Source organism: Xenopus laevis, chromosome 2L (assembly GCF_017654675.1).
Source record: "Xenopus laevis strain J_2021 chromosome 2L, Xenopus_laevis_v10.1, whole genome shotgun sequence".
In the NCBI taxonomy this organism is placed as follows: Eukaryota; Metazoa; Chordata; class Amphibia; order Anura; family Pipidae; genus Xenopus; species Xenopus laevis.
In genome coordinates, this window is record NC_054373.1 from 92862104 (window position 1) to 92988394 (window position 126291).

The 126291-nt window shown below is 38.1% G+C and overlaps 2 protein-coding genes across 7 annotated transcripts in view; both read right to left on the bottom strand.

The window, feature by feature from the left end:
- Positions 1-32944: 32944 nt before the first annotated feature.
- luzp1.L (leucine zipper protein 1 L homeolog) lies at positions 32945-93244 on the bottom strand. 6 transcript variants are annotated; one of them, XM_041582176.1, is made up of 7 exons: positions 92617-93244; positions 67217-67269; positions 54349-54435; positions 53494-53532; positions 41461-44614; positions 37422-37589; positions 32945-34051 (listed from the first exon to the last, which is right to left on the bottom strand). In XM_041582176.1, exons 5-6 carry the CDS (start codon positions 44476-44478, stop codon positions 37449-37451), a joined length of 3159 nt encoding a protein of 1052 aa, XP_041438110.1. In that variant the 5' UTR covers positions 44479-44614; positions 53494-53532; positions 54349-54435; positions 67217-67269; positions 92617-93244; the 3' UTR covers positions 32945-34051; positions 37422-37448. The 6 variants fall into 6 exon arrangements, with proteins under 6 accessions (XP_041438110.1, XP_018102260.1, XP_018102259.1 ...); XM_018246771.2 differs by lacking the exon at positions 67217-67269; XM_018246770.2 differs by lacking the exon at positions 53494-53532.
- A 24870-nt stretch (positions 93245-118114) lies between these two features.
- mtfr1l.L (mitochondrial fission regulator 1-like L homeolog) overlaps positions 118115-126291 on the bottom strand; it is a 13096-nt gene continuing 4919 nt past the window's right edge. The window contains exons 2-6 of the mRNA NM_001092285.1: positions 124792-124896; positions 124303-124412; positions 122346-122554; positions 118679-118988; positions 118115-118313 (exon numbers count right to left, since the gene is read on the bottom strand). Coding sequence (NP_001085754.1) covers positions 118202-118313; positions 118679-118988; positions 122346-122554; positions 124303-124412; positions 124792-124896 — 846 coding nt within the window. The 3' untranslated portion in view covers positions 118115-118201. The remainder of the gene's footprint in view (positions 118314-118678; positions 118989-122345; positions 122555-124302; positions 124413-124791; positions 124897-126291) is intronic.

Sequence of the window (126291 nt, forward strand, 5' to 3'; positions counted from 1 at the left end):
CTGGGCATGCTCTGTCCAGGCAGCAGGGGGCGGTGCCAGACATCAATAAAGCGCTGCTATCACTACATCAGTCTTGCTGTTGTCCAGTGACATTACCGTGAATTTTTTGCTATTTAATAATATCCTGTAATATTAAAACTTCAGAAGGCCAGGTTTAGGCGTCCAGAGCTAGAAAATAATTGTTTGTTGCTAATAATATAAAACCAAGAAGAGAGTCAAGTGTAAACACAGTGGGGCTCATTTATAAACTTGACAAAGTGAATATATTTGCCCTGCACATAATTATATTTATAAAGCTGAATAAGTGTGGTGCAAACAAAACTGCAAATTTTTTTTCACACAGCTTTTTAAATATGTCAGAAATCGCAAATTGCAAATATTTATGCGCGCACTCTGCGACTGAATTATGCCACAAATTTGGTGGCCGAGAAGATACATGCAAAACACTTCTGCAAATCGCAAATTTAAGTTACTGTCAAAGCTATTTTCGCGCACAACAACCTCGCACAGTGGGCGCACTCACGCAAACACCCTTCTCATTTGTGAGTCATTTGCGAAAACTTATTCTCAATACGAATTCACAAAAAAAGGAAAGAAGGTAGGAGTGATAGATGAGCCATACTGAGCAGTGCAATTGTTTAGCATCTGTTTCTCTTCATTCTCTCTCAGGCAGGAGTTGGGTGTCAGATATTCGTTGACAGATATATATATAGGGGGCTCCTTTTGTCTAGCCCTAGAAGATGCATTAGAGCTCACTCTATTAAAATCACCAGAAAGCCTGTCTCTCTACATGCTGAATTTGTGCAAAAGGCAGTTATTTTGTTGAATCAGTTGTGATTGAGTGAGCTCTAATACATCTGCTAGGAAAGGAAGCCCCCTATAAGATTTTTTGGATCTAACTGTCGATGAAAATCTGACACCCAACTGCTGCATGGAGACAGAATGAAGAGAAACAGATGCTGAGAAACGGATAGTGAACATAAACTTGATCATGTCAGAAATGATGCAGAATATTTCATTGATTGTATTTACAAACTTTCTTATTTCAATATGATGAATTTTATATTAAATTTTCATTTTCACAATAGTTCCCCTTTAAAGACAACTGAGTTGTCATCAGAATCAAACAAGACCAGGGTGCAAAAGCTTAGAACACAGAGGTATGTGAAAAATGTCCCTAAAGGCAATATTGACCTGCATTGTAAAAAAAAAAAAAAAATCCCCAATGTTTTCTTGTTTTACTTGTAACAAAAGTGCGTATGTATATGTGTTGTTGTCTAGCAAGAAGTGTAGGGAAAAATGTACTTTGATAAAGTTATAGGACCAGTTTATATCTGTGAGTGTTCAGTATGGCTCATCTATCACTCCTACCTTCTGATTCCAGCTCTTGTTCTTTTAACAAATGACCAGTCAGGTAAAACTTGTAGCTAAAGTAAACGATAAATCCCTAGTATTATACTAATTCAGTCAATTATTTTATTATTATTCATTGCCTATATTATTTTGCTTTTGTCATCATTATTAGCATTATACAATATTTGGGCATATACATATACCTATTTTCCAAATTACGGAAAGGCCGTCTCCCATAGACTCAATTTTATCCAAATAATCCAATTATTTAAAAATTATTTCTTTTTTCTCTGTAATAATAAAACAGTACCTTGTACGTAATCCAAACTAAGATGTAATTAATCCTTATTGGAAGCAAAACCAGCCTATTGGGTTTGTTTAATGTTTACATGATTTTCTAGTAGACTTAAGGTATAAAGATCCAAATTACGGAAAGATCAGTTATCCGGAAAACCCCAGGTCCTGAGCATTTTAGATAAGGTCCCATACCTGTACTAATAAGAGAGGGAGATATTATCATTTAACTCATTTAGAGAGGATAAATTATTAATGTGTAAAGTTTCTCTTCCAGTAGGTTCCATGACAATCACCAAGGGACTGTCCTGTATGTTAGGTTCCTGTAACTTAGGTTCTAATCAGACACAGGAAAGAACTATTGTCACTTGTCGCACTCCTTCTTTTACTGAAGGAGTACAACTGGACACTTGACACCACAATTGAGTAGAGGTGGCCATCGTTTTTTAAAATGAAATGATATTTAGCACAAATGTATATATATTCTAAATATATATATAGCCATAACTAATTAAACAGCACTGAAGCTTGGATCCTGCCCCCTATCCATGCCCCATCTGATGTACTCCACCTCCTCCCAGAACCCCAGACCTACCCAATTACCCCCTCACCTTACCGACTGCCCTTTTTAATTTACCCTGAGAGTCAAGCCACCCCCCACCAACTGTCATGCAGTACATCTCCACAACTTGAAAGGAGGGATACTGATGCGCTCCTGGTCATGTTGACCACTGGAAAGAACTGGCAAGGCTAACTTCCGGGCCCACCTTTAAGTACCTTAGATTGTAAGCTCATTTGGGAAGGGCCCTCATTACCTTTTCTATCATTTATTGGTTGTTTTTATAGGTAAATCTATATGTTCAATCTATACACACATTTATTGTAATGTTGTACAGTGGTACATGATATTTGTTGGCCCTTGATAAATACATGTTCAGAAAAATAATAATAATAAGATGGGGAACCTCTAGTCAATCAAATCCAGAAGGAAGGTAGGTGATGGGGCCTGTTCTTCTAGCACTGTCATGCCCTACTACCCTTAATTGTTCTCTAGATCATTGGGTCCTATGTTCATAAATCTGGGTAAAAGCAATGGTATTCTTTATTTTCAATAAGTGGATAGTGATGTGCAGGTTTGAAAAACAAATTTCAGTTTGTTTAGCTGAAATATACAATTTGGGAATCCAAATATTTAGATTTCACAGTGAGAGAACATTTTACACATTAGATGCAGTGTGCAAAGTGCAATATTTGGATGCACATGGTTGTTTTTTCCCATCACAATGCAGTGTTTTTTCCCAGAATTTCAGTGTCATTGTGACTTGCAGCCCCTCCAATTGCAAGTGATGCAGCAAAACACACAATATTATGTGTGCAGTACCTGTGAATCAGGCACAATTGGACCCAAGCACCCAATTGCACCCACATATCTATAGCACCAATTGGCTCAAATCTGTGGGACCCCTAGAACTACCACCTCATCTATTATGAAGGAAGGTACAGGGTTTCTCAGAGAGATATACTTATTATATATACATGATATTTTAAATGAGGTAGGGCAGACTTAATTGTCCTTGGCACAGCTATTCAGAGGTGCAAAACATGTTTTCCAGAAAAATTTGAGTTTTAGAGATGATTATTTTGGTCTAAATTGAAATTTTTGGGTTAAAGAAAAACTGATTTTTTTTGAGATTTATTATACCCCAACCCTGGAATTAGCTTGAATCCGAAAATACACCATCTCATGCAGGAGTCAACGTCAGAGGTCCCTTGAACCATTTGAAGATACCCTGTATGATGTTCAAGGGTTTTGCCTGAAAACTGGATTAATTCCAGTTTTTTTGGTTGTTAATCCTGAACTCCATTTTTCCATTAAATAAATTTGAGTTGTGAGTTCATTTGAGGTATGAAAAAACTCTAAAATTCGATCTTTGACGACCCCCTAAATAATAGCCCTAATACACTAACAGCTTTGCATCCATGTTGGTACACTCCCACTTACAGTCAAGGTTGGAGATCTTTGGTAGATATAGAGCAGGTAATTTAGTTTTTAATCTCCTACCGGAATCATTTAATAGTGTCATGCACAGATAGAAGAACCAGTTATTTAGTGAAAAGAATATGAAAGACAGAGGGTACTTGTAGCAGGGGGAAATCACATTCAACCCAAGCTGCCCTGGCCGTATTTGTATTTACTTAAAGGTACATTTAGATTATGGAGGACAAAGACATTCAAATCAGAAAGGAGGGTGGAAGAAAATAGAGATTACATATGCAGGTGAAGGTGAGAATAAAGGAAAAGGTAAGACAAGCATAAGGGAAACACTGAAGGGATTCTGTTTAGAGATTCTGTCTAGCTGGGTTTGGTGTACTGATCTGATTAGGTACAATACGCAAGCAGCAAATACACTTCAACTAAAATAAAGTGCACTGTAGGGGGCACATTCACTAAGCTCGGGTGAATGAATAGAGGGAAAAAAACTCGAATTTCGAGTAGTTTTTTGTGCTCCTCGACTATCGAATTGGCGTAAATTCACCTGAGTAGAATGATTCGAATAGATCGAACGCAAAAACGCGGCAAATATTTGCCCATTCGATAGTCGAAGTACTGTCTCTTTTAAAAATCATTCGACTGCCTACTTCGCCAGATTAAACCTACCGAATTGCTTTAAAAGCCAATGGGAAAGTCCCATAGGCTTGTTTTCTAAGTTTTTGATCGAATAAAAAGGCATTCGCTCAATCATTAGATCGAATGAAAATCCTTCGATCGAATATTCGATCGTGCGAATATTCGCCCATTCGACTATTCGCCAGCGTGTAAATTCGCCCGAATTCCCTATTCGATTCCATTCCCCAGTCGAATTTTGAGGGATTTAACCCCTCGAAATTCGACCCTTGATACATCTGCCCCTAGGAGTTACAGATTTATACAAAGTTTCGTAAAAGTTCCCTATTGAATAGTCTTGTATAGTAAAGTGTATACATTGAGGGGTACATTCACCAAGATCAGGCGAATGAATAGAGGGAAAAAAACTCGAATTTCGAGTAGTTTTTTGTGCTCCTCGACTATCGAATTGGCGTAAATTCGCCTGAGTAGAATGATTCGAATAGATCGAGTGCAAAAACGCTGCGAATATTTGCCCATTCGATAGTCGAAGTACTGTCTCTTTTAAAAATCATTCGACTGCCTACTTCGCCAGATTAAACCTACCGAATTGCTTTAAAAGCCTATGGGAAAGTCCCATAGGCTCGTTTTCTAAGTTTTTGATTGAATAAAAAGGCATTCGATCGATCATTCGATCGAATGAAAATCCTTCGATCGAATATTCGATCGTGCGACTATTCGCCGGACGAATATTTGCCCATTCGACTATTCGCCAGCGCGTAAATTTGCCCGAATTCCCTATTCGATTCTATTCCCCAGTCGAATTTCGAGGGATTTAACGCCTCGAAATTCGACCCTTGATACATCTGCCTCTGAATGTAATCAATCATTTGACTTGGAACTGTCCCATTTACTAATCCTTTGCATATGAATATAAATCCTTGGTGTGCTTACATAATCCCTCTCTTTCTGTGTACTTGGTGGGGTTACTCTGTTGAAATTGGTGGATTGATGCTATATCCTGTGTTAATGTTGTATGACAGCAAATACTGACCTGCAGGGTAATAGTCTGTTCATTATCAATGCATCATAAGAAGATAGAGGCAATCTATTATGTACTTAACCGTTATAAGAAACTTCACTGAGCTTTTCTTTAATCTAGATTCAGTTCTCAAACTGTCAGCCTACATTGCAAATGTTCCTTTCTCAGTGATGGAATTCAGGGTAAGGTGTATCTAGCACCCAGAATAAAACAACTTTATTTGAATAAACTGATTTTCCACCCTTGCCTGTTGCACATTCATGTTTGGTGTTAACATCGTTTTTCAGCCACTTTTCTGTGAATGGGGCAACAGAACAATTAATGACATTATGCTTCAAACCCTTTTATGTATTCACATTTAGAAAGCCTTCTAGATTTTTAAAAAGGACAAGTAACACTAAAAAAAGGTAGGGGTTTTATATTTATTAAATATAGGTATCGGATTTGTTATCTGGAAGCCTGTTATCCAGAAGCTCCGAATTGCAGGATAGCTGTCTCCCATAAAAGACCTGTTATCTGGAAAACCTGGGTCGAAGCTTTCTGGATTACAGGTCCCATAGCTGTATATGGTTACACTGCACTGGTAAAAATGACATGTTTGCTTTAAAAACACTGCTACAGTTTATATCAGTAAGCTGCTGTGTGATTGGTCAGCCATTCAAGCTGAATAGGGCAAAAGGGCCCTGGTTAAATCAATACATTTGACATTTTCCAATTTTTTCTGTAGTTCTGGCAAATAAAATGAGGCAGTTTCACTCATCACTAGTGGAAAACACATGACACAACACACTGTTGGTTGTATACTGTGGCTGTTAATGTACAGTTTTGTAGCAAGGGCTGATGTAAAAAAACATACTCTACGTCAACATACTGGCATAAATATGTTAAAGCCCACACTTTAGAAACACATTACTTATCAAGTCCCAGCATGATGCTAAATTCAAAATAAAACCCAGATCACAACATGTCCAAACATTCATAAAAGTTACACACCCAGCTTTGCAAATGCATGGAATCCTTCCCATACTAACAGAGAGATTATTGAACTACTGTTAATTGAATATAAAGGCATAAAAGAAAAACACACAAAGAAAAAATAGCACAGAGACTGTGGATAAAGAGTCATAATCCTACCCAACGGGCAACAACATGTATTTTTGAAGAACAGGTTTAAAGGAGAACTAAACCCTAAAAATGAATATTGTTAAAAATGCCCTATTTTAGATACTGAGCTTATTATACTGGTCTAAAGTTTCTGCTTCTCAATAGTAGCAATGATCCAGTACTTCAAACTTGTCACAGGGGGTCACCATCTTGGAAAGTGTCTGCGACACTCACCTGCTCAGTGGGCTCTGAGCAGCTGTTGAGAAGCTAAGCTTAGGGGTCGTCACAAATTATAATTATCAAGCAGAAAATTAGGTTGGCCTGTAATATAAGCTGATGCTACAGGGCTGATTATTAAATTCTGATGCTAGTTGTACTGGTGTCTGTGCTGCCATGTACCAATAATCGGTATTAGGTACTAAGCAGCCTTATATTGTGACATTTCTATTCTATGTGTACTGTATATTGTGAGTGAGTCCCTAAGCTCAGTAAGTGACAGCAGCACAGAGCATGTGCAGTGAATCAGCAGAAAGACATTGGGGAGCTACTGGGGCATCTTTGGTGCAGTTCAGTTCTCCTTTAACTGAGCATGAAATACAGGGAAGATAAGAAGTTAATTTGCAAATATATATGTAAAGGAAAAGGGAAACTCCAAATGTACAAGAACTCAAATCACCTGCCCCAAGGGTAACTGATCATTATTTTGTACTTGATGCTATCTTACTCACACGTGGGTTTTTACCCCATGGCTATTACAAACATGAACAATGACTACACCAATCCTGAAATATTTTAGCATCTTAATCAGGAAAACATTTTTTTAAAGGATAAATTTACCAAACATATGAAGATGTACATGTTTATTTAATGGGAGCAAAAAAAAAAACCACTTGAGTAGTTTTAAAATATGCCATATTTATTTTTTCAATCAGTATTTCCCACAAAAAAGCTATAATACAGACTTGGCAACATGGGCAGATATTTGTTAATATTGCATTATTGTCAATAAATAACTAGAAAAAAAACAAGACAAAGAACGAGTAAACTTTGGCCTGTTCGACTTGTTCATGTTTATGCAAGTAATATGCCCTAGTCGCAGTGTCCCCATATGTGCAATAATGTAGGCCAGATGCACACTTTCCTCTCTTTAGAGCACTTGTGTATGGGTTAGACCAGGGTTGTCCAAACTTTTGGCTCGCAGGGCCACATTGGAAAAAGAAAAATTGTCTGGGGCCACACATGAAATAAACAAACACGTTTGATTTGTAAAAGTAAAGGAAATACACAGAAAAGAACTACAATGCCAGTTGTTTTACCAGATGGAGCTATTCACTGGAATATGGGACACCTGGATATTAAATAGACTTATTATTATATTATTATTACTAACTAGGCATTACTAACTAGGCAATGGGAAGAGTCCCCCCTCCTCCTATATCCTTTGTGACATGACGTTTCATCGGGAACCAAGCTGGGCCGCATTCATATGCATCCAGGGCCGCATGTGGCCCTCGGGCCGCAGTTTGGACACCCCTGGGTTAGACACATATGAAACAATTGGTACATGACTTCTAATATTCTGTTGTTATAGTCACTGCATGCAATGGGTTCCAGCACTGGTATCACTTTTCCTCAGCCATAAAATTATCTGCAGTGAGAGACCATTCTAGTGGTACAGTTAATGTATGGAGGCAGTGTATGGCATATTACCCTCCCATAACTATCTATAATTGTGCTTGGGGCATGTTATACAAAATTGTGAAAATTGTGTACATTATTTCACTGTTGAAGTTGACACACACAGACTTTGTGACATTCATATAACTGGTTGCTCTGGTCTGGCTGCATTTATTTTCTCTTGCAAACATTCTCCAGCCTAACTTACTGTTTGAGAAAAATACTGTAGAAAAAAACCTTATAGCACCTTAAAGGGATACTGTCATGGGAAATTTTTTTTATATCAAAATGAATCAGTTAGTAGTGCTGCTCCAGCAGAATTCTGCACTGAAATCCATTTCTCAAAAGAGCAAACAGATTTTTCTATATTCAATTTTGAAATCTGACATGGGGCTAGACATTTTGTCAATTTCCCAGCTGCCCCTGGTCATGTGACTTGTGCCTGCACTTTAGGAGAGAAATGCTTTCTGGCAGGCTGCTGTTTTTTCTTCTCAACGTAACTGAATGTGTCTCAGTGGGACATGGGCTTTTACTATTGAGTGTTGTTCTCAGATCTACCAGACAGCTGTTATCTTGTGTTAGGGAGCTGTTATCTGGTTACCTTCCCATTGTTCTTTTGTTTGGCTGCTGGGGGGGGGGAAGGGAGGGGGATGATATCACTCCAACTTGCAGTACAGCAGTAAAAAGTGATTGAAGTTTATCAGAGGATCAGTCACATGACTTGGGGCAGCTGGGAAATTGACAAAATGTCTAGCCCCATGTCAGATTTCAAAATTGAATATAAAAATAAATCTGTTTGCTCTTTTGAGAAATGGATTTCAGTGCAGAATTCTGCTGGAGCAGCACTATAAACTGATTCATTTTGAAAAAAAAATTTTCCCATGACAGTATCCCTTTAATGAATTAAAACAACTTTATCCCAAATACATGGCACAGACCTTGGAGACTAGTGATGAGTGAATTTACCCCATTTCGCCCCAAAAATTCACAAAATGGCGTCTTTTTTGTCACGGAAACATTTTTGTAGCAAATTATATTAAAGTCTATGGCCAACTTTTTTTCTCACTCTAATTGCATTAAATCAATGGGGTTTTTTCCCCAATTTTTTCCCACACCAAAAGTATGGTCAATAGGGGTTTCTTCTCACTCCAATGCATTTAAGTGAATGTTTTTTCCTGAGCTAATTTTTGTCGCAGTTTCACAAACAAATCTGCGATGACGAAATGAGGAATTTCGCCACTAGTCTATGCATGGAGAAAAAATTTGCTCATCACGGCTAGTGATGTTCAGGCAAACCCTTAAATTATTTTTCCAGTATACTGACATCTATAGACAGTACATTTTCACCATCTACTGGCGCAAAACAAAAACTACATCTCAATCAAAACAATTGTTACATGTTATCCAATCAACGTCTTTTTTTTACAAAATTTGGATTGTCCATAGTACCAATGTATCTGAAAAACATTTTAGAACCGAGATTAAAAACATCACACTTGAAAGATAGCGTGCAAATTATACTCTCTATTTAGTTCCTGTGGAGTAAAGTCTCCAACATTAGGTGCCCTTGTTTTTGTTACTCTACGATGTATATTATACATTTTGTGCAAATCTATTCTTGTCCTTGCTTGGGTTATATTTGTCTTTTGATGTGAATATTGCAAAGTCATTTTCTGACATTCTTCCCTATAATAAAATACAATAAAATCCTTGCCTTGTGTTGTTCATTTCTATCATTTGCTGATACATTACCTCCTCTCACCTTACTGGCAGATTAAAGGGGTTGTTCTCCTTTAAATTAACTTTTAGTATAATGTAGAGAGTGATATTCTGAGACAATTTGCAATTGGTTTTCATGTTTCATTATTTGTGGTTTTTTGTGTAATATATTAGCTTTAATTCAGCAGCTCTCCAGTTTGCAAGTTTGCAATTTCAGCAATCTGGTTGGTAGGGTCCAAATTACCATTCACTGATTTACATAAGCGGCTGGAATATGATTAGGAGAGGGCATGCATAGAAAGTAATCAAAAGTAACAGTTACAACACATTTATAACTTTAAAGAGCATATGTTTTTTTAGATAGGGTCATTGACCCAATTTGAAAGCTGGAAAGAGTCAGAAGAAGAAGAAGGCAAATAATTAAAACAACTATTAAAAAATAATAAAGACCAGTTGAAAAGCTGCTCAGAATTGGCCATCCAATAGCATACTAAAAGTCAACTAAAAGTGAACCAACCCTTTAATAATTGGGCTACCTCCCTTAGCTTTCCCCTAGCTGTCTCTTGCTCTTGCCTCTTGTGAGTGTTGGAGGTACACTGGCAAACCTGTTTTTTTATAGAAGGTGACAGGCTACTCAAGTGGATAGAAGGTTGCAGTTTGTAGCCGGTTTGTCAGTTCCATACCCCTATATCATGGGCTGAATCTACTCTATTAAAATGATTATACTAGCTAAGGTCTATTATCTTTCTGTCCTACCTCTGACCCCCAAGCCAGACTTTTTTTCAGAATTTACATAGGATTTATCATAAACACATTTGGAGTAGAATCAAACCCCCAATTCCTAGGAAATAAATATCCTGTCACAAATACAACTGATGGTTTAGGACTGCCAGATTTTAACAAATATTTTATAGCTTCTCAATTAAACCAAATGGCCAAGTGGTATATAACCTTATAAAAAAGAGAGTGGCTTGATCGATGCACATTCCCTGGTCCCCTGTCTCATAAGTAATGCAGGGAGTTATGCAGTAAAATGCACTAAGTTTGCCCAGGAGCAGTAACCCATTGCAAGCCTGCAGCATTACTGATAGTATATAACCAGGGCCACCATCAGATATCACGGGGCCTCGTATGACAACATTTTCTGGCCCAAGGCCTTGCCCACCACACCACAGTCCCACCCCAAGCCCTGCCCACCCCAAGACCACAGTAAAAAGGCCACACAGACATGAGTGCTAAAACAGTAAAAACACTTTTGGACAAAGGATTTTTAAGCCTGCCACCACACTTAAGGTAGGTTCTTTAAGCAGGTACCTACTGTAAGCTAAATTTCATATAGCTTTAAAATTTGCATTTCTAATGTACAAATAAGAGCTATTTGTTTTAATCCCTTGGTCAAAAAATAACAATTGGTGGCCAGTGTCCCCTACACAAGTAAAAAGAAATTACAGACCAAGGCCCCTTAAACAAGTAAGAAAAAAACCTTGGTGACTAGGGCCCCCACAAGTAAAAATAAAAATATTGGTGGCCAGGGCCACCCACATGTTTACAAAATGGTGGCCACCCCCCCAGTTAAAAAAAACCCATTGGTAGCCAGGGCTCCCCCCACAAGTTAAAAAAACACTGGTAGTCTGGGATACCACCACCATGTGCCTCGTAACCAATCAGAGAAAGCTGCAAAGCAGGAAGTGGTATTCTGGCTATTATATTAGACATCCAGTCACTCCAGCCTTTATACATTACATATTTGGCTAACTAACTATATTAGAATTTTTTTTTATTTTGCACAGTCTATCTATTTACCCAGTTTTTATTTTTACACTGTACAATTCCTTTAATATGACAACTTTTTTCACATATTAGTGATAAGTGATATCCCTGCAGTGAGCACCACCGCAATATAACTTTGTATGTGGCTTTTTTTTAATGCTAACACATGGGGACGTAGCCCAAGCTGCTAGCCATATTTTTCCCATTTATTAGGTGGTATCAAAATAGATAAATAATTTTCCCATGCCTGTGTATAAGTAGGAGTACTGGCTTGTGTAAACTCTATTAGTTGGGAATATAGCTGAGAAATTAACCTAATGTTGGGTGTTTCCAATGTGATTCAAAAGTGGATCCTTCAAGAATTGGGCCAAGCGATCCTTGTGATGCATAAAAATATGATACTTGACAATAGTGCAATAAATTCGGAGGGTGGAATATGATAATTTTCTTGCAGGTGTGCATATGAAATATCCATCTGGGGGGGTCAATAAATCTCTTATTATATGAAAGTTATGTTTTGACCACCAAGTAAAGGCCTGGGGTAATAATTTGGGGTCTGTAGCATTTTCAAAATCAACCCAAGGTATTTTTCCATTTAACATAATGCTTGACTCTCTATATATTTGAATGTAACTTCCACGTATCACACATACATAACAATGTGTTCTGCTTAACCTGATATTATTTTTTTTTGTGTTTATTGCTTTTCAAAAGGAAGGGGAGGGAAGGGGTTGGGGATAAGAGGTGATAATACAAAAGGAAAAATACATAAAGTAAAGTTTATGTGTATTAATGTCTGCTGTACAAATTCAGTGATATATATCATATTTAGTTGTTACATACTAGATAATTGGTGGGCTTAACCTGATATTTTGACTCATTTAATAGATACAGTATATTTAAACTTAATTCTGATTTTGGTTAGATTTTTATTTACTTTGTAAAAGTGCTGGTACCATTAATGACTTACAATCTATCACAGAAAGCAAATTATCTGCCTGTACTAGAATGCCAAATACTTTTGTTGCAGTTTATTAGGTATTTGATGTTTTTTTAGGAACAACTTTTGTTTCATTGTTGATTGGATTGTGTATAATGTTGGTTTCCCGATTATTAAGGTTTAACACAACAATGTAGTTAGCTACACAATCATCCCCACTAGAAACTCAGAAGACTGGAGATCATGAGGAGAAGATGGATTCAAATTCTGAATCTGCAATAGGAAATAGGAACTTTATAATCAATCAAAATCATCAGATCTGATAATATCCTGACAGGGCTGGGTGATATTTAAGTCTGTGCTACACATGGCATTGTAAATGTCAGTAGGCATCACCTCATCAGAACACCCCAACATCATGCCACACAGCCTGTCATACACATCCAAGAAGAGATAAAGGACCTCAAATGTACTCTACTCATGGCTTAGTCTTTAGACACAAGTTAAAAATTATGAAAGCAGAAGAAGACTGTGTATTTAGGCACACAGCACAGTACACACACTAGAATTAAACAAGCAATATGATCAGGAGAAGATGGATTCAAATACCAGATCTGCAGTAGGAAATAGTACCTTTGAATACAGCATTAAGCTACACAGCCTGACACACACATCAAAAAAAAAAAGAAGCCATAATTTACCCCAAGTGTACTGGCTTTTTTATGACATACAGTAAATTAGAAAATTGGCAGAAACAATAGGAAGAACGGCAATGGCAACCTTCGGCAGATTTTATAGCTGTAATAGATTGTACCTTGGTGGAAGAGGGTCTACTATGCCAGGGGAAAAAATAGCAAAGAGGCTGGAGAAGTGTTTTTACTAAGCGTGGGGGGGTGAAATAGAGCATTATGGGAAAGCCAGTGCAAACAGGAAATTGGTATTAGAAAGGGGTCATGGGAGAGAAGTGAACAACTATAGATCTAACTCTACACTGAATAATGTAACTTCTGCTGTTTGCATAAAAATGCACAGAACTTGTCAGGTAATACAGTATAGGAGAGCTGGAGTTGATTGCAAATGCAGAAAATTATTATATAATTGGTATTGCAGAGACCTGGTGGGATAAAACATGTGACTGGGCAGTGAATTTAGATAGGTACACCCTTTTTAGGAAGGCCAAAGTGATTAAAAAATGCTGGGGTGTTTGTCTTTGTTATTGTGATTTAAATCCATGCAATGATGAAATTGCCAGGAATAGCATTGTAAAGGAGAGCGGGAGGTTTGGAAGTATAGCAGCATCTCTGCAACATATTAATCGGGAAAGACTTTTCACAGGGTTAAATAAAGAAGAAAATTTGAATGTGTTTAAAATGCTGCTTGACAAATATACATATATAATACACAAAAGCCATGAATATCTTGTAAATTATATCCTTATAAACGGTGAGTTCTGATGTCATCAGTTATAAACGGTGAGTTCTGATGTCATTTCTGTCACATGACTCACTGAAACGTGTGTATTATAATAAATAAAGTACCCCCAGTTGCAAAATATGAGGATATTAGAAGTTACCTCAGAGTTCCATGACCTGTATAAAAACACTCGGCCTTCGGCCTCGTGTTTTTATATGGTCATGAAACTCCTCTGTAACTTATAATATCCTTATATTTTACAAGAGGGGGAACTTTATTCACTATATATATTTCACGTGTAAGCAAAATGTTAGAAGCATTAAGTGTTGAAGTTGGTAGGAAAAAAGTGTATAGCTGGGAAAGTTGAAACTTTTATTAGGAACAAAGAGGTAAATAAAGCAAATATTGCTCCTGGATAAAATTTACACTGCAACAAGGAATAGATAGTAAATAATAAAACACATCATAAATGAATGGGGCCCATTGGTTGGTTAGAACAGGAAAAAAGTGGAGATTCTGAACTGTTATTTTTTTGTCTGTCTATACAACTGCAGAACCAGTTAATTTAGGTTTCAATTATGAGGGTAGACTGTCAAGGTTGGGGTTGTTTTCTCTGGAAAAAAGGCGCTTGTGAGGGGACATGATTACACTTTACAAGTACACTTGACAAAGGGCTTTGCCCGAAACATGTTGTGTAACTCTGCTTCCCAATAAAGATTACTGCAGTCAATTTGCTGCCTTGGGTTTGTTCCACAACTAACTGCATTATTGACACATTGATTTGGGATTTCAAACACAGGATAACCCGTGGAACTAAACCAACAAAGACATCTGGTGAGCCGCACTTATTCCTTTATTTACACTTTACAAGTACATTAGAGGACATTATAGACAAATAGCAGGGGGCCTTTTTACCCATAAAGTGGATCACCGTACCAGAGGCCACCCCTTTAGACTAGAAGAAAAGAACTTTCATTTGAAGCAATGTAGGGGGTTCTTCACAGTCAGGACAGTGAGGTTGTGGAATGCACTGCCGGGTGATGTTGAGATGGCTGATTCAGTTAATGCCTTTAAGAGTGGCTTGGATGATTTCTTGGACAGACATAATATCCAAGGCTATTGTGATGGTAAAATCTACAATTAGTATAAATTTGGTATATATAATTTATGTGAGGGTATGAAGGGAATAAAATATTGTATTACCGCACACCTCCTTCCACTTTTCTGCGTGGTGGTGCTGGTCCTCCGTTGACCAAGCCCGGTCTCCTTACTGCTGTGCAATTTCAAAAAACGGTCCGCACACACCAATGTTGCAGTCGGGGATTGTACCCCTTTTATTAATGCCACCAACAATCAACGTTTCGGGGGGAACACAGCCTCCCTTCTTCAGGATAAATTCACAAAGTGCACAGTGCCATATTTTTATACCCTTAACTCCTCCCATCCCACCTGTGTGACATCTCATTAGTGCCGATTATACAATTAACTCTTTAAGTTCATTCAAGTCCAATGCAAATGAGTATACATCATGTTTTAAATGTGTTACAAATAACCATACATCTCTTCATTTAATAAAAAAACATTTTTTACTCACTGCCCCTGGTTGCGTTTACTTTAGTTCAACTATTTGGAATATACCACCTCCCATGTGTAATAGGGCTATCATGATACTTCATCTGTGAAGGAAAAAGGGTGATTATATAAATTATTAAATAGTGTATAAATATCTAAAACCTACAAAACCACATATATTACAAAAAGCATGTCAAATTAAAATCTTCATTGAGGCCTTTAGGCGAAAGTGTTTTCAAACGCCAGATCCAGTATGCTTCTCTCCTCAATAACGATTTTTTAAAATCAACACCTGCATTTTTATACATAACTTCTAAAATCTGCCATCTTATTTGGGAGACATTATGTTTCGCATTATAGAAATGTCTGGCCAGTAGAGTTTCTCGTTTGTATTTCTCTTTACTTTTTTTATCTTTAGTGTCAGTTCCCTCATCCGGTTTATAATTTCTAATCACGCTTTTGTGTTCGTTCAAACGTATTTTAACCGCTCTAGAGGTTTGGCCCACGTAACCTAGGCCGCATGGGCATTTTAACAAATAGACTACCCCTTCCGTATTGCATGTTGCCATATGTTTTAATCGGATTCCATATCCTTGGCTTGGATGGGTACATTTGTCACCTTTAATGATGCCACTACAGTGGCCACAATCATGACACGGAAGGGTACCCCTTTTGTTAAACATCACCCCTTTTGTTTTCTTTGGATTGAAGTCTGATCTTACTATTCCATCCGCCACACTTCTGCCCCTTTTGAAACTGAAAAGTGTTTTTTTAATGAATAATTTGCCATATATTTGATCCTTTTGTAGTATATGCCAATGTTGCAATATACTTTTTTTTATCAAATTGGAATGTGGACCAAACGTAGTGACACATACACACTCCTGTTCCTTCTTTTTCGAGTCTTTCTTTATTAACAAGTTTTCTCTTTCTATCACCATTACCTCATTTTTAACCTGATTAAGTTCACCTCTATTATAACCTCTTTCACAAAATTGTTTTACAATCACTTGTGCCTGTTTTTCGTATAACTCATCTGTTGAGGTAATTCTTTTAGCCCTGATAAATTGGCTTTTTGGTAATCCTTTGCTGACCCCTGCTTGATGAAAGCTGTCTTTCCTTAATAGATTGTTCCTATCTGTTGGCTTTCTATATACGTCTGTGACAAATTCACCATCCTTTAATGTTACTTGTACATCCAAAAAATTGACGGTTTGTGGACCTTTACTCATTGTGAATTTTATTATGTCATGTACACTGTTGATATATATAAAAAAGTTTTCTAACTGGTCTTCAGTGCCAGTTCAAACTATAAACATGTCGTCCACAAACCGTCGCCACATCCCTATAAATTTCCCATACTCAGGATGTTCCAGGATGTATTTGTGCTCAAACCAATGCATATATATGTTTGCATATGCAGGGGCCATGTAGGCATATGCAGGGTATGAAGGGATCCTTGTCAGTGTGTGTATGTATGGATGCTGGGTTTTCATTTGGGGGGTTGAGAAGATTAGAACATGTGATGGTAAACAGAGGTCCAGGACTGGATGGTAATTATCCAAAGGGACTAATGGAGGTTAGTTCTTTCATTGTTAAACTTCTTTACTTATTATTTTAGAATTCTTTGTGGTCTGGTGCCGAGAGATTAGCAAATTGCTAGTGTGGTGTCAGTCTGAAAATGATAGGCCTGCATGATTTTATATGTAATAGATCTTGCCAGACTAAACACCTTCTACAAGGAGGTGAGCAGAAACCTAGACTTTGGGTTAGCAGTTGATGTGATCAACTTGAACAGAGGATTGGCTAAAGGATGGATTACAGAGTGGTGGTAAATAGAACATTTTCATATTGGATCAGTGTTTTTAGTGAAGCTCCACAGTTGTCTGTCCTTGGCTCTTTGCTGTTTTTTATTAGTTTATTAATGACCTTGTGGTGGGCAATGTCGGTGCAGTCTCTATTTTTTTCTGATGATACTAAATTGTGCAAAACTATAAGTTGCATGCAGGATACTGCCACTTTGCAATGTGATTTGACTAAACTGGGGAACTAAATAGCAAATTGGCAAATGTTCAAGGTTCAATGTGGATAATTGCAATGCTATGCAATAAATGACAGTTTGTTGCAGGGATCCAGGACCGCCATCAGAAATCGCAGGGCCCCATACGACAAAATTTCCTGGGCCCCCTGGGCCGCGCCAACCGCAAGCCCCACCTACAAGTCCGCCCTCCCACACAGTAAAAAAACAAAAAAAATATTGGTGGCTAGTGTTCCCACATGTTAATAAAAAATAAAAAGATATTGGTGGTCAGGGCCCCCCATAAAAAAACATTTGTGCCCCCCCCCCATTAAAAAATATTGGTGGACCCCACATGAGAAAAAGAAATTGGTGGCCAAAATTGGTGACCAGGGCCCCTTAAACGTCCATGCCTTCCCGAAGTCAGCAGCTCTCAGAAAGATGGGGGGATACAGATGAGCAATATAACATTTTTAACAACATGTCCTAAACATTTCAGCTTGATCAAATGGAAAAAAATACCTCTTCACTATCAGTACGTTTCTAAAGTACAAATTGTTACCTTTATTTTAAAAGATATCTGTCTACAAAACATATGTGTGTGAAGAGTTAAACTGATGCATGTTTTTGAGAGGAATTTCTGTAAGCTCACATTTAAATTCTTCTTTTACCGGTAATGGAAACATTTCTACAGCAATGTCTTTCTAAAACCTGGAAAATGTGTTTCTGATTAGGAGCAGATTAACATTTGTGGGCAACATCCTGTCTTCATTCCCAAATTCGGCAGCGCATCATAGCATAGAAAACACTAAGGGCTGTTCTTACTCAGTGGAACTATTTCATAATGCACCTTCTAATGCCAGACAAAATCAAGTACCAAATCAAGAATATGGGAATGAATCTTATTGAGATTATAGAGTTAAACGGTTGGACTTGTGTCTTTTTTCAACCTAACTTACTATGTAAGTTTGGTTCATAGAACAGTGTGGAGAAGCACCATTTACCATAGATGATGGATGTACGATTGGCTATTCAATTTGGTGCCTTTAATTTTTGGGGCGTTGCTGAAAGTTATTTTTAAAACCATTCAGAAGTTTCTACGCATTAACACAGAATTCAATTTTCCTGCCTTTTCCACCATAGTGTCCATATTAGGGTGCCCATAACTGCTAATAAATTAAGTGCCCCATCTTTCATTTGTCACCAGATATTCAGCTGTGGTCCAATAACTTCCATAATTTTGTGTCATCATCAAATAATATAGACACCTCATGTTCTTCACAACAATAACATTAATAAAAAAAAGTCTGAGACCCAATACAGATATTGCTCTTACAACTTTTCACTCATTTGGAATAGTTTGTTTTTATAGTAATAATAATCTTGCTGTATAGCAGAGTGGAAATATCATTTGCTTGCCTTATACTGTATGTCATATGCTGTTCAACAATTTAAATCCCATGGGCATTGCTGGGGCTTCCAATGTTGTGCTCTTAATAAACTATTAACGTGGCTTGCAATTTAATAAGTGGCTTGCCATTTAATGAGTGCCGGGCCAAGGCGACAAAGTACCCTAGGCGACCGGCCAGCCACCATGCCCCCCCCTTGCGTGCTCACGCCCCCAACTGAGACCGTGCGCTCGTGCCCCCAAACGCAGTGTGCAAACGCATGCACAGAGCACCGGAGGGGAGGGAGGTAGGAGAGAGCGCCGGAGGGGAGGGAGGCTGGAGAGAGCACCAGAGGGGAGGGAGGCAGGGATGAGCGCCGGAGGGGGCTGGAGAGAGAGCCAGAGGGGAGGGAGGCAGGGGAGAGCGTCAGAGGGGAGGGAGGCAGGGGAGAGCAGCAAACTAAGGGTAGACAGAAGACAAGTACCTGCCCAGTGCCCCCCCCCTTTCGTTGCACCCTAGGCAGGTGCCTCTTCTGCCTACCCCTAGTTCCGGCCCTGCATTTAATACCAATTTTATAAGACCAGGAAGAATGAAGGTTGGCATTAGTTTAAAAGTTAATCATTTTGGGGTAGAGAGGAGAGAGAGAGAGGCTGAAGAGAGCACCAGAGGAGTGGGAGGCAGGGGAGAGCGCCAGAGGGGGGATGGAGAAAGCGGGGAGGGAGGCAGGAGAGAGTGCCGGAGGGCAGGGAGGCTGGAGAGAGCACCAGAGGGGAGAGCAGCCCCCCCCCCTTTTTGTTGCACCCTAGGCGGGTGCCTCTTCTGCCTACCCCTAGTTCCAGCCCTGCATTTAATACCAATTTTATAAGACCAGGAAGAATGATGGTTGGTATTAGTTTAAAAGTTAATCATTTTGGGGTATGTTCAGCAAGGGCATAGCAAAACTCCATCTATTTCCTGTCTACTGGTGTTTTATGCTGCGCTTTAAAGGGAAACTTTGTATTTTCACATATAAATTATGACTTCATGATGCACTTGTCTTGGTAAGGGGTGAGTGAGCAAATGAAATGCTACTTATAAACAAGGTTTGTTTTCGCCTTAAAACTTTACTTGACTTGAGCACACAAGGAATAGGGATGTAGCGAACGGCGGAAAAAATGTTCGCGAACATATTCGCGAACTTGCGTCCAAAAATGCGAACGGTTCGCGAACGTCGCGAACCCCATAGACTTCAATGTGAAGGCGAATTTTAAAAGCTAGAAAAGACATTTCTGGCCAGAAAAATGATTTTAAAGTTGTTTAAAGGGTGCAACGACCTGGACAGTGGCATGCCAGAGGGGGATCAAGGGCAAAAATGTATCTGAAAAATATATTGTTGACACAGCGCTGCGTTTTGTGCTGTAAAGGGCAGAAATCACACTACGTCACTCAGGTGATGTTTCTGGACACGGAATGTGAAAAAGCTCACACAGCTAGGTGGCACTTGGTTAAAGACTGGGCAAACAATGCCTGCAAGGGCAACGTATACAGTAGTGGATACGGAATATATTATTGCTGCTGTAAAAACATCACTCAGGTGATGTTTACGGACACGGAATTATTATTGTTATTTAGACAGAATGTAAAAAAGCTCACACAGCTAGGTGGCACTTGCATACCTCCCAACTGTCCCTCTTTTGACCACTCAACCCCCTGTCCCTCTTTTGTACTGGAAAGTCCCTCTTTTCTCTGCACTGAACAGCCAGAAAAAAAACAGTTTCTAACTTAATTGGCTTTTGGCAGAGAGCTCAGAACAGCTAACAGGTGCAAATAAGATACTTTGTAACAATTTTGACTCTGGTTGGTGCTGGTGGTGGTGAACTACTAGGAGGAGCAGCACACCAGTCCCTCTTTTCTCTGAACTGAACAGCCAGAAAAAAACAGTTTCTAACTTAATTAGCTTTTGGCAGAGAGCTCAGAACAGCTAACAGGTGCAAATAAGATACTTTGTAACAATTTTGACTCTGGTTGGTGCTGGTGGTGGTGAACTACTAGGAGGAGCAGCACACCAGTCCCTCTTTTCTCTGAACTGAACAGCCAGAAAAAAAACAGTTTCTAACTTAATTAGCTTTTGGCAGAGAGCTCAGAACAGCTAACAGGTGCAAATAAGATACTTTGTAACAATTTTGACTCTGGTTGGTGCTGGTAGTGGTGAACTACTAGGAGGAGCAGCACACCAGTCCCACTCCCCAACACAGCTAGACTAATAGCACTGGGCTCTTATAGTAGCAAAGTAAAAAAACAAAAAAGAAAATAAAAGCAGTCCTTACAAGGACTATTGGGTTATTACAGCAGTCAGCAGATGAGATCAGAAGCAGTGCCCACAGCAGCTACATACAGAGCACTGCAGTAGAAGGTAGATTACTAGTCAGCAAAGCTAACTAACCTAAACTCACTGTCCCTCAAATCCCTGCAGAGTTCTGTCCCTACAATACAGAGCAGTATCAAGTCGATTACTAGCCAGCAAAGTTACTATCAACTGTCCCTCAAATCACTAAACAGCTCTCTCCCTACACTAGCTCTTCCAAGCACACACAGGCAGAATGAAAAAACGCTGCAGGGCTTCAGTTTATATATGGAAGGGGAGTGGTCCAGGGGGTGTGGGGGTGGTCCAGGAGGGAGAGCTTCCTGATTGGCTGCCATGTATCTGCTGGTCTGGGGTGAGAGGGCAAAAATAAGCGCCAGCTAAGGCGAACCCAAATTGGCGAACGTCGCGCGCCGTTCGCGAACATTCGGCGGACGCGAACGGCCGATGTTCGCGTGAATTAGTTTGCGGGCGAACAGTCCGCGACATCCCTAACAAGGAAGCCATGTTATTAAAGAAATTATATATATGGTTTTCTGATGTTAGTTTGATGCATTTAACTATTTTATTTGTGGTCATGCAGCATTCCTACATTCACCATAGTAATTACAGTTATCTCTCTACAGTAATTACAGTGCCAGTAACAACATACCTCACACACTGCACAGCAAAGACATATGGCTTACATCCATGGTATGCCTTGCCAGGAATTGTTAACAATTGTACTTGCTTAGTTGAAATTTACAAAGTAACTGTTATCTTTTTTTTTAAAGAAACTCTTAATACAGAGAAATACAGGAAATGAAAAGCAATACAAAATGCTTCCATCAAACGACATCACTTCCCATTCCTAAACAATTCTGACCAATGTTTTTAGTCATTTACGCATTGTGGCCAGATTTTAAACAGATGTTCCAATTATTATATAGTCTTGTGGATAACAGTGCCTATGGTGGACAAAGGAACAAAGGTGGATTTGAAGCCTAGACATTTTTCTTGGTTTCTTACAATTTTCTAATTCTACTTTTCTCCATGGTCGGGGGGGATTATGTGTTTAATTTGTTAGATTTCGACAAACACCTGGATTTAAAATGACATATACAATAGAAACACTTTTGCAATGTGTGATTTTTAGTAACATATTCCTGTGACATTCACCACCATTGGATTCTGCCGTTGGTCTCTAAAGCATTTAGTATCAGCTGCTGTAGCCATTGATATTTAGTCGTATAATAGAAATTATGGACCCCCAGCTCCGAAAGTGTGTGAAGATTACAGCACAGCAATTGCAGGCAGGTCTGGACTGCAAGTACAAATAGAATCTCACATTTTAAATACACAGAGACCCAAACAGCTCCCCGCAGACCCAATACATAGTGACTGCCTGTGGTACCTTCAGCAGCCTCTCTGGCATTTGCCAGAATCTACAGATTGCCAGTCTAGGCCTAGTTGCAGGTTCTGCACCACCTTTTTTAATTCATTGTAGACAGCCTGAATATGTCCTGTTCATAAAGTAGAATTAAAGCCTGAAACACTTGATACACATCAATAGTACTGTTGTTTTCAACTTAAAACAAACCTTTGAGAGCATGTGATTGCTACTTTAGTAAAACTTACAACACTTTTGTTTAATTACATGGTGCCACTGTGGGAAATCTTGTAGCTTTATTCAGTTGTTGTTCATTGTTCTTACAAGTTATGCTTTTTCGGTTACACCACCCCATCTTATTGTTGGGGAAGCCTGTATTAAACAGTCCTGCCATGCAAGGGGCTCAGGATCCAACGTCACATCCTCTCTGTATGAGCACTAAGTGATTTTTGCACTTCCCCTAGGGACATCATAAAATACCTCTTATTTGTAATAGAAAGCAAGGCATTTTCATTTCCTATAGGTACTGACCATTTCATAAATAACTTTACACATCACTATAAATGTCATCTGATGTCACCATAAGATGTTGTATGCCTGTGACATCTTTACCCTCTTTAGAATTATGTAGTTGACGAGGTTGTAAAAAGACATATGCCCTCAATATTCAATCTTTAACCCAAATAAATCCAACCTAACATTTAATTAAAGGGTTGTTCACCTTTGAATTAATTTTGTTAGCTAAACTTTAACAATTAATTAATTAATTAATTAATTAACTAACTAACTAACTAAGACAATTTGCATCTGGTTTTCATTTTTTTTTATTATTTGTGGTCTTTGAGTTATTTTGTTGTTTTTATTCAGCAGCTCTTTAGTTTGTAATTTGTGCAATTTGGTTGTTAGGGTCCAAATTACCCTAGCAACTGTAGTGTTTAGCAACAGCCTTTTTAATAAATTTTTCAGTTTATTCTATTTATTAGAGGACACCATCAACGGCAGACCAGAGTGTACCCTAGGCACTATGGTTTGAGCAGGGCCGGACTGGCCAGGCGGGACACCGGGAAAAAACCCTCATGGGCCCCTGCTGGGCCAGACCCACTCTTCCGATGATGGCTTTTCAAAAAAAAAAAAAAAAAATTATTTTGGCGCGTCATAGCTCCATCTGCGCATGAGCGCCGAGGTGGCGCAGTTCGCGCATGCGTGCAGAGCGGCACCTTCGGCGCGTCACAGTAGGGAGGTGGGGGGGCCGGAGGGGGGCCCGGTCCGACCCTGGGTTTGAGCCATGTGGAGCTGGCTAGATGAGATCAGTGCATACCTCTCAACATTTGAAAAATAGAAAGAAGGACAAAAAGATATGCCACTCTCAGTGGGGTGAACGGTTTCTGGCCATGCCCATTTTATGGGCCCTTAAATACATTTTACAAAATTTGGCAGGTTATGGAAAACTTTAACACATTTTTGGGGGTTTTAGGGTCTGGTTGTATGTGTTATCACAGTTTTGCTAAGGACGGCGAATTGCCCATTAAGCTGCAAGTTATAGTTTCCCCAAGACTCCTGCTTATCTTAAACAGTTACAATTGTATCTTTGCTGATCTTAAATAGTTACAAATGTATTTCAGTGCAGTTGCTGAGTACGCTGGGTTCTCTGCCAAAAAGCCTCTTGTTTAATTAAATTTCAGAAACAGTGTATCTTTTTCTGACATCAGTTCAGGAGATCAAAGAGAAACTCAGAATATTTCAGTAAGAAACCAGAACTACGAGCTACACTTTTAAAATTGGGACTGTCCTGCGGAAAACAGGACAGTTGGTAGGTATGGGTCAGTGACCCCTATTATAAAGCTGGAAAGAGTCAGAAGACAAATTATTAAAAAATTATAAAAAAAAGAAAAAATGAAGACCAATTGAAACGTTGCTTAGAATTAACCATTTTATAACATAATAAAAGTTAATTTAGAGGTAATGCACCCCTTTGAAACAAAGAAGAAAAAAAAATCAGAAGTTCCAATTTGCCTCAGAAGGGGGTGGGATTCTTCTGGAATTCAGTTTGCCTTTAAAAATAATAGAAAGACATATGCTTGTTAAATCTAACCTTTCACTCAAATAAATCCAGCATAATGTGTAATTAATCCAGAGTTCCCATTTGCCTTAGGAGGGGGTGGGTGGATCCTAGCATCCTTTATGGATACAAGAGAAGGCTGCTTACTTTTAAAACCCAGGTATATCAATTTAAAGAGACCTGTCACCAAAAAAAACAAATATTCCAAATCCTATTTTATAACATTAGTCAAGCAAAATACACTTTAATTACACCATATAAATTATCTGAGTCTTGTTTCCTTCAGTCTGGAAATTTATAATTATAGCAAGCAGGCAGGAGCCATTTTGTGGACACGGTTATTAACGCAATTCTTGCATCATCTCAAAATCTTGTTTGTGCACCAGAATGGGGGACCTGATGTCCATTCCCATGCCCTGGCTACACAATTAAATGGTAAACAGAGAGGGGGAATGTCACAACAACTAGTAAGTGCTAAATAGAAAGTGAAAGTAACTGCCTGCCCCACCTCTATGCCTATGGCATAGAGGAGGAGCACGCAATATTTGATTGACAGCTGAGATTTTTAAGCTATGAATGCTTTAATAAAAAAAGAATTCATATTTCATGTTTAATAAGAAAAGAACTTGTATTATACAGCTTTTTATGTCTGGGTGGCAGGTCCCCTTTAAGGTGGCCACGCATGGGCTTATAAAACCTGCTGACTTAGTCTCTCTAGATGCATATCTGGCCAAAAACGTTCATTTTTATTAGCAGTGAATTCTCACTTCACTTTTTAAACATTTGTATTAATTTTCCATAAACAAGCCAATTACAAAGCAGAGCCACTGAAAATAGAAAAAAAATGAACAAAGTACAGTACTGATAATAAATAAGCACAAAGGATGAATGCAAAATCAAAGCAAAAAGGTACAATGAGTGGATGTAAAGTATTATGCACTTAGAATTACAAAAACAGGAATTACTTTAATTTCCTGGAGTTAAGTAGCTGTAGAAACAGATGCTTCCCTTGTAAAACCCAAACGAGCAAAAAGATCCTTTTCAGAACTATCAAAAAGATCTCAGCAACTAGACCATAGAGAATAAAAGACAGCTTTAGATTTTAGAGCTTTTTAAATGACTCAATGAAAAGAGAACTTCATTTACAGAAAGCAGTGAGTTCTCTGTAGTCTTGCAGTAAGGTCAGGTTGTTGCTGTAGTGTGTGGATGGCCAAGTAGGGCAAATTTCTGCTCATCAAGCAAATCTTTAAGAGTATGACTGACCAGCTTTACATTTATTGACTCTTGAATTTTCAACTTTCAGATTCAAATTTTCACAGTGATTCCAATTTTTTTTGCACTAAAACAAATTCAAATTAGCGTTTACAAAACTTGAATGTTTGATATTTACGAAGTACAAAAAAATTTAAAAACGTTGGCATCTAAAAGCTTGAGACTTCATGTAAGAGTCAATGGAAGTAGCCCTATGCAAATTTTACATGATGTTTTTTTAAATTCGAGGGTTTTTTTTGAGCTTTTGTTAACCTATTAAAAATTACGAGTATAATACAAATTTTACATTTGAGGTTTTTTTATGATTTTATTTGATCAAGTTTTTTAGATTCACATTTTTACTAAATAAGCACACATTTGTGTTTGGTAAAATTTCAGATTTATTTGCATTAAGCAAAATCTAAAATTCACAAACACAAATAAGGCCTATCTATCTCATCTGCCACAAGGCTACCAAAAACACCAATTTGCCAAGATCTCACTGCGTGGACACAAACTAGATGGATTTAATTGGTACTTTTAATTGTACGTATGTCATTGGCAAACTCATGATACATTCATTCATTTCAATGCCCACTCCCAAGTCAATAATAAATGGGTTAAATAAAAGAGGACCCAATACAGAGCCCTACTCTATGTACAAATTTCTTTTATTAGCATGTTCCTTATGATGTGTTAACAGATTTCTGATGACTTCTTAGTATGTGTATTGAAGAAATTGCAATTGTCCATCATGATGATATTTGGGCCTCAGGCAGGACTGAACTTAGTGTAGGACTTCACAGATGATTTCTGTGCGATTCAACGCGTTGTGCAAAAATGTAGGTGTCAAATCGGATGCGACGGAAATAAGGTAAGTGAATGCTTTGACGGATGGTGTCGCAGCAAGCCACAAACTTGTTTTACTGTGTATATTTGAACAAAATTTTGTGGTCTAGCAAATCAAAGCCAGTTGTGTAGTGTAACTCTTACACCATCCCATCATGAGGGCTAACCCCATCACCTATATACCATTTTCCTTTACTATGCCCACGACCTTTTTTAACCTGCTCACCACAGTATTTCTCACTGCCACTTTCTATTTCTGGTTTAAAATCTTTTCCCAACCTTCTAGTATTCCTCTCCCTAAAAAAGCCACATAATTTTTATCATTGCAGTACAAGACATACTCAAGTTAAAATATACATTTATTTTCTAAAAACACAACTTACAAACATATTTAAAACTTTAAAGACAGTTGCTATTCTTTAAAAGGAACTCCCTAAATCTGGGGTTTGGAAACAAGTTTATAGATCCTAGATTTCGTAATCTTTCAGTCTTGAGTTTTTCCTATTTCAGAATTATTTAGAAATGTTGAAATACCTTACCTTATTTGGATCTCAGAGACTAGTATAAGATGAATTTAAATTCCTGAACTGCTTAGGTCGTAAAAAGTCAACAGGTGTATAATGGTCAGAGTTTCTTGTAACTTACAGTTTCATCACATTTTTTGTGGACTGCAGAGGAACAAAGGGAGGATTTAAGGAAGATTATAAATAACTTTTTATTTGAATACACAGATAGGTCAAAGTGCTTTTAGTTGCAAAATGTTCCATCAAATATTTTGTGGATTCTCCAGCTTCAGACTTTCACATTTATAGACTGGATCAACTTCATAAAAGCGCTATAGTGCCTACTATAGTAGTAATTTCAGGTATAAAGGGCTCATTTAAAACACAAAGCGCTAAATACTTAATTTGGATACAAACTGCCAACACAAAAGGTAGAGTTTTCACCTCCAAAATCCAGTATAATAGCAGTTACACCCCAATTAGCAACTTTGCTAGAAGTGATAGCTTCTCCTGTTCATGATTTTGTGCAAACTACAGGACATGGTTTTATTGTGAGGACAGTCACTTGAACAGGTATGGGACCTGGGGTTTTCCAGATAAGGGATCTTATTTGGATCCCAATACCTTAAGTCTATTTAAAAATTATTTAAATATTAGATAACCCATTTACAGTGCAATTACAGTGCAGTTTTGGACTCCAGTCCTTAAGAGGGATATAAATGAGCTGGAGAGAGTGCAGAGATGTGCAACTAAATTGGTTAGAGGGACGGAAGACTTAAATTATGTCAAGGTCGGGGTTGTTTTCTCTGGAAAAAAGGCGCTTGCAAGGGGACATGATTACACTTTACAAGTACATTAGAGGACAATAAAGACAAATAGCAGGGGGCCTTTTTACCCATAAAGAGGATCACCGTACCAGAAGCCACCCCTTTAGACTAGAAGAAAAGAACTTTCATTTGAAGCAACGTAGGGGGTTCTTCACAGTCAGGACAGTGAGGTTGTGGAATGCACTGCCGGGTGATGTTGTAATGGCTGATTCAGTTAATGCCTTTAAGAGTGACTTGGATGATTTTTTGGACAGACATAATATCAAAGGCTATTGTGATACTAAACTCTATAGTTAGTATAGATATGGGTATATAGAATTTATGTGAAAGTAGGGAGGGGTGTATGTATGGATGCTGGGTTTTTATTTGGAGGGGTTGAACTTGATGGACTTTGTCTTTTTTCAACCCGATTTAACTATGTAACTAACTATGTAACCCCAATAGGATTGTTTTGCCTCCAATAGGTATTGATTATATCAAACACAAGGTACTGTTTTATTAGTACAGAGAAAAAGGAAATCATTTAAAAAAAATTGTAATTATTTGATTAAAACGGTGTCTATGGGAGACGGCCTTCCTGTAATTCTGAGATTTCTGGGTAACTGGTTTCCAGATAACAGATGCCATACCTGTTCTCAAACGTGTGCATCATCATCATCAAAAACTTGCCTGATGCAAGTTCATGGATACAACCCGCTAAAGCAGGAATCCCCAACCTTTTATATTTGTGAGCTACATTCAAGTGGATAAAGTGTTGGGGAGCAGCACAAGCATGAAAAAAAGTTCATGGGGTGCTAAAAAGGAGCTTTTGATTGACTATTTGGTAGCCCCATGGGAACAGACAGCCTACAGAAGGATTTGTTTGGCATTACTACTGTTTTTTGTGAAGTTGACTCCAAGCCAGGAATTTAAAAACAGGCCCTCGCTTTCAGTCCACTGGGAGCAACATTGAAGGAGTTGGTAAAAAACATGTTGCTCATGAGCCACTGGTTGGGGATCACTGCACTACAGCAACCCTCAAAATATCGAGTGATCCAGTTGTTTTGAACCCAGCCGCGGTTGTTTATCTTAACACTCTGTAATTTCAATCAAAATTAAAGTGATATGTTTTTATTTTTAAAGGAAATAAACCACAACCAGGGGCGTAACTATAGAGGAAGCAGACCCTGCAATTGCAGGGGGGCCCAGGAGTGTAGGGGGCCCAGTGAGACCCCTAATTAATGAGCAATTTTAATATATCTTGGTAAAAAAGGCCAACTTATAAATATTTTGGGGCCCTAAATTGAATTTGCTATGGGGCCCAGTAACAACTAGTTACGCCACAACCCTCTTTTAAACCGATTGGGCGGTCAGATTTAAGAATGCCTGAAGCCGATTTACCAAACCCTACAATCATGTACAAACCTTGTGATTATTTATACCACAATTCTCTACATGATATACCCAGCACAGTGCATGAGGAAGCCGTGCACAGCTTTGTTTCTTCAATGGATTTCTTGCTGCTTGCTTTTGTTTCACTCACCTTATCATTTGTTCATGGACTGAGAATATATTATGCTATTGTCCATTAAAAAAGCTCTGGGTTTGAAAGGGCTAAAGATCTACTTGAAAGCTACATAGTGTAAGTTTGTTGGAAGATTTTAAACACCGGGACAACAATCTCATTAAAATTAAATCTGCTCTCCTGATATCCTTGGACTCTTAATCAGATGAGGACTAATTCTATTTCCAAAATCAGTCAATAGGAAAATGATCACCAGTCAGGTACTCGGAGGGCGACTATTGTGCCTATACATTACAACACTTAAAAAAAAAAAAAAAAAAAAAGAAAAATCTGATAAGTCTAAAAGAAAAGAAACCATTTAAAATACATATCTAGGTACCACCAGGCAACTGAAAGTAATATTTCAAATGTATTTTATTATCAAAGATTCATATTGGACAGGCACAACGAAAATAAATGGATTTATGGGCAAGAGGAATGTTTCACAATTTTAAACAGAAATAAAATAACATTGTAAAAAAAAAAAATACACCTCCCCATTTGTTGGTCATACAGGAACACTGCGACACATATCTTTTACAAGATTCCGTATCCATAAGACTGTCTGTAAATCAGTGCTGGTGCATATTTTTCATAATCAAGTCATTGTCCTATACAGATACTCCCCTGGTTCAATCTAAACTTTAACAAACATAAAATGCACAGACATATTTAGATGACTTAACACATACAGGATTTATTTGAAGTAAAACTCTCTAAGTTACCCATTTAGAGCACAGTTTGCAAAAAGGTTCAAGTGATCACAAAAAATGAGCCAACCAGGGCACAGCTCTCTCCAAAATGCCCTCAGCACCAATGAAATCACGCAGAGATTAACCAATCGGGGCACACGTGTTATACTCCCAGAATCCTTCTACTCGTAAAACATCAGCCATTAGGCAGCAGTTTACATAGCATAAAGCAAAAGCAATAAAAAAAAAAAAACAATATATATATATATATATATATATATATATATATATATATATATATATATATATATATATATATATATATATATCTCTATATCAAAATAATTTGTAAGAGCCTGCTAATTTATTTACTATGTCCAAAGAACTAAAATTGCTTACACTAGTCTTAAGGTTATATGAAATATACATGGAAGCAAAGATTAAAATGAAAATACAGTTTATAAGAAAAAAATGGCTTTATTAAAGTTAACTGGCATAACATTTTTTAGCAGTTCTAACATATACACGACTCATACTCTGGTTTAAAAATGTGTGTTTTAAAAGGATAGCCCCCACAAATCAAGCACAGCTGAGATTTAAAGAGAAACTACATGAAAAACAGTAGTTGATTGGGGGTTTGTAGTAACATTTTACTGATCAACTGTTGATTTTGAGAAAAATAGTCATGAAATATGGCTTTTTATGTATCTAAAGCAAAGCCACATGATGATTAGTTAAATAACTGCTCAGTTAAGCCAAGCAAGCATTGTGACATTCATGATCATAATCTCTGCTTGCCATTGCTTAAGAACAGAATGTGCCCTTTGTGCATGTATTTAGAGGTCAATCTACTTTAAAGCAGGAATGTCAAATTAGTGACCCCCAGCTGTGTGAACTACAATTCCCAGAATCCAGCAACTGTTGAATACTCAGCTCTTAGCAAAGCTGGGAGCTGCAGAATACAAACAAAAGTTAGGAAGTTATAATAGGACTGGCAAAAAATAAAGCAAGTACTGGCTACTCCGCATGTGACAATACATCAATTGTATTCAATGGAAAAAAAAACAAGCTTTGCAAGGATGAATTAGATCAATAAAATAGAAAAAAAGCTGGCACTTTTAGATGTTTTATATTAGAACTCCCCCATGTAAAACTAGTTTAAATGTATTATATAACAGTTACTACTAATAGATTCCCTTTAAATAACACCATCCCCCAAAAAGGCATGTTAAGAATTGGTTAAGACAGTTTGCTTGCCTAGAGATGACCATAGACAGTCTGCCCTATATCTGTGTAAGATTTAGTACCATGTTAGCCATTGAAAAAAATGCGGAAAATGTTAAGTTTGGCTACTTTTTATTGGCTAACTGAATAAGTAGCAATTGCAAGCTTTCGGAGCACACAGGCCCCTTCGTCAGGCATAATACTGCTGAACGGGCCTGTGTGCTCCAAAAGCTTGCATGTTACTTATTCAGTTAGCCAATAAAAAGTAGCACCAAACTTTTACATTTTCTATATTTGTGTAGAACACCAACCAGCAGTGCATAGAAACTATGTTAAATAGAAGGAGTGTGTATATATTTGGTCCTATTTTTTTTTAACATAATTTTGTACATATCTTAAATATTACAATGCACACTGACAAACATATCAATGAGATTCCATCTCTAATGCTCAGCATGTAATTATATAGTGAATAAAGTACCCCCTCTTGTAAAATATAAGGATATTATAAGTTACCAAGGAGTTTCATGACCTTATAAAAACACGAGGCCGAAGGCAGAGTGTTTTTATACAGGTCATGGAACTCCGAGGTAACTTCTAATATCCTTATATTTTGCAACTGGGGGTCCTTTTTTATTATAATACACACGTTCCAGTGAGTCATGTGACAGAAATGACATCAGAACTCACCGTTTATAACTGATGACATCAGAACTCACCATTTATAAGGATATAATTTACAAGATATTCATGGCTTTTGTGTAATATATACAGTATATATGTACACTCCCTATTATCTTGGAGGTTGTATTACAGACAGATATGCTACATGCTCATGCATACCTTCCAACCAACATTCACAGCTGGAAAACAGGACAATTTAAAGGAGAAGGAAAGTCTTGTTATACTTGAGGGTGCCGAAAGTTAGGCACCCCAAGTGATCCTATTTACTTACCTGAAACCCCGGGCTGGTGCTCCTATCAGGAGAAAACTGTACTGGGCCGGGATTCTTCCAGTGAGTGCCATGGGGTGATTGTCTTCTTCTTTCTTCTCGTGGCTGTAGATCGAAAAGCCGAACTTTAACAAAAAAGTTGGCTATTTCGTTCTACTGTGCATGCGTCTGTCCCGGGAAATTTGAAGGAAGAAGAAGCAGGAAGAGGATTGCTCCGTAGTGTTTGTTGGAATAACTCCGGTCTGGTGCAATTTTCTCCTGACAAGAGCACCGGCCCGGTGTTTCAGGTAAGTAAATGTGATCACTTGGGGGAGCATAACTTTTGGCACACCCAAGTAAGAAGGACTTTCCTTCTCCTTTAAGTCATGGTCCTACATACTACAGCTATGCCCCAGTTTTGTCCAACAAATTGCCATATTTACCTACCCTGTCCGCTTTTCTTTATCCCTGCACTTTTAGAGGGTAGAAATTATGACTTTCCAATGTAAATAGTGACAACTAAGTGTTAAGTGCCAGGCCTTGGCAACAGGCGATTCTATAAATGTTATTTAATTGTAACCCACCAGTGCTATTCAATAACATCTGGAGGGTTAAATTGTCAGTTTATGAACTAGATGACAAAACTATAGAGCTTCATATACTGTTGATTATTAAAAGTGACACAATGAATGATAAGTGCTTTCAAATGCTTTCCTCCTGGAATTTCTTTGGTTCATTCAACTCCCATCATCCCCAGCCATTTTTAGTGTCTATGTAATAGCAAAATATATTTTCTGATATAAGGTACAGAAAACAGGTACATTTTATTCAGTAGTCTTGTATACATTTCTGATTTTCATTAAAATAGAATTTTCTGTTTAAAACATCAAAGTGAGGGATGGTTTTTGTTGAAAGCAGAAACAAAATGCTGCTGTACACAATAAGGTTCCATCTTCAACATTTTGTGAATGTTAAAGGCAAACAAATTGTTTTTCATCACATGCTTGTATGAGTTCACTTTTTTGCACCTATATACACACATACAATAATTAACTGTAAGAAACATCTCTTATCTATACAATGGTGCATGCGCAGAATGAATAAACAGAACCTACACTGTACAGGGAATTTGCACAAATAACTGCCCCCAGTATTCTTTATAAGTTAAAATTGATTTAAAATATAACAGAGGGGGTAGAGGGGAAAAATGTACTTTTAGTACCGAATTGTTTTAGAGCAGTAGCCATGCAAACCAATTTTTTCTTCTGCATATGAAAAAACTCTATATATAGATTTGCCCCAAATGCCATTATCTGAACTTATATATATATATATGTATATATACAGTTATAATATCTGTGCCTTTCTTGTTACCCTGAGAGATCATGCAGTTGCATCTCTTGAAAATATGCTGCTTAAGCAAAGGAATATACATTAACAAAATATACAAGATGATTACAGTCCATACAATGCTTGGAAGGAAGCGTGTGGGGATACACAGTCAATTGAGCAGCATTCTTCTGATTTTAATGGAGTGTGCATCTCTGGAGGTCTGTGGTTTCAAAACCCTAGAAAGCAAGGAAACAAAGGTTTATATACCATTTTAGACAGTTTTTTAAGACTGAAAACTCTTCACAAGAAAATACACATTCATAATTTTAGTTTACCCATTTATGATCCAAAATTATCTGTTAATAAGACACCCCCTTTATAGGCAGATAATGTAATTTGAAGGTGCCACCCCATCCATTTAAAGTGGACCTGTCATCCAGACATAAAAATCTGTATAATAAAAGTCCTTTTCAAATTAAACATAAAATCCAAACTCTTTTTTTTTTTTCATTAAAGCATTCATAGCTGTTGTAAACTAATTTAAATATCTAAGCTGTCAATCAAATATTGCCTGCCCCTCTTCTATGCCTTAGGTATAGAGGTGGGGCAGGCAATTACTTTCACTTTCCATTCAGCACTTAGATGTCACTGCTCTCCAAGCATTCCCCTAGTTCTCTTAACCATTTAATTGTGTAGCCAGGGAATTAGGATGGACATCAGATCCCCCATTCTGGTGCACAAGATTCTGAGATGATACAAGGCTTGCCTTAATAACAGTGTCCACAAAATGGCTCCTGCCTGCTTGCTATAATTATGACTTCCCAGACAGACGGAAACAAGATTCAAATAATTTATACAGTCTAATTAAAGTTAATTTTGCTTGACTAACATGATAAAATTTGAATTAGAAATTGGACAGGGTGATGGGTCCCTTTAAGGGTAAGGGCACACTGGGCGATTCGGGGAGATTTTGTCGCCTGGCGACTAATCACCTCGACTTTGCAGCGACCAATCTCCCCGAATGCCTTCCCTCACTCTGCCCTTGCTTAAATTAAAAATCGCTGGTGCTAATTACACGTGGCGATTCTTTTTATGAAATCGCCCAAGGTTTCCTCATGATGCAACTTTTTTCGATATTTTTTAGATATCCACTAGATACTTTGTCAAAATGTCACATTTGAATGTGATGTAAATGCAAAACATGATAACCTTGTGTTTTTTTTACATCATATGGACCCATTTTGCTATATAAATTTACTAAAAAATCAGTACAGTTTCCTAGAGTGAAGCACTGAAATTGAGTTCATTGGGGAAAACTGTGCTCTGTGCACATCCTAACTAAATAAAATATTCTATGTGTCCTGCTGTTCCCATCCAAGAATACTGCAGGCATGTCTATTTATTATGCCTGTCTGTACCCAAGTGCTTTAATAATAGATAATAAGAAAGAACGTTTGTTTTATATTGTGAAATGGGTACATATAAAACTCAGAGAAAACTGTCAGTTTATATTTTTTGCCTTTAGATCCCCTTTAACTATTAAATGACAATGCACATCTAGAGTTATATATAAAACACATCTTGAAAGACAACTTCTGCTCTAGGGCCTCAGCGTTGCATACTTTTAAAATACAGAGGACACTGCAGGGGAGCTCCCAAACACAACAATATTGCAAAATAAGAGGGGGTTTTTAACTGTATTGTGAAGTTGTTTTTCAAGTGATTTATACTGCATTGCGCTACAATTGCTGTAGGCTGTTGTTTCCATTTTCTGCCTTCACTGCCAATTTTTCACAGCCCAGTTCCTGCTTATTAAATATGGGTTCACTTTCCAAATAGTGCTGGTACTTACTGGGAAGCATTGTTCCCTCTAAGGTGTGCGCTTGTGTGCTCACACACAAATTTGGCCAGTGCACACAACGAACTGTAACTGTAAATACCAATTCAAGAAGGAAACTCAGTCCGGTACAGAATATTATTCTATTGTGCTCCATAATGCAATCTTGCCTCTTATCCCAGGAATCCCTTGTGGCTACACTGGGCAGAGTGCATGTGCAGTAGATTACAATTGGAACTTAGAGAGTAAAATTTTTACGAATGCAAGATTATCTCCCTGTCCTTAAAGGAAAAGTTGCACATGCATGGACAAACACAAAGACTCTAAATTACCCACAACATGCAAAATTCAAATCCAATAGTCCTGTCAAACTGGGGAGAAACTTCAGCTATTCTCTGTAACAATTTCACTTTTAGTTGCCAAGTTCCCCTCCACTCTACACCTTCACCAAGGAGTCTGCTCAGTACTAAATCCTACATGGATCCTAAGATAGCAGCGCCCTCTACTGCAAAACACAATAGGAATAGGAAGTCCAGAACAGCTTTTATAAGGTGATTGCGGACACTAATGACTGGGAAAACAGTAACACAAGGTGGTGCTGAAGAGTTTACACATGGGCATAATAAAGATTATTCCATGAATGGTAGTTTTAACAGTTAGCACTTACTGTTATTGCAGAGAAAAGTTTAAATATATTGATTTAAAGGGGAATTATTGCAAAAATGAAAATTTAATATAAACTTCATCATACTGAAAGAAACTTTCAAAATACAATCAATTAAAAATGATTTACTGTTTCTGAAATAATCAAGTTTATGTCCAAAATCCCTCTTCTAGGCAAAAGGAGCCCTCCCTATAAGATATATTGGATTTAACTGTCAATGATTATCTCACACCCAACTCCTGCATGAAGAGAATATGAAGAGAAACAGATGCTGAGAGAGGAATAGTGAAGATAAATTTGATTATTTCAGAAACGGCACAGAAAATGTAATTGATTATACTTAGAAAACTTCTTATTTCAGTATGCTGAAGCTTATATTACATTTTTGTGATAGTTCCCCTTTAAAGGGATACTGTCATGGGAAAAAAAAATGAATCAGTTAATAGTGCTGCTCCAGCAGACTTCTGCACTGAAATCCATTTCTCAAAAGACCAAACCGATTTTTTTATATTCAATTTTGAAATCTGACATGGGGCTAGACATATTGTCAATTTCCCAGCTGCCCCAAGTCATGTGACTTGTGCTCTGATAAACTTCAATCACTCTTTACTGCTGTACTGCAAGTTAGAGTGATATCACCCCCTCCCTCCCCCCCCCCAGCAGCCAAACAAAAGAACAATGGGAAGGTAACCAGATAACAGCTCCCTAACACAAGATAACAGCTGCCTGGTAGATCTAAGAACAACACTCAATAGTAAAAACCCATGTCCCACTGAGACACATTCAGTTACATTGAGAAGGAAAAACAGCAGCCTGCCAGAAAGCATTTCTCTACTAAAGTGCAGGCACAAGTCACATGACTGGGGGCAGCTGGGAAATTTACAAAATCTCTAGCCCCATGTCAGATTTCAAAATTGAATATAAAAAAATCTGTTTGCTCTTTTGAGAAATGGATTTCAGTGCAGAATTCTGCTGGAGTAGCACTATTAACTGATGTGTTTTGAAAACAACATGTTTTCCGATGACAGGATCCCATTAAGTATCAATGTATGCACGTTCATGCAAGTGTGACATACCATTTATGATCAAAACTGCAAAAGCTCACCTTCTTATTCCTGTATTTCCCTATAGGCTATTGCTCTAACCGCCGTATCCGCTCTTCCACCATGCTTGTCTGATGATGCTGAGATTTATTCCCGGAAGAGTCGACTTTTGTCAGTTTTTCATGATTGTTCGCTTTTCTCCTAGAGCTATAACTGTACTCACTCTGAGACTAAAAGGAGAGATAGGAAAAGGGAGAGAACAATGTCATTACATCCATATTTTTCTTAAAGGGTTAGTAACACCTGAAAATAAAAATGGTCCATTTGCTTTAACACTATGGGTCGAATTGATTACACTTTGAAAAGGGGGAGAAAAATTCCTTGCACTATTAGCTCTGTTTGATCTAAAGGAGAAGGAAAGCTACGGAGGCATTTTATTGCCAATAGATTAGCTGCATTAGTGCAAGCTAGAATGCTATATTTATTCTGTAGAATGTTTTACCATACCGGAGTAAAAAGCTCTAGAAGCTCTTTGTTTGTTCAGGATAGCAGCTGCTATATTAGCTGGGTGTGACATCACTTCCTGCCTAAGTCTCTCCCTGCTCACGTATAGCTCTGGGCTCAGATTACAGCACAGAAGGGAGGGGGAAGAGGAGCAAACTGAGCATGCTCTTGCAAGGGGCAATGAGGTTTAAGCTGAAGGCAGGAAGTCTGATACAGAAGCCCATGTGTACACAATAGAAGGAAAGAAATGCAGTGTTTCTTTTGGCAGGGGACTCAGAGCAGTTTACTGGTATATTTAGGTGGACCTTTCTGATAAGGATTACTTCGTTTTAACCTTTCCTTCTACTTTAAAAAAAAACTTTTTCCTGCAAGTGTTTTATACCAAGGTTCTTATATAGCTTCTTATCCTATTATTTATAGGATATCCATTTTAAATTCTAGGGCTCCCAGTACCCTGCTGGTCAGTTTTGGATGAGCAGTGGTAGTACTACAAGCCATAAATCTGTACATATTTTTGAGTTTCCATTATTGCCCTTGTTTAAAGGAATGTCTGTAATACAGAGGGTACAGTTTTGTTAGGCACCCTCTGGTCACTTCAGTCACTAACCCTTTCCCAGGTAGGTGCCTGGCTTTTACCTGGAAAGATTCCATCTTGGCAAATAAACAACTAGTATGCGCATGCACATTTGCCCATTCCTCCTATTAGACTCTGTATACAGGATGCATTGAGTTGAGAGCAGCAAGTCAGAAATATGCCAAAATAGTGACTCTGGGTATAAGAAGGATACCTGGGCAGGAAAATGTTTTTACCAAAAAGGTGCACCAATTAGACAAGAAAGGTTAGTGATGGGGGTCAGCAGTGAGTGCTTTACAACATAGTAACCATTGTCCTTTTAGTGCTATACACAGATGCTAAGGTTTCCAAGTGGATCCTAATATTATGTGCTGATAAACAGAGCTTCTGCTGTGTTGTTCTGCTGTGTTGTTCTGCTGCTGGGGCATTAACATAAAAAAATATAAGATGCCAGACCCTGTGACCTGTGTACATGGGCAGCTAGAATGACTTTCTGGCAAATGGCATCACACAATTGCTAACCCATACAAACTGACCAAAACTAAAAACTAAATACAGTATATTTTGATCAGATTAACCAGTAAGCTAATAGGAAGAATTAATTTCATGCCAATCTGGTTGAAAATACCAAACAGTACAACCAGCCTGTGTGTAGAAACCTTAAAGGGGAACTGTCATGGGAAAAATTTTTTTTTCAAAATGAATGAGTTAATAGTGCCGCTTAAGCAGAATTCTGCACTGAAATCCATTTCTCAAAAGAGCAAACAGATTTTTTTTATATTCAATTTTGAAATCTGACATGGGGCTAGACATTTTGTCAATTTCCCAGCTGCCCCATGTCATGTGACTTGTGCTCTGATAAACTTCAATCACTCTTTACTGCTGTTGGAGTGATATCACCCCCTCCCTTTTCCCCCCCAGCAGCCAAATAAAAGAACAATGGGAAGGTAACCAGATAGCAGCTCCCTAAAGGTGGCCATACATGGAGAGATCCGCTCGTTTGGCGATGTCGCCAAACGAGCGGATCTCCCTCCGATATGCCCACCTTGAGGTGGGCAATATCGGGCTGATCCGATCGTGGGCCCTAGGGCCCAACGATCGGATCCTAACGATGCCCAAACGGGCGGTCGGATCGCGGGACCGCATCAACGAATAGATGCGGCCGCGATCCGACGGGATTTTCTGTCCCATCCGATCGAGATCTGGCCGACTTTCGGCCAGATCTCGATTGGTGAAGCCCGTCGCGGGGCCCCATACACGGGCCAATAAGCTGCCGACACGGTCTGTCGGCAGCTTTTATCGGCCCGTGTATGGCCACCTTTACACAAGATAACAGCTGCCTGGTAGATCTAAGAACAGCACTCAATAGTAAAAACCCATGTCCCACTGGGACACATTCAGTTACATTGAGAAGGAAAAACAGCAGCCTGCCAGAAAGCATTTCTCTCCTAAAGTGCAGGCACAAGTCACATGACATGGGGCAGCTGGGAAATTGACAAAATGTCTAGCCCCATGTCAGATTTCAAAATTGAATATAAAAAAAATCTGTTTGCTCTTTTGAGAAATGGATTTCAGTGCAGAATTCTGCTGGAGCAGCACTATTAACTGATTCATTTTGGGAAAAAAATTTTTTCCCATGACAGTATCCCTTTAATTTCAAATTAGGATACGCCTATTTTTTTCCTTGATATATCATAAGGTCTGAGGTTTACTGAGCAATATGGAAATACATATATTCAAGCTCATTTACTAAAACTGGGCAAAACTGATTCAATATTCTACTTGCAGAAGACTAATTAAACCTAATTGCGGATTGGTTGCTAAAAGTTACTGCATTAACAAACTGCCAGTTTCTGGCTATGTTATGGTCTACTGTTTTAATCTACCAACCACGATTCAGATTTTTTTTCTTTAATATCCAGGGGAAGGAATTACTTAAAATAACAAGAGTGCAGTTTCTGTGAATACACACATTTCAAAAGGAACATTATGATGACGAATGTTGACTGTTGGGAGTCACTTGTTTTGTGTGTGTGTAGGGGGGGTCACAGATTCCTTGACAGGCTATTGATCATTTAACTTTTGTAAAATTAGACAGTTGTGGAGACTAAACACAAATACGCAGATATCTTATTTGTGTACAATGTCTTTAATTAGCATTTATAGGGCTCTATAGTTTAAGCATAAAGCTCAGGTTTACCAAACATTCTTTCATTTATAATATAATCTCATAATACACAGTGTACACACAGTAAGAGTATTTGCCTTATCTTCACCTGCATGTTAAGCAATAAAAGCAAACCTTTGATTGGTTGATATGGGTAACTGCCTGGGTGCAGATTTGCCCAGTGTTTATATATGAGCCCCCCTGACTATATAAAATAGCACTGCTACATTAATGCTTTAATGCTATAAGTGAAACAAATGAAGTAAAAAAAGATATTCTAGCTACATAGATTTTTGGTACCTTCATTAACATTAAATACATGCTATTGTCTCATTACAGAGAAAAAGCAATCACCACACGTAAGACAATATGGGAAATGTCATTGCCATATTTTGAAGCTTTGGAGCTCTTATTCTAATGGGCAGATGTATTAAAATGTGAGATTACAGCTCATCATAGCATAGTTTACCCACTTTCTGTTCATTCCTTTAAGATTTTTAGAAGGGTATTTATCAATAACCGCTTTTAAAAATTAATTTAGGCGAGTTTTTCTGTGGTGAGCTCTTAATTCACACTTAGATAGATCTGCCCTTTAGCTCACACGTACAAAAAAGGAACCACACTTACAGGAAAATAAAAGCCAATCAGCATACTAAGGTAAGTAGACAAGGCCAAAAGTTTAGGATATCTATGTTAATTTTGCAGGTTACTTGATTTTTGCATGTACTTGTATAGTATTTCTTTATATATGCTTATGACAAATGTATTTTATCCTAAAATGATTATTTAAGAGTATAATATGTTAAAAAAAATAAACACAATCAATAAAAGCACCAAGAAAATAGCTAATTCTTACCTCTGTGCTTAGGCGATTCCAGGAATTAAGTCCAGAAGATTCATTAACTGGATGTCTTCTTGTTGTATTCTCCATTGCAGATAAGCTCCTTTTGGAAACAATGTCATTGACTGTACTTGAACTATTTTCAAAAGAATTTCTGTTCTTTGAATAAATTTCCCGTGCACGAAGTTTCCCAGGTCTCTCATCCTCAAATGCAGATCTCCGCCTATGCTTGGTATCCACCGACACATCTTTGTGATTAGACAGAATATCTAGTTCTTCAGTGGATCCAAACAAATTGCGCCCATAAGAACTTCTAACCTTTACACTTTTATTATCCAAATGATTGCCTTCAATTTCATGACTTTTCATCAAAGCACTTTCTAGGCCAACACTATTATTGTTGTTTTTCATTTGTTCTTTAAGATTGCCAGGGTCAAAAGCGTGGCTGTTCTTTTTACGATCCAGGTCATTATTTGTATCCACCAATTTTAACATGTCTTGTTTATTGAATGATATTTCAAATGGAATACTTATGTTGTTTGACAAAGGTTGGTCATTGGCAGATAGCCGAATATTACTAGTAGAAGTATGCCTTTGTTTTATGATCTCATCTGTGTTCGACCTAGAGGAAGGTGATTCGGTTGGAAAAAATGTTATACTACTTGTCACTTTATTTGTTGTTGTTGTATTAACTGGTGATCTACTATGTTCCGCACTGGATCTTGCTCTGTATTCACCCATACTTTCTTTTGTGTCTTTTTCAACAATAACTGGCTTAATAATCACGGTGGATTGCAAAGCTTCTCTTGGGCTATATGATCTTGCCCTTATTTCTATGCGGGTATGTTTATCAATGTTTTCTGAAATATCAGAAGATGTTCTCCTGGATATTTCCGATATTGAATCTCTTTGTTGCGGATGGCTGTCCAAATCAAATTGGGAAATCCTGTGTTCTAATATGGGTGTCTTTTCTTTAGGATTTGACTGTCTTCTGTTCTGAATTCTTGAAGTTACATTTCTTTTGTCCCATTCTTTCTTTTCAGTAGATTCTGAAATATGAGGTTTTTCAGGAATTTGTGGCTTTAAAGATGATAAAGGTCTTTGTCTTTCTCTGTTATATGACACTCTATTTGAATTTAAATTCTGATTGCCAAGTAAATCTTTTTCATCTTTACTTGATAGTGGCTTGGGGGATTGAGCAGTATCGGAAGAATGTGTAATGCTATCCATTCTCGATTTAAGACGAGAGTATCTGGAAGGTCTATCCTGAGATATGGTCTCCTTTATTTCAGTGGTGTCTGAATTAGGAGTTTTAGTTTGGACTTCCACCATCTTTGCAGTATATTTATCTGGAGATGTCACCTCTAACCCAGAGGTAACGGGTTGAGAATGCAATGCAGATGAAACATTTTCATCCAACTGCACCTCTTCGTCAAGATTTGAATTGACTTTGTCTGGAGTCTCATTTAAATCTTCCTCTTCTTCAGATGTGCTTTCTTTCTTTGAGTTGTCAACAATAGGAGTAACTTTAATAGAATAGTCTTCCCCAAATTGTTTTGTGGATATGTCTTTATTTCCTGTTGATGCTTTCCATGTTTTTTGGGTGTTACATTCTTGGGCAGCTGGTGGATACCGACTTAATACAGATGGCTGATCTTTAGCCTTCTTTGTGTCATGTAGCGCTCCAATATCTTTAGCAGCTAATACACTGGAAGAAAGTCTTTCTTCAGATTTCCTTGAATGGGTTATAGTCATGTCAGATAAAGCAGGTTTTAAAGGTCTCTTGCTGTTTGTGCTTGATAAATGTCTCTTAGAATAAATATCTACATCCATGTCACGGTGCCTCTCTTTTCTCAGTTGTTTTGGAGACAACTCTCTCTGATTATATTTTGATACAGGAGTTTCAGGTGTTACTCCTTTTGACTTGTTAGATCTTTCATTTTTCGATTTACTGTGTAAACTTATTTCATCACTACTGATAACCCCATTTCCTACTTCATGGTGCAGACTACCCTGTCTTTTTAGTGCCTGTAGCTCATCATCAAAATGTCTGGCTTTATTCTGTTCACTGATGAAGGTTTCTTGCAATTTTCCATTTTTCTCTTTCAACTGTTTGAGCTCTTCCTCAATTCCTTCAAATCGTTTTATCTGACTTTTGAGTTTCTCAATTTCTTGACACAAATCTTTTATTTTATTGTCTTCTTGTCGTTTATTCCTCTCATTTTCGCTAGTTGTTTGATTCTCTGATTTAATGTAGTCAAAACCAACTCCTTGAGACAATTTAGATATCAGGTTGTCTTCAATCCTTATTTTATTGTGTTCCACAAACTGATCAGGTGACCGCTCCAAAACATTTGATTCATTTCTGGTCTGGTCTCCATTTTTTTCTTCACCTCTTGACTCTAACTGCTGTTTAAGCTCCAGAATTATTTTTTCATTCTGCTTTTCCTTCTCCAGAAAATATTTTCTTTCATTAGTAAATCCAACAGCCAAAGACCTAATTTTTTCAAGTTCGCTAGTCAAAAAATCTTCAGCTTTATCCAGTTTGCTTTCAGAAGATTCCAGTTCTTTGATTCTGGCCCTAAGTGTTTCAAGTTCAGAAGTTAATTTCCTAGACATATTTTTTTCTTCATTTAAACTAAGACACAGTTGGGTGCAGTCACTTTTGCTCTTGCTAAAAGCTTCTTCTAGCTTCTCCAGTTCTGTCATCTTTTTTCGGAGAATTTCGATTTCTGATCTAAGTTCTCGGGTAATATTCTCTTGATTTTCTAGTTTTTCCCTGACAAGCCTGCACAAGTCCTCTGTTTTTCTAGCCTCTTCATCTTTACCTTCAATTTTAACAACTCTCTTTCTCAAAGCTTCAACATCTGTCAACATGCTAGAGTTGTTCCCTTCTACTTGGACAATTTTTTCCTGAAGTTCCAGAACTTCGTCTTCTGCTTTCTGTAGATTTCTTGTAGCTTCTTCCAGATCATCTAGGCGGCGGGTTAGACTTTGTAACTTAAATCGAAGATGTCGGCTTGTGTGTTCCATGGCTACAGCAAATTGATGGCTCTCACAAGAGCCCTTACTTTATTTTTTTTCTAATAGGAGTTCCTTGGCAAGTCAATTATTATCCTTTCTCTTCTTGATAAGCACACCATGGCGGACATCCAGTCACCATTTTAACCTTAAAAAAGAGAAACAAAATGAAGATTACCATGAGCATTTAAAACTTCATAGTATTTTTCTATACAGTTAAAATGCTGCATATGGTGTACATTTTTTCAGTTACTTAATTCATCAGTAAAATGTTAGCAATAAAATGGCAAAATCAAATTGAGCGACCTTTGTGCCCATTTCCCATTTCAAAGGCTAAAAGAAAAGAAAAGGGACCCTGGGCAATGCATAAAGTCTTGATCTTCAGCAGGAAAGAACTATGTGAATAGGTATTGTCATTGGTTGGTTTAAGTATTTATTACTACATCCACCAACAGCTGTGTGTTGAGGTGCTGGGAGTTGTAATGTAATACAATGCTGTGAACCCTGCACAAATACCCACACAGCCCTACCTTAAAATCAGCCCTGAAATACACTTCCACTGATGGCAAATAATATTATTTCCCCGCAGACTCACAGCAGACCAGGTGAATAAAATATTTAAATATAAGGGGAAAAAAGTGTGACACAAATAGATGTGCCCTAACATTGTCATAATCATGTAAAAGGTACTGGTTTTTATTAACTATGGGTAAAAAAATAAGAGCTGTGGAAGATGGCTTTCTGGATAACTGGATCCCATACCCTATGTAAAGAGAACACGTTTGAGTGTTAACTCAAATATAAATATGCACATTTGGATTTGGATTCAGCTTTGTATTTGGCCAAATCATTTTGTGAAGGATTCAGCATTTAGCCAAAAAATTAAGATTTAGTGCATCCAAAAAATACCCAATTACTATATATGTGTGAGTGCACACATATGCAGCATATTCCCTTACATTTGAATCAAGATCTATATCACGAATACTATGATCAAAACACGACTCCCCTTCCCATATTTTTATACTATTCAAGGATTTGTAATTTTTAATTTCACATGTTATCAGGGCCGGATTTACATAGCGGGCACCCCTAGGTCTGCTGCCATTCTTCGCCCCTTTCCCCTCCATTTATTCACTCACATTTTCATCATCGGGACCAGAGCAATAGGGATTGGTGCACACGAAATAAAGAAAAACTATTGTATCTCCTGTGCATCCCCAGTGTTTCTGAATCAATGTGGGTGTGGTTGGGCAGCATGCTGACCCCTAAAGTCCAGCTGCCCTAGGCCCGGGCATTTCCACAAATCCGGGCCTGCATGTTACATCAAGTACAAGTAAATATGTCCAATAGCATTATGCCTTTTCATAACTGTAACATTAAAATAACTGTAATATATGTTTAATGAATCTCTTCCAAAAGCTTATTGTTCTTGAGATATTTCATAGTTTAGAAGAAATTTTACATAATTAAAGACCATGAAGGCCCATCCTAAACAGCATGGAAACGCATCTGAATCCTTATTGGTTAAGAAACTAAAAAGGTTTAGTTCACCATAAATCATTTACAGATTTTTACGTCTCTCTCGTTCCAAAATCTAGGGCAGCAAATACAAGGTCACTATAAACCTAATTCTAACTGCTTTTCAAGCTGAGCTTCCAGTAATAACTAGAAAAGTAAGTAAACATTCCCCTTCCCCCCAAATGTCACATTATTGCCCATCACAATCATTCACTGATTTAGGATTTTCTTAGGAGACCAGCCTCACAGTATGAGCAGCAAGGATGTAAACCTTTGGTCTCGAATAACTATCTTTTTTCAAGTGTTTGTTAACTTAAGAGGAACACTAAACCACGAATTACTAAGGACAATTAATTACATTTATTTATTTCTAATACATGAAAATAAAATGTTGCCAGCTTTATAACATTAAGCTTGGAAGGCACTTTTGGACAAATAAACTGTTAAGTAATCTAGATGCAGTAAATAACAGTTTCAAACCTACACCTCAAACACCAGTTAAATGCATTAAAAAGCCTGTGTACGATTGCCCTAAAATGAACAAAAGAAGGTAGCATTCCTTTGGTGCAGCAAAGCGCTTAAGATGGCTATTCAAGCAACAATATTGATTGGTAGTTTGCCTGATAATAACCTTACTGACCATTGACAGGGACACCTAAGGGCTCTGATGTGTTTGCTTTAACAGACTATGCTGCTCTAATAGGTGTCAGAGACATAAGCCAATTTGTCAATGTCAATTCTTGGCTTGAAAGAGGCATCTACCATACAGTAAAATAACAGTGCCCGAATCTTTCTCCCACCTTAATAAATATTGGTGCTATTCCCTATCGAAGTATCTGGCTGCATTTGGATTTACCATCAAGGCTTTGTCCTTGAACTTCTACGCTTTCCATGATTTACTCCAACTCTTAGCAAACGGATCAGTTCTTTGAGCTTCCAGTACCATGTATACGGATGACATTAAATTCTTGGTGTTGCCATGTTCTCAGAGTTTTTTCTCCTTTGTCATATCTAATGTGTCCGTCTATCACTCTGCTACTGTATATACTCTTGGATGTCTTCTCACTTCCTAAAACTCACCTCAGGCAAAATTAAACTCACAGTAATAACACTGCAATTAATTCCAATGTAGAAGTTTGTTGACTTCAATCACATGTGTATGAATTTTCATTTTTTTTTTTTTACATCCAATACCTTACAAAATTTCACCATTTACATCTCAAAAAAAAATCCAGCAAGGAATTTAAGTTTTTACCTCAGGACTATACAAAAAAAAAACTTCACTCACAGTGGCGTAACTACAGAGGCAGCAGACCCTGCCAAGGGGGAGGGGCATGGGGGGCCCAGACCGCAGGTTCTGTTGCACATAAATCCCCCCTATGCACCTATATTATGCAATATTAAACATCACAAAAAACTTTAGCAGCTATAATAAGTAGGGATGCACCGAATCCACTTTTTTGGATTCGGCCTAACCCCCCGAATCCTTCGCAAAAGATTTGGCCGAATACCGAACCGAACCCTAATTTGTGTATGCAAATTAGGGGTGGGAAGGGGAAAATATTTTTTACTTCCTTGTTTTCTGACAAAAAGTTCCGCAATTTCCCTCCCCACCCCTAATTTGCATATGCAAATTAGGATTCGAATTCGGTTTGGCCGGGCAGAAGGATTCGGCTGAATCTGAATCCTGCTGCAATAGGCCGAATCCCGAGCCGAATCCTGTACCGAGCATTCTAGCCTACACTAGCTAAAGATATTGATCAAGACTGAATCTGATCAATTTCAAACATGAAAAACAAACACTGTCTTTAGTTTTAGCAAAAACTTTCCTTGGCAAGATTGCATATGAACTTCAAAGCTTGTGTGGGTTTATAACACTGATCTGTATCTAGCAAACTGAATTTCTATGTTCTAAGACAAAACGAGAAAACATCTGTACTGTTTTTTTTCTATTTGCCAGCTACGACTCTCCAAGCTGAATTTTACTCTATTTTTGTTATTTTGTGAGCAAAGAAAAAAAAAACCCTACTTAACCAACAAATGACGACTTGAGCAAACATCAGTCTATCACATCTTGACTTCAATAAAATGTGTGTTTTGTATCATGTGTTTTCCAATACTGTGATGCAACATGTGCTAATCAATGGATATTTATAGACAAGCCATTGTATAAAAATAAGACCATTATTTAATACCTTGTGCTAATATACACACACAAAAATGGTATCCAACATTTAAGGATTACTTACAATGTATTGTTTTATACATTTTGATAATAAGCAGCATACCTCCCAACTGTCCCTTTTTCACAGGGACAGTCCCTCTTTTGACAGCTCAACCTGTAGTCCCTCATTTGTACTGGAACGTCCCTATTTTCTCTGCACTGAACAGCCAAAAAAAGAAACAAAGTTTCTCACTTAATTGGCTTTTAGCAGAGAGCACAGAGGAGGTGCAAATAAGATACTTTGTAACAATTTTGAGACACAAAAAAAAGTTTAGATAAGGAGAAATATTTTCAAACTTTCATAACCTGCCAAATTTTGTAAAATGAACATGGTAATTAGAGGATGTGGCCACAGAAAGGGCCGTGGTCAAAAAATGTTCTATGTGCAAAAAATTTTTTGTCCCACTTTTTACTTCCAAAATGTTGGGAGGTATGAAGCAGGAGGTAAGTGCTTTTTGCACAAGAAGCCTTTTTTATCTGTATCTCTGTGTTAATATAGACTGAGATACGGTGTTAGATGAATTAATTGCCAGTTTCAATCATGTTAGATAAAGATATTGGAACATGGCATTTGAGAGATAGAACTTCAGGAAGTAAACAAATGAAGAACAAGAGAAACCCTCTTGTTGCAATAAAACTCCTCTATTTTATCCGGAGTACGCCTGGTTGAATTGCTGATTGGACCTATGTGGTCAGACAACCTAAAATTAGGCCAGAAAGATTCAGCTCAGATAGTCTGGTAAACATTTTGGCTTGTGTACATGACCATTGGGGGAGATGAGTAATAAATGGTCTTCCTGATTCTTTTGTGGGCCAGCAACAAGAGCATACACATTAAGCTCTACAATGGAATTGATCAGTCCCAGTATTATGCAGTTTGTCTACCAGTGTGTGCGACCAATGATCTGCTTGTTCAGCTGGTGGCATGTATGTACCAAGTTTTATAAATCAAATGTAAAAAAACAGAAGAACGTCATTCTAAAAGGCACAATTGGTTTGTTAGAAAGATATTCTAAAGTGCAGTTACTTATACTACATGATTTAACATTTTATTACGAATGTGTGGCGTGTGCTTTATGAAAGAGGCAATTGCAGTTAAAGTACCAGCAACATCAATTTTTAGTATAGAACGAAAAAACTCAGAAACTCTGCTTGCGCTCCTCTTCAGAAAAGGCGGCATGGCAACGATCTATCATGCAGCGCTTGATTTCTTCTCCCTGGCAGGGAGGGAGGAGAAATCAAGGGCGCACGATGGATCACAAGTGGAGTTTTCATAAGTTATTTCTTAATAAAGACTTAGCTAATTTAAAAGTTTAATTTGTCTTTGTGGTTTTTTTTCCATTCTATACCAACGAAAAAAATTGATCTAACTGGTCCATTATGAAGATACAATTGCTGACAGGGGATTAAGTAATATGGATAATAACAGACTGCAAGTCTTTTCTATGTTTATGTAAATTTGTCATAGTCTTATACAATTGCGATGGAACACAGAGCGTTCAGGTGGCAATGTTGGAAACAGTGGCGTGACTAGATATTACTGGGCCCCACAGCAAATTATTTTTCAGGCCCCCAAAATGTTTTGGGGTTGACTTGTTTCTCCAATATTTATTGAAATTTTATATGAATTAGGGCCCATGGGTCCCTATACCTCGTGGGCCCCCCTGCAGCCGCAGGGTCTTCTTCCTCTATAGTTACGCCCCTGGTTGGAAATACTTTCAGCAGACTTTGGTCACCTAAGAATGAACCAGTACTAAGCTACTGTTCAATACAATGAAACCACTAAAATAAATAAATGATTTCTACAAGAAATCATTGCTATGGATTCATTTTTAGACACCGCAAATTATCAAGCAAATACATGCAGAGTTGACAGATGGGAGTTGACACTGAAAGGCTTACTACTTACAATTTATTCAGGTTTTACCCTCTGTAAATCCTAAGCTGGCACAAAACAAAGTAAATATGGACATCAGATTTAATATATTTGCACGTCCCCTTTTTGATTATTTTTAGTAATTAAACAATATAATTGAATTTATACACTTTGCAAAAACAAATATTTATACACTTTGCAAAAACAAACAAATATGAGAATATTACAAAATATTAACAGACAGTACCTTGTACTTAGTGGTAACTGAATTCCCTATACTATATTGATGGCAAAACAATCCTACTGGGTTAATTTAGCGTTTTAATTATTTTTAGCAGGAATAACCAACTGGATAAAAATATATAGCCATTAATGAAATTTTACCAGAACAGTTCAATTTTATGAGACAATGAAGTAACAGTTTAGGGTGACGAGATGGAAAAAATATTTTAAACCTGTACAGTCCTGCAGACAGACACACCTGCACTCTCAGAAACCAGTAGCACAGCAAATATCAGTGAAGTATCATTCCTAAACCAGGTGTGTGTGTGTGTGTGTGTATATATATATAAACTGTCTGTGGCTTACATATGTGTATTTAGCAAAGTATAAATCCACAACATTTACTTTGAGTCATTGAAACAGCATTTGTCAGTTTCAAAACATGCATTTTAAAGTGACTCTAATGAGAATTTAAAAGCATGTAGCGTGTTCTCTAATGTAAGCATCCTGGGCTGCAGTAGCCCATTAGCTACCAGTGTACAAATGTCTATCATCTACTGTAAAGAGAAAATTAGTAGCCAAACACCACAACAAAAAGAAATGTCTGTTTAATAACTTACAAAACGTTTTGCCCATTCACGGAGGTTAAGCCTTTAAGCCTGTACAGCTGGGTATGCTACAGCATACTGAACAAGACAGAGTTTTATACACTGCGTAAAAGCTACCCATCTGGCCTACTTTAATGAGTTTGGAGCCTGATTTACTATAATGGAGCTCAGGCACAACCATCAGTTTGCCTGCAAATTATCCCAGGATCTACACATTATACAGACATCCATGATGGTTTTATTATTTTGTTTTAAGCCACAAAGCTACATCTGGCTTAGTGTGCAATACCTCACACTCCATTTATATATTAAAAGATGCATTTAATCTAAACAAGCTATACTTTTAACAGCACACACATATGAAGTCTTGTTTTTTTTATCTAATGTAATTTTTTTACATAAGAGATGTCAATACTGCCCGCATTGGCAGTTCTATTAAAGCCCTCAGCATGGCCAAGATCTAACATCACTGTTTTATTATAATTAAGCACCCAAACATATGAAATCGCTGACACCCCCCAAAGAATGAAAACTCTTGGACTGTTTTCAAGGAAAATTGTACTTTCAGAATGAATACTTATTAATATTTATAATAATATAAATTATCTGTTGGCTAAGTGACCTATTGAATAATCTTACCGAAATGGCATATAACACAGCAATGATACAGTTCTAACTGTAACAGGAAAAAGCATGGGAGTACACGACGAAAGAGCTTGGTCTATTTATTGGCTGATGTGTGCGGATAGTTTCCCTTTAATATGTCAAATTGATGTAGACTTACTCAAAGTAATTCAGGTATTTGGAGGGGGGGGGGAGTCTAAGATATTAACCATTTTAGACTGCTAAAACTGGGTTTTTGGCTTAACAGCTTTCTGAAAGTAACAGACCATACAAAAAATGCATAGATGGGGTTGATGACATTAAAAGCATGATATATAGCCAATATCTCAGAACCAATAATAATTCAAAATGTATGTTAACTGTAAAACAATTCAGATAATTGCTGCAAAAAAAGGCCAACATTAAATAATGTTTTTGGTCTTCAATCCCCTTAAACACCCTTAAACTAAACTAAACTAAACATGGTATTTCAATTTGCCAATAGAGAAAATGGAACTATATTTCTGTCAAAGATATTACTTACATTTTAGGAGGCATGGACAGTGTTACCAGTTTTATGTTTACAAGTGTTATTTACAGACAATCTAAGCACAATATTCACAAAGCACCAGATTAATTTTGTATTTCATACATAACAGTATTGCCACTAATCCCTGCTCTACATCTAGCATCACTCTTTGGTGTTATCACAACACTAGCCAAAGCTCTGAACTTGAATGACCTTCCCTACTGAATACAGAACTGTAAACTCGCCTTATTTTATCAGGAGTTTCCGCTTTACCAGATTTTCCGCTGTCTTTTAGTCTCCCATCACTGCATGCATTCCCCCGATTTCTGACAATCTCTGACCATTTCATTCTCATCATCTTAATCAGTCCCTGACTAGTGAGCATAGATTGTCAACTCCAGTATTGAATTCAGGCATACACAGGGTCAACTGTACACAAAGGAGGGAATGTTGAGTTGAGGTCGGTCAAAAAGGACACAAATAATGAAAATCTTGGTCGCTAATGTTCACAATGGTATTTGCAAATGTTTTTTGCTGTAATGAAACATATTACATTCCTCCATAAGTGTTAAAAGGATTGAAATGGCAATCAACCAAACATAAGAATTCTTTTAGAAACCATTCAAAAGGGCAGTTTTGAAATAGTTTTTTTTTATTTTACCCATCCAAAGCATAAAGGACAATAACTTGGGGGTGCCAAACAGTGTCGGACTGGCCCACGGGAAACCAGGAAAACTCCCGGTGGGCCCAGGTGTCAGTGGGCCCTCCTGCTTTTAAACATTTGGCCTATTTCATGGTAATTAACTATTTCTATGAGAACAAAGAGGCTAAATAGATGCAATAATAGATTATAGTATGTAAAGAAAAGAGACTAGAAGAACAGAGGTTGAGTGAGAAGAGGAAGAAAATAGTGCTGAGAGTGGGCCCCTGGTTGAACGTTTTTTGGTGTGCCCCTGGTCTAAATTTTTTTGGTGGGCCCCTGGTGTCCCAGTCCGACACTAGTGCCAAAAATTACGGCACCCCAAGGTATTGCAATCACTTTCCTAATACCCCAGGCTGGTGCTCCTGTTAGCAAAAAACTGCGCCGATTGGTGCATCCAATGCCTGATTGGTGCATTCATGTGTAAGCATAATTGCGAATAATATGCCTGTGATGGTCTTGAGAGCTTCTTAAATATGGCATAATCGCAAATTGCAAATATTTCTGCACACACTCTGTCAGAAACAGATTTTGCAAATTTTGAATTGATAGTCGCAAAATTACCATTGACGCAATATTTGTGCACAACAAACATGCAGAGTGGCCAGACTCACACAAACACCCAGCTTATTTGTGAGCCATCTTTGAATATTTGTGTGCAAAACCCTAACCTAAACTGGACTACTACTATGAGGGCATCTATATGTACCTGAGCTTCTGCAAGACTTTATATAGGCAAATTACCTTTCTCCACTGATTTCTATGACAGAGACTGAGGGTCCCCTGGAAAAAATATAAAGTTAAGTAGCATTATTCTATCATAAAAAAATATTTAAGTATAGAATGGCCAGAGGTAAACATGCCAAAAAATCTCCCAAGCACTTTCTAGAATAAACAAAAAAAAACCACACCATCTGGCCAGTAAAAATGATGCTTAATGCCCATGTTAGTTATAGGGAAGAAAGAGAATATACATGTGCAAACCCTACAGAAATACATAATCCAACTCATCCTTATGTCTATGTTGTTTAAGTCATATATTATTTACACAATATATAAAATATGTCAAAATGTTTCTTTACAGAAGCTCTTTGGTGTAATACATAAATGGCTTCTGTGTGCTTACCTTTTGTTAATCAAGCAAAGGCAAATCCTAAAGCAAAAAAAGGAACATTTGTATACTCTTTGTTTGCTCATCCTGGGGTGGGGTTTTAGTGAAATTATAAAGATTAGGTCTGAATTTTTAAGTCTATAAATATCTTTTATAAAGCTTTTCTTTCTGAATGAAACCCTTTGCTTCCCAAGCACCCAATACAAAAATAATTGGGTAGACAGAAGGGACAGAGGGACGTTATGTCATTTCTAATCACTGGAGGTCACAAATTTCAGTAAAGTTAGATTATGTCTGAATGGTTGATCTAGTGATGGACAATATGGAAGCATCCATTAAAAAAAATAAAAAACAGGCTAAACCTTAAACGAATACAAAATATAATTTTATTTGGTGCTCAAAAAATATTGCTGCTACATTTTTCTGTAAGAACTATGATGTTTTGGCTTATTTAGTATTATTTTTGCAATTACATTACTTGTGCTCACCTTTCAAGAATGACACATCCAGATGCAGAGTAATATTTCCCTTCACAAACCATTCCAGCACACATCAGCTATTCTAAATACCTGGTCCTGCAGAGACAAAAAAATGAAAGAACTACATTTCAGACAAGAGCCACAAAACAATAAGTGCATCAGACAGGTTAACTATTTGACCCCATCCCTGCAAAACAAAATATAATCTTGCATAAAAGCAGGAACATAGCTACAACTCCAGCTCTGCATCTGTATAAAAATACAGTAGAACCCCCATTTTACGTTTTTCAGGGGACCAGAACAAAATTGTGTAAAATCCAGGAAAATGTAAAATCCCGGAAATGTTTTATGCATTATATATAAGTGGGACCACAAAACAACAATGTAAAATGAGGGAAAACTGAAAATCAGATGTAAAATTGAGGTTCTACTGTACATAGAACACACCATAAATAATGTAGTCTGACCCTAGTAAGACTAAACTTCTTATCTTGGTCAGTGCATTGATCTATGCAGCATTCCTGGACTACAGGAGCATTCAGATAGGTCTACTGTTCAATGTATTTAGTGCAGATTTCAGCACAGCTTTTAGCAGTATGAGGGTGCAACAAGTGGTGCAAAGCAAACAATGTCCAAAAATATAATGTAAAATATTTTAGCGATTCTGCCCCATCTGTTTACCCATCTACAGGCCTCCCAAAGTGAAGGTCTACACCTGACATGCTGCATCTGTCTATTAAAGAAATACTAGGACTTATTTACTAAGCAAGTGCACTGTGCAGTGTCTTTTAACCACCAGGCAGCATTTTCTCCAGAATTCCAGCATAGGTGCATTACACCCAACATGTCAATGACACCACTGGAGTCTATATGATTTGGACAAAAATCAATTGCCTCAATAGACACAACCCACAAGGAGAACCCTGGAATTGCCACCAGGTCCAGGCTGGAGTTAGCTCTAGTTCCGCTGACACTTTAAATGAGCAAATCAACATTTATAACCCAATTCAGTATGGAAGTTAAGTTGCTCGACATTACTATAAGACAGGGGTCCCCAACCTTTTTTACCTATGAACCACATTCAAATGTAAAGAAATTTGGCGAGCAACACAAGCATGAAAAAAGTTCCTGGACCTGGGGGTGCAAAATATTAGCTGTAATTGGTAGCACCTTTACAGACATGCAGCTTTCAGGAGGCTCTGTTTGGCAGCACACCTGGTGGATCACTGCTATAGGCAAACGTAAGGAGGAAATCAGTTTCCCACATTGCTTAATTATTAGGCTCTCTTTTGGCGTTTAAAAAAAATCATCCTCGGGATACTGGCCCTGAGAGCGACTATTATAAAAAAATTATAATATATTAGGGATGCACCGAATCCACTATTTTGGATTTGGCCGAACCCCCGAATCCCTCTCAAAAGATTCGGCTGAATACCAAATCCTAATTTGCATATGTAAATTAGGGGTGGGAAAGTGAATACATTTACTTTACATTACTTCCTTGTTTTGGGACAAAAAGTCACGCGATTTCCCTCCCTGCCCCTAATTTGCATATGCAAATTAGGATTCGGTTCGGCCGGGCAGGAGGACTTGGCCGAAAAAAATAAATAAAAATATATATATATATATATATATATATATATATATATATATATATATATATATATATATATATAAATAAAATTGTAGAAAGGACCAGCACTCCGTTTTCCAAAGAATTCAATGATTTATTTAAATCTCACAGTGTCTCCAACGTTTCGGCCCACTTTGGGGCCTTTATCAAGGATTGTAACACACAGCACTTTATCCTTGATAAAGGCCTCAAAGTGGGCCGAAACGTTGGAGACACTGTGAGATTTAAATAAATCATTGAATTCTTTGGAAAACGGAGTGCTGGTCCTTTCTACAATTTTATATATCTATTTTTGACCAAGCACCCGGGCAAAGCGAGATGTGAAGGAGTGCGGGTATCGTCTGCAATTTCGAGATATATATATATATATATACACACACAAACACACACACACACTCCAAAAAAGAACCAGCAACACCGGGATATTTTCAAAATCAAATAAACGTGTATTTAGCGAAGCATGTCTTAGCCAACGTAACGTTTTGGTCCCCACTGGGACCTTTCTCAAGGCCTATATATATATATATATATATATATACCTGTATATGTATTTTGACACTCATTATCTTATTTTATCCCTTATATTTTATGAAAGGGTTTAGTGACCTTTCAGTGACTTGTCAGCATAAGTACAGTCCCCCCCCTCCCGCACTGCACTTACCATAATTCTCGCGGAACATTAATCATTAATAATACAATACAACAAGTATTAATTCACATTCACAGATTTAGCCAAATTCTAACTGCAGCCCAGGGATACAGAAGTCTTGGATAATCCATTGTGTGCACCACAGGTGTGTAGGACAGGTATAGGGTTACAGGGATAGTTCAGTCAGGTGCTCTGTAAATAGTTCTGTAACCTCCTAATGAGTGGCATTACCACGAAACAATAAAAATCAGCTTCTTGGTAAATGTGTGCTAATCTTATCAGTCAAGAAGCGACACTTGGAATTTCCATCTCTCTCATTATTCCACTTTTTCCCCAAAGCAAATTTCTTTCAGGAAGAGGACAGAGAATCAAATTAGCAGTATTTATGCTGAAAAGTTTAGGTTGTACCTCTATCAAGCAGCTGACAATTTAAGCTTTGTCAAAGTGATTTTCCTTTTTCCTCCAGACTATTGATGAGTAAATAAGGCACAGAGCTTTGTAACTTTGTTGTCCTGTAACACCTAGACACACCATCCCATTTTTATAGTCCTACACAATTACGTGACCTCACTTCAGCTCACAACTTGGGCGTCTGTGATAACGTCAAGCCAGCAACTGTTAGCAGGTTAGATACAACATAAAAAGAAATGAGAAACACAAAGCTATTCAGTCGGCAGCTAGACTCCACCCACCCCAACAGGGGGCAAATTTGCACTGGGTGTTTAGCATTTTTGACATAGTTACCAGTTAATGGTCTTGTGGGAAGCTAAACATCCTCAGGACGGAGGAGAGGTTATTGAACTTTGCAACGACGGTTTGATAAAAGATCTTTCTAAACTATTACTGAATTATACTTCCTTCATGTTGTTGTTTATCCCATCCCTTTTTCTTTTACACCTGCCTCAGTTTTCAAGACTGAGGCAGGTGTCACCTTTTCTTTCCCTCAGGTGGAAGGGAGGGCGAAGAGGCTGCACACTAAACTTCTCCTCTGCTATTTCAACCTTCCTTTTAGAGGTCATGCCCTGTCACACACATCCACCCCTTGCAATTAACCTCTTAAGCTTTTTTTTTTTACTCATCACAATTAGTACATACGCCTAAACCCCCCCCCCCCCCAACCTGAATTGTTTTTTTTCAGGTTTATGCTGCTATTGTCATATTTGGACATTTCTTGTACTAACCCCATGGTTGCTGCATACTGACAAATCATAACACGTTAAAACATTTTAAAGTTAGATATACTTTGTGCGGGTCGAGAAATTCTCGGAGTGTGGATACTCACTGGACTGATATATATACACATACACACACACACAAGATGGAATGGTAGCTATCTTTGTCATAGTGGTACAAAAGCAAATTTCAGTGATCCAAAACCCACTGACTGACTATTGTGCTGCAATTGCAGAGAACTATGGCTCAACCTCCGTAGCAACAACACTGGACTCTCCCCATTTTTATAATGAATAGAGTTTATTTTAATGCACATTATAGCAAATTGTTTTTGTTTAAAACTATAAGAAGAAAAACAACACGACTAACAAAGCTTCAAATCCAACAAAGGGAGAAAAACAAAAACACTATTACATTTGTGAGTTACTTCCTCCAACTACACGGTCCCTGCAATAATAAAATTAAGGCCAACGGCACAAATGGCATTGTAGCCACTGCAGTATAGAGAAGTAACACACCCCAAATATCCCCTCCACCTGTAGCAGCTTCTCATGCAGATGAAATGCTATGGCAAGTACTGCTGCTGCCTGGTGGTGAACACATGGAAGCAAGCAATCCAGTCCTGACATTGCAAAGCCTTCTGAATGGTACAAGCTGCTTCTTTTTCTTTACAGTACATTTATCAGCACAAATTGGTGATGTAGCTGAAAAATTACTGAACTGTATATCTTAGATGGTGTGTCTGTTGCCAGCATTCTCCACCCAGCACCCTAGGCACAATTCTTGCTTACCGTATCATCCATGGGTACAGTATCACCTCCCTTCCTCTGCTCTAGTTTCTCCTGCAAGTGCCCTGGGATATTTCTCTGCCCCCACCACAGGCACATTTTTCCCACGTCAACCTTTCATGGGGTACATTCCCTCCTCATTTTCTTTGTGGTGCTTCTCCTGTGACTCCTCAGAGGTGCATTACTTCTAGCTCCCACATCCTGCATTCAAATCAACCTTACACCAATAGCTATATCAGCTTTAACCACATACAAATATATATATATTCTTTCAATTTTACAAAATGCTCTTTATAGCAATAAGCAGCTACGCTAAGAAACAAGGCTCTACAGAATCAGGTATTTCCAGAAGAGATGGGATGGGAAGGTATAATAAGGAACACTGTGGCATATTTCTGTCTCTGCTTAATGGTGCAGTTCTAGATAAATCCTCACACTGAATTTTTTTAGCAGACGTTGCTCTGAATCTTTTTTCTCAGTTACTGCAATGCGTCACAGATGTTTAATGCAGTGCTAAACACACACACACACACCCCCGCCAACTGAGCCAAAAAGGGTTAAATCCTACAAAATGCCTCCTCATACATCCTGCCCCTCCTTTTTCATATAGAGGAGATGGCCTTCCTGTTAGGCAATACCAGAGAATGGAGAAGAATGCAAGGAACAAAAGGGGAGACGTCAGGAATTTTTATGCCACGTCCAGGCAAAGAAACCTAAAATGTAACTGTAGATAGGAAGTGGTTACATGTAATCGGTCTGCCGATTTTTATGTACTTTTGCTCTTTTAACATATTCCAGAATTAGATCCTTGAAAGGCTATATTTGTTCACAGACAGTCATTCTTGTGCAGCCTTATATGTAATGTAATCAAATGTATAATCCTGCCAATCTGCCAGTTATATGCAATTCTTTTTTAATAATTTTCTTCTAATAGTGCAACAAAAAACTTCAATAATGCGGTCAGCTGTTAATAACGTATTCAAGTCTCACACTTCATGTATCACCTTGAATGGCTGATCAAACTGTAGGAACTGAAAAATAGAAAAAAGATCCAGCTGATACATTGCTATTCCAAGATTTTTCATGCCCTGGCCCAATCATCCCCTATTTCACATGCATGGGGGGGGGGAGACAGATTATTATAGAACAGTTAAAGGGGTGGTTTACTTTAAATTAACTTTTACTATGTTGTAGAGTAAGCAGCTCTTCAATAGGCCTTCATTTTTTTATTTTTTGTAGTTGGATTGCGTTCTTCTTGTGACTCTTTCCAGCTTTCAAATAGGGGGTCACTGACCCCATCTAAAGTACAAATGCTCTGTAAGGCTACACATTTATTGTTATTGTTTTTTATTACTCCTCTTTCTGTTCAGTCCCTCTTCTATTTAAATTCCAGTCTCTTATTCAAATCAATGCATGGTTGCTAGAGTTATGTGGACCAATTGCTGGAATTGCAAACTGGAGAGCTGCTGAATTAAAAAAAAGTTTAAGTAATTCTAAAACAACTGGATTGAAGACGTTTCACTACTCATCCAATCAGCTTCTTCAGTTCAATTGACTGGTGTGGGAAGTCCTCTGCATACAAACTCTTCCACTTATCCAATCATAAGGGCACATTCTTCAGTTGAACTGAAGAAGCTGCTCGGATGAGTAGTGAAAAGTCTTCAATGATTACTCAGCCACTCCAGTTGAATTACTCATACTAGATATACCATAACCTGGATGAATGAAAATGTTCATAGTCATATTGCTGAATAATAAGCTAAATAACTCAAAAAACACAAATAATAAAAACATGAAAACCAATAGCAAATTGTCTCAGAATATCACTTTCTACATCACACTATTTAATGTTAATGTAAAGATGAACAACCCCTTTAAGACTGTGTAAAATAACATTCATATACCCAAACATATGTAATGCATAAGATTAGAAACCTAAAATATGTATTTAACTAGGAAAAGCCACAGTGATGAATCTCACAGCCCTAAATCTAACAGCTATTTGTGATGAGGAAAAATGCATCAATAGGTAACCTAAACCTAGATGTAAGTGATTTCACTTAACTGTTGTTTTTAGTTGATATTACAACTGACAAATGTTAGCCTTCTCTGTTTTTGGCCTTATCTTGTCAATTACATTCACACAACACAGGGAAATTATTTAAAGTGGCCCTGTCACCCAGACACACAAAAGCTGTATAATAAAAGTCCTTTTCAAATTAAACACGAAGTCCAATTTCTATTTTTTATTAAAGCATGCATAGCTGTTGTAAGCTCATTTTAAAATTCCCAGCTGTAAATCAAATATTGCCTGCCCCTCCTGCCTTAGGCATAGAGGTGGGGCAAATAATTACTTTCACTTTCCATTCAGCACTTCCTAGATGTCACTGCTCTCGTACTCTTCACAGTTTAATTGTGCAGCCAGTGCGTGGGGATGGACATCAGGTCCCCCATTCTGGTGCACAAACAAGGATTTGAGATGATTTGAGAAGACTTGCCTTAATAACAGTGTCCACAAAATGGCTCCTGCCTGCTTGTTATAATTATGAATTCCTACACTAAAGGAAACAATATTCAAATAATTTATGTAGTGTAATTAAAGTTCATTTTGCTTGACTAAAAGGATAAAATAGGATTTTGAATAATTTTTTTAGGTGACGGGTCCCCTTTAACTGTACCACAGTTACAATCATGGGGATTGTGCTGTATAAGCACCATTATACCTAATAAGCATGTGCACAAGTGCATACTCTCAGGCATTATAATGTAAAGCAGCCAATTCTACTTATTGTGCTGCAAAGGCTTCCTGAAAAAGCAAAATGCCTCTAGCCAAGTTACATATCCTGCGCACCTACTTGTTCCCACATCTCAACCACAACAGCTCTTCACTCTTCTACTAATGATCTGTTTTTTTCTTTTATTTTTCTTCTCCTTTTCCATTATTTGTGTGTCTTGGCTGAGAGCGACTGCCACAGCTCAAAGGGTCAGTATCATAAGGAAATGATTTAGTAATATTAAATACAATATAATGAAAACGTACCTTTGATGTGTTACGCTAGGCTTAGTAAGTGGTTTTTCGCTTTGCAATGAAAAATACATTGCTGTCTCAGCTACTAAAGTTACTTTCCCTGACGTTGTCTTGTGAGTAGTGAGCAACACTAATTTCAAGTGAGGACACTGTGTGCAAGTGCTAAAGGAAAGTTCCAAAAAACATTGCAAACTGTATTCCCAATTGACAAGCCAGTCAAGACATGCTGCTAGTGTATCTGACCTCACATGACTAAAGTTTTAAGGGTTTTCTTGAAGGGAAAAATAACACTCATCTAGTATAGCCTTTGGTATTTAATAGGATTTACCAATTATGGCACCAGACCATGTTGTACACATGCAAGGTTACAACTCTGTGCCAATAATATTGTTAGACCTGTGCCACATCTTGACCTTAAACTTTAGGTCAACGCCAACATTCTGCTCATTTTTCCCCACAGTGAATATTATGATGTCTCCGTTTCTGGGCTGATAGAGTTATCCCATACTAATGCACAACAATATACAGTAGGCTTCTTAAAGGAACAGTTCAGTGTAAAAATAAAAAATGGATAGGCTGTGAAAAATAAAAATAAATGTTTCTAATATAGTTAGCCAAAAATGTAATGTATAAAGGCTGGAGTGGCTGGAAGTCTAACATAATAGCCAGAACACTACTTACTTAGAACACTAGTTACAGAGAAACAATCTCAGGAGAATTTAAATGGTTAAAAAAACAAACCTATTTTAGTCACTTTTTACATTTTGTCAGGGGTTTTCCGGATAGTGGATCTTTCTGTAATTTGGATCTTAAGTCTACTAGAAAATGATATAAGCATTAAACCTGATAAGGATTACTTATAACTTAGATCAAGTACAAGGTACTGCTATTAATACAAAAAAAAACATTTTTTTTTTTTAAATTTGGATAAAATAGAGTCTATGGGAGACAGCTTTTCTGTAATGCGGAGCTTTCTGGAGAACGGGTTTCAGGATAATGGATCCCTAAATTCAATATGTGCATAGTGATATCTGAGGGCTCTTACAGACAAGCGTTTTTACCTGCGCTCCCCTGCGTTCCATTTTTCTGCGTTCAGCCGCAGGGGAGCGCAGGAGTAGACGCATTACATTTTTTCCAATGGGGCTGTACTCACACAGGCGTGTGTAGGCGCCGAACGCAGGTTGAGACGCAACATGCTGCATTTCAGCGTTCAGCGCCTACACGCACCTGTGTGAGTACAGGCCCATTGGAAAAAATGTAATGTGTCTACTCCTGCTCCCCTGCGGCTGCACGCAGAAAAATGGAACGCAGGGGAGCGCAGGTAAAAACGCTTGTCTGTAAGAGCCCTAAAACTCAGTAATTAGGAAGTGTCCCAGGATGGGGTGGAATGGACAAGAGTTAGAGTAATACTGAATGTGAGCTAACGCAAGAGGCAATAACAAGCTTATTATTAAAAGGATCTAAATTGGGGTTAGTTGCTAATGATGGTTTTATAGCACACACTTCATTAACTTGTATTTCACTAGTTCACTCCCAAATTTCATCATGACACAATCGTCTTCAGCACTGAATTAAAGGGTGGGACTGGGGAAGTTATTAAATTGTAAAAGGCGAGTCACAGCAAGAAATCACATCCTCATTTCCAGTGACTGCTTTCCAAAGAACAATGGCAATGTCCAGCACTGCCTACAGACATCACAGCTTGAGTACAGGTGGGTCAGTCCCTGCAGATACATAACATTGTTCATCCACGCATAGCACTATCCCATACTTGAGCTCAAATATACAATTGTTATGTAGACTATGAACAATTATGTATAAATAAATAAATATAGTCAAACTTTTAAAATTCACACGTTTAAAAAGCTTAAGTGAAAAGTTACCAAAAAAAAACTTAAAAAAAAAAAAAATGAAAACTCAACCTATCTTGGCATGAAAAGAAATTTTAATTTTCAGATTGTATTACGCTTCCCCTTTCAGCAATGATATCACTCAATTAGCTAATGCTGTCTGGTCAAAACTCTGGACTGTGTCTCAAGCTGCATGGGAATTATAGGCTTGAAGCCCTAGGGAGGCTATAACTCCCATGATTTATAACTAGGGAGTAAAACAGGCACAGAACCCTGTGCAGGTTGTAGTTTTAGAGATTTAAAAACAAAACAAAATAAAACAGTATTTCAAGATTATAGTGATATGGACACTATTTGGTGCCTTAAACTGGCAAAGATCAGAATGTTAGAATTGTTTGAAGTAGTTGCCAAACAAAGGTATCTTTGTCCACTCAGAAGACACATCAGTACATTCTGATACTCAAGCTTGATATTTATAGTATAATACAATTTCAAAGGATGTTTCTCATATAATGCACACACAGGAGGTGTTGGCCAAGCTAGTGTGACCTCATTTTTTGGTTTTGCTATATATATATATATATATATATATATATATATATATATATATATATATATATATATATATATATATATATATATATATATATATATATATATATATATATATATATATATATATATAAAGTTTGTAGAGAATGGAGGCACTCTCGGGTCTAAATGTTGAAAAGTTTATTTTTCACATAATCCTAACAAAAAAAACAAGCTTAAAGGGCAAGTCAACGTCAAAATAAAAATTGCCCGATAAAAGAAAAATATCATTCTAAGCAACTTTCCAATATACATTTATTAATACTTTTCAGTGCTTTTAAAGTTGTTTGGAAAAACAATTGCTATTGAAAGCAGCATTTGCTTAACTCCTGGTTGTTACATTTTAAACAATGTTGCAAAAGTCTTGGTTCCCCAGCAGTCTTGTCTTACATTGTATCAACAGTCTGAGCCACCAGGGCAGAGACTAGAAAGGAACAGACAACACTGCTTTCAATAGCAATACATGTACAAATAAAATATAGAAAATTTGTAATTAATGTATATTGCAAAGTTGCTAAGAATTAGGTTTTCTTTAATTTGTGAAATTTTTATTTTGGGGTTGATTTGCTCTTTAAAGGAACAGTAACGTCAACAAATGAAAGTCTTTTAAAGTAATGAAAATATCATGTACTGTTTCCCTGCACTGGTAAAACTGATCTGTTTGCTAGAGAAATACCACTATAGTTCATATAAACAAGCTGCTGTGGCGGAAATAGAAAAAAGGCTATATGGCACAGGTTAAATAGTAGAGAAGAGAAAACACCATTATGTTCTACAGAGCTTATCTTGCTGTGTAACCTGAGCCTTTTCTCCTTTGAATGGCTGCCCCCCATTGCTACACAGCAGCTTATTTATATAAGCAATAGTAGTGTTTCAGAAACAAACCGATCAGTTTTACCACAGAGCAACACTGCATTTTTATTTGCGTTTTATTACTCATTTTTTGATGTTACTGTTCCTTTAGCTTCTACCAAACAGGCAGTAAATTATGAAAACGCAACATACTGAGCTTTTTTGTGACATCTGCCATTTATGCATATGAAAAGAAGTTCATAAAATGCTTCTTAGCAGAGAAAATCCACCTTAGGCACAAAAACAGTTGGCCATGAAAAGATGGCACTTTAGCTATTACATTCATTACAACATAATCATATGGGCTGTTTTACCTTTAAATGTAATTCTTTGTCTTAGCAATTAATTAAGGGCTATTGACTCTTGTTCAGAATTTGTACCAAACACGCACCCTCTCTCAAAGCAATTATTATTCCGAATATGAATATACACACATGGAAGCAAAACATTTGGGGTGATGGCAAGAATAGAATGTATGAGGATGGTTACATGATACACTAGTCAAATACAAGAGTCCTCTACACTCAACCCATTATCAATATATTTAAGACAGCGACATTTTGTGCATACTGCTACTAAAAAATGCCTTACCCTTTAAACAAAACAGGGAATGTTTGTCTATATATTGCAATATATTTAAGCTGGCCAACTACGTCAAAGTCATCCCATATCTGGCCAGTCCTATGCTCAATTTTATCTGATTCATTAAGAATTCTGTTGCTTCATTATACATTTTACAAAGGGACTTGGTTTTACCTGCAACTTAACTTGCTGCTTTCAAAGTAAACCTCCATACTTGGCTGCCCTTTTATTAGACACCAGTGGGATCACCTGACTATAGCTGGGAAGGGTGGGAGCTACAACATGGAGCTGGTCACTGCTCCTGTATAAACTATAACAAACAAGGGAAAGTTGTGCTCACCACTATTTTTTAAAACCATTAGGCGGGGGTGCAATGAGGCTGTGACCACAAAATACATATAGTCAAATACAAGAGTCCTCTGCACTCAACCCATTATCAATATATTTAAGACAGCGACATTTTGTGCATACTGCTACTAAAAAATGCCTTACCCTTTAAACAAAACAGGGATTGTTTGTCCATATAATATATAGATAGGTATGCACACTCAAAAGAAGGCAAGTATGGTATATTTAAAATAAAGTTTTACTTGTTTATGCAAATAATACACACAAAGCCACAATAGTAGGCCTGTATAATACAATACATAAGCTTACATGGTATATACCTAACGTTTAAACATAGCCACAATTACATAACAGTAAACAGTAAGTATTACAATTATACAGCAAGGAGCAGATACACCTACCACCAGTATGAGAATGGCCCCAACGTTTCGGCGTAAGCCTTTGTCAAGGGGATTCATGTTTGTCCATATATTGCAATATATTTAAGCTGGCCAACTACGTCAACGTCATCCCATATCTGGCCAGTCCTATGCTCAATTTTATCTGATTCATTAAGAATTCTGTTGCTTCATTATACAGAATTTTTTTATACAAAATGTATAATGAAGCAACAGAATTCTTAATGAATCAGATAAAATTGAGCATAGGACTGGCCAGATATGGGATGACTTTGACGTAGTTGGCCAGCTTAAATATATTGCAATATATGGACAAACAATCCCTGTTTTGTTTAAAGGGTAAGGAATTTTTTAGTAGCAGTATGCACAAAATGTCGCTGTCTTAAATATATTGATAATGGGTTGAGTGCAGAGGACTCTTGTATTTGACTATATGTATTTTGTGGTCACAGCCTCATTGCACCCCCGCCTAATGATTTTAAAAAATAGCGGTGAGCACAACTTTCCCTTGTTTGTTACATGATACACTGCAACAGCCAATAAACATGGTAAAATGCTAAGTCCATAAACACCAAAACAAACACACCGGTATTTCAAACAAAATAAACACCTAAAGGCGGACACAGCAGGCCCCCTTGCTTTTCTCTAGTTACGGTGACTTTCTTTAAACCGCGTGTAAATAGAATCTACTTCTTGTGCAACAGACAGTTAAGTTCACACCCGTCCCATTTCTTTTTCTGCTCATTTGTTAACAAGACATTTAAATATCTAAGAAAAGACTTGGCAGGGCAGGAAGTTTTGAGGTCTGGTCTGAACCATTTGTCTGCATATTTTTCCAGCTACTAAGCTTTGTTCTAGAAGTGATTAATTTCCTTTTAAAATGCACATTTTGTTAACGCTCTCAGTGCTGCTTCAGCAGCAGGAAAATTAAAAATAACCCCGAACAATGGATTCTTGAAGGTGGGGGTGTCATTTAATTATTTACCTTGCAAGAACCAAACATGGAAAAGCTTCAGCCACCCAGCTTGCCGTGTATAGCTGAAGAAACAACAAAAAACAGTGTTTTCATTATTAAAACAATGGGCAGAATCCTGGTTTTTGAGATCAAAATAAAATACACACGGGGGGGCTTATTTATAAATACTGGGCCATTTTGAACCAGTGCAGAAACCCATAGCAAGTATTTAAACATTTGGTTTCCTTTTCTAACTTGCACTAGACTATTACTATTCAACTCTATTTGCAGGTTGGCTGCTGTGGGTAAATGGGCTGCTGCAAAACTGCCCAGTGTTCATAAAATAAATAGTAGGGCTCATTTATAAACATTGGAAAAATTTGCAACCGAGTGCTCCTGACACATTCTTGCCAGTGGGAATGAATTTCGGGGAGATTGTTCACCCACAGAATCGAATATTTATCGCAGGCAACTAAATGTCCCCATAAATAAGCAAATGCTCTCTCTCTCCATATCACGTTCACATTCCCTAAAACATACATACTGGGATTAACGTATGCCACAACCTTTACAGTCACAAGTGCAATGTACCAAGTGCAAGTTTGGAAGTTCAGCATTTTTTTACCCACAGTGCAGGGTTTTCCCCACAATTCCAGATTAATTGCATCTGCAAGGGGGAGTTGCATCTGACCTGATTGTGCCCAGTGCGTCAAAATGTGATTTATCGTGCTTAATTGTGCTTCTAATTTGTGGTGTCAGAACGGTTTCAGTTCTGGTGCCTGCCGTAAATATTACATCTGCAGTAAATCTAAAGAATCACAAAATACTGAAGGTGGTGGTGGTAGCTCCAGGGATCCCATGTGTCAATAGGCACATATTTGCACGATTCACAGCAGGCGGTAGTAGCCAAGTGCAACTATAGGGAAGTGCAAGGATCATATTTGAAGAATGCAAATACCTTTAATGAATGCAAATACTTTTAATGAATGCAAATACTTTTAATGAATGCATCCATTTTTGCATAGTTGCAGTTGTTAATGAGTCCTAAAGAAAGTCTATGTAAAAAAGAATGTGTGGGTGGAGTGCAAAAAAGTTATAAAAGGCAAAAAAGAGAAAACTGCCAGAAAGAGAATAACGTTTGGTATTCATGTTTCTTCATATAACTATCATTTGTATCATTATGTTCTTGAATGCCGAATACTAACTCCCTAGGCAGCAGTTGAGGTTACCTTGCATTTTAAGCCAAGTATGTATTTATAATTTCACTCTTTCAGTAGGTTTAAATGTAGTTTATATTATCCTCCCACAGTGGTTTTAATGTGTATTTTATTACTGCCGTCCTAGGCATTTATAAATAGATATGAAGTTATGTTTTGTTCAACGGGTCTGGAACATTACTTGTATGTAACAACACATTTTAGAACTACTTTCTTTTAAACATTTTTCAGGACCACAGTGAAATGCAACAGATAACAAAAACTCCAAGAACAGTCAAGTCTGATGAAGAAATAACAAATGCAAACTGAATTTAGAAGAAGATCTGTAGGCCTGTTGACATAACCGTTGTTAGTGAATGCCTCTTCAGCAAGGTTTAGGGCCACACAGCACAATTACATGGGACACACTAAATGCACCATATGGATTCAAAGGTATCACCAGATGGAACCCCCTGCAGTTCCGTTTCTGTAGATGAACCCCTAGAATTTTAATCTATACCAGTGATCCCCAACCAGTGACTTGTGAGCAACAAGTTGCTTACCAACACCTTACATGTTGATTCCATTGGCCCCAAAGCAGGTGCTTATTTTTGAATTCCAGGCTTGAAGGTAAGTTTTGGTTGCATAAAAACCAGGAGTACTGCCAAACAGAGCCTCCTATAGACTGGCTGTCCACATAGAGGCGACCAAATTGTTGATCACAGCACTTATTTTGCACTACTCAGAAACTAATTTTCATGCTTGTGTTGCTACCCCAACTCTTTTTATATCCAAATATAGCTCAAGGGTAAAAAGGGTTGGGGGCCCCCGCTCTATAGTATTGAATAAGAAGGTTGGCAGCCAGCCCTCAAACTAGAGCAACCTTTAAACAGGGCTAAAAGATAGAGGCAACAGCGCAACACATCTATGCCCACAATAATTTGTGAATCCTATTATCTATCCTACTATCCACCAATGCTACTCCTTTCACAGGTTTACACTGTCCATTCAGAACTGGATTTCCTCCTTCAGCGACCCTAGCCTGCCATGTCAACCCCCCATGTGGATCGCTGCAGCTCCCCAGTGCTCCCTAGAAAGCGGCTGGGCGGCATGCCGCCCCTGAAACTTTGCACCCTAGGCCCGGGCCTTTGTATCCTCACCACAAATCCGGGTCTTTGTCCATAAACAGCCTATGATTAAGTGTTTGTAACACGAAACACGTGTGGACCTTTTTCCTTCACTACTACTGCCTGGTGGAAAAATGTCTTTATTCTGAGTGCCTGCTTCAAATTGCATTTTGTTTTTTCTGCTCCCCATGCTGAGGGCCTCAGGGAGGTGCACCTTGGCCTCTTCCACATTGTAGTGAGTTATTACTCTAACCTTTAAAGACCCTTTTTCTTATTAAATTCCATTGCTGTGTCCATAAACGATTTGGAAACCTGTTATCCACAAAACTCCAGATTAAGAGATGGCCATCTCCCATAAGGGAACATTTCATAAAGTGTAAATGTTCTACCCATCGTTCACCTCAGTTCACAGGTATATTTTCATAACACATCTCATATTCACTAAAAATCATTCAAAAGAAATGTGGTGAATTTTCTTCTAGTGTAAATTCTTTGTGAAAATTTACCAGTATATTTTCTCATACAATTGTGGAGAATATTCTATAGAGAATTTGTCAAGATGAAATTACGTATAGGCAAAATTAGCATAGAGGGGGTGATATAGTGGCTGCTTTAGTTTTATAATAGCAATTTGCCAGCCTGAATCTGGAGTAAAAAGTGTCTTTCTGCTCTTAGTAAATTGGAGAATATTCACTGGAGAAATGCCACCTGGAGAAGAGCTGTTCATTTATGCAGAGAAAATTTTCACCACTGCAAAAAAGTTAATTCTCCAAAGGTTTTCTTCTTTAAGAAAAACAAATTGGTGGCAAAATAATCCTATTGGGATTATACCATGTGTAAATGACTTAAGGTGGCCATAAACGGGCTGATAAAAGCTGCTAACAGACAGAGATGGCAGCTTATTGGCCCATGTGTGGAGCCCTCCAACAGGCTTCCCCTATCGATATCTGGCCGATGACGATTGGGGAGGGTTAAAAATCCCGTCGGATTACGGCCGCATCTGTTCGTTGATGCAGTCCCGTGATCTGGCTGCCCATTGTGGCTACATTATGATCCGATCATTGGGCCCTAGAGACCACGATCGAATCAGCCCAATATCCACCCCTTAATGTTGGGGAGAGATACGCTTGTTTAGTGAAATCACCAAACGAGTGGATCTCTATGTGTATGGTCTCCTTAAAGGTATGGAGATCCAAGTTATGGAAAGATTATCCAGGAAACCCCATGACCTGAGCATTTTGGATAATAGATTTTATAGCTAGATAGATAGAAATATTTAAATTGGGAAGTGCATATGCGTGTTTGTAATGAATAATAATAAAGTCCTACTACCAGGAGGCTCTGTGCACTGCCAAGCTGATCACACGCTGTCAAAAGGAAATAGAATTTTTACTGTACACGAGTCACTAGAAAAAAAGTAAAACTTAAGCAACTTATTAAATTTGAAGGAAAGGCTTCATGCACTTGGGGATGCCAAATGTAAGGCACCCCAAGTGATTGTATTGACTTACCTGAAACCCCAGGCTGGTGCTCCTATCAGCAGAAAACTGCACTGGCCCAGGGTTATTCCAGTGAGCACCACGGAGTGATCTTCTTCCGGCGTCTCCTTTTTTTAAATTTCCCAGGGCAAGCACATGCGCAGTTGAACAAAATAGCTGACTTTTTAAAGTTCGGCTCTTCGTTCTACTGCACATGCGCAGCCGCGCAAAGGAAAGAGGAAGACAGAAGAGGAAAGTTCCATGGTGCTCACTGGTATAAGTGACTTTGCTTGACAAAGGGGGTGACCCCGAAACGTTGCTGTGCACTCCGCTTCAATAAATCACTGAAAACTTCATGCAGACCTGTGTGCCGTGAGGTTCTTTCTACACTGCTCACTGGTATAACCCCAGGCCAGTGCCGTTTTCTGCTGATAGGAGCACCGGCTCGGGGTTTCAGGTAAGTCAATACAATCACTTGGGGGTGCCTTACATTTGACATCCCTAAGTACATGAAGCCTTTCCTTCTCCTTTAAGAGGATTGCCGCCATCCGTCATTTTACGAGTAATTTATATTTAAAGTGTTTATAGAGAATGTGACTATATTTAGCATAGATTTTAAAGTCTATTTAAACACTTGTTAACATGGAATTAAAATGTATTAAAATGTGCCTGTTAGTGATTACCCCAAACCCCAAATGACTGTTTTGATGAAAATGCAAGAGAGACAAATTAAATGAATAAAGTATTAACTGTAAAGAGGCATCCCCCTTCTTCTATCTACAGTGTCTTATATCAACTACTCTTTAAACAGTGTTTTGTATTTTGCTCATTTCCAGTCCCCAGCGCCAATCACTGTGAATTTACTTTGGTCCAACAAGGCAAATGCAAGTTAATAAAAAAAAAAAAATAAAGTTATTTTAGTTACACAAGCAAGGCCTGCTTTATACAAGAGAATACAGTATTGAGACATGTCTACTGAAACACCCTTTATGGAAGCTGTAACTGCCTCTGCAGTTACTTTCCGACATAGCTTGGTTTCCAAAGAATCCTAGTGTTAAGGTGGCCATACATGTGCAGAGGTTGCCAAACGAGCGCAGATCTTGCCCAGATACGTCAACCTTTGAGTTGATGATATTGGGTTGATCTGATCGTGGACCTTAGGACCCAACAATCGGGTGATGAGGGCAATGTAGGAGGTCGGTGCGAGGACTGCATCAACAAACGAATGCGGTCCTCAAACCAACGGGATTTTTTAACCTGCCAAACGCTATCGGGCCAATTTTTGGCAAGATATTGGTCGGGGAAGCCCACAGGATTGCCCCCATGAACTGGCCAATAAGTTTTTATTATGGCTACCATTAGTTTTAGTACAATATTTGCTGAATGTTGCAGCTTTTTCTATCAGACCAGTCATTTTGTTCAGAATCGAACAGAAAAATAATTGATGTCCACTTAAGTTATAAATTCTATATTTTTACAGGAAAGTGTCTTTCCTTAGAAAAGGATGTGATCACGATGATCTCAGGATGCAAACAGTTACATCATAAAAGAGCTGGATGCAACAGGATGCCAGACAGCTGAATTTAGAAAACTAAATGTGAATGCCCTGAGAGTTTTACTCCATCTCTTAATAGCAGTTAGACTTTTGCATATACTAGAAGACTAGCACAAGTAATTATTCATAAATGAGCACATGCTCTTTTCACCATGACTACTATGTTCTCCCAACAGTTTCAAATCAATATTTCAAGCAGTGCTTATCACTTGAGCAGCAGAAGAGCAAAGCTCACACAAGATAAAGGTAGTTTTTGCTGCCTACACTTTCATAAAACAGGAACATTTTCAGATTTGGAATCAATCTTTTGTGTACTGCTTGTTGAGAAAGGGTAACACTCCTAAAAGCAAGTCCTATGTTGAGTGAGAGATAATTTCCTAGACTGAACTGTTCAGATGAACTAATATAGACTGCATTAATGCAGACATGTCATTGTTTGTCATGTAACAAACATATGATACAAATTATTTGTGAAGTCACAAGAAACAATATACCCCCAGCATAAAATGTTACGATTGTTAAAACAAGATGCATAGCCTTTGGCCCTAACAAGATGTTCTAGTGAACTATTTGTGTACCAGGGAAAATTAATAAATGCCAACATGCCTGTTGCTAAACTAGGTTTCCGAACATCTGCAGGTAACAAGGGTAGCTGGGGGGTTTTCCCCCCAAGACAGCTGGCATGTCAAAGAGGTGTCTAACAAGGGTAGCTGGGAGTTTTTTTCCCCAAGACAGCTGGCATGTCAAAGAGGTGTCTAACCCTAGCCTGTCTGTGGATGCCCTGGTTATACAGAATTAATGCAAGTGCTCACTACCAAGTGATCTAAGCCCTAAGCTTGCTTTCAAGCATCAAAACACAGAATACTGTCACCAAGGAAATCAATTAGAGAAGGCACGCTAAAACAAAAGTGTAGCCATCTCGAAATCTGAAAAGAAAAAGCAATCCCTGATAGTGCATCAAGCCTATAACATAGACGCAGTGTTTTGCAAAATGGAACTACTCACAAACGTCTTGTAGTGTTCGTGCCTGTAAGTGTTTGTGGCTGGATTCCGATTTTAGCGTCTATTAAGGTAGTGCCTATAGGGAAAAAAACTTCGATAGTTTTAATGTATAAATCACTCTACAGCATCCGATAGATATTGGGCAAACCTCCAAAGAGATTGGTCAGGGAGGTAGTTCTGCCCCTATATAGGGACAATAAGCTTTGTATATGATCTGGAGTATACTTCATGACCTCACACAGAGGATTTTCCATCTCCACACTGCAAGATGAATGGACATGCTGTATTTTTGAGTGTAATATCCTATGGTACTAATGCCATTTACTACATATCCACTCCCAAACATATCTTTAATCCATTAAGGAATGCCAATGGATACCATATATGCAGTCCTCCACCTAATAGAGCTACAACTTCCAGATCCTGCAGCCCCCCCCCCAAAAAAAAAGCAGAAACTGTTGGAAGCTGCACTTTGTAGCTTTTAAACTATTTAAAGTACATAAATCAAACAAAAGGACTTTCAGCTGTTGTATAGTAGGAGCAGTACAGTTACAGAAACTGGAACCAGGTGGCAAACACAGGTGCCACTATCTAAAGATTCCAATAATTTTATGGTATGGCTATAACAGGAGTCATTAATTGCTATACTTGGACTCTCTCCCACATAGAAACCACTTCATATATGACAAGTGACAGACTGTAATCTCAAATAGCTAGGACATGGGGGTGGAAAAGCCTATGAGTTTGTATGAGTGTGGAAAAACTGAAATGTCAGAGTATATTATAAAGCTGTACGCAATTCCATGTAGAGCATACAAAACATCTGCAATCATATTTTGTGCTGGCCACGTGAAGGGCTCTATATGCTAGTAAGACTATGAAGATATGGTCCACACTGGCACACAGTAAGAAAGAAAATATTTCAAATGCATTTGTTAGTATATGTGTGTCTTATTGTATGTGTAGGTGTGTCTCATATTGTGTGTGTGTGCGTGCTCACGTGTGTGCGTGTCAGCTATAGCCTAATCTTCTTTAAGAAATATGATATCATTATATTTTAATGTAGAGTAGTCCGTGTCCTGTTTGTGAGGTATTACAAATATGAAAAAAAAAACATCCAACTTGGTTATAGCTGAAAGTAGAAGTTTTCTTCCCATTTTAAACCTAACAAATAAAATAAAGAAACTAAACAAACATGAGAAATATGCAACACTGAATAGGAATGCCAGTCTATTTTCCAACTCTCAGGGATGGAGATGAAATGAAAACATTTCCTTTTCCCCAGACCAAAATAGAACAATTTATCAAAATCAAAACATTCTGTGGATATTTGAGTGCAGGCATATGAAGTCCAGACGCTTTTATATTTATATATTTTTTCATTATTTAAGAAGGTTAAGGAAAAAAAATATAACATATGTAAATATGTGTTTTATATTTAAATGAAAAGCTTAACACCATTATTTTTTTAAATTCTTACTTTTCCAGTAATTGGCTCTGCTTGGAGCAGGTTTCTAAAGCATGTTTGTAGAGTGTATCTGTCCTTTCACTCTACCACTGTACTTGTACTTTTACTGGGATGTATGTAGCTCCAAATATGTGCTACGAATATTTTACAACATAAATATCCTTTACAGGTATCAGGTACAGCAAAACCACAACAATCGCTTCTGAAATGCCATATACTGTATGGCTGGGAATATATCACAGTGGAACTACTGCTTACATTTATTGTGATAGGTTAGAAAAGAGAGTATTGAAGAAATATATGAGGAATTCTTAAGCTATGGGCAAAGGCTCAGATATGGGTCTCCATGATCCTCTAACATGATTTATTTTCCCTGCACCTTAAAGGGGTTGTTCAGCTTCCAACACTTTTTTCATTTCAGTTGTTTTCAGATAGTTCACCAGAAATAAAGACCTTTTTTATTTTTTATTTTCAACCATTTTCACTATATTTAAGTTTAGGGCAGGGGCACACGAAGCTACTGGGGGTGATTAGTCGCCCAGTGACAAAACGATTCTTCTTAGGGCGACTTATCTCCCTCGGAGAGATTTGTTTTCCGAAGTTGCCTCACAAGGAAACCTCGGGCGACTTTGGAAAACGAAGCGATCTGACTGCCACCCCACTGATGATTTACATTCTAGCCGGCGGGAAGGCACTTTGGGAAAATTAGTCGCCCGAAGAAGTGATTTGTCGCTGGGCAACTAATCTCCCGAAATGGCAACGTGTGCTCTGGCTATTAAAGGTTAATTTTTTGCCTTCTTATGTTTTTCTGAATCAGCTCTGGGGGGGGGAGGGGGGTCACAGATTCTGTAAATTGTTCTAAATTGATACATTTCTTATCTTCTTTAGCCCTGCTGAATAGTGATGTGCGGGTCGAGAAAAACGTTTTATTTGAAGTTATTTAGGTAATGGAAGTAACAACACACTAATTTGTAGATGCAACCTACATTGTTGCAGCACTCGAATCATAGCGAACAGACAAGCCTAGGTTTTTTTTTGTCTGTTTGTCAAGACAAGACAAGATGAGGCAGGATTAGCAAAGCAGGAATTGTCACTTTTTTTCTTTTAATACAATATTCTTTACCCCACCCAGATCTTACAATGTAATACAAAGCTCTCACAAGGTGAACATTTTTATCCAGCTGAGATCATCTCTTTAGGATAACAAACACAACACCACACAGTTTCAAAGCTGAGGGCGTATTTGAGGTTCTTAATGGACATGGAGAGGCCACCGACTCCTGTTCAAGGAAATGGTTTCTCTTCCTCCCAAGCATATGGGTTTTTTTACCATCAGCTCCAAAAGACGCTTATTAAACCATACAATACTGGACAAATACATTTTCCACACTTTGGATAAGCTGCTGACCAGAGTATCGCAAACACACACAGTCATTCCTCCTCTGCAAGACATTCTTGTTAGCCTTCTGTTTTACAGGGTCAAACCATACTTGTACAACATACACCCAAACAAAAGCTTCCAAACACTGCGAATGGATAAACATATTACCAGACCGAATATGAAAAAAGCTTAGCTAGAAGCCTAGTTTCAAGCTTCCTACAGTAACCTAAAGCTGTACACTCCTTTGTAGAGAAAAACTGACATTTAGAAAAGAACGACATTTAGAATAGCAAAGAAGTGGTTTCCAGAATGGGAGAACTTTTCTAAAACGACTATACCTTTTTATGAACAGATATAAGTTGTAAGTCCAGTGCTCCAAAGTTATCTTCATAATAAAGGCTTATCTAATCCTCAACCAAGCTGAGGATGGTGGAAAACACAGTACATTAAAAGCGCAAGGGTTTAGGCTTCACATATGAATGTGCTCTTCAGATTTAGCACCTTCAGATAACGCATCTCATGTTAAGCCGGTATGCATGCAACAATATTTATGAGAGAAGATGAGATATCCAACCAAATGGTCCTTTGACTTTTGCTGAACCAAAACTCCCAGCAGCTGGTGAGATGCCAAAGGAATGCAGAGAATTTTACTTTAACTAAGGACTGCACAATTTAGACCACTTTCAACAAAAAGAAAGGGAACAGTTGAATAACATTTGGAAATGTCATAATTGCTGTACTTTGAAATGTCCCAACTGAAGACTTCGAACAAATGAATACCACGGTCAAGACTACAGACATACCATCCTTCTTTTCCTATCAATAATAAATCACACAACGGAACTATTTTTAGAGCAGGGAAAAGTTACCATTGTAACGCCAGTGGGGAAATTGAATATTATAGCCTATACACAAGCAACCCAGGTTATTTAGTAAACATGGCTACTTATACCTTGTGAAATGATCTGGCATAACAATGAGAGATTAGCTGCAAAGAAAGTCTGATATCAGAGATGCAAAAACAGAGAGCACCTGCATTCATAGCTTGTGAATCACATACTAAGGAGGACCAATAGCTACTCAATATTCTGTTGCTTACTCACATATAATATTAGATACACTGGAAGTATTCTAGCTAGCATTTTCCACATAGTGTATCACCAATTATATATATATATATATATATATATATATTCATTCAACTGTAATACCAGCACTCTCAAAAAAAACATTAATGTGCCTAGGTGCAGAGTCGACAAAGTAATCTCCATCCACTTAGAGAAAGGCCTTGGGTTGGGCCGAAAAGTCAGCTTTTAGTTCTGCAATAAAGCATTTTTGCAATTTTAAGTCCGGAGAGTGCGGATCTTTCTAAATGGATAGATATATATATATATATATATATATATATATATATATATATATATTAGAATATCAACACCAAAGCAACAATGGTATAGAACCTGTCCTGCCGTAAATACAACCTTGGAGGGCCACATCACTGGTCCTCCTGTTACTATTGAGTGAAAGAACCTTTGGGTTAGTACCTGAACAGAAGTAAGTATCTACCACAATGTGATGCCCATACATTGAAATATCAAATTGTAGCACTGGGTTGAGTACCAAAAGTCAAACAGTTGTGCTCTACAGCTTGAGGGTTCTCGGATTCCCGGCATTAGCAATCAAACTATAATTTATAATAAAAAAGGAATTATTTTTTTTTTACATTATGGGGAACATGTACAGTATTATCCAAATCTACATACTCCCATCCCCTTTTCAAAATGTTAACACTTAACAATATTCACAATGAAATTTGCCACGGGGGAAAATAAACTACCTCTCCCGGTATAAGCTTGTCTGCTCTTGTCCCCATTGAATGCAATTTGACTACATTTCAACGCTAAACATTAGCAGATCTGAAATAATTCCTTTTGCATAGCTCGATTAACGCCTTTTCTTTTTTGTTTCAAAACTTTTCCTTTAAGTCTTTGTTGCATGACGATCTTTAAAAATTGTTCAGTCTCTGCATCTGAATAAACATTCACTTGTGTTTGTCACGCAAACGAACAGTCAGCATTGGAAAAATACGACATTCCTCTTATGGCTTTTCACAGTAATACATTGGACTGGGAGCTGTCATATACCTTTGCCTTGTCTAAACCACTCCTCATATGACGACAGATGCAAAAGCAGTATCTCGCGGAGCATATATATTCCAGGTGTTACCATGTATGGTGAATATAGCTGCAATAACCTATTTAAAATTCCAGAAACACACTTCTGTGTTAAGTATTAAGAAATCCTTGCTATAACTTAGCACAGGGCACCATATACTACATCCCTGAATAGGACTAATAGGCTTACACATTCCTAACACTCATTAAAATGGATATTCCAGGACACTTGACACTGGGATAGGTACAGAAGTTTTAGGCTTTATGCAATTTATTCATTACACCAGGGAGTGTTGAGGTGCAGCTGGCATGCAAAACAGACATATGGGGTGAGCCTGAGGCAGCACTATGTGGGAAGTGTAAAGCAGGAACTTCAAGTGGCTCGAACACTAAAAACCAGCTATTTTCTTTTAATAACTAGAGTGTCTGTAGACAAGAACAAATACTCCAGTGAAGATGGTCATTAAATCCCACAGTGTTTTTTTGCCTGGACACAAAGTTGATAAAAATGGGTCTGCTCTATAAATTAAAGACACAAGGCACAACTATTAGGTAAACGGTATAGTATGGATATGTATTGAACTGCTCATAAAGAGGGAATTCACTGTGCACAGTACAATGTTCCTTCATAGAGTACTACTCATGGTATCCGGCCTCCAGACCCCATTATATAATGTTGTTTGTCCAGTCTGTTGCCCAATGTTCACGAGATAGTTACAATTAGTGTAAATTGTTATCAATAAAGCTGCTCATAGCATTCTCCAATCACTCTGATGACATCAGACACAGGGCCATACACAAACAAGTTGCACTTCATATTCTTCTAAAACTTATATGAAGAGAGGAATATAGAATTATTCTTGTCAAGATATGGCTTTGTTGCAAACTCTGCTTTGTAATAAAATGCCACAATTCTTCATTCACTATATCTTCTCATAACCCCTTACCTCCTTCTGAAAAAAAATTCATGAAAAATCCTTTTTACAAGGTCTGTTGTCTTTGGTGGCTTGGTTTGTGAAATAAGATGCTCAATGAACAAAGCAGTACAATGTAAAAAAAAACTAAAAATTAATCCTTGTCATGATATAAATGTGCAAAAGGTCAAGAAGTGCCAAATGGCTCTCTTCTCCTCTATGGCGCCACACAAGATGGTAGCACTAATGTTCCACGTTGATCACAACGTACTGACTTCATTGCATTGCAGGTTTGGGACCAAATTTGAAATAAAAAATGTATATGTTCCTGCCTTCTTGCCTTGATTCTGACTTCGCTATTTGCTGCCTCCCCTCACTTGAATATGACTACAAACTTTTTTAACCCTTCAGATATTGCTAGACCCTGAAAATGGTCAAACTTGCAGTTTTCAGCAATTGCAGGTCCTAATATGAAACCACCTGCCAAGAACATTAAGGATAGAGCATTGCAAATTGTCCATCCACTGTGCATAACACTAAGGATAATTTAAAAAAAATATTCCTGATGTTTCGATTGAAAGCTCTCTTTTGCAGGGCCCACTTTACCGCTTGCATCAGTTGTGTATGTAAATCAGTATGTTCAATGTATAAACCCATTTATTGTACAGTGCTGTATAATTTGTTGGAGCTTTAATAAACACATAATAATAATTCACTTTTACATACATTGCCTTGCAAAAGTTTATATTCTAGCCCCATTCTCAATTATGGACTACCAAATCCTACACTGAGTGTTTTTGTTCTCTGTGATACTGTAACTTTATATACATAGTATTGTTTTATGTTAGAAAGTAGGGATCATTTACTACCTGCACAACAGTCTGCAAAGTGCAAACCCAGGCACAATGAAGCATGTTTCTAAAGGTGGCCATAGATGCACTGATAATATTGTACAAAACTCATTTTCGTATGATATTCAGTGCGTGTATGATGGGACATGAGTCAACCGACATCAGCAGAAGACTTGGATATTGGTCGGCTCGTTGATCGGGCTGGCCAGAAAATTTTGATGGGGAGCCTTTGAAAGTAACCTGAACATGAATCGTCAGATACTGGTAGAATTCTATTGTTTGTACCTTTATATCGGACGATTCAGCTCTACACGTGTGTATTGAAACAAATAATCTTTCCTGGAAAAATCTTTTCCAGGAAAGATCGTAATTGTAACATCTATGGCCAGCTTTACACTTTGTGTCGTGCAGATTAAATTACTGTTCTTCGAGTTAAAGGGCTATGGTACACAGGGCATTTTATTTGTGGCTGTCATCCAACAGAAAACAGCAGCAGACAAAACGACTGTCTGCCTTTCACCACACCTGCTATTTGTTAAAGAAAAGCGTTGTACTGAATGTACACGGAGCAGTGACAGGTGGACCTAGGTGTGAAATCTCTCATTTAAGCATTTTGGTACCAAAGGTCAGCTGTTACTTCTCTGTGTGCATTCAATATGTTCTTTTAATTCAGTGTTATTAGAAGCAGTGATAGGTGAACAGTCGAGTTTTGAAAGCCAAAAGGAAACAGCAGTCAAAACGTCCATGTGCCATAGACTTATACAACCAGGCCCGGATTTGTGGAAAGGCCACCTAGGCCCGGGCCTAGGGCGGCAGAATTTAAGGGGGGGCGGCTTGCTGCCCAACCAAACCCACATTGGTTCAGAAACACTGGGGATGTGCTGGAGATACAATAATTTTTTTAATTTTCCGTGCACCAATCCCCATTGCTCCTGTCCCCCTGGAGGGGACAGGGGAGATGAACGGCAGTGGGCCTAGGGGCGCCCACAATGTAAATCCGGCCCTGTATACAACCATGTACAGGAGTGATTTTGACAACATTCCAGGCAGCTATGCCATGGGGTTTTCAGATTAGTAAAATTACTTTTCATATAGGGCCACAAATTCTAAACTGCATTAAAAGCAGAGCTTTAACAGGCCAGGGCAGGTAGAATCATTATTATTATTATGTGCTGCTTTTCATCAGCAGAGGAACAAATGGATAAAATATAAAAATAATGAATGAGAAACTATTTCAGTCTGTTACAAAACTATAGTGTGGGTGTAAATTCATCTTTTGTCAGAACAATGAACACAAATTAACAATGGAGTGGCTAAATAACACAAAAGGAGATTTCTCAATCAAACTAAGAATCTATTGGCACTATGAAAAACTGATGTACACCAGTATAATCCAACGTGACCTGTCTAAAAGAAAACAAAAGACAAAATAAATCCCCAAACGGTGTGCAAAGCGGGTGCATACTTTATAGTAAAGGTAATGTAATAAAACGTGCAAAGTTTGCTAAATTTCAGCAACTAATCCATAGGTAACATTAAGGGGGTTATTTATTAAAAGTTGAGTTGAATTTCCTCTTTTGAAAGACAAATTTTTCGGTGAAAAAAAATAAAACACCTTGAGATTTATTATGCCCTGAAACTGCTAAAAGCCCAATCCAAAAACATTTCAGCTAAAACCTATCGAGGTCATGAAGAAGTCAGTGGCAGAGGTCTCTAACCATTTGAAGATGTGTTTGCCTTCATGATTTTCGGGTGTTTTACACTGATTCGCACTCAAAAATAAACCTGGGCAAACTTTGTGCCTATTTTCACATTCCCCCAAAGCTGTTTTTGCTACAAAAGGCAAGTTATGTGGATTGAATATTTATGCAATCACATTAAAGTTTTTATAATTTTCCTAATGTAAAACAATGTCACAATAAATAAATGATTTGGAGCTCCAGTTGTTTAAAATAAATGTTACTATAGAATTTGTTATTCAATAAAATAGGAGAACTGGTCAAGGGTTTGGAAGCTTCTGCCAGACACAATTTTAAACGGTTGTAGTGCTGGCAGGCCTCTCTGTTCTTATATATTTTCCCTGCAGAAGCTGAATTATTGATGTTTGCGTACTTAAACATTACTGATATATAAAGTGTCATAAAAGACATCATAATACATAATACATCTTTGGATATGTATAGTACATGCATTGGTGCGGTGGTCAGTTCAAATAATTCAGTACCATCTACAAACAACTTTACGACATAGGTTCAATATACTGTATAATATTTAAATAAAGTTCTTAAAACAGAAATTTACTGTATGACAATATTTAGGATATGGTAACAGCTAAATTATGAAATGGCTATGTTTTTTATAAACAGAACTAAGTAAAGTTGCTCCTCAGTATATATCTGATGGTAGTTAAACCTTAAGGGCTATTCCACACGGGGAGATAGCGACGCGTTTGCGGTCGCGGCGGCAAAGCGCCGCGACAGTCGCCGCGACCGGCGCAGGCGACAGTTTTGTATGGGCGCCTATGTAAAAACGCCTGTGCTAACCACACGAGGCGATGCGCTTTTCAACAGTCGCCTGAAAAAGCTGTCGCCTGCGCCGGTCGCGGCGACTGTCGCGGCGCTTTGTCGCCGCGACCGCAAACGCGTCGCTATCTCCCCGTGTGGACTAGCCCTTATTGTCCCATCTATCAAGCAGACAGTACTGGTTAGACCACTCAAAGTGTGGGAGGACAAAATAGCAGCTTTTCTTTATTTTCAAAATTACATTGGATTTGTCTAAATCTCAGCACTTTTGCAGGATTTGGTTCAGCCAAAGCAAATCCAAACCCTTGTCTCAAGTAACTTTAAAACTATGGACAAATTCAAATAAGCAAAATTTCAAATGGTGCCAAATTTCAAATGGTGTGGTATTCAGCTAAATCTTTTGAGGAGCTTTGGCATTTGGACAAATCCAATAGACAGGGATTCAGCAATCTGTACATTTAGTTCAATTGGAAATTGAAGAGGTAGACTTCAAAACACAAATACATGTACTAGTATTTATATAGATACAGTAATAAAAAAAAAAATTGTGATGCACCGAATCCACTATTTTGGATTCGGCTGAACACTCGAATATCAAACCGAATTCTAATTTGCATATGCAAATTAGGGGTGGGAAGGGGAAAAATTTACTTCATTGTTTTGTGACAAAATGTCATGCAATTTCTCTCCCCACCCCTAGTTTGCATATGCAAATTAGGATTTGGTTCAGCCGTATCCTACTGAAAAAGAATGAATCATGCCTGAATCGAATCCTGGATTTGGTGCATCCCTAAAAGTGGTGGAAATAGAGGGATTGGCACAATATTATATTATGAACGCTAATGCCACAGTTTAATCAGCAAGTAATCTATATTACCATAAATTATGAAGAAGACCTCTCTTTAAAGATGATTATGATGCATGCCAAGATGAGAGATGAAAAATTTAGGGGTGAATGCCATGTAGATCTTTGTCCTACTCTGGCTAGTAAACTGTCTATACAGTTTCCTGGATTTGATTAGGCTTGTTCTTTCCGTACAAGTTTTTCTATGACATTTACAGGAAACTTATTTTTCAAAGGTTTTGTTATTTTGTTTACAAAAACACCGGCAACAGATGTAGTAATGTTGCTAGCATCGTAATTACTGGAGTGAATTGTTTTTATTCCCTGTATTAATTGCAGATGTAGAAAAAGATTCTCTCTTTAGACATCAAACACAAATAGGCAATATGAGCAGAAATTGTAGTAGGGCAAGGCCAGACGTGGCGTTTTTGCGGCGTTTTTAAAAAAAGAACAGCCAGGCATAAATACGCAAAAACTGCACTACCACTGAAACAAATGGAAATCGCACTATGGCAATTCACACAGGGGGCTTGCAAGCTGAAATCCGCCAAAGGACACCAGTATTGGCGTTTTTTAGCAGAAACGCCAATACGTCAAGAAACTACCAAATCAATAAACTCTATGGGATCTGCACGTTTGAAACCACACTTTGCGTAAATACGCAGTGTATTTTAAATATGGCGTCCAAATTCTCAATAAGAACAATGAGAAGTGCATGTTGGGAAAAGAATCCTATGTGCTGAAAAACGCATGTTGACAGTCGCATGTGATTTGAGTGGCGTATTTACGCCTGGCTGTTCTTTTTTAAAAACAGGCCACAGGCCTCCAATAAATGTGGAAGGATTTTCAGTTTTCACTACACTTATTACTGAAAATGAAATGCCTACCTCAACCGGAATCATTTTCAGGATATATAATGCTGGACCTCAATACAATGCAACTCATTATACCATGGGTATGGAAAAGTCTACATCTGAGTGGGTGTAGACTCTCGATTTTCTCTACTTTAACATCAATGTCTATTCAACCCCATGTCCAATTTTATGGGATATAGGAACATGGTAGCAAAGCCATGGATTCAAATGTTAAAAAAAGTTCTATGCATTTTATACCAGCACCCACTCCTTCCCAAAAAAACAATCCTAAATCCCCTACCATTAGGCTTAGCAGGTAAACAACATCTTTTTGTGACTTGAACACCCAAGCTAACCTCTGTCAAGAGACCCAGTCATGAGAACAATGCAGCTAGAGACTGTACAAACAGCTAGCACGGGCCTTGTCTGGTTCACAAATGTAAAACTATTTGAAGGGACTGCCTGAATTTTTAGTTGACACTAAACATAACTCAGATGACATCCTTTCAACTTCAAAAACACAAGACATTCCACAGTCAACTTGAAAAAAAAAAAAAAAAAACAGCATCTGCCTTAAGGTAAAGTTTCACTACTTTTCGAACCACAGGAATCTTATCTGTGGTGTTTCCATGGCTAAGTACTGCTTAAAAAACAAGCAGGTAATTACAGATGGATTTTTATCATTGTAGGTATTTTTTTTTACAGCACATTCCATTAAATATATCTTCATCTGTGAAAAAATATGAAACAGTTAGCCCAATGAGCTTATGGCTTGTGCTTTATTTCCCATGCTGGATCCCCTGTTCCAGTTTAACATCATTTTACAATATTTATTGTGCTTTTGATTCACTTAAATCCATCTTAGCCCAACCTTAAATTTTCTATCCTTTGTATGTATGCATCTGGGGGCTGGGTAATTTTATTTACACATCTCTAATATCACAGTAATTCTTCAGTCTCTTAAGGAACGTGTGGACAACTTGAGGCTTTTTGGGCATCTCTGGCACTAAATCTCTCATGTTTTAAAGGGGACCCGTCACTCAAAAAAATTATTCAAAATTCAATATATCACATTAGTCAAGCAAAATGAACTTTAATTACACTATATAAATTATTTGAATCTTGTTTACTTCAGTCTGGGAATTCATAATTATAAAACGCATGCAGGAGCCATTTTGTGGACACTGTTATTAAGACAAGCCTTGCATCATCTTAGAATTGTGTTTGTGCACCAGAATGGGGGACCTGATGTCCATCCCAATGCACTGGCTGCACAATTAAACGGTGAAGAGAACAGGGGGGAATGTGTGGACAGCAGTGACATCTAGGAAGTGTGAATGGAAAGTGGAAGGAATTGTCTGCCCGCCTCTATGCCTAAGGCGTAGAGGAGGGGCAGACAATATTGATTGACAGCTGAGATTTCTAAATGAGCTAAACTAAGCTAAGGGCTAAAATGATATAGTGATTTAGTCACTCAAGACATTCAAGAACAAAGACTTAAAGGAACAATAACACCAGAAAATTTAAGTTTTTAAATGAATGAAAATATGTTTTGTTGTGCTGCACTGGTAAAACTGGTGGTTTGTTTTGGAAATTCTACTGTAGTTTATATAAACAAACTGCTGTGTAGCCATGGGGGCAGCCATTCAAAGCTGAAAAAGGAGAAAAGGCACAGGATTCACAACAGATAAGCACTGTAGTATACAGTGGGATTCTTCAGAATTTATCTGTATCTGCTGTGTATCCTGGGCTTGGATGGTTGCCCCCATGGCTACACTGCAGCTTGTTTATATGAACTATTGTAGAGTTTCTGAAGCAAACACACTTGTTTTACCAGTGCAGGGCAAAAGTACGTTATATTTTAATTACTTTGATACACTTTCAATTTCTGGTGTTAATGTTCCTTTAATCACAAGAGAAAATATACCCTTTCTCTTCAAATTCTGTTTCTTCACCAAAACAAACTGCAGAAGTGAAGACAAGGAGGAACCTACCTGGCAATAATCACTAATGGGACTGTTTATTTTGGAGAAATTATAAAAACAAAACAATATAAATGGCAAAGGAAGCCTTAGGCTAGGGCCACATCATATGTTTCACCGCAGGCCAAGATCCGTATGGTGTGGCCTCTACTCTTTTTTTTTTACAAGTGCACTGACAGTCCTGTGAGCAAGTGAACTTTAGCACAAAAAAAATCCTCACATTTATGGCTGAAAACCACCAGTATGCACAGTGACAAGCGATTGCCATTTAAGTCCCTGGCAGGCAGCACAAAGGGTGGCAGATCTCACTAGTGTGCCATTTATGTTACACAAAAGTTCAGTTTCCATTGAAAGTTGTGGATGCAACAATTTATATTGATTCAACAATAAAAAAAGCACAGTTTCTACATAATGTAACTTTTTATTCTTTTTTGCTTTTATAGTATGCTTATGTGGTGTATAAATTAGGTTATTTTATGCTATCAGATCACCTTTAAAGGGAATATCAACCCATAAAATGTGTTGCCTAATAAAAGAAAACATAATTTTGTGCAACTTTCCAGCATACATTCATAACACATTTTCAGTGTTTTTTTAAGCTATTTTTATATGTTTATATAAGCTATATTAAGCTATATTTATATGTATTGCTATTGAAATAAGTGTTTTATCTGTCACTTTCTATTCTTTGTCCTGATGGCTGAGACTGTTGATACAATGTAAGACAAGGCAGCTGATTAACAGACCTGTCTTTGCTAGGGGACTAAGACTATTGCAACATTGTTTAAAAAGTAACAACCAGGAAAACATATGCTGCATTCAATTGCAATTGTTTTACCAAATAACTTTAAACGTGCTGGAAATTTTTAATAAACGTATACAGTGGAACCTCAATCTTACATCCCCTGATTTTAAGTTTTTTCCCTCATTTTACATTGTTGTTTTTTTGGTCCTACCTATATATTATGCATAATACATTTTGCTGTTTTTACACCATTTTTTCTGATCCACTGAAAAATGTAAAATGGAAGTTCTACTGTATTGAAAAGTTGCTTAGAATTATATTTTATTTTTTTAGGCAAATTTTTATTTTGAGGGAGACTTGCCCTTAAATAGAAATGCAGTTAGATTTAAGAAAGTCATACTGTAATTTATTGATTTTGGCCACTGCACTGAAGCACATCCTCTTTGTTCAGGAATGTCCAGTACAGTCAATATTTTTGGGAACATATATTTTAATAGTGAAGATATGTTTAGTGGGGGGAGGGAGATGTACTCATTTCTCACATGGAACTCATTTGTTTAAAGCTGGTCGTCTGCCTGTGGTTAAGGGACATCACGAGATACTCTTACCAGTAAATGGATTTGGTTTCTCCCTCATCAACAGTAAAAAGAAAAGCACATTCCCAACATTTTTTGTAACATTTTAGATTACTCTTCCTCTCCAGCTGGGTGGTACTTCAACAACATGTAACACATATATCTATATATAGATATGGCTACAGCTCTAAACTATTCATATATTCATGTGTTTGCTGGACTTAGGCTACCCTAAATCAGTGCTGGTCACATAGAATTGCAAGCACAGGTTGGTACATGCAGTAAAATTGGCCACTAAACATTGTTTGTTAAACTTGGGTCCTCAGATATTGCAGGACTACAACTCCCAGAATCAAGGGTCACAGTATTCATGCAGTAAAATTGGCCACTAAACATTGTTAACCATGGGTCCTCAGATATTGAAGGATTACAACTCCCAGAATCAAGGGTCACAGTATTATGGAAGATTAGAGACACAAAGTTGAAGGGGCAGTATACCCCCTTGTTCAACACAAGTTTAACAGGGCTTATACCAAACATACATTTTACACTCTACGTTTCAGTCTATGCCAATATCACACAATGTTTTATTGCAACATTATTGGGAAGATGCTGCATTTGCAGGTCTGTCGGTACATCAACAGCTGTATCTAATATACCATGGACAATTCAACTTTAAACTACTACTGCAAGCAATCAGTAGGTAGTTTGCACAACCTAGTTAGAAAGACATCCAATATATGATTAATGATACAGTAGGTTGTTCAAAACAGTGATGCAACTAAAGGTTGCCGAACATTACACAATCCGCTCATTTAGAGAGGTTGCAAAACAAGTGGATCCTTCCCCAATATGCCCACCTATAGCGGGAAATATTGGATTACAACAGCAGGAATAGGAGCAACCAGAGCGAGTACTGCATCAACTAAACAATGTGGTCCTCGATCAGACAGGAACATCAAACCTGTCTGGTCGATATCTGGATGATTGTAGGCCACATATTGGTTAAGTGGGTCTGTTGGAAGGGCCCCATACACGGACAGATAACTGCGCAATCAAATTGGCATCTTAAATGTGCCCATGTAAGGCTACCTTAAGTACCACCTGGCTGATAAAGAGGTCAAAAGTTGCATCCCTATCTGTAAATCCTCCTCGAAAAACAGAACACTATTACCTGGGACCTTACTCACCTTGCCAAAATATTTAGTTCATTTAACCAGAAAAAGAGCACACCATTTAGAAGGTACAGGTCAACTGAATAAAAGACAAGATCTTATCCTGATAGCTAGTTCTGACATCATGCTCAAATATATACAAGCTAATTACAGCATGTGTCATATAGGCGTAGGCCTCTTCAGCAATGTTTCCTGGTTTGTCATCTACTATAATGTATCAAAAGTGCAGTGAAACACTCAGCTACATACGAACGAATGCTATTTAGTGTGGTATGCAGGTCTCTATAACCCCAATGGATATGTTGTTAAATGTGTGCGTGTGTGTGTGTGTATGTGTACGTACACATTCTTACATAGGAACACACAGTATAATTCTTGCATATGAACACACAATCGTTTATCACACGTCTGCCCTCTGACTTCAGAAACACTGACCTAACTGATTTACCATCATAAATCCTAAACAGGAAGTAGTTTATTATTATTATTATTATTATTATTATTAAGGTAGTAACATACCGATTTCAGTTCATCTTTTGCTTGAGTTCCTTCCATTGTAATGCAAAAAAAAGAAATGTGCAATATATAAACACAAAAAAAATGCCCAAAGATTTTCCCTAATTTGGAAATTGGATGAGGCTCAATTCTTACATGTCCGCATGAGATTTATTACAATGATATCAGTCAATAATCCATCTAGTCACAATGAGACACCATGCAACTCCAAAGATATAAACATTGATGCAATAGTCAATGCAATAAGATGCAGCTCATCAGACACTATCAGTCTATTGCTTAGACAGGGTTATTTAAAATCAATAGGCAAACCTGCCCCATGAACTAGCCCACGGCAATAACCTTTGCTTTGCTAACTGCAGGCTGACGAAAGAAAATCTCTTACTGGTTGCTTGATTCTTTACTGCACTAGGGCAAATTTATTCACTGCTAGTAAATAAGAACCAGAGTGCACTGGTCTATACTACAGCCATAAGAATACATAACATTTATCAGCTATGTTTAATCAAATAAATTGGAATTTGGTGTATTTTGTAACTTGCTGTAAAAGGTTCCCTGAACCTAAGCCAATATTGGTATTATATTATGATCAAAATGATTCACTTAAAAGGTTATTAAGCCACACTTTCAGCATGTGCTCCTTCATCTAGGAATTTAGTACAGTAGATTATTATTCAGACACGCAATTCTCCCAAAACAATAAGTAACAATGATGCACATCTGTTTTGTGCTTACGCTAGAATTATTTGGATGTGCATTCCAGTGCCTTGTTGGCTACTTCACCTAGAACTTAAAATAGCCCATTGGGCTTAGCAGGTCACCGTCTTCACAAAACAAAATCTGTCCAATGAGTAAAACCATATAAATGTCTGCACAGACTTGGAAAGCCACATAACACATTTCAAACTTAGAATGAAAAGACCACCCTGAATACCACTGGTCTTCTGTACTAAAACAAGGGCTTTATTATCGTTTATAATAATAATAATAATAATAATAATAGGTTTAGTATGCTTTCCCGTGCAATTTTATATACATCTCTCTGTACTGTAAATCAACGATGTTTATGGTCATTAAATCCCATGACAAATATATTATTTGAAATGTGCTTCAGGGCCATGTACCACTTTCCGCACCGCTGAAATATACATGTTTCATTTGAACCTGCTGGGGACATAAGGTACAGATATTTCTTACAGCTCAGGGCAGCAACCCATAACAACCAATCAGACACCAGCATTCATTCATCTAAATTCCCGAGACCAATCGAAAGGTAATCATTGATTTGTTGCTATGAGTTGCTGCACTGGTGCATTCGTACAGCAGTAAATGAACCCCGTGTGTTTTAATCGGAACTGAGAGAAGCAAAACAGTTTGCACATTTTTTGTCAACTATAAATACATCTAATGTAGGACAAATGGCAGCTGCTCATCTCAACCCATCCATCTTTGTAATCATCCTTTTAATGTCCTCGAATAAAACATACAAGAAAACCTGACCTCTATTGGACATGCAATGGTAGGTAGAATCCCACACAATGACAGAGTACAGCCTTTCACATTGCCAAGAATAAGGGTGACCATACACTATAGCAGTGATCCCCAACCAGTAGCTCGTGAGCAACATGTTGCTCTCCAACCCCTTGGATGTTGCTCCCAGTGGCCTCAGAGCAGGTGGTTTTTTTGAATTCCAGGCTTGGAGGCAAGTTATGGTTTCATAAAAACCAGGTGCACTGCCAAACAGAGCCTCAATGTAGGTTGACAATCCACATAGGGGCTACTAAATGGCCAATCACAGCCCTTATTTGGCAGCCCCAGAACATTTTTCATGCTAGTGTTGCTCCCCAACTCCTTTTACTTCTGAATGTTGCTCACGGGTTCAAAAGGTTGGGGATCCCTGCACTATAGGGTAGGACTACATGGACGTTTTCCACAAAATCCGACGCGCTGCAACAAAACACCTTGCGTCAAATCACACGCGACGGAAATAAGGTAAGTGAATGCATTGTCGGATGGTGTCGCAGCATTGATCCGACGCAACACGACTGTCGGATGCACGTGCTGCGTCTACATCCGGCAGTTGTGTCCCATCAGATCAATGGTGCAACTTCATCTGACATTTCCATTTCTTACCTTATTACCGTTGCATGCAATTTGACGCCGGCGTTTTGTTGCAGAGCGCAGGAACGTGCCGAAAACGTCCATGTAGTCCTACCTTTAGATCTGCTCATTTGGAAAGGTTGCCAAACAAGCATATCTTGAAAAGTGGAAAATATTGTCTAATCTGATAGATCGACCCTAGGGCCAAACGATTGGATTACAATGACGGGAATACCAGCCGATGGGACGAGGACCACATCAAGTAGCCAATGGTGTCCTAAATTGGGCAGGAAAATCAAACCTGCCCAAATGAGATCTTGATGATTTTTGGTCAGATATCAGTCTAGGAGGCCTGTTGGTGGGCCTCATATACTAGCAGATAAGGTGCCAAATCAGTATAAAGGCCCGGAAAAGGCAGCTTAAATCTGACCGTGTATGGCCAATTAATGTTTAGCACTTTGGCCTTGGGTTTTGGAGCAAGTCCACCTATTTGTGGCCAAAGATGTGAGACCGATGTAGGGCTGTACTGCAGATGAAGAGTTAAGTACAGGAGCAGGGATGGCTTCCTTGAAAAAAAACCTTCATAGAGATGCCTTAAATTCCTTCATATGCAATGAGGTCTCCCTGCAGATTCCTAGCAGAAAGCAATGGGCTGCTAGCAGCCACCTGATCATCCCCCCTCACTGCAGAGGAGGTTACTGCAGTCATTCTCCCCTCTCTAACCTCTGCCTGGGATCAACCTCGCAGGAAACCTACTGACACCTCTTCCTCTCCAGACAGAGATCAGCAATGCTCAAACACACAGCACTTGTTCAACTACAACTCACACGGGCTGTGGGGGTGGGCTGGGTGCTGTTCAGCAGCTGGAGGGCCAATCCATGTTGCTACTGCAGCAAAACTTTCATGGAGACAGCGGTATCCACCTGGGATTGAGCCCAAACAGCTGCCTTAATACTGGTAGCATTCCTTACCGTGACACGGGATGATCGGCCGTCCTAGCGCGGAATATGGAGCAGAGCAAGTCCCTTAGTAAAGTCGTTTCCTCTCCCCCTTCTCTTCCCTTCCCCGCAGTGCAGGGATCAGGCAGCACATTCCAGGCAGAGGATAGTAACAATGTAAGGTGGGCTTCCCTATAGTAGGACCCACCTCCACTCTGCTGCCGTCAGTCCCACTCCATATAAGGACAGTCTGGGCTGACTCCTCACTTTTACTCAAGGAAGGCGGGGCCCAGTGAGCCCCGGGGAAGGGGTTGCCAAAGGGAGAGCAGGGAGAAAGAGGGAAAGAAAAGTCCGGAGGAAATGAGGGGGGCGAACGAAACAAGAGAACAGGGGGGTTGGGGGAAGGAAATATCAAAGAGAAATGATGCAGGAGAGAGCGACACGGTGGGAATGGAAGGAGGGAATTAAAAGTGTGATTCAGCAGTAAGTGACGTGTGTGAGTGAGAGGTAGACAGGGAATGTAGGAGAACTGAAAGAAAATAGGAAGGGCGAGAAGCTGGGTGTGGGACATGCGAAGAGTAGGGCGCAGTTCTGACAAAAATCATTATTCAAAAGGGCTGATATTTTATCCCTATGATCAGACACACGGCGTTGACGCTTCAAATAAACTGAACAGCGAGTCACGACGTGAGGAAACGTAGTCGGCAGGTCTGGGAGAGGGAATGGGTTAAATCGGGGATTAAGCAGAAAGCCGCTGACTGACTGGGCCCACAATTAACCCTCTCGAAACCAGAGAAGGGTTAAATAAAGGTCCAAGGGCAAATGATGTCTTTCCAGTGCAAGAACTGCATTGGGACCCTACATTAGCACTATCTCTGTCTGACTTTACCAGTACTGCCTGCATTGAACCTTTCGTATTAGTCCCTCGTTTAACTGCGTCTGTGTCGATACCTGACTATTAACAGTCTGTGCTGCCTGTCACATGTCTTGTCCTAAATGGCATCACTATGTCTGCTGAAAGCATTGTGTGACTGCTGAATGCCTCCCCATATTCACTACTACATGAACAACAACAAACAAACAATAGCAGCCCCAGTCGCATTGTAGTGTTGTCTATAGTGCTATGTGATGGCAGGGTATTCAAAATAACACTTTACTACTTTGTTTCCCGTAGACAGGTATGTTCTTTGCAAAGTATTAGGCCTCATATAAAATTGGTACGTGTCCATGCCAAAGTTCAAAGCTTTGCTAAAGTTAGTGGCTGTTTTTACTGCATCTTCTCTCCGGCATACCCATATGTAAATACCCATAGGTAAATACAAATGCCAGAGGTCTTTTGAGTAGCTTAATGACCAATCTGTGGCACATAAAGAAGTCCAAGTAACCGATTTTCACAGCTGTCACTTCAGCTAATGCAAAATGTGGACACTGGGGAGGAATTCTCAAAAGTGGGATTCAAATTTTTGGGAGTTAAATTAAGAACTGTATTTGTGTTTGGTGCTTCCCTAGGCATCAGCCCACCCCTAACCAGGGCCACGAGGCAAGGTCAGAAGGTTGTCTCAGGCGGCAGTGAGCAGGCAGTTACTATGGGCGAAAAAAAGCCATTGCTTGTAACTTTAAGATTCAAATTTTCAATTTTGAAGCTGGAAATTCAGCTCTGCTAGTGCAGAGAGCCAGCGGCGTAACCAGGACCACCATCAGAAATCGCAGGGCCCCATACGAAAAAATTTCCTGGGCCCCCTGGGCTGCGCCCACTGCAAGCCCCACCTACAGGTCCGCCCTCCCCACCACACAGTAAAAAAACAAAAAAATATTGGTGGGTAGGGTTCCCACATGTTAATAACAAATAAAAAGATATTGGTGGTCAGGGCCCCCCATAAAAAAACATTTGTGGCCAGGGCCCCCCATTAAAAAATATTGGTGGCTAGGACCCCACATGAGAAAAAAAAATTGGTGGCCAGGCCCCCCCCCCCCACACACATTATAAGAAAATTGTTGGCCAGGACCCCTTAAACGTCCATGCCTTCCCGAAGTCAGCAGCTCTCAGAAAGATGGGGGGCCCGGCTAATCAAGTAAGTGTGGCGTGGCCCCAGCGCCGATCCGCGCCTTTATGCCGCCTGAGGCAGCCTTCCGTTGCCGCCCGACCCCTCCTCACGGTGCTCACATTTTCTGCGCAGGAGGGGGTCGGGGCGCTGCACGACGCTAGTGCAGAGAGCGCAATTGCGCACTCTGCACTAGAAGAGCCGAATTTCCGGGTTGAAAACCGGAAATTCGGCTCTTAGTTACCAGGAGCGGCATTTTTGCCGCCCCTGGTAACCAGGGGGGCGCTGCCGCCTGAGGCGAGTGTCTCAACTCGCCTCATTGGTGGAGCGCCCCTGCGTGGCCCCCTTACCCTTGGGCCCCCTACAACTCTCCCCCCTGTCCCCCCTGATGGTTGAACTGGGCGTAACTACAGTGTGCCAGGCCCCCCTGCAAAAAAAACTTTTGGAGGGCTTGGCGCACTGTACTGCCCAACCCACCCACCTGTCTGCAACGCCCACTCCTGCCTCTTGCCGGCCCACTCCCTCTCAGTGGCAAAGTAGTCTGCATCCCCCTTTCAAAGGTAAAATTCAAAGTGGAGTCTGCTTCCTCTATACTTAAGCCACTGCAGAGAGCACTAATTGCACTAGCAATGTTTTTGCGGCAGCAGCACCAGGATTGCCACTGTCCCATAGCTCCGTCACAGAGATAAAATAATTGGTGACAGGACAAAAAATAATTGATGACAATTGTTAGGGCTTAATTCCATGGGAGATTTTGAGGGTCTGATTTTATCTAATCTTGCCATGCAACAGCATGCAACAACAGCACAAGATTTGTAGGATCGTACAAAATCTGATCCCCCTATAGCTAGAATGTAAGGTCGGATCAGATAAAGTTGGATGGTGTCATTTGTTCATGTATCTACATACAACGGTCAATATATTTCAATAGGAAAAAAAGTCGATCAGACCCCATCAGATTTTATCTCAATGGGTGAAGATGCAGCATGCTGCATTCCCATCCGACAGCGGGGTCACGTCAAATGGAACATTTTCCAAATCAGGTTTTTGGATCAGTCATTATAGTTTGAGCCATGTGACTACATGCATTTTGTCGATCTGACACCATCCTACAAAATCTCCCATTTAGTTCAGCCCTTATTTTGTTGTTTAATTAGTTTCTGCTGTAAATGAAAACATTACTCTGATTTAAAGGAGAAATATTATGTAAAAAAGCATGTGCCAGAGCATTATATCTTTTAAATATAGAAGGAAAGTGTTGAAAAAAGTAGTGTTTCAAGTTGATTAAATGAAAATTTCTGCAAAATCCCAACTAGTCCCACCCATCTGTTCCACTTCCTGCTGCTTACTTTCCCAGGGTGTGCAGGGGAGCCAGCAGCACTCAGAACACTGCACTGTTGAATAGGAACCAACCCACAACTAGGCTGACCTGATAGGGAACTGAAGCCTGTCTTTGCTTGTGTGACTGCCTATGAGTGCTCATTTGGCAAGAAACAGGTTAGGCTATACATTTTCTAAGAAATACTTTGTAAATACTACTAATACCTCGCTACTACATTTATTAATTGTTTATCTCTTTCACCTACTTTGAGTTTTTCCAATTTTTGGCAACTCTTGGACTGGGTTTTTTTTTTTTTGCGACGAGACCGCAGGGTGACATATTTTTGGTAAACTGTACATGTATACTTATTTTATAGAAGCAGACATACATGCCATCTTTGTTTTTTTAATTTGCTTCTGGGCCCTGTAAGTTTAGGGGCATTTAATGAAGTGAAGTCCAGGATATATTTGCCTATCCCGGAAGTTTAGTTATACCTTAATTTGTTATTGAGTCATCTGGCTCAGAATAGACTATTTAACAGCTTGACATACCAGTTTACACATGTGCAAATCTGCCACTATAGGTTTAGGAAGTGGGGATTCTAGTATTACCCGAGATTATTGGGAGGATATATGTCCTATTGTACTACTTTGTTAGGACAGGCTTGAGGCAGGTCTCAGCCAATTCATAGCAAAGAGCCTGTCTCAAGTAATGGAGTTTATCATGCTGAAGGGCTTTGCAGAATAAAACGTGTTCAAACATTTTTACACTGCTAAATGATTCAGTTCATTGCATCCAAGCTTTTCGTTTTGTTAAGCGTGTGAAAAGCCTCCTCAAATCTACGTCACCGTGTGGCTGGCAGATTGCCAACTTGAATAGGGAGTTGCCAGCCTCATTGCGGCAGAACAGAAGTGAACATCTATTTAAAAGGCTGTGCATGCATGCAAATGCGTACAAGGCATTTAAAACAAAAGTTTTAAAAACACAAAACATACTGGCCCCATCTGCTCACTCTTACTCATCAACATAAAGGCGATGTGCCGATCCCATCTCTTGTCCTTCCCCTCCTCCCACGCTGGCACAGATTGCTCCCAGCACAGGTGCCCACTCAGGCTACAATAAGTCTAGAACAAGCAACCTCAGACCTTATATATTTATTATTAAATGGCTTGTTCATGTATACGTTAAAGGGATACTGTCATGGGAACATTTTTTTCCCCAAAATGAATCAGTTGCTCCAGCAGAATTCTGCACTGAAACCCATTTCTCAAAAGAGCAAACAGATTTTTTTATATTCAATTTTGAAATCTGACCTGGGGCTAGACAGCTGCCCCAAGTCATGTGACTTGTGCTCTGATAAACTTTACTGCTGTACTGCAAGTTGGAGTGTTTTCACCCCCTCCCTTTTCCCCCCCCAGCAGCCAAACAAAAGAACAATGGGAAGGTAACCAGATAACAGCTCCCTAACACAAGATAACAGCTGCCTGGTAGATTTAAGAACAACACTCAATAGTAAAAACCCATGTCCCACTGAGACACATTCAGTTACATTGAGAAGGAAAAACAGCAGCCTGCCAGAAAGCATTTCTCTCCTAAAGTGCAGGCACAAGTCACATGACCAGGGGCAGCTGGGAAATTGACAAAATGTCTAGCCCCATGTCAGATTTCAAAATTGAATATAAAAAAATCTGTTTGCTCTTTTGAGAAATGGATTTCAGTGCAGAATTCTGCTGGCGTAGCACTATTAACTGATTTTTTTTCTGATGACAGGATCCCTTTAACTATAATTTGGGAAAGAGAGATTCTGAGACAATTTGCAATCGGTTTTAATTTTTTATTATTTGTGAATAATTTAGCTTTTTTATTCGACAGCTCTCCAGTTTGCAAATTCAGCAATCTGGTTGCTAGGGTACAAATAATCCTAGCAAACGTGCACTGATTTGAATAAGAGACTGGAATATGAATAGGGGCGGGCCTGAATAAAAAAATAGCAACCCCATTTGACAGCTGGAAAGTGTCAGAAGTAGAAGGCAAGTGATTAAAAAAAACTATGAATAATAAATAATGAAGGCCGGTTGAAAAGTTAGCCATTCTATAACATACTAAAAGGCACATTTATCAAGGGTTGAATTTCGAATTCATGTGAGTTTTTTAAAAACTTCCATAAACTCTAAATTTGACCAATCGAAATGTATTCATTAAATCGAATTTTCTCAGCACGGACAAATTGAATCGACCCAAAACTCGGATCGAATTCGATGTGAATTATAAAAACTCAAATCGAACTTGATTTCAGTTTTTTTCTCTGAAAAAAACTCGTGATCCCTGAACCTCTCCCATTGACTTATACAGCAGATTTAAGGTGGTGAATAATCAATAATCAAATTTAAGTACTTCAAGGGCCAGAGTATGATAAATCTCGAAATTCGAATTAAAACACAAATCGAGTTTGGATAATTCACAATTTGAATTTGAGAGTTTTGACCAAATTTTTTTTTGAAAATTTGAATTTTCACTTTGACCCTTAATAAATCTGCCCGTAAAAGTTAGCTTAAAGGTGAACTATAACATGTGCAGTGGCATACAAAGTATGGGCCTTGTGTATATATAAATAATTTATCTATATGGATATATGTTTAAACCTATACAGTTCTGCTAGCATTTCTATGTCCCCTTGTTACCCTATTGACCAGATGGCAGAACAATAGCACCTTCAACAGACACAAGAAAACAATGAATGCTGCAGCATTTTTAGTGTTTTGTTTCTCAAGATTCTAAGAAACAACATTTTCCTAACCATATTTGTGCTTGAATGCATTTATATTCTTTCACATATTCATTTTCTCAAACTTTTGACAAGGCTGTCATGTGAAACGAGAAAGAGGTGATCATACAAATTCCTACAGTTTCTGTTTGTACAAGCAAGGCTCTGTAAGAGAGTGACCTAGGGAATTATTTAGACCTAATGCAAAATCCCTATATTTTTGGTTCTTCGTAATGCTGGGTCCTTCTCAAATGCTTTCGCTGATTACAAATCAAACCCTAAAACTCCTATTATACATTTAGCTTTAATGTTGCTTGCAAAAACACTTTTTAGGCAAGTTGAGATAACAAGTGACAACCCTAAGCACTGGTCATAACTAAATACATCATAGGGAAATATTTTTAAGGACATATTTTAAAGTTTATTCATGACCTTTGTATATTATAAGGATATTTTCATGTACGCTAAGATGCAGAAAAATGTACAACATATAAACTATTATGTTGAGGCTGGGGAAGGCTTGGTACAGTTGAGGTATAAAAGCAGATTTTGTAAGACAGCTGTCCTGCAGCCTCTTTGAACGAGAATTTTTTTGTAATAGAGAGCTGTATTGTCTTTGTTAAAAGTGGGAAGTATAGAAATATTCCAACACATACGCTCCAGAAAATCCAGTTACATGTACTCCATGTACAGGGTCTGTAAGCTGTCTATATTTTAAAAGCCTGCTGTTCCAATTCCTACTAAAACTATCTGATAGACAGGGCTCAGAGTTTGCTCACCTTCTGCAGTCCAGCCAATGACTGATATGTATGACATGCTTACATCCTGGGACTTTGAGTCATCTGTGCTGTCTTTCCACCCACCTAAAACATCCCATACCTCCAACAGAATACCATTGAGCATACTTGTAAAAAAGGGAACAGACAGTCTGTAGGTGGTCATATACCAATAAATAAAGCTGTAGACCTATTATCTGGCAACTGGCTGATATCTGGCTGATACCTTTTTATTTCTCCTCTCATGTGTTAAACAAGATAAATACCCCTATTCAAAAGCATAAGGGTAAGGGCACACGAGCAGATTCGGGGAGATTAGTAGAAGTTTCTTTGTGAGGCAACTTCAGGCGAATCGGAAAACAAAGTGCCGCTAGTGCCATCACGTTGTCGATTTTTAATTACAGCCGACGAGAAGGTAGGGGAAGGCAGTTTGGGGAGATTGTTGCCCCAAAGAAGAGGAGATTTGTCGCCGGGGCGACTAATCTCCCCGAATCTGCCCGTGTGTTCTTACCCTAAGGGCATTAGTAAAAGAACAGATCAGATGATGTTCTGCCCTGACAGTAATCGTACAAAAGTTATGTCCGACAAAAGCTGGTGACAGTCTCCCACTGATATCGTCAGATCGGCAATACATGCAGATATCGGTAGCCGACAGAAATTTTCTAACCTGTCCAATCATGAACGACCAATCGCCATGGCACGAAAAATGTCAAGACACTCCACACACGGCCGAAAATCACACGGAACGGAGATTTGTATGATCAGATCTTTGCGTCTATGGCCAGCTTTAGACTTGTGTGGCTAGTGCAAACACATAAAGCCTTTTTTTATGGCTGTAGAACTTTTGACTTCTCCCCAGTTAAAAAAAAATGGTGGATGGGGAAAGATTAATAATTATGTGCCCCCCCCACCTCTTCTGCCTTAGAGCCTTTTCTGCATAAGCCAGTAGTACTGTGTATTTCTATAAATAATGTACACAGACCTACCAGCTTCTAAAGCAAAAAATATACAGTAATAGTTACCCATATGTAGAAGGCAGGGGTGTGTGCCGTGGAGGCCGCAGGGGAGCCAGGAGGTGGGAAAAATGCTGGACAATACTCCAGACAAAAAGTCGGAAACCACTGCTCTACTATACTTAGCAGAAGACATAAGATAAAACACTTTGTTAGCAAGAATTTTAAACACTAAAAATGACACGTTTTTAATATGGCTAGCTTATTGCACCAGCCTGAAGGATCAGAATGTCTTTAGTAGTAATGATCCAGTCCTTCAAAGTTCTGCAGGAGTTTCCCATCATGGATTTCGTTAGGAGCGTCTGTGACACACACATGCTCCGTGCACTCTGGCCAGCTGTTGAGAAGTCAAACTTAGGGGCTGTCAAGCAGAAAATGAGACTGGCCTATCACATAAGGTACAGGGCTGATTATTAAATTCCGATGATAATTGCATAGGGCTGAGCTGCCATGCAATGAGAATCTGAATGATTTACTAATCAAACCTGTATTGTGACATTTCCATTCTATATATCCAGTATATTTTGCATCAGTTCCTAAGCTCAGTAACTAACAACAGCACAGAGCATGTGCAGTAAATCAGCAGAAAAGAATATGGGGAGCTACTGGGGGTATATGCGGAGGCACAGATCCTCACTGCTAAGGACAGAATCCTACAACATAATATCAATCATTTCTGCCCTACTTCTTCATACATACATAGGTAACTGCCCAGAATTTCAGGTGATAGCCACAAATCAATGCCATACTAAGAAAGCACTGGTCTTAAAAAGCTAGCACGTGGCATCTACACATTTGAATTGGTCAGTAAATCTCAGTAGATGAGTGGTAACCATATTTTCAATGTAAATACTCTCACTACAAGCTGATTAATGTAGTGCATACTGTATGTGCTTAAAATGGAAAAAGCAAGCTCACAAAATAGTATGGATAGGGACAAAATAGTTGGCACCCCCATTTTTGTGGTGACACCCCCTAATTACCATGTTCATTTTACAAAATTTGGCAGGTTATGAAAGTTTGAGCATATTTCTGTGGTTTTTCTTCAGTTATTACAGTTTTGCCAATAAAGGGGAATTGCCCTTTAAGCTGTGAGTCTTACTGCTCCCAAGGGACTTGTTATCTTATACAGTTACAATTACTTATTTGCTTATCTCAAAATTGTTACAAAAGTTTTTTTATATGCAGCTGTGGCTGTTCTGGGCTCTCTGCCAAAAGCCAATTACGTTCAAAACGTTGTTTCTTTTTCTGGCTGTGCAGTGCAGAGAAAATCTGGACTTTCCAGTACAAATGAGGGTCGAGCTGTCAAAAGAGGGACTGTCCCTCTAAAAACAGGACAGTTGGGAGGTATGATTATTGGTATCACTCTGGCTGTTAGTGAATTTTAGTTGCCTTTCTTTGGTCGATGAAAATGCCGGAAGCAAGGAAGTGAGGGTTAAAGTACAGGCTCATCACAAGCATAAAGTCAACAGTCATTTTCATAGAACTGGGAACTTTTCCAACCTCAGCCTTTGTCTTGCCTACAATAATGCAAGGAAACATCATGGACAAGCTGAAAACAAATGTATGTATATTAAACTGCACATCCAGAAGAACAAGCAAACTTGAGGCCCCCAGGCAGTTGTCTGTTGTCTGCTGGTAATGCCAAGTTTAGATGTCTTTTTCTAAAACTGACAGTTTTGAAACATCATTTATTTTCATTTCTCCTACATTTTACATAAGTCTTGAGATTTGAAGATGTCTGTTTAGACAATATCTATCAGGCAAGAAACAAAGCTTCCCCAAACTACCTCTAATTACCCATCACTCACAGTGGTGAGCAAACTGAGACTAGGTGTAATCACTGCTCCACAATGTCCTAGGTTTTGTGCCTCTGTCTCCTGCTTGGGTATCTCTCAGGTACACCCAATACAAACAGGTAAGCACTTCTATAATCATCTTAACAGCACTATGCCAAAATTAACCCTTCGACAGCCACAGAGTCTTTTCTGACCCCAAAAATAGCATTTGGTGGCCCTATGGGCTTTCTAAAACAGTGATAAAGGGGTTCACAGTTTGCATGGTCATGCAGGTACATCTCTGTTTTCTCTTGTTTGCATTTAGCATGTGTAGGACTTGAGTAAGTGCATATGCTTCTATTTGTGTATGCTTTGTTCACTCTGATATGCAGAGGTACACTACTTCACCATACATTATGATGCTGATGTCATTGCCCTTGAGAACTGTGTATTTAAAATCATGTGCTAAGGGATCTTCAGCCTGCCCTGTGAGTATCTGATCTACTGAGTGCCTGTTGCTGACCTCTAGCCCATTCTAGAATTGATCTTCATCTCCTATGCTTTTGACTTTGGCCTGACCTTGACTACTGCTCTCCATCAAACCAGGGGGTCAAATACTGCAGAAGCCCACGACAAGAGACTGAAATGTTACATTATTCAAATCATGCATTAAGTCACTCACTGTATGGAGGGGACAGAGGCAATGAATTACATTTACAGGTATGGGATCTGTCATCCGGAAACTCATTATCCAGAAAGCTCCATATAACAGAAAGGCTGTCAACCATAGACTCCATTTTATCCAAATAATCCAAATTTTTAAAATGATTTCCCTTTTCTCTGTAATAATAAAACAGTACTTTGTACTTAATCCAAACTAAGATATAATAATCCCTTATTGGAAGCAAAACCAGCCTATTGAGTTTATTTAACGTTTACATGATTTTCTAGTAGACTTAAGGTATGAAGATCCAAATTCTGAAAAGACCCATTATCTGGAAAAACCAGAGCATTCTGGATAATAGGTCCCATACCTGTATTCTATTACACAGTGACTTTTTCACTGCAGTGGTTTGTATTAGTACAGCTGCAGAACTCAATGGGGCTCATTCATAAACACTGGGCAAAGTTGCACCTGTGCAAGGTCAGACAAAGGAATGGGTCTTTTACTATCTAAATGACATCTCAATGGCTACTGATTTTGCATATTAGACTTGCAGCAAACACAATAATGGGACCATCAATAGGAACAACCCTTGTGAAGCCTAAAGGTCAGATGAGTAGCTTAACCAAGGCCACTAAAAACATTTCCAGGTTTTACTGGGGCACTTGGCTTTTGAAGTATGGGTTCTTCATGTGTGGAAGTTGTTTTACACCAGGTTGGTTGAAGCAAAGAAAGGGATCAGGAAGCTGATGCTCTGGATCAGGATCACCAGGGGGGATCAAAATAAACAAAGGTGCTTGACAGATGGGGATGCATTCCTAGTAAGTTAACATGGGAGAGCCAAGTGGGAGGAGGAGGAGGAGGAGGAGAGATCAAATAATTGTGGACTGATGTGGTAAGTTGGGGCTTTATAACCTATTTCCAAAGTATGTGTTGTGTAGAGAAGTAGGCACCAGAATAGGAGTGAGGTATGATGAGAAATACCTGATTCGTAAAAATATTCCTGATCCTTTTTGGATCTGTGGGGGTAAGTATCTGACAGAGCAGCACATTGTATGCTTGTATACCAATGCAGTTGTGATCTAGGCAATTTATTTACTAAATGCCAGACCCCACACTAGAGTGACCTGAACGCTGAGATCAGTAGTTTTAACAAGTTTTAAGGGGGCTCTTGGTATATCTAAAACAAAAATGTAATTGTGACTTACCACTCCTGCTTTAAAGGACAAGAAAAGCCTAATTCAATATGCCATTATATTGCTTCCCCTGCCACCTGCCAAATTACAATATAAAAGACACAAAGAGGTGGCATTTGTTTTTTTAGTGTAACCTTTCCTATGATAAGGGAAAGAACAAGTAGCATTTACTTGTCACCTGTTTGAACATTCAAATATCTGTCAGGTTGCTATGGTTAAAAAACCTGGTAAAAACAATGTGACTTCCTAAATTGAATTATGTGTCTAAGAAATTGACCGTGCACCCGAAGATCACCTGAATAGAGTGCAGACACTTAGCGAAATTTGTATATATATATATATATATATATATATATATATATATATATATATATATATATATATATATATATATATATATATATATATACTTTGCATATTCAGAAAAAGTTACAAGGTTTCTGAAACTTAACTATTTGAAAAATGAGAAATTGAAAAACCTATTGTATGACTGTATCTCATGATCAGCCCCAGACTTTCTGAACCAATGCGGGTGTGGTTGGGCTTCATGCCGCTCCCCTAAAATCCTGCCACCCTAGGCCCGGGCCTTGGAGGTCTTTCCACAAATCTGGGCCTGCAAATACACAAAGTTTATTTTAACTTTAATTATACTGCACCCAGAATGTATTGTAAGTAAACACCCATACCCTACTGTGTGAGCAAAATCATCGGCAAGGAAGGTGCTGTAGGGGCCCCACCAATAAAATCTGTGCCCCCTGAACCCCCCAGTGTCTTAAAGCTGAAGCATTAATATGTAATGTAATTTGTACATATATTGGATCTGTCAATTATAAGCTGACACCCAACTGCTGCATGAAGACAGAATGAAGAGAAACAGATGCTGAGAGAGGAATAGTGAACATAAACGTATTATTTTTGAAATGTTAAAGAATTTTTAATTGATTGTATTTGCTAATTTTTTTATTTCAGTATGATGAAGCTTATATTAAATTTTCATTTTCACGATAGTTCCCCTTTAATTAGCAATTCATTAGATGCATGCTGCAGACTGAACTAATTTATGTGCAGCCATGCATCTAAATTAATTGCTAATTAGCCATGCAGACTGTGGATTCCATATGTGTTTTGGTTTTAGGGCTCTTACTCACTCGCGTTTTTACTTGCGCTCCCCTGCGTTCCGTTTTTCGGCGTTCAGCCGCAGGGGAGCGCAGGAATAGACGCATTTCATTATTTCAAATGGGGCTGTACTCACACAGGCGCGTGTAGGCGCCGAACGCATGAAAAATGCAGCATGTTGCGTCTCAACCTGCGTTCGGCGCCTACATGCGCCTGTGTGAGTACAGCCCCATTTGAAATAATGAAATGCGTCTATTCCTGCGCTCCCCTGCGGCTGAACGCCGAAAAACGGAACGCAGGGGAGCGCAGGTAAAAACGCGAGTGAGTAAGAGCCCTTAAAGGGGTAATTTGCTGAAAGTTCTCTTGTCTTATTGTTTAAATACTTCTCATGTGTTTCCTTTTCTTCTTATTTTTCCCTTAGCCACAAAATAAACTGATAAGGAATCAGAAAGAAAAATAACAATCTCTGCCTTTTTCCCAGCATGTAAATACAATGCCAAACTGTGATGCAGTCAGTGCAAAGTACTGTATGTGTTTCAGAGAAGCATGGAAGTCTGGCCAAGGGAAAAAGCACTTATCGTATTATTTTATCATAATCTGAAGGAGCAAGCTTTGAAGGGCGCTCAGTTTAGCAGTAACTAATGTAACAAGGACTAAGTGACATGACGTTAAGTCAAGCAACTTTCTAATATACATTTATTACACATTTTCAATTGTTTAAAATTTATATGTAAATATTTGCAAAGCAGCTCTCCAGTTTTCAATTTCTGGTCTGTCTGGTTGCTAGGGCACTAATTACCCTAGCAACCATACACTGATTTTAAAAAGAGCATGGAAGATGAATAGGAGAGGGCCTGAATAAAAAGACATTACTAAAACGTGGCAGTAACGATAAATTTGCAGCCTTACAGAGCATTTGTTTTTAGATGGGGTCAGCGACCCCTATTTGAAAGCTGGAAAGAGTCAGAAGAAGAAAGCAAATCATCCAAAAACTATGGAAGAAAAAATAGAGATCAACTGAAAAGCAGCTTAGAATTAGCCATTCTATAAAATACTAAAAGTTAACTTAAAGACAGGACTGGCAATCTGTGGGTTCTGACAAATACCAGAGGGGCTGCTGTATGGTTCCATAGAAAGTTACCATATAGTGGGCTGGTAGGGAGCTGTTTGGGCCTCTGTGTACTTAGGGACGTGCAGCCGGGCCCCCGCCCCCCTCCGTACGGCCAAAATGACTAAATAACTCAGTGGTGCGCGAGCTACTGGGGGCCCTGGCCCAATCGCACCCCCTGCTCCTCCGGTAGTTATGCCACTGCTCCCAGTCCAGGCCTGCTTAAAGACGAACCTCCCCTTTAAAACAGAGTCAGGGTCACTTCCAGGACTTTCAATTACAGTAGTACCATACAAGAATATATATAGAAAAGGAGGCATGATGTTTCACACCTAAAACCTATAGGACATATTTAACTGTTTGGCTGCCAGTCAGCCATAATGGAGGTGTCCATTAGCAATATGTTTTTTCTTTTAATTTGAATGGACTCTGGAATATAGAATCTTTATTATTAGCATTTAGCAATTTTTGCAGAGGGTTGTATTTTCTACTTTGTTTACAGTTAAAGGCTAAATCAGTATGGTAATAATAAAAAAATTCTGTTTTCATAAAAGCAGTTACAAGAGAATTCAAAAATTGCCTTGCAAAAGATTTCCATTTCCCCCTGGTGGCACAGAAGCATATTTACAGGTTAGTATTAAAGGACTATAATAATTATTTCTACATCATCATGGTCTCCTGCAGCACTGCAGTAAGGGAAAATAAATGGAAGACAAAATAGTTGGCAAATACAGACAACAATTTTTAATAGAACAGATGCACAGGTACAATTGCATATCATTAGGAGAGCGAGGGCACAGCTCACAAGAGCTTACAATCTAAAAGGGAGAAGAATTGAGGCATACAGTAAGGTTCTTTGTGGTTGGCATAGTAATGGTAAGTGTATAGTGGAAAAATGGAAAACCAGTTGATTTGTATGAGTGTAATGTGGGTAGTCAAGTTTCTGAGGGCTTAGATTATAGGCTTGAATTAAAAAAAAAAAAAACTTTTAAAAACAGAGGTTCTGAGAGTGTCTTATGAGATGGGGGAGAGAGTCCCAGTGGGTGGGTGCAGCACATGAAAAGTTATGGATGCAAGAGTGAATAGTAGTAATGAGTGGGGAGGACAGAAGGAGAGAGGTGTTGCCTCCAGTGGAAACTTCTGAAAAACAAAGCCCACATATGATTTACCACTGATGATTCACTATATCACCCACAGAAATGGATATTTATCGCAGGTAACTAATCTCTCGGTGTGCCATCACCCTAAAATAGGCTTAAAGGGGTGATTCACCTTTAAACTAATTTTTTAGTATGTTATAGATGGCCAATGCTAAGCAGCTTTTCCATTGGCTTTCATTTTTTATAGTTTTTGAATTATTTAAATTCTTCTTCTGACACGTTCCAGTTTTCAAATGGGGGTCACTGGTCCCATCTGAAAAACAAATGCTCTGTAAAATCTACACCTTTATTGTTATTGCTACTTTTTATTACTCACCTTTCTATTCAGGCCCTCTTCTATTCATATTTCAATCTCTTATTCAAATAAGTGCATGATTGCTATGGGTAATTTGGACCCTAGCAACCAGATAGTCAAAATTGCAAACTGGAGAGCTGCTGAATAAAAAGCAAAATAACTTAAAAAACACAAATGATAAAAAATGAAAACCAATTGCAAATTGTCTCAGAATATCACTCACTACATCATACTAGATGTTCATTTCAAGGTGAATTTTATCTGTAATTAAAGGTGGTTGTTCACCAGTGAGAATGCTGTTTATCAGCAAGGTAGAAGTTATCTTGCATTTTACACATGGAGATGATTTTCATACTGGCTTCACAATATTGCACTGATTACATATGCAAAATGATCACTTAGGGGCACATTTACTAAGCTCGAGTGAAGTATTGGAATGAAAAAACTTTGAATTTCGAAGTTTTTTTTTGGCTACTTCGACCTTCGACTATGACTTCGAATCGAACTAAAAATCGTTCGACTATTCGAGGTACTGTCTCTTTAAAAAAAAACTTAGACTACCTACTTCGCCAACTAAAACCTACCGAGCACCAATGTTAGCCCTATGGGGACCTTCCCCATAAGCTTTCTTAGCAATTTCTGATTGAAGGAAAATCGTTCGATCGATGGATTAAAATCCTTTCGAATCGTTCGATAAATGCGGTAAATCCTTCGACTTTGATATTCGAAGTCGAAGGATTTTACTTCAATGGTCAAATATCAAGGTTTAATTAACCCTCGATATTCGACCCTTAGTAAATGTGCCCAATACTTTTTAAGATTCAAATAACAGAAACAAAAATCATGATCCAGATTAACGCAGAACAGGTGGCACTCTCATTGAGGACTCCTTTGCATTTAATTTGGACAGGTGGCCTGAACTGCTGAATGAATTGTCAAGCAATAACAGCAAATCTGTTGCAATGCACCCCATTTTTATAGACAATGACAAAAAACACAATTATACATGGAAATCAATTCACCAATTATAACTGGTGACCAAAAATGTAATTTTAGATGCAATGAGAATGGGGATAAGATCTTGGTTATCTTACATACAGATATTATTATGGCGTTGGGTAGATTACGGTATATGGATTATGAAATACTGTATGTTTAGAGGCATATTTATCAAAAGGTAAAAATATACAACACTATATTTTCGAGGGATGCACCAGATTCAGGATTCAGCCAAGATTCTGCCTTTTTCAGCAGGATTTGGATTTGGCTGAATCCAAAAAATCATGTGACTGTCACAAAAACAAGGACATCAAATGTTTTTTTAACTGTGCATGCAGTTCTCATTGCCCTTTGTTTCCCTAATTTATGTGCAATTAAGGGTTCGGATTTCGGCCGAATCTTTCACAAAGGATTTGGGATCCGATCAAATCCTTAAATAGTGGATTCAGTGCATCCCTACTCTTTTCCCCATTGGTTAGTTAGTCCTTAAGAATCCTTTACTATTATATGGACAGTGTTAATATTTCAGTCTGGTAAATAGTGTTGAAATCTAGTTACACTTTAATAAATATACGCCTCTCTGTGAAACCAGTGATTGGCACTTCTACTCCATCATCATCATTTAGTAGCCATTCAGGACACAGAATTGGATTCTTTTTTAAAGGGGAGGTTAATATTCGAAGGCACACCATCAGTAAAAAGAAGGTAGCAAATAACCCTCATCCTTGGTGGTATTATATGACAAACTCTCTTTGTGGTCCTGCAAGGACACTGAATATAGCTGCATGATGTTTAAATCAGCCTTTTAACTCATGCAGGTTGTAAATGTCTCCTTCATTCAATCTCAAGGACACAGACCTTACAGAAGATGTGTAAATGCAAAAAAATGTCTCTGTTATGTTAAAGGGATTCTGTCATGATTTTTATGGTGTCGTTTTTATTTCTAAATTACACTGTTTACACTGCAAATAATTCACTCTACCAGGTAAAATTTTTCTCCTGAACCAATAAGTGTATTTTTTTAGTCAATATTGGTGTGCAGGCTCGGGTCTCACCTCGGGTAATTTTGCCTGGTCATGTGCTTTCAAAAACAGCCAGTGCTGCACTATGGAACTGCTTTTTGTAAGACTATTGTTTCTCCTACTCAATGTAACTGAAGGAGTCGCAATGGGACCTGGATTTTAATATTGAATGCTATTGATCTACCAGGGAGCCGTTATCTTGTGTCAGGGAGCTGGGAGATATCACTCAAATTTGCAGTACAGCAGTAAAGAGTGAAGCACACGTCACATGACTGGGGGCTCCTGGGAAACTGACAATATGTCTAGCCCCATGTCAGATTTCAAAATTAAATATAGAAAAAATCAGTTTGCTCTTTTGAAAAACAGATTTCAGTGCAGAAGTCTGCTAGAGCAGCATTTTGAGAAAAAAAAAACATGTTTTGCCATGACAATGTCCCTGTAGGTAACTGGAGTTGAAAAGTGTAATTAAATCCTTGTATGTATGTATGTATGTGTGTATATATATATATATATATATATATATATATATATATATATATATATATATATATATATATATCCCTTTTGTAAAATGTATAATGAAGCAACAGAATTCTTAATGAATCAGATGAAAATTGAGCATAGGACTGGCCAGATATGGGATGACTTTGACGTAGTTGGCCAGCTTAAATATATTGCAATATATGGACAAACAATCCCTGTTTTGTTTAAAGGGTAAGGCATTTTTCAGTAGCAGTATGCACAAAATATTGATAATGGGTTGAGTGCAGAGTAAAGATGGGTGCTTAGAGTACTGTACTATATGTGCCCAGTTCACTTTACATAATTTATGTGACATACCATCTATTCCTGCCATACCCATTTTACAATAATTTTAAAACAACTTTCATAAAACCTTTACGAAGAAATTTCTTCAGTATTGTTTATTAAATACGTGTGACACTGCATTCTGATATCAAATCAGAAAGAAATAGTTCTATGATTTATAAATCCTGCCTCAAGGATTCACATAACAGCCAACCCATCTAATATACTGATGTGGATTAAAAACTATACAAGGTTTAAAGGAGCTATTAAATGTCATAACCACACACTGCAACACATGCAAAATGCCTTGTCTTCTGAGGTTAGAATGACAAAAATAATGTATAGTTCTGTATAGTTAGCTATATCATAATAAGGCAATCTATAGCTGCAAATATATTTTTTACATACCTAAATACCTGAGAAATGGAAAATGAAAACAAATGCAAATATGAGAGTTTATTTTATTGTAATTTAGAACATACCGCCTCTGTGTAATTACATTTGTTAATGACAACAGATTCTGCTGTGCCTTACATCTGCTCTATATATCTATATAGCTAGTATAAGCTCTACTCTCTACTCTCATACCAGAGTTAGGTCTCAAATAATGCCTTTTTTGAGTTAAAAAAACCAATATTAAAGGGATACTGTCATGGGGAAAAATTTTTTTTTCAAAATGAATCAGTTAATAGTTCTGCTCCAGCAGAATTCTGCACTGAAATCCATTTCTCAAAAGAGCAAACAGATTTTTTTATATTCAATTTTGAAATCTGACATGGGGCTAGACATTTTGTCAATTTCCCAGCTGCCCCTGGTCATGTGACTTGTGCCTGCACTTTAGGAGAGAAATGCTTTCTGGCAGGCAGCTGTTTTTCCTTCTCAATGTAACTGAATGTGTCTCAGTGGGACATGGGTTTTTACTATTGAGTGTTGTTCTTAGATCTACCAGGCAGCTGTTATCTTGTGTTAGGGAGCTGCCATCTGGTTACCTTCCCATTGTTCTTTTGTTTGGCTGCTGGGGGGGAATAAAGGGAGGGGGTGAGATCACTCCAACTTGCAGTACAGCAGTAAAGAGTGATTGAAGTTTATCAGAGCACAAGTCACATGACTTGGGGCAGCTGGGAAATTGACAATATGTCTAGCCCCATGTCAGATTTCAAAATTGAATATAAAAAAATCTGTTTGCTCTTTTGAGAAATGGAATTCAGTGCAGAATTCTGCTGGAGCAGCATTAACTGATTCATTTTGAAAAAAATTTTTTTCCCATGACAGTATCCCTTTAAAAAAAAGTATATTTTTAGAAATGGTGTGCCCAGTTTTAAACTACTACTACTACTGGCCAATAGAATGGCATTTTAACAATGAAAAATTATAACCACTCACTATAATATTTCACTTTCTATACAAGTTTTTTTTTTTTTTTTTAAAAGGGATACTGTCATGGAAAAACATGTTTTTTCCAAAACACATCAGTTAATAGAGCTGTTCCGGCAGAATTCTGAACTGAAATCCATTTCTCAAAAGATCAAAAAGATTTTTTTATATTCAATTTTGAAATCTGGGGCAGCTGGGAAATTGACAATATGTCTAGCCCCATGTCAGATTTCAGAATTGATTATAAAAAAAACCTGTTTGCTCTTTTGAAAAATGGATTTCAGTGCAAAATTCTGCTGGAGCAGCACTATTAACTGATGTGTTTTGAAAAAAAACATGTTTTCCCATGACAGTATCCCTTTAAGTATTTAGGTAGCTTTTCAGTAGCTTTAGGTCAGTGCAGAAAACAGCAGTGGCTTATCAGCATGTTACCATTCATGATCTTAGAATAAAAGAAGTCTGAGGGGTGGGTGTGCAAGAATTTTCGTGCTGAAGTCCGTTCAAGAATTGATGCAGTCACTGTGCGAATCTAGTGATGGACTTTTAATAAGAGACTGGAATATGAATAGGAGAGGGCCTGAATAAAAAAATGTGTAATAAAAGTAGCAAAACCCGTTTGAAAGCTGGAAATATTCAGAAGAAGAAGGCAAATAATTCAAAAACTGTAAAAAAAAGAAAAATTAAGGCCAAAAGTTGCTTAGAATTTGCCATTCCATAACATTCAAAAATTTAACTTCAAAGTCGCTTCTTGAACCTCCATATATTTGCACTCAGCACCTCTAAGTCCTTCCCACATTCTGTTGCAAGTTGTGTGCAAGTGTGCCTATTGACGCAGGGGAACATTATGCCAACAGCACCTTCAACATGATTTAGTTTAAAAGTTGTTGCTTAGAAAACAGACAATACACTGATAATTGTAAGAAAATGTAGCCATAGGGGCACTGTTTTATTATACTTACTTCAGCTGGGCACACCATATGCAACCCACTGTCTATACTGATATTTAAAAAATACGTTGAAAATCAAGATCCCACTTGAGAATATATCCTCTGTACTGGATTGAAGTTTTTTTCCTTTATTACCTTGTTGTACATACACTTGTAATGAAAACATGCAAAAATACTTAGGTTTCTTACATTAAACAGTATAAAATAACTATTGTTAAAAGTTTGTGATGCATCAGTCCATATGTGATTTTCTACTTTCGTCCCTCAGTGTCTATTATACCATACAAAAAATGGCATAATTTACGAATAATGTCACTGCACACTTTTTATAATTTCATCACCAGCACTGGCTCATCAGCTAGCTATACCGCCAGGAACCCCCCCCTCCCCCCTATAGAGATAAACCATTAAATAGTAAATATACATATGAAAAATATCAAGTAATCTGTAGTCAGTGTAACCTCTGCAACTTCTAAACATCCACCTCATAAACACCAGCATAGCTCCAGGGAGCCCAGAGTGTAAAACAGCTATTAACCAACACAAGTTTATAAGGTTGCACTTACAGAACAATGTAAGCACTAACAACCCAGCAGGGTGAAACCGTTCCCAACTTCATTTGTAACTCTTGTTGACTAGTACTGAAAATTGGATGGTATGCTTAGCACATTTTACTGTATCCAGCTTCCTCGAATGCATGAATCCTTCCATACTACATTGTTTTTTTAAATCAACCTCTTAAAAGGATAGGCATTAATATACATTTATATAAAAGTATTTGTAATATATATATATATATATATATATATATTCTCTTACAAAAGGGGAAGAAAACTGGCAGACAAATTAGTAAAAACGGATATATATGAGACTGACAATAGAACAAGGTTCTTAAGTACTCCAAAATTTGGAACGTTCCCCTGCTTGGGATGTGGGAGTTGCAGTTCCATAATCAAAGGTGACACAATTACACACCCACAGAAGGGTTATGAGATCCCCATAAAAGCCTACCACACTTCCAACTCAGACTCATTTATGCACTCAAATGCCCTTGTGGAAAAATGTATATTGGACAAACATCAAGACAGAGCAAAATAAGGATTAGGGAACATAAATACTCAATATTCATTTACATAAACACAATTCCTCGACATTAAAAATTTTCATTTTCGCGATAGTTCCCCTTTAATAGGAGGCTGACATTTAAAAGCTGCATGGGTTACACTAAACAAAGATCACTTGACATGCTTTATCTGCCTCTTTACTATTTTATGGTTTAACTAACTTATACCTATGCTGATTCTCAATATAGGAGAGCAAATGTAATTTTAGAAAGTTGGTACCTAATATACTATTTATTATTTAGATTGATTTCTTAATCTCTGGGATGTGAGTAATAGTTTGAATGCTCTATAAGATAACCTGATTATTTCTGTTAAAGTTGACTGAAAGACAGGATCAGAAAGGAAAATAGCATTCTGCATTCAGATTATAGTTATCTGTGCAGATTCTCATCATAAATCTTCATGTAACAGTCAAGCACAGGAGCAGGTCACAGTTTCATTAAAACTGAAATGAACTCATATCTACCTGTAAGTTATATACAGTTAGGCCCATAAATCTTTGGACAGAGACAACTTTTTTTCTAATTTCTGTACATTACCACAATGAATTTTAAATGAAAAAACTCAGATGCAGTTGAACTGCAGACTTTCAGTTTTAATTCAGCGGGTTGAACAAAAAAACTGCATAAAAATGTGAGTAACTAAAACCTTTTTTTAACACAATCACTTCATTTCAGGGGCTCAAAAGTAGTTGGACCATTGACTCAAAGGCTATGGGCAGGTGTGGGCAATTCCTTTGTTATCATTGTTATCATTATCAATGAAGCAGATAAAAGCCCTGGAGTTGATTTGAGAGGGGGTGCTTGTATGTCGAAGATTTTGCTGTGAACAAAGAACATGCAAAGGAGTTCTCCATGCAGGTGAAACAAGCCATCCTTAAGCTGCAAAAACAGAAAAAAAACATCTGAGAAATTGCTACAATATTAGGAGTGGCAAAATCTACAGTTTGGTACATCCTGAGAAAGAAAGAAAGCACTGGTGAACTCAGCAACTCAAAGTGAATGATCGTAGAATCGTATCCATGGTGAAGAGAAAGCCCTTCACAACAGCCAAACAAGTGAACAACACTCTCGAGGAGGTAGGTGCATCAATATCCAAGTCTACCATAAAGAGAAGACTGCATGAAAGTAAATACAGAGGGTGCACTGCAAGGTGCAAGCCACTCATAAGCATCAAGAATAGAAAGGCTAGATTGGACTTTACTAAAAAAAACATCTAAAAAAGCCAGCACAGTTCTGGAAAAACATTCTTTGGACAGATGAAACCAAGATCAACCTCTACCAGAATGTTGGCAAGAAAAAAGTATTGAGATGGTATGGAACAGCTCATGATCCAAAGCATACCACATGATCTGTAAAACATGGCGGAGGCAGTGTGATGGCTTGGTCGTGCATGTCTGCCGGTGGCACTGGGATACTAGTGTTTATCCATGATGTGACACAGGACAGAAGTAGCCGAATGAATTCTGAGGTGTTCAGAGACATACTGTCTGCTCAAATCCAGCTAAATGCAGTCAAATTGATTGGGAGGCGATTCACAATGACCCAAAACATACAGCCAAAGCAACCCAGGAGTTTATTAAAGCAAAGAAGTGGAATATTCTTGAATGGCCAAGTCAGTCACCTGATCTGAACCCAATTGAGCATGCATTTTACTTGTTGAAGGACAGAAATGCCCACAAACAAACAGCAACTGAAAGCCACTGCAGTAAAGCCCAGACAAAGCAATAAAAATGAGGAAACCCAGAATCTGGTGATGTCCAAGTATTAGAAATGAACATTTACTTTTCAGTTTTTTAATTTGTATTATTACTTTTGAGCCCATGAAATGAAGTGATTGTGTTAAAAAAAGGCTTTAGTTCCTCGCATTTCTATGCAATCTTTTTGTTTAACCCACTGAATTAAAGCTGAAAGTCTGCAGTTCAACTGCATCTAAGTTGTTTCATTTAAAATTCATTGTGGTAATGTACAGAACCAAAATTAGAAAAAAAAGTTGTCCAAAGATTTATGGGCCTAACTGTAGCTAAAGCCGACCATTAAGCCGATACACACCCAATACCAAGGGGTATAGGTATGGGATCTATTATCCAGAATGCTTGGGACCTGGGGTTTTCTGTAATTTGGATCTTCATACCTTAAGTCTACTAGAAAAGCATGTAAACATTAATTAATTATATCTTAGTTTTGGATCAAGTACAAGGTACTATTTTATTATTACAGAGAAAAAAAGGTTGTTTTTTAGAAATTGGATTATTTGATTATAATGAAGTTTATGGGAGGCGTCCTTCCCCTAATTCAGAGCTTTCTTGATAACGGGTTTCCGAATAATGGATCCTATACCTGTACCACTTATATCCCCCCCACTACTTATAACTATGTCTCGAAAATGTACTAGTGAACATTATCGAGTATAATATACCGGTGCAGGAAAACATGCTGCGTTTTCTATTTAAGTGTACAGATGGCAACAGGGAAGTTTTGACCAGAGCCACAAGTAGCTGCATTTTAAAAAGCTGCATTTTAAAATGTTGTATGTGCCAAAGCTCCTAAATCTAGATCAAGGGAAACAATAAAAAAAGCAGTTTAATAATTTTACAGACGTTGCAGACATTTTAGCTTATATGGACAAATAATTTGTGCGCTATTGTGTGTTGACCCCAAAATATACATAGCTTATCTCTTTCAACATAAGAATACATTTTGTGAAGACTGTTATATGTAGACAAATGTGACTAGGTAGTTTGTCTCTGTAATACCAAATCAAGTCTGTCCAGAGATTATACACAATCTTTTTAAACATGCAGGCTGAACAGTCCAATAACCTGAAAAACATCTCATGTTAAAAAATGTTTAACATATTTTATTTAAATGTGCAAGTTATTTCATATTTAAAGTTGACCTATAACTATTACTACTTCTGTGGCCAGTTAAGGCCATTCAATAGCAGGACAAACCATTCATATTATCTTGTTTTGAGTGCTTTCATCTCCCCCAGTATTCAGCCATTCTGATATTATTGACACATTTTTGCTCTTTTCAGAACATACAGTCAGGAGTTCATGCAAGAAATTGCTCTGGAGCTCCTTTTTAATGCTGGCAACAAACTGTTCCTCACAAATTGTTCCATGGGAGAGGGATATACCAGGTACTATGCCAAGCCTGCTGTTAAAGTCATTTCCAGTGTAACAAGCTAAATCTAACAATTTTCATTCACTTTGACCACAAATCAGTGGCAGTTGTTTCCACTAAGAACACAAGCCCATTCCAATCTAGAATATGGACCAGTAACATCAAAAAATGAAATTGTTTTAAAGTAATACAAATATAATGCAGTTTCTCCCTTCACTGGTAAAACTGCTGGGTTTACTTCAGAAACACTACTATTGTTTATATTAATAAGCTACTGTGTAGCCATTGGGGCAGCTATTCAAAGGGGAAAAGGCCTTATGTGTTATCTGTATCTGGATAACATATAACACATAATGTTATCTGTTATCCACAATTTATCCTGTGCCATATAGCCTTTTTTCAATTTCTGTCATTGCTATTCAGCAACTTCTTTCTATGAACTATAGAAGTGTTTCTGAAGCAAACAGATGAGTTTTACCAGTGCAGGGCAACACTACATGATACTTTCATTACTCGAAAACACTTTAATTTTTTGGTGTTACTGTTCCTTTGGTTTAAGCTGGCCATACAAGGGCAGATAAAGTTGCCGATATCGGTTGTTTAGACCAATTTGTCAGCTAATCTGCCCGTGTATGGAGGCTTCCCACGGGTCTTTGTGAGCGATATCTGGACATGATATAGATCGGGAAGGTTTGATTTTTCTCCCGACCCGTCGGAGCCTATTGCGCTCGACGTAATCCGATGGCTGAACGTTCAGATTTCCTGATATAGCCCTGCCGTTAGTGGCAAATCGGGGAAAAGATCCGCTTGTTTGGCGATGTCGCCAAACGAGCGGATCTTATAGTGTAACATATAGTAACATAAACAAAAACCTCAAGAAAACAAACCTTTTTTTTATGTTTTTGTGCCCATTGGCTATTTTCTTAACAAAATATCTGAACTTTACATGTTATTACTACATAATAAGTTAAAGTACTTGGTTAATCATTCATTGTTAACATTATCAGGATCACAAAGTGCAAATTTTTGCCTTAAAACTTCTGATATAAGATTCACTGGATCTTCCTCTTTGTGTAAACACTGGTTTCTGTTTGACCTGGACCAAAAAAGAAAAGAAAAATGTTATAAATGTATATATACGTAAATATGTAGTTCATCTAACCAGAAAGGGAGCACACCATTTAGAAGGTACCGCTCAACTAAATAAAAGACAAGATCTTATCCTGATAGCTAGTTCTGACATTTTGCTCAAATATATACAAGCTAATTACAGCATTTGTCATATAGGCGTAGGCCTCTTCTGCAATGTTTCCTGGTTTGTCATCTACTATAATGTATCAAAAGTGCAGTGAAACACTCAGCTACACACATAGTGTGGAATGCAGGTCTCTAAACATTTCACTTAATTTATAGCCCCAATCACCAATTTATGTATAGCAGATAATATATTTAAAAATGTACCAATCTCTATTTAGTTTCATCTTGTGGATATCCTTCAAAATTCCCATCATGTCTGCAAAACTATTGGATTTTGATAGGCACATTGAGTCTTCGTCATCATCCGACATATTGGTTTCTATTTGGCGCTGCAGGCTTATGGTTGAATCAACTAGTGAAGCAGAAGAGTATTCAGATACATCCAACTCATCTTCTTCTGTGATATCACTAATTACAAATGAGGTGGTGGATTGATAGGAGGGGCCATAGTCAGGAAGAGAGGCTTCCAGGTCCACATTTACAGGTATGGAATCCGATCCCAAGCAGGAGGAAACTGCAAAGGCAAGAAATGAGAAAGGCCCACTGTATAATAGCTTCCATATAATTTCAGTAAAATGTGTTATTGGATAATAGGTGGGTATGAACAATACAACTAGCTTGGCCAGTGCTGCACGAAAATATATGTAGCGAATCACAAACATGTGCTATCAACAAATACACTTGTAGGCTTCAAGCCAAACAGGTAAGATGAAATGCTACCAATGAAAAAGAAAACAGGGAAAAGGCTATTTGACAGGGCATCCCACAAGAAAGGCTTAAAATGCACCTGTCATGCTAGAACTGTTTCCTCTACCTAAGGTTAGGGCAAACATATACTTTAGGCTAGAAAATGCTTCTAGTAAGTATGCTATGCTCCATGCACCTGTGGGGGGGGGGGGGAGCTCCCGATATAGATGGTAATGTTGGGACTCTAAGTACAGGAGTGTCCCAGCTTGTTAATTATGCACATGCCTTTGATATCATACACATAATGAGCGAGCTGAGAGACTCATCCATTATGTGCATGAGTATCATGTAGCAAGAGCATTTTCTGGTCAAAATAATAATGTTTCCCCCATTAGTTTACCTAGGAAAACTATATAAGTTCAGGGCACTTCAAACTTTCCAAATCTGCTGGAATGTTTGTGGAATTGCACTTCTGTAACATATTTCTCATAATAAACAAAAATATATCAGAAGTATTAAGTAAGGCAAAAGAAAAGTATTTGTCGTTTCCTGTTTTATAATTGGATATTTGACTGATTTCACATCTTAAAACAAAATATATTAGAAAAAAATGGATCATGATTAAACAGTTTTTAAACTACTGTATTTAGGAAATGCAGTGTAAAGTGTAAGTTCATGGATGTGATGTTTACCTGGACGGATTCACATCACCTTATCCCTGAACTCAAACAAAACTTAGTTTGTATCATTGCCTGTCAGGAACAGTCATCTCTAACCAACTGGCCAATCCCAGTGAGAGGCAGCCCTGAGGGTGGGGAAAGACAATGAGGAAGTGACATCTTCTAGAGAGAGGAGGTCGGCGATGTTGTTGGCACATAGAGAATGAGAAAGACTCAGGGGCACGGGTGGGTCCCACATGGAGACTCATACATAAGAGTGTGACGGGGAAACTGGATTATATTAAAGGGGTTGTACACCTTCCAACACTCTTTTCAGTGCAGTTGGTTTCAGACAGTTTGCCAGAATTAAACACTTTTTCCAATTACTTTCTATTTTCTATCTGTGACTTTTTCTAATATTGAAGTGTAAAGTGTCATTTTTTTACCTTCTAAAGCAACTCAGGAAGGGAGGGGGGTTGCAGACCCTGTAAACTGATCTTAATTGATACATTTATTTGTAACATTTCTTATCTTTGTCCCTGCTGAGCAGAATCCCTGAATTTCATTGCAGGCAGCTGTTAGAATTGATACAATAGTTGCTAATACTCCAGAGATGCTGCTGAGAAATTTATTAATTTAATGTTGCAAAATTGTAATAGTTCAGAGCAGGGGTCAGCAACCTTTACTATCAAAAGAGCCATTTTGCCCCTCTCCCACTAAAGAAAAATAGTCTGGAGCCGCAAAACATAACGCAGCTTATAAACTTTTTTAACCTTTTTTTAATTTTAACTGTTACAACAACAAAATACAACAAACAGAAGTGCATTGTGTATATGCAGGGCTACTTTGAAATAAATTAAACACTGAATAGCCCTATTAAATGCTAGTGTTTTCATCTGTTTAATGTGACTTCTGTTTCTGAATCTCCATGATGATCGTCTCTCTCTTGTCTTGAGTGTGTGACCGCAGTAAGGACCATGATGCTGTGGCTCAGTCTTGCCTGTCACTCCTGGGATGTCTATACAGCCCTCGCACCTGCTGGCGGCTTCTTGAGTGTGCTTACTGCGGTCGCACACTCAAGAAGCCACCAGCAGGTGCTAGGGCTGTAAATACGACCTGACAGGCAAAGCCGCAAGACTGAGCCGCAGCAAGCAGGATGAAGAGCCGCATGCGGCTCTAGAGCCGCAGGTTCCCTACCCCTGGTTCAGAGTCTACGCCTGAATTGCAGAGCTGCCAGACTCAAACACCAGAGACAGGGACATTCTACTTCAAACTTAGAGTTTGGAAAAATAAAAAGTAATTGCAAAAAGTCTTTATTTCTGGTGAACAATCTGAAAACAACTGAACTGAAAAAGTGTTGGAAGGTGAACAACCCCTTTAAGGTCAGTGACAGTAATGGGCTGCTGGGCTGCTCCATGAAGCCCACATATCATCCCAATATGAAAGCATAATAAGGACAAAGTGCTGCCTTCTCCTCCAGATCACCCTCTGGGATTTGTGCTACCAGCACCATATGTGCCAGTGACTGTGCCAAGTCTGTGCCTACATATTACAGGGCTCCCTGTGCTTGGCACATCTTGAGGAAACACTACCATACCCTGTGGGCCTCTACTTTGCAGCGTGCACATGTGCTGGTTTACATGCCAGTGTGCAACTGATTGAAAGTACACCCTATATTCACCATTACTACCAGCTGCAAATGAATAACCACACAGGGGATCTATTTCCTTCATATTTTCCAGCTTCAACTCTCTTATAACCATCCAGAAGAGACTGGCCTGTGGGTTGTCAATTGTTGTTGCCGCTGTTTTGGTTTCTTCATTACCTAAATGTTGAGATGTGCTATTGATGACACTGTTCTCTAGCTGCCAAGAGTTATAATCAGTTTTCACATATTTCTATGAGAGTAACCTGCTGACAAGTCTCCTAAAGGTAACATCACAATGGATAGTAGCCAAAGAAAAAAGAAAATTTTCCAAGAAGAGCAAAATAATGTGCATAAAACACCAGTTTTTATTCTTCTAGGCTACGGGTATTTCAACAGCATGCTACAGTCATCACCATCAGCTTTAATAAATGGGAAACACAGAAAGTGCAAATGGCTTGCTCAGACTCTATAATACACTTATACACGCAACCAAACTAAAGCTTACAGACAGGAGTCAGTCAGTCTCACCCCCCAAGCCTTCATTAAAATCTGACAAGAATAATTGCAACCAACACACAATGGGTTAAACCACAGAGACAGCTAGCGGAGAATGATAATATAGAGAAATTAAAAGTGTGCTATGGAGAAACAACATGTGAGCAAAACAAATGCTCTGTATGAAGAGGTTTGGAGTATCATTTTAGAAATCAGCTTCTTCTAATACTACAATTTACGCCATGTATAATTATTTTACTAAAGGTAAAGCTATAGGTAGTGCTTGTCATTTACAAATACTTACAGTGCAAATGTATAAACATATAAAAGTATACAGTGAACTTCAAATGCATTCTTAGCTCTTATGTCATAGTAATAATACCTGAATCACCAGCAACAATTCTTGCTATCTGACTTCTCAGAATGCTAAGCTCCTCTTGTATGTCTGAAGACCTGTTCAAGGACAAGCCAGGTTTCTTTAAACAAAACATTTTTTCTTCTTTCATTTTCAGATTGGGGACAGAAGAATTTCTCTGCATCACTAAAAGTGGGCTTGGCCTCCATTTATGTTTCAGGGGTCTTGTGTCACTCCTAATGCAAAATAAAAGAATTATCGATAAGCAACACATTTTCACTAGACAAACCTGCTCATGAATAGTAGTGTTTTAGCTGTATCATGAGTCGTAGTATTTTAGCTCTATCTAGGAGAAAATGTCACATTTATTATAGTTTATTTTATTTGTAGCAGGAAATAATAAAATAGCGACAACTCTTTTTCAAGAAAATCTATGAGAGAAACAATCAGTAAAGTCAAAATATACTCAAGCAGTAGTTTTAAATGATATTCGGTGAATTATGCAAGACTAGGTTATCTGAAACTATGCTGTTATTTAAAATAGGACTGAATCTTTGCAACTTTACAGAATCTGTATGTTTGGCACCCCTTTACAATTAATATATTGGTCCTAAACAGAACATAAATAAAATGATTTTTTAACAGCCACCATGCTGCTGTTATAGATGTATCCAGGAGAAATAATAGGCATTAACCCCAGATCTCCTGCTCTTCATCATGGGCACCAACTCTTCACTTAGGTTCCAATAGGAACAACATCTGACCTACAGGTTCTAAAGCAACAATTCCCTTTATCAAAATGTCCCTGGACAAAACTAGGTCTCTATAAAAAGATATTACATAAAACAGCTCATATGTAAAACCCAGCTTCATGTAAATAAGCCATTTTCATAATAATATACTTTTTTAGCAGTATGTGCCATTGGGTAATCATAAATAGAAAAAATAAGGGCACCCCCTGGGATCGTATGATTCACAGTGCACACAAACATACCAAACAAACGATAGTTGTTAGGTCACATGAGCCAATTAACAGACAGAGTTCTGTATTTTGCTTCGACATCTGTTACAGTTAAAGTTGAAGTATTTCTGGTCCGGTGATCTCTGAGGCAGCACAGAGACCATCACAAAATGGTGGCTCAAGACAAGAGATGTAAAGGCAGTTTTTACTTAAATATATATTCCAGTTTGGTAAGATTCTTTCATATGCCACTTAATTTGACAAACTATCTGTTGCTTAAGTATTCAATTTGGGGGTATAGTTTTCCTTTAAAAAATAACTTTTGAAAATCCCCTCCACAACATGGTAAGATCTGTATGAAGTAAGCAAAAATCACTCTCATAATTAGTAACTCCCCCGGGGAGAAGCCCTACACACTGGAAAGGGGGGCCACCAATATGCCAAATCAGGCTGCATGCTTACTACAATGTATTTAGACATAAGTGAAACTATAACAGCGTAACCACTGTGCCCATGTTTCATATATCCATAGTGAAGTTAAGCGGTACAGAGGAGATGATGTCTACATTTTGTATACTGTTGATAGATATGAATAGCACTTCAAAGCAATATTGTTTTGGTTTAGCCTCTGATGTATACTGTACTAACTACAGGAACTTATGTGCACCAACACATTGGTTTCTTTCTTTCAGGACACAACATGATATTGGAGATAGGAGAATTAAGGTAACATAAGGAAGTACACAAAACATGAGCAGAAGGAATGGCCTTCCAAAAGAAGATGTGGAGACAGTAATTCAGTAATTTTATGCAATGGAAATAGTTTTTTTTTTTATTTGCAGAATAAAATACCAGATTATACATTTGGCAAAACAAACTGATGGTAAAATTGAAATGTGGGACTGCCTGCAACTAGACTGGAGGGTACTCAGGTCACCAAGTTTCAGCATTAATATATGCCATCAATATTTGTTGACTCTGTCTGAGAAATGTGAACAATTAATTGAACTGACAAATCATTACCTCACTCTTGCGTATGTCTCATCATCATCTGCAGCAATCCACTTAATGTCAGCTAGTGTTGGGACCATTGGTGTATCAGTAAAATACAAGTTAGAAGCAGATGGTAGAGCCTAGAAAAAAAGATTACAGTCACTGATTTGTGAGACTGAGAAACAGCTTAGTCTGGCATTAGCCATAGGCCAAGGCCAGAAGCGGATTCACTCCGTGCCCCAGCTCCATTGATTTGAATAAGATCTGCATGCGTGCAGTTACATGCAGTGAAGGTTGGCCTGAAAATGGCTGCTTTCAATGGAGATGGGGCACAGAACAGATCCAGGCTGAAAACAGTGGAGCCAATTCTCCGTCTGCCCTTTGCCTTAGAAGAGTACAAAGATAACTATGTCACCATTCACCAAAGTTTTTATGATTGCTTTGTCCTGAAAAAAAAAACAACAGCTATGCTATTGTTATTTTTTTAAATAAGAAAGAACCCACTACAAAAAGCACTACCTCAAAGCAGGCTCGAGTGCATGGCTTCAGTGGCAGATGAGACCCAATTCTCCTGACCAGGCTACGTGAAGATCCACATGGCTTGTTCTCCCATACTGGTACAATCTGGAAAATAAATATACATTTTTATATAAATGTGTGCAAAAATTATATATGTTGATGCATTAGCGATACATATCGCGCATTCTCAGTCACAGCTATCTGAAATGCCTGCGCATGCCAGCATAACAAAGCCACGTTTAAAGTGGTTTTAAATGCAGAATAGTAGAGTACAGCGAATTAAACCAATAAAAACAACACATATAGAAATAGGGTTTTGGGCACCCCTGATCAAATTATATGTTCTCTCATTTTTTTTCAAGTGAAAAGAATAGAACACTGCTGGAAACAAAAGGAAGCATGGCGTATTTCTGCAACTTTTAACCTTGACATTGCCATGCCACATGTTGCTATTAAGCACACAGATGATCACAGTGCTACGCAATATGTTGGCGCTATATAAATACATGTTAATAATAATAATCTTGAAAAACTTTTATTGTATATTTATGGTTTCAAGACGATAGCACCAAATATACTTTAACCTTTAATAATATGCTGCAAAATTAGAAGTATTGGTATGGACGTTATATGCTCCTTTTAAGAGGTGGTTCACCTTCAGATTAACTTTTAGTGTGTTATACAATGGCCTATTCTTATTAGCAACTTTTCAAATGGTCTTCCTGTTTTTATATAGTTTTCGAACCTCTTTTCAGCTTTCAAATTTGGTCAGCCATCTTGGCTTTCAAAAAGGCTTGCGAGGCTACAATTTTATGGTTACTTATGTTTCTATTCAGGCCCTCTACTATTCATCTTCCTTTCTGTCATTCAAATCATGCCTGGTTGCTAGGGTAAAATTTACACTAGCAACCAAATAGCTTCCAAAATTCAAAGGGGGCATGATGGACTCCCCTTGTAGTTCGGATATTAATCCGTTGTATGGCAATGATATAAATATAACCATTCAGATTTGAATTTTAGAATTAGTAGGAAAAATAAATCAGATGACGTTCTAGCCATTAATTGATAGACAACAATCATATGAAAGTTATGTCCCGGAAATAGTAGTGAAAGTCACCCATGAATATAGTCAGATAGGCGATACATGACTGGTTGCTATGGTAATTTGGACTCTAGCAACAAGATAGGTGCTGAAACTGCAAACTGGAGAGATGCTGAACAAAGAGTTAAACAATTAAAAACCACAAATAATACAAAATGAATACTAACTGCAAATTGTCTCAAAGTATCACCCTCTACACCATATTAAAATGTAATATAATGTGAACAACTCCTTTAAAGTTTTAGGATGGCGAATGAATCAAAGTCCTGACCTCAATAATATAGAAATGTTGTGGAAGGAGCTGAAGTGATTATGCGAGGAAGCCCACAAATGAGTTGAGGCTGTTCTGCAAGGAGGAAATGGTTAAAATTTCCTCAAAGCTGATGTGCAGAACTGAT

Coding starts and splice junctions, on each gene's coding strand:
- luzp1.L (XM_018246772.2), bottom strand. CDS start 44,478: ATGGAACACACAAGCCGACATCTTCGATTTAAGTTACAAAGTCTAACC. Junction 37,590..41,460: donor GGAATCGCCTAAGCACAGAG/GTAAGAATTAGC, acceptor CTCTCCTTTTAG/TCTCAGAGTGAGTACAGTTA.